This window comes from Bubalus bubalis, chromosome 4 (assembly GCF_019923935.1).
Source record: "Bubalus bubalis isolate 160015118507 breed Murrah chromosome 4, NDDB_SH_1, whole genome shotgun sequence".
NCBI lineage: Eukaryota > Metazoa > Chordata > Mammalia > Artiodactyla > Bovidae > Bubalus > Bubalus bubalis.
Window position 1 is genome coordinate 44,964,377 of NC_059160.1, and position 116,576 is coordinate 45,080,952.

Sequence of the window (116,576 nt, forward strand, 5' to 3'; positions counted from 1 at the left end):
GAGTGCAGCATTTTCACAGCATCATCTTTTAGGATTTGAAATAGCTCAACTGAAATTCCATCACCGCCACTAGCTTTGTTCGTAGTGATGCTTTCTAAGGCCCACTTGACTTCACATTCCAGGATGTCTGGCTCTAGGTCAGTGATCACACCATCGTGATTATCTTGGTCGTGAAGATCTTTTTTGTACAGTTCTTCTGTGTATTCTTGCCACCTCTTCTTAATATCTTCTGCTTCTGTTAGGTCCATACCATTTCTTTATCGAGCCCATCTTTGTATGAAATGTTCTCTTGGTAACTCTAATTTTCTTGAGGAGATCTCTAGTCTTTTCTGTTCTGTTGTTTCCCTCTATTTCTTTGCATTGATTGCTGAGGAAGGCTTTCTTATCTCTCCTTGCTATTCTTTGGAACTCTGCATTCACATGCTTATATCTTTCCTTTTCTCCTTTGCTTTTTGCTTCCCTTCTTTTCACAGCTATTTGTAAGGCCTCATCAGACAGCCATTTTACTTTTTTGCATTTCTTTTTCTTGGGGATGGTCTTGATTCCTGTCTCCTGTACAATGTCACAAACCTCCATCCATAGTTCATCAGGCACTCTGTCTATCACATCTAGTACCTTAAATCTATTTCTTACTTCCACTGTATAGTCATATGGGATTTGATTTAGGTCATACCTGAATGGTCTAGTGGTTTTCTCCACTTTATTCAAATTCAGTGTGAATTTGGCAATGAGTTCATGATCTGAGCCACAGTCAGCTCCTGGTCTTGTTTTTTTCTGACTGTATAGAGCTTCTCCATCTTTGGCTGCAAAGAATATAATCAATCTGATTTTGGTGTTGACCATCTGGTGATGTCCATGTGTAGAGTCTTCTCTTGTTTTGTTGGAAGAGGGTGTTTGCTATGACCAATGGGTTCTCTTGGCAGAACTCTATTAGCCAGTTAGTGCCCAGCAAATGGATATTAAACTAGACAATGGAGCAGGGGAAGAAAAGACAGTCACGAGCTCAGGAGAGAGTAGGAACAGCTTCTTATATTCTCCAGGAGACGTGAACTCGGCCGCTACCCCGGTGACTGAGCTGTAACCAGTAGTGCAACCTTTGGAAGCCACACCCAGCAAGTTAAGCTTCTCTCGGAAGGCAGCTTAGAATTGCAGAAAAAAGAGCCTGATTCTGAGTTCAATCCTGATTTTGGCCCTTGTCTGTGAGACCTTAGGAACCATTTTATCTCCTTAAGCCTCATTTTCTATCCTATCAGTAAAGTGATAACATCCATCTTGCTGATGTATTATAGGGACCATTTCTTCCTTCCTAACCCATAAACTAGGTCCTGTGTTAAACTGTTCACATACCTTATCTCATTTACTACTCACAACAACATTTTGAGGTGTGCCAGGTGGCTTACAGAGGTTCAGTAATTTGCCAGAATCTGCAGCATAAATAGAATTCCACAAATGTGTCATGAAGTCAATGTCATGACTAGTATTTTCAAAAATGAAAAAGATTGGAAGATATTAGAGTATTGGGGGGACACTTGTTTCATTTATCTGAGGCTGTTTGTATTATAAAATATGTTTCTTATAGCGGGCTGGGGGTAAAAAATAAAAACTCAACCTTGTGCAAATCACCGGCATCTGAACTGTAGGATTTGCTCCATGCAGGGTTGCTATGGGAATGTAATGAGTTAAGCAGCACACCTGAAACTGCTCAGTGACCCTGGGTCCTAGGAACTCCATGGTGGACAGATGCTGACAACAGCGCTGCAGGAGTCACAGGATTCACAGTTCTTTATACACACGTGTGTGTGTGTGTATTTATATGTTTTTTTTTCTATGTATTGGTTGCACTGGGTCTTCATTATTGTGCATGGGCTTTTTCTAGTTGCAGTAAGTGGGGACTAGTCTTTGTTGTGGAGTGCGGGCTTCTCTTATTTTAGTGGCTTCTCTCATTGCAGAGCACAGGCTCTAGGCGCATGGGCTTCAGTAGTTGTGGCCCCCGGGCTGTAGTTGCTCTGTGGCCTGTGGAAGCTTCCTGGACCAGGGATCAAACCCATGTCCCCTGCCTTGACAGGCAGATTCTTATCCACCAGAGAAGTCCTGGATTCCTAGTTCTTATTACAGCTTCATGATGGTGATGATGATGAAGATCCTAGAAGGCCATACCCAGTCTGGTCCCTCTGTTGGGGACTCTCAGGCCAGCCTCTAACCACTGTCCCCATCTCCAGACTAAAAAGCAATATAAGTGAAAATTATTTTTACAGAAAAACCTGCTCATAGATGTTTACTGCAGCTTTATTCATAATTTCTAAATCTTGGAAGCAATCATGATGTCCTTCAACAGGTGAACAGATAAATAAACTGCTACCTCCAGACCATGGAATATTATTCAGTGCCAGAATGAAATGAGCTCTCAAGCCATGGGAAGACATGGAGGAACCTTAAATGCATTATTACTAAGTAAAAGAAGCCAATCTGAAAAGGCTAAATTTTATATGATTCCAGCTATATAACATTCTGGAAAAGGCAAAACTATGGAGACAGTAAAAAGATCAGTGGTTGCTGAGACCTGGGTTAAATAGAGGGAGAGAGGGATGAATTGGTGGAGCACAAGGGAGTTTTGGGGCAGTGACAAAACTGCATGATACTATAATGAAGGATACATGTCATTACACATTTGTACAAACCCACAGAATGTACAACAGCAAGAGCAAACCCTGAGTGTTCAAGTATGAAGTATGGATTTTGGGTGATTAGAAGGTATCAGTGTGGGTTCATCAGTTATAACCAATGTACCATTAATAGGGTTCAAGTCACCAATTTCTCTGTTTGTGTATGTGTGTTTCCCCACATCAATAAGCACTGCCTTGGATACCAGCTGGGTACCCTACAATTCAACCCAATTCTGGCACTATCTACCTGGAGATAGCGTCAGATCCCACAGGTTAAGGGTTCAGGCTTACACAACTATCCCCTTCCCTCACTCTGGATGCCAATCACAACTCCAGGTTGCTGCCTGTGCTTCTGACCAACTAGCTATAGACTGGAGGTTCCAATGACCCCCTCCTTAGGTTCAATTGATTTCAAACTCAGGAAACCCATTTATTCACTAGATCACTGATTTGTTATAAAAGGATGTAAGTCAGGAACAGCCATATGGAAGAGATGCATAGGGCTGGATGTGGGGAAGGGAGTGTCATTCCTATGCTTTCTCTGAGCACATCACCCTCCACGTGTTTCCCAACCTGGAAGCTCTCTGAACCCTGTTCTTTAGGGGTTTTATGGAGGCTTCCTTGCAGAAGCCTGCTTGATTAACTCACTGGCCTGGTTCCGCCTCTAGTCCCTCTCCCTCTCCTCTAATTGCAAGGTTCACTCCACTCACAACTGGTCCCATCCTTTAACAATCTTTGATCTTTAGTTGTGGCACATGGGCTCTACCTCCCTGACCAGCAGTCAAACCCAGGCCCTTTGCATTGGGAGCGTGGAGTCTTAGCCACTGGAACACCAGGGAAGTTCCAACCAGTCCCATCCTTAAGTGGAATCCAAAAGTTATGACAAAACTTTTCTGCTCTGTTAGGAAATTCCAAAGGTTTTAAGAGCTGTGAGCCAGGAGCTGTGGATGAAGGCCAAATCTATACATGAAAAGTATATTTTGATTATCTGAATGATCAAATTCATGTTTCTTATAAACTAAAGTATCTCAATAAGTCTCATAAGGGATGTCGATAATGGGGAGGCTCTGCATATATGGGGGCAAAGGGTATATGGGAAATCTCTGTAGCTTCCCCTTGGCTTTTCTATGAGCTTGCTGCTGCTGCTGCTGCTAAGTCGCTTCAGTCGTGTCCGACTCTGTGCTACCCCAGAGACTGCAGCCCACCAGGCTCCCTCATCCCTGGGATTCTCCAGGCAAGAACACTGGAGTGGGTTGCCATTTCCTTCTCCAATGCATGAAACTGAAAAGTGAAAGTGAAGACGCTTAGTCGTGTCCGACTCTTAGTGACCCCATGGACTGCAGCCTACCAGGCTCCACCGTCCATTGGATTTTCCAGGCAAAAGTACTGGAGTGGGGTGCCATTGCCTTCTCCGTCTATGAACTTAGTGATGCTCTAAAAAATAAAATCAATTTTTAAAATAGGGGCAGGTGAAGGGTTACTAAGAACTAGGACTCTAGAGTCAGATGTCCTGGGCTGGAAGCCTGACTCCATCACTTGTTAGCTCTGTGATACTGAACAAGTCATTCAGTCTCTCTGTTCTTCAGTGGCCTCATTTGTAATGTGGGGAATCTAAAGAGACCCACCTCAGAGGGCTCTTGAGAGCATCATGTGAGGGAATATACAAAATGTTCTCAGAAAATGTCTGGGACGTATAAACATCAGTGGTTATTGTCCTCCTAAAGGCCATGGAACGCTTATGGACTATAAACAGAGGAGGAATTTCCAGCCCCCTGGAGGCCACCTTAAATCCAGACACTGCCATCTGCCCCCTGCACGGGTGCTTCTAGTAGCTCAAACCTTTGCCCTCTGTTTATGGGGAGACACCAGCTGTGACCCTCCACTGCATGGTCCTTTGCTGGCACCTCCCTATCTTACCCAAGCACTTTGTGGTTTTTTCCTCCATTTCCTTTGGTTAAATGTCTTTGAGGTGCAGGGGCTTCTCTTGGGCAAGAGCAGTGCTTCCTCAATCACTCTTCTCTGCTTGCCAGGGTCTTTAGACCCCGATGCCCCTCCACTCCGGAGAAGGCAATGGCACCCCACTCCAGTACTCTCGCCTGGAAAATCCCATGGACGGAGGAGCCTGGTAGGCTGCAGTCCATGGGGTCGCTAAGAGACTGAGTGACTTCACTTTCACTTTTCACTTTCATGCATTGGAGAGGGAAATGGCAACCCACTCCAGTGTTCTTGCCTGGAGAATCCCAGGGACGGGGGAGCCTGGTGGACTGCCGCCTATGGGGTCGCACAGAGTCGGACACGACTGAAGCGACTTAGCAGCAGCAGCCCCTGCACTACTTCAAACCCTCTCTTATCTCTAGAATCTTGCAAGTCACTGTCTCTCCACTTTGGCCAAGAGAACCATGTCCACACTTAGGCCTTTTGCATTTGTAAAGCGCTTTCTCACACATTTTTATCAGATGAGCCACATAAAGTCTTGTTAGATAAATGGGAGATGGAAACCCCAAGCCCCCAGCATAGTCAAGGGACTAGTTTAAGATCGCACAATGAGGCAGTGGCAGACCAGTTCAGCCCTCTTTCTAAGTAACAGTAAAAACACCAAAATTCACGTGTGTGGCACTTGTGGTGTGCCGGGCACTGTGGCAAGTTTTTACCTGCATAATCGCATTTAATTCTCCCCAGTGCTTCTCAGATTTTACCATGTATCTGAATCCCGTAGGTGGGATGCAGATTCTGATCCAGCAGGTCGGGCTGGGACCTGAACTTCTGCGTGTCTAATAAATTCCCAGGGGATACTGAAGCTGCTGCTTTCAGTAGACTTACACTTTGAGTAGCTAGAGTCCTCTCAGCATCCTTGGAGCTAGGGATCATCCCCCTCATCCTTTTAGATGAGTGAATGTTGGCTCCAGGTGGTTAAGAGACAGCTGTAGACCACCCAGCTAGCAGGTGGTGGAGCTGAGATTCAAACCTAGGCATTCAGGTGCCAGATCCAGGATGCCGGCCTTTATATCCCAGCTGCTTCACCCTGTAGGTCAAATCATTGGCTCCAAATCGCTGACATCCTATGATGTCACCTGACTCCATCACTACCTGGCTGGGCTGGACAGCTGCCATGGCTTTTTCATCTTGGACTTTACAGTACGTGGCCTGACCTCCCAGCAAGGGATCTGTTATGACTGTAAAGTCCTTTGCCACACAGAGAAGGCCCAATGTTAAGAGTGTACCTTTGAGGGGAAGAGAGGCTCAGAGACACCTTCACACTAAGTCAAACAGGCCATGCTTGGCAGTGGGTACTATCCTGGGCCAGGGAGCAGAGGCCATGCTCTGCACAGCATGGGTGTGGAACCAGGGCACCTTCAAATACCTGTTTCCGTGAAACTTGGAAAAGGCAGAGACCATTTTTTTTCCTCTTTTTACAACAACTTTGTAGATATATAGTTCACATACCATAAAATTCACCCTTTTAAAGTGTACAATTCAGTGGTTTTTAGTGTAGTCACAGCATTGGGCAACCACCACCAATTCCAGAACATTTTCGTCATCCCCAAAGAAACCCTGTACCCATGAGCAGTCACGCCCCTTTCCCTCCTCCCCTCAGCCCCCGGCAACCACTAATCTACTTTCCCACTCCATAGATTTGCCTATTCTGGACATTTCATAGAAATGGAATCATACAATATGTAACCTTTTGTGTCTGGCTTCTTTCACATAGCATTAGGTTTCCAGGGTTCCTCCATGTGGTACCATGTATCAGAACTTCATTTGTTTTTATTGTCAAATAACAGGCCATTATACAGAATGCCATATTTTGCTTATCTGTTGATCAGTTCATGGGCATTTGAATTGCTTCCTTTTCTTGGCTATTATGTATCATGCTGCTATGAACATGCATGCAGGTTTCCTGTACACATTTTTGTGTATAGTTGTTTCATTTCTCTTAGGTGGATGCTTAGGGGTGGAATTTCTAGGTCAGCTGGTAACTCCATGATTAGTACTTTGAGGCACTTGCCACCTTGTTTTCCAAAGTGGCTGCACCATTTTACAGCCCCACCAGGGAGGCATTAGGGTACCAATTTCTCCAATATTTACATTTACTTATTTCCTTGTAAAGCTTCTCAGTGGAAACTGAGACTCACTTGGGCAAGGCAGTGTGGAATAAACACCCAGCAGTTGTGTTGTGCTGACGCAAGTTTGCCCTTGGAAACAAGCAGGCTTGGCCTTGAAGGCTGGTCTTCCTACCGAGCTGTATGGTTTTGGAAGTCTCTTAACCTCTCTGAGCTGTTTTTCTCTCTTGAGACCAGAAGTGAGATCTAATAGTAGAGATTACAGGCAAGAGTTTGGGAAACTATGGGCAACCTTGTGCTTTATTTACTTATTTATTTTTTAATGTGATGTATATTTTAATTTTTAATTGAGGTATAGTTGATTCATGTTGAAATTTGTCTTTTTTTATTTTTATTTTTATATTATCCACTTCCAAAGTCCTGATTCTAAATTCACACTTGCTGCAAGAGGGGTCCACTGGGGGTAAAAGCAGTATATTGCAAGACAAATAGGTGTAGATTTAAATCTCTGCTTTGTCTCTTATTGTCTATGAGGCCTTGGGCTTGTAAACTTTACCTTTCTGAGTCCCCACTTCCTCTGTGAAAAGGAGATAAGACACCATATCCGAGGGTTTTTGTCAGGATAAATGTCTTATGGTCAGCATGCAATAGATGATAGATACTATTTATTTTTAAATTAAGTAATTCATTTATTATTAGCTATGCCACATGACTTGAAGAATCTTAGTTCCCTGACCAGGGACTGAAACTGGGCCCTCAGCAGTGAAAGTGCTGAGTCCTAACCACTGAACTGCCCAGAATTCCCAATAGGTACCATTATTAAAACAGGGAAGACCGGGACTTCCCTGGTGGCGCAGTGGATAAGAATCCACCTGCTGAGGCAGGGGACACAGGTTCAATCCCTGGCCCGAGAAGAACCCCCATGCTGTAGAGCAACCAAGCCCATGTGCCACAATTACTGGGCCCACACTCTAGAACCCTCAAGTCACAACTATGGAATCTGCGTGCTGCAACTACTGAAGCTCGAATGCCCTGCTCCACAACAAGAGAAGCCACAGCAATGAGAAGCCCGAAGACGGGAATGAAAAGTAGCCCCCTCTCACTGCAACTAGAGAAATCCTTTGTGCAGCAAAGAAGACCCAGAGCAGCCAAAAAAGAAAAAAAAAAGGAAGACCCATTCAATCCACCAACATTGACCCAGATCCTAATAAGCGTCAGCTGCTGTGACACAAGGTGATTTTCAGATCTGTGCTACCAGTTTTGGAGGAGCAGACAAATAAAGAATTGTGTGACAATGTGACTAGTGTTATCAAGAGGTGTGTTAATGTTCTCTGTGGTTAGAGAGGAAGGGGTACTGCAGGCAGAAGGAAGTGGCCACAGGAAGATCTGGGTGGCACTGGAGCAGGTGGGGGAGGCCTCTTTCTGCAGAGTGGATGGTGGGGTCATGTCCTCCTGAAACTCCGTCTCCTCTGGGCTACCCCGCCCCCACACCCAGGACCCAGAAGCAGCCCATCTACACAGAGGCTGGAAGGACGGCAAACCTTTGGCTTATAAATCCAGATCAGATACAGACTTAATGCCCTCTCTGAGCACACATCCAAACCTCTGTGTATCCAAGGCACAGTAGCCTGGGGCATTGTGGACACCATGAGGAGCAGAGTCATTAATATAGAGGGAAAAGGGCATTGTGACAGAAAATGGACTGAGGAGGGAGGCAGAACAGCACGGAGAAAAGGGCTTCAGATTATAACTGTGCCTTTTAATAGCCTATGATATCTGGCAAGTCATACCTGCTCATTCTAGCCTCAGTTTGCCTCAGCTTGCATGCTCAGTCGTATCCGACTCTTTGCAACCCCATGGAATATAGCCCACCAGGCTCCTCTGTCCATGGAAATTTCCAAGCAAGAATACTGGAGTGGGTTGCCACTTCCTACCCCAGGGGATCTTCCCAATTCGGTGATTGAACTCGAGTCTCTTGTGTTTCCTGCATTGGCAGGTGGACTCTTTACCACTGAACCACCTGGGATAAACACAACCTTCCTCAAACAGTAAATGTCAAGATGAAGTGAGGTGGGATGAGAATGCAGTTGCAAAAGCTAAATGTTATAAACCTACAGGAAAGTTGATTATTGTCATCTGATGAGTGGATACACAGAATATGGTATATCCATACAAGGGGATGCCGTGCTGTGCTTAGTCAGCTATTGTGTCCAACTCTTTGCAACCCCATGGACTATAGCCCACCAGACTCCTCTGTCCATGGGGATTCTCCAGAGTACTGGAGTGGGTTGCCATGCCCTCCTCCAGGGGGTTCTTCCCAACCCAGGGATCGAACCCAGGTCTCCTGCCTTGCAGGTGAATTCTTTACCATCTGAGCCACCAGGGAAGCCTATACAAGGGAAGATCACTCAGCAATAGAAGGAATGAAGTACTAATACAAGCACCACATAAATGGACCTGGAATACTCATGCTTGGTGAAAGAAATCAGATGCAGAGGACTGCATATTATATATTCTGTTTACATGTTGCTGCTGCTGCTAAGTCGCTTCAGTCGTGTCCGACTCTGTGCAACCCCATAGACGGCAGCCCACCAGGCTCCCCTGTCCCTGGGATTCTCCAGGCAAGAACACTGGAGTGGGTTGCCCTTTCCTTCTCCAATGCAGGAAACTGAAAAATGAAAGGGAAGTCGCTCAGTCATGTCCGACCCTTAGTGACCCCATGGATTGCAGCCTACCAGGCTCCTCTGCCCATGGGATTTTCCAGGTAAGAGTACTGGAGTGGGGGTGCCATTGCCTTCTCTGTCTGTTTACATGAAATGTCCATAAAAGGCACATCTCTAGAGACAGGCAGTAGACTGGCGGTTGCCTCAGGCAGGAGGAGGAAGTTGGGGGGAAATGGGGAGTGGCTGCTAACAGATATGGGGTTTCTTTGGAGTGATAAAAATGTTCTCCAATTAAACAGTGTTGATGGTTGCATAACTCTGTGACTAGATTCAAAACCACTGAATTGTACACTTTACAGGGGTGAAAGGTATGCAAATTATATCTCAGGAAAGCTCTTAAGAAAAACAGAAAGCATAGTTATTTATTCTCTAGCACCCATCTGTGGAAAAACACCCTGGGACAAACACAAATAGATAATTGTATTATCCAGCACTGGGTTGGTGTTGTGCTCTCACATCTATTCCTTTTTTTTTTTTTTTTTTGAAATATAGTTGATTACAATGTTATGTTAGTTTCAGGTATACAGAAAAGTGATTCAGTTATACATATACATATAGATATATATATATTCTTTTTCAGATTCTTTTCCATTATAGGTTATTACAAGATACTGAATAAAGTACTCTGTGCTATACAGTAGGTCCTTGTTGGCTATTTACACCTATATAGTAGTGTGTCTATTTTAATTTTTATTAGATTATTTGTTTGTACATTCACTCTACAAACATTTAACCATACCAGGTCCTGGGGATACAGGCACAAACAGAGCACTGATCTGTGCATGGGAAGCTCCTGGCTCCATGACTGGAGGCAGGCAGGCTGACAGCACAGGGATGCTATGACAGAAACAAGCTCAGGATGCTCTGGGAGCACAAGGGAGGATCTCCATACCAGAGTAGGAGGATCTGAAGGAGTCAGCCCACTCAAAGTCTCAAGAGGAAGGTGGGGGAAAGTGTAGATCTTTGATGACAGGGAGACCTGGGTGGCCCTAGACAGAAAATGTAAATTGGGCAAGGGAGCCCAGGCCTAGGTTACTGGCATGATGTGTGTTGTGCTCAGTCGCGTCCGACTCTTTGAGACCCCATGAACTGTAGCCTGCCAGGCTCCTCTGTCCATGAGACTTTCCAGGCAAGAATACTGAAATGGGTTGCCATTTCCTTCTTCAGGGGATGATGTTTGTTGAGTACATACTAAAAGAGAGGCCCTGTGTGCCATTCCAGGGAAAGAGAAGGCATGGTCCTGTGCCCAGTGGTCATTTGTTGAATGAATAATACATTTATAAAATAAGGGTGCTCAGGACCCACTGCCTGAGATACTGAGTTAAGGAAAATCTCCCCAGAAATTCCAACGTGCAATGGTGTGAAATCTCCTTAGTAGGACCACAGGACACCAGATTAAGGCCAGGGTTTGCCCCACTTAAAGACAATGCAAACTATCTGGGGGCCTTAACAAGCAGATTTGGATTCTGTGGGTCTGGGCTGGATCCTAAGACCCAGCATTTATAACCAGCTCCCAGGTGAGGCTGGTGCTGCCATGCTGTTGGTCTGAGGGCCCCAGTTTCTGTGGCAGATCCTTGCCCTTTCCTACCCCTCCTGCCTCCTTGATACTTCCCACCTGAACAGCGAGCTGCTGAGTCCTGCACAGTCTCTCTTCTCCTCACTGGACCTTGTACCCTGTTGTCTGGCCTGGAATAAGCTTCTCCTCCCCCTTCCCCTAAATGCCCACCCCCCTTCTGCACCCACAGCATCCCTACAGCATTTGTTCTTTGTAGCCCTCACCAGGTTATTCTGCTAGCACCCATGAAGGCATCATCAGAGCAGAGACTGCAGATTGTCCAGTGCCAAATCCCAGCAAACACTCTTTGGCTCTTTCTCTGTGCCGACTCTTGGCGGTGTTTGACATAGATGACATCATTTCATCCTCACAACAACCTGATGACGATGAAAGGACTCTCACCCTCCTCATTTTCCAAACAAGGATACTGAAGCACAGTCGGTGGCAGAGTCTGAATTGTGATCTAGGCAGCAAAAGACAGGCACATGACAGAGCGGGAGAAGTGCCGTCAGAGGAGGCTGTAAGTGAGGCAGACGGAGAGGCTGTTTTCTAGCGGGGGGGGGGGGGGTGGGTTGGGGTCTGGACGGATGGGCAGCGGTCAGTGGGCAGAACTGTTGGAGAAAGTATGAAAGCAATGGTGTGACCATGATGGATTCGGAGAATGGGCAGGTTCAGTGAGCTGTTGCTTCTGTTGTAAGTCCCTGCAGAAGGCCAGGAGGTGATAGGTCTTATCAAGTAATTAGAGATAATTGCCCATAGCCCAGGATACCAGGCTTGCCCATTGGCTCAGACAGTAAAGAATCTGCCTACGATGTAGGATACCCAAGTTTGATCCTTGGGTTGGGAAGATCCCCTGGAGAAAGGAGTGGCTACCCACTCCAGTATTCTTGCCTGGGAAATTCCATGGACAGAGGAGCCTGGTGGGCTACATTCCATGGGGTTGCAAAGAGTTGGACATGACTGATGGACTAACACTTCTACCTTTCAGGATACCAGGCTAGGAGTTTGGGCTTCACAAGGAAAGTGCTGAAACAATTTTTGGCAGGAGAAGAGCAAGATGTACCCCAGGCTCTTTGAGGTTCAGGGTAGTGTCTATGAATGGCAGAGCATCAAGGTGAGAGGTTTTGGATTTTGTGCAATGAGCATAAGTGATAGAACCACATGCATGCTTTGTCCTGTCCGACTCTTTGTGACCCCATGGACTGTAGCCCACCAGGCTCCTCTTGTCCATGGAATTTCCCAAGCAAGAATACTGGAGTGGGTTGCCATTTCTTTCTCCAGGGGATCTTCCCAATATCTAGGTTCAAATCTCAGCCTTTCTACCTACTAGCTGAATAACCTTGATCAAGTTACTTAATGTTCCGTGCTTCGGAAAAAGTAATGATAACTGGGTTGTTGAGAGTAATGAACAAATGATAATCATAATGTTGTTGTTATCATGATCTGAGAGATCTAGTCTTGGGCAAGTTATTTAACTGCCCTGAGCCTCAGTTTCCTCATCTGTGAGATGGGGGAGAAAAATAGTACCCACATCAAAAGACTGAGATGAGGATTTAATAAGGCAATGTGCCAAGTGCATAACTCCATGCCTGGCACATGATAGTAAGTTTGTGCTAAGCTGGGATTCACCGGTGGTGCATTGGTAAAGAATTCGCCTGCTAAGCAGGAGACGTGGGTTCAATCCCTGAGTTGGGAAGATCCCCTGGAGAAGGAAATGAAAACCCACTCCAGTATTCTTGCCTGGGAAATCACATGGACAGAGAAGCCTGGTAAGCTACAGTCCATGGGGTCTCAGAGTCGGACACGACTTACCAACTAAACAACAACAACAAGCTGGGCTTCAGGACACTGATCTTGGGATAGGGGAAAGTACCAGTGGAAGCGGGAAGAGGCGGTGGGGGAGGGCCCTGCTGGGAAGCTCAGGTCATGGTCTGGAGAGGAGGAGGGGAGGGAAAGTGCCAGAATGCAAGGAGATGCTGCTGCTGCTGCTAAGTCACTTCAGTCGTGTCCGACTCTGTGCGACCCCAGAGACGGCAGCCCACCAGGCTCCCCCATCCCTGGGATTCTCCAGGCAAGAACACTGGAGTGGGTTGCCATTTCCTTTTCCAATGCATGAAAGTGAAAAGTCAAAGTGAAGTCGCTCAGTAATGTCCGACTCTTTGCGACCCCATGGATGCAGCCTACCAGGTTCCTCCATCCATGGGATTTTCCAGGCAAGGAGATGCTGAGGAGAAGGAAAGGAAGGCTGGGTGAGGAGGCTGTGAGGGTGAGGGAAGTGAGGAGTGAAGCCTCCTTGGAGTCAGGGGAGAAAAATGATGGAGGAGTAAGGAGGGGCCTCTGGGTTGAGTCTGGTTGGCACTGAGAAGCTGGGAATGTGAGCAGAGTTGGGAGTCAGGCTTGCAGGCAGGTTTGGCAAGAACCAAATCATTAGACAACTGAACAATAGGGAAACGCACTGAGAATCTTGGGTAATAAAACTGCAGGTGATTTACATGTTTTTTTTTAGTGCTTAAATTTTTTTCTAGGTTAAAAAAATGAAAATGTATTATTTTATATCTATATTTTAATTTGTAGCATATCTTTTTATATTTAAATTTGATTTTTATTTAAATAGGTAATGTATTTATATGAGTATAAATTTAAGAAAGAGAAAGGTTTTTTTTCTTCAGTGAAAATTCTCCCACTCTTATTTCCCCACCACCCAGTTCTTCTAAGAATAGCCAGTGTTACTTACTTCTTGTATATCCTTCCAAAGATATTCTGTTTAGTCTAAGATGTATTATTTTAGCATAAAATATTATATGGGTTTAAAAAAAAAAGACTGAAGGCCACATGCAACAAAAGAAAAAAATAGGCAAATTGCACTTCATGAAAAAAAAATTTTGTGCATCAGAAAACAATATCAACAGGGTAAAATAAAAACCCAGTGACTAGTTGCAAATCCTACATCTGATAAGGGATTAACATCTAGAATATACAGAGAACTCCTGAAGTTCATCAACAAAAATTCCCAAACAATATGATTCCAAAATGGGCAAAGGACTTGAATAGACATTTCTCCAAAGAAGACATACAAATGGCCGATACGTACATGAAAACATTCTCGACACCACTAATCATCACGGAAATGCAAATCAAAACCACAATGAGATATCACTTTATATCCATTAAAATGGCTACTATCCAAAACCAAAGGCTTTTCACCTATTTTCCTGTTGTATGTATCTTCTTTGTTAACAATATTTTTTATTATGATAAATAAACAGAAGAAAGGATGTGGACAAAGCTGGAAGCCTTGTGCACTGTTGCTAAGAAGGTGAAATACAGCTGCTGTGAAACAGTATGATGTTCCTAAAAAAGTAAAAATAGAATTACCTTTTATGATCCAGTGATTATACTCTGAGCATATACTCCCCCAAACTGAAAACAGAAGAGATGTTTGTGCATCTATGTTCATAGGAGTATTAGACACAATAACCAAAATGTGGAAGCAACCCAAGTATTCAACAATGGATGAAAGAATAAGCAAAGTGTGGTATGTACATACAGGAGAATATTATTCAGCATTAAGAAGGAAGTTCTGATGCATGCTACAACATGGATGAAAGTTGAGGACATTATGCTAAGTGAAAAAAAGACAAATGCTGTTTGAGTCCACTTACATGTGAGAAGGACCTAAAATAGTCAAACTCATAGAGACAGAAAGTGGCCCTGTGGTTTTCCAGGAGGTGTGGTGGAGCAGGAAAGGAGGATGGGAGAGGTACTGTCTGTTGAGTGGGTATAGAGTTTCAGCTTTGCAAGATGAAAAGGATTTTGGAGCGGGATAGTGGTGATGGTTGCACAACAGTACGTGGCCTTAATGCCAGTGAACCATACACTCAAGCATGATTAAGATGGCACATATTATGTTATGTATGTATTTTAACCACAATAAAAACAAATAGGAAAAAAAAAGAAAGACTGAACATCAGGAAAAGGCTGGGGTTGGAAATATGGATTTGAAAGCCACTCACATGAATATACTCCAGTATTTTTACCTGGAGAATCCCCTGGACAGAGGAGCCTGGCAAGCTACGGTCCACGAGGTTGCAAGAGTCAGGCATGATTTAGCAACTAAACCACCACATGTGAATATAATATTTGAAAGTGGGGGAGTAGGTCAGAAGCCAGATCTAGGAGGGAGGAGAAGAAGGGAGAAGAGAGCTGAAAATACTGGGCACCTCTGTGTAGTACTATGTAGCACTTGGACTCTGAAGCTCCACCGACATGGGCTGAACTCTGGCCCCAGCACTGTGTGAACTTAGTAAGTCAACCTAAGTTCTCTGAGCCTCTGCTTCCTCATCTGTAAAATGGAGACAATATCCATCTCTAACCTCCTAGTGTCCTTGTGAGGATTAAATGAGATGATGTTTAACCAAAGCACTTGGCACCATGCCTGCCACATGGTAATCACTCAGTAAATGGGAGCCTCTGGCAGAGGTGCTATTAAAAATACTGAAGGATCAATATAAATCAGGTGCCAGCCAGTTGAAAGAAACACCACCTTCCACAAACAGTTATAGCCCAAACTGGTGCATTCCAGCTGTGTGTCCACCCTGGACTGGGAAGCAATCATGGAAGGGAGAACAGGGAAAGCAACCAGCCCTTCTCGGGAGTTTCTAGAAAGCCTGTGTTGGGAGGAAGGGATGTTGAGCAGATTCAAATGCCATCTAGGAAGGCAAGACCTCAGTGAGGCTTTGGGCTTGTGGATAGCTGAAGAGCAGATTCAGAGAGAGGGTGAGTAAGAGCAAGGTGCGGTATCTGAGGGCCTGATGCAGATGCTGTGAGTTAAGGCTCACTTTCTGGATAAATCTCCTGATGAGATGTAGGGGAGAACGTGGAATACATCACTCATGAGGGTATTTTTTTTTTAATTAAAAAGTTTTTTAATTTAAACTGAAATTTTTGTGGCTGTGTTGGGTCTTCCTTGTGGCTCACAGACTTTCTAGTTGTGGCCCGTGGGCTTTTCTTATTTTGGAGCAAGGACTCTAGAGCATGTGGGCTCAGTAGCTGCGGCAGGAGGGTCTCTCTAATTATGGTGCATGGACTTAGTTGCCTGGAGGCATATGAAATCTTAGTTCCCTCACCAGGTTTGAACCCCTGTTGCCTGCATCGGAAGGTGGATTCTCAACCACTGGACAACCAGGGAGGTCGCTAGAATATTTTCACTGTTCTAAAAACTCTCTGTGCTCTGCCTGTTTGGTCCTTCCCCTTCTACAACCCCTCAAAAACTACTCATCTTTTTTCTCCATAGTTTTGCCTTTTTTCAGAATGTCATATAGTTGGAATCATATTAACAGGCAGTTTTTTTCATATTGAGTCTTTCACTTAATAATATGTTTAAGCTTCCTCCATGTCTTTTCATATCTCCAGAGTTCATATTTTTTTAGCACTAATATTTCATGGTCAGGATGTGGAGCGGTTTATTTATCCATTTGCCCACAGAAGGACATCTTGTTGCTTCCAGGTTTGGGCAATGATGAATAAAGCAACTGGAAACATCTATGTGCAGGTTTGGAGGTGTACATGTTTTCAACTCCTCTGGATAAACACTGAGGAGAAGAATTGCTGGATGATATGGTAAGAGTATGTTGAGTTTTGTTAGAAACCACAACACTGGCTTCCAAAGTGGCTTTGCATGCCCACCAGCAATCAATAAGAGTTCCAGTTGCTCCAGATCCTCACCTGTATTTGGTATTATCAGTGTTCCAGGTTCTGGCCATTCTAACAGGTGTGTAGTGGAGGCTCATTGTTTACATTTGCTTTTTCTCATGATATATGATGGTGAACATCTATTCATACACTTATTTGCCCTCTGTATATCATTTTCCTGTTAAGGTTTTTTTGTCTTTTTTTTTTTAATCATGTGGTTTGTTTTCTTCTTGTTGAGTTTTAAGAATTCTTTGAATATTTTGGATAGTAATCCTTTTTCTGGTTTGTTTTTAAGACAGTGAAATCCCCAAGTATGGTTACAGGCAGATGAGCTGCCAAGATGTTGAAGAGAAAAAGAATTAGCAGGAACATAAACTATGTATACACAATGACTTGAATTGTATTTCTTTATGTTATTTGTTATCAGTTGTTATTGTTAATATAAATAACATGGACATGTTATTTATGTTATATGTTATCAGGGCTTCCCTGATAGCTCAGTTGGTAAAGAATCCACCTGCAATGCAGGAGACCCTGATTCGATTCCTGGGTCAGGAAAATCCACTGGAGAAAGGATAGGCTACCCACTCCTGTATTCTTGGGCTTCCCTTATGTCTCAGCTGGTAAAGAATCCACCTGCAATGTGGGAGACCTGGGTTTGATCCCTGGGTTGGGAAGATCCCCTGGAGAAGGGAAAGGCTACCCACTCCAGTATTCTGGCCTGGAGAATTTCATGGACTGTAAGGTCTATGGAGTCACAAAGAGTTGGAGATGACTGAGTGCCTTTCACTTTCATGTTATTTGTAACTTTTAATTTTATATAGTCACAAACTTAAAGAAAATAGGACAAAGGACTCCCATATACCTTTTATCCATCTTTGCTCATTGTTTATAGTTTGCTTCAGTTTTACTTTATTATCTTCCTTTTTTATTGAAATACAAATTTAGCATCAGTACAGCACAGAAGTCTTAAGTGTACAAATCAATGAATTTTACATGTGGAGACCCAGTTGGAACCACCAACCAGATTGAGACACAGAACATCCCAGTACTCCAGAAGTTTCCTTTGGTTCCTCTCCCATTCACTAACTCTCTTCAAAGAAAAGCTCTATTCTGGCTTATTTTACTAGAGTTTGATTTTGCCTGTTATAGAACTTCACAAAAATGGAATCATACAATATCTACTTATGTGTGTGTGTGTCTAAACTCTCACTTAGCAGTATGTCTGGGAAAGTCATTCATTAAAAAAAATAATAACAGCTTAAGATATAAGTTATATACCATAAGGTTCATCCTTTTAAAGTAAACAATTCAGTTGTTTTTTTCTTTTTTTAAAATTTATTTTTAATTGGAGGGTAATTGCTTTACAACACTGTGTTGGTCTCTGCCATACATCAACATGAATCAATCATAGGTATACACATGTCCCCTCCCTCTTGAAACTCCCTCCCACCTTCCACCCCATCCCACATCTCTGGTTTGTCACAGAGCACCTGACTGAGCTCCCTGCATCATACAGCAAATTTCCACTGGCTACCCATTATACATATGGTAATGTACATGTTTCCATGTTACTGTCTCAATTTGTCTAGTTTCTCAATTTAGTGTATCAGAGAGTTGTGCAACCACCCCCACTATCTTATTTCAGAATATTTTCATTGTCTCAAAAAAAAATAAACAAACCTCATCATACCCATTAGCAGTAAATTCCTATTGTTTCCTTTCCCCAACCTGTGGCAACCATTAATCTATTTTCTATCTCCAAAGATTTGCCTATTCTAGACATTTCATACACATGAAATTATATACTATGTTGTCTTTTGTGACTGGCTTCTTTTACTTAGCATAATGTTGTTAAGGTTTGTCTATCTTGTAGCACATGTTAGTGTGTTCCTTTTTGTTGCTGAGTAATATGCCATTGTAGGCATATACCACAGTTCTGTTCATCCACTTATCAGTTCATGGGTATCCGAGTCACTGTCTTTTCACACATAATACTAATTTCTTCCTTTTTATTTCTGTATAGTAGTCCATTGTATGAACATTCTCAGTTTATCCACTGTACTGTTGGTGGGCTTTTCTCTTCTTGGTTCTTGGCCATGTTAAGCTGCTATGAACATTTTTGTACATGTCTTTGTCAGGTGTGAGCACTCACTTCTGTTGGGTATGTAGTTAAGAGTGGAATTGTGGATCACAGGTTATATAAGTATAGTGTGTTAGTCGCTCAGTCGGGTCCGACTTTTCATGATCCCAGAATGTAGCCCACAAGGTTCCTCTGTCCATGGAATTCTCCAGGAAAGAATACTGGAATGGGTTGCCATTCCCTTCTCCAGGGGGATCTTTCCAACCCAGGGATCGAACCCAGGTCTCCTGCATTGCAGGCAGATTCTTTACCGTCTGAGCCACCAGGTAAACCCCTATACAAGTATATTCAATTTTAGAACATACAGCCAAACACTTTCCCAAAGTGGTTATAGAAACTTACATCCCCATCAGCAATTTATGAGATTCAGGAAGTACCATCTTCGCCAACACATGTTATGTTAATTTCAGCCATTCTAGCTGGAGTGGTGCTAACTCATTGTGGTTTCAACTTGCATTTTGTGATAACTAATGAGGGTTAGCACCTTTTCAATTTGCTTCCTGGCTAGTTATCCTTTCTTATGTAGTACTCATTCAAGTCTGCCCATTAAAACAGAAAAAAAAGTTGGGTTGTCTGTCTTTTTCTTAACATAGATGTTCTTGATAAATTCTGGATAACACCCTTGCTTTGTATATATGTATTGTAAATATTTTCTCCCAGTCTATGGTCTGATTTTTCACTCTCTTAAATGCATCTTTTAATGGATGAAAGTTCTTTATTTTAACAAAGTTCAATTTAACAATCTTTTCCTATCATTTATACTTTTTGTGTCTTAACATTTTTTTGACCTACTTCAAAGTCATGAAGAACTTTCTTTTAGAAGTTTCACTGTTTAATCTTTACATTTAGGTCTCAGATTCATCCTAAGCTATTCCTCTCAATGGTATAAGAGAAGGAGAAAAAAAATCTATTTCAATGTGTAGATAGGCAGTTGATTTAGCACCATTTATTAAATAGACCATCTTTGGGACTGCCCTGGTGGTCCAGTGGTTGAAACTCTACGCTTCCAATCCTGAGGGTGTGGGTTCTATTTCTGGTTGGAGAACTAAGATTTCACATGCTGTGTAAGGTGGCAAAAAAAGAATAAATAAAATGAAAAAAAGACCATCTTTTCCCCTTATTTACAGTGGCACTTTTGTAATAAATCAGATGACCATATACATGTTGATCTGCCAATTTTATTTTACATATGTATGTGTAGAAAGATTTTAAGGAAATAAGATTTGTTAATAGGTGCTATAGTGAGTTTGTAAGGTTGTAGATACTTTTGATTTATTTTTTAGTATTTTCTCTACCAACCATGGGCTGGCTCCCTGGGTGGTGCTAGTGGTAATGAACCTGCCTGTCATTGCAGGAGATGTAGGAGACGTGCGTTCAATCCCTGGGTTGGGAAGATCCCCTGGAGGAGGAAATGGCAATCCACTCCAGTATTCTTGTCTGGGAAATCCCATGGACAGAGGAGCCTGGCAGGTTACAGTCCGTACATAGGGTCGCAAAGAGTTGGACACAACTGAAGCAACTTAGCATGCATGTACACCAACCATAATACTATTTTAATACTCAGATAAAATAGATAAAATATTTTTCTAAAATACCACCAGGGTGTAGGTTCTAGGAGACAGAGGAAGGGTTAGGTTGGACAGTAAGCAGGAGGGCTTCCTGAAGTAGGAAGGCATACAAGCTAGTAGATAATGAGGAGAGAATTCAGAGCTCAGCTGACAGGCCTTCCATCTTCATAGGGACCTCAGTTTTCTGGAGAAGGTGGTGTAGGAGGTTGAAGGTGAGGAAAATAGATACGATCATCATCGATAATGCTCTGTTGTTAAGTACACACTGCTTAGCAGTTTATAAAACACTTACAGGCCCACTTCTCCTGTGTTCTCCCCAACAGTCCTGCAGGCAAGGCCCTGTGATTACACCCATTTTATGGATAAGGAAATGGATGCTCTCTGAGTCTTGTTCAAGCATCCATTAAAGACCATTTTATGTCAAGCCTTGTGTCAGTTCTGGGTCCACAGAGACATTTAGGGCATATTTCCTATCCGCTCTCAGGCAGCTCCTAGCTCAGGCAGAGGAAACAGTAAGTATATGGACAATTAAAAGCTAATGTATTAGTGCTCAACAGAATATTACTCAGCTTCAAATGCATATGTCAGTTCTAATGAGGTGGATGAACCCCTAGTCTATTATACAGAGTGAAGTAAGTCAGAAAGAGAAAGACAAATACTGTATATTAACACACATATATGGAATCTAAAAAGATGGTACTGACGATCCTATTTACAGGGCAGCAAAGGAGACACAGGTGTAAAGAACAGACTTTTGGACTCGGTGGGAGAAAGACAGGGTGGGATGATCTGAGAGAACAGCATTGAAACATATACATTACCCTATGTAAAATAGATAACCAGTGTGAGTCTGATGCTTGAAGCAGGGCACCCAAAGCCGGTGCTCTGGAACAACCTAGAGGGATAGAGTAGAGAGAGAGGTGGGATGGGGGTTCAGGAAGGAGGGGACACATGTAGGCCTATGACGAATTCACATTGATGTGTGGCAAAAACCATCACAATATTGTAAAGTAATCCAATTAAAATAAATAAAGTAAAAAATATTTTAAAAAATCTAGTGTGTTAGTGCTATGAGAGATAAATGCAAGATGATGTTGGGGTGGGTCTCTCCCAGTTTTAGAAAAATTATGCAAGTTATATATGCTGCAAAGAAGAACTATTAAACTCATCTTGGTGTGCTTTTCCAATGATTACTTTATGATTAATTATCAGAAAAATTGATCAACTTACTTTCTCACCTGTAATCTCTAAACCTGGCTGACGGTGGACATTTTTATTCTTTTTTAAAAAACTTCATAGGTGAAAAATGGCATTCCATGTAGTTTTGTTTGCATTTCAGATGACTGGACATTTTTATTTCTTCTTTTTAAATAGACCGTTCCTTTTTGGACCACTTTTACTTTAAAGCATTTGGGGTTTACCTTATGGATGCATATTGTTGATATTCACATATTGTTGATAATTCTTTGTCACAGAGTTGCAAAATCTTTTTTCCAGTTTTGTCTTGCCTATAGATCATACTTTTTTTGAAGCTCATTTGGAAGACTAGTTTAGTCATAGTAGGAAGAACATTCCAAAAGGAAAGAGTAATGAGAAATTTTCCCTCTTAGATATAAAATGTATTGTAGAGCTACCATTCTTAAAGTATTGTGGAACTGGCACAGGAACACACAGAAAGACGAATGGATACAACTCAGAAACAGATCCAAGAATATATGAGTTGGTAGGTGATGATGGTGTGTGGACAGCTGGCTATTAGAAAAATTATATTCGATTTCTTTCCCACTCCAAAATTAAAATGAATTCCACATGGGTTAAAAATGTAACAAAATCTTTTAAAAATTAAAAAAAAAATTCTGTAATCCTCTTGTTGTGGGCAGTAATACACACACAGATACACACACAGCGCGCTTTACCAGCCTGAAGAACCCCAAGAAAACATTTTGCAAAAAATATCTGAAAGGAAATGTGCGAGTTAACCACGTGGAGGTAAAGAGAGGCTCGGAAGGGCACTCCAGGCTGAAGGAACCCACCGGAGCAGACGTCTGGAGGCTGAAAGACTGCAGCGTGCGCACTCCAAAGACAGGGTCAAAAATGGAACTCAGGACGCCCACAACGGATCCGGGACTTGAGTCCAGGTCCGCCCCCACAGGCTATCTGCATTGTAAAATAGCACTTTTCCCATATATGGTACTTAATATCTGTTCTGGTATCAACAGAATGACATGGGTCAGAGAAAACAGCTCGCGGGGCGGAGTGTCAGCAGCCCGGACTTTCCCAGTCGGCTCCCGCCGGGCCTCGCCCGAAATCAGGCAATGCACCAAAATCCCTGCCGGGAGTCCGCCGAGACTCTACTCCTCCTGGTTGGATTCTCTCTGTGTCAATCCTTCTCCTGGAACCTGGCGGTTCGTTGCGCCCGCCTTAGGGGGCGGGGCTCCCGCCTAAGAAGAGAGGGGGAAGGTGGAGGGGGGGGAGATGGGGGCGGATGGGGAGAACGTATTCCCACCCCTCTGGGCCTATAGGCTCCACCCACTGCCTTTCCACAGGTCAAGCTGTCTGTTCATTATGACCAGCAGCTGGCTGGAGTGGGTGAGACAGCTCGGGGGCGGGCTCGTCTCTTCAGGCTCCGCCCCGCAGCCGGCGCTGGGCTCGGAGTGGGCGCGCTCTGAGAGGGGCGGGGCGGCAGGGCGGCGAGGAGCAGCGCAGGGTGCGGTGAGGCGCGCAGATCCTAGCTGTTCCTGGGCAGGGCACTGAAGGCTGAGCGAGGCTGACCTGCTGCAGCTCCCGCCTCGCGCGCTCGCCCCACCCCGCCGTCGCCCGAAGCGCTCGAGGAAGCCCTCTCGGGAGAAGCAGCGCCTGTTCCCCGGGGCAGATCCAGGTTCAGGTGAGCGAGCCCCACCGGCGGGTCCCGCCCCGAGCGGGCGAGCGGGGGTGGCGGGTACTGGGCGCGCGGAGTCTGGGTGAGTGGGGCGATGAGTGGTTCTCGGCCTCCGCGCGGCCGGCGACCAGGCATGGGCGGGGGAGAGCGGGCTGGGCACCCTTCACAGAGGGGCCCCGGGACTCCCACGCGGATGCTCGGTGAAGACGCCGACGGAAGCGAGACCTGGGAGCCGAGGAAGGCTTGGGGCCGGGCGCTTCCCGGAAACCCTCCGTACCCCCTCCCTGCCCTCCCTCCGGCGCACTCCGCAGCCGGGGCACCCGGGAGCCTCGACCTCCCCCTGCTGCCGGGGCACGCGCCCCGCCCTCGCCTCGCCCAGTGCCCAAGTTGGGCAAACTTTTTAACCCCTTCTGGGCAGCCTCTGTCCCTCGGACCCAGCCGCTTGGGCGAGGTTCAGGTGGGGGGCTCGGGGCGGCGGCTCCTTGGGAAGTTTCCGGGCGTTTTCGAAACGGAGGTAGCGGGCAGCAGGGACCGTTTGGCAGCTGTCAAGGCGTCCTTCTGAGTCAGAATCGGACAGTCCTGCAGCAGACATTGCTCTTGGCCCGGTTTCCGCCCTCGGCTCCCGACTTCCTCATTCACCCGGGTGCGATCGGCTGGGCGGAGGAAGGGGACCGGGAGAGGTGCGGCCGGGTGCTTGGGAAAGGGGACCCGGCGGGGATCCCGGCTTGAGGCGGGAAAGACTTTCCCCTCCCTCACAGATCCGCATCCTTTGACTTTTGGCCTCTGCTTCCTGGGAGTGGAAGGCCGGGTAAGGCCCGCACCAATCTCCGCGACCCCTGCGCGCACCTGATTCCAGCGCACCTGCGGACAGCCCCGGCAGGGTAGGGGCGGGGAGAGCTGGGCTGTGCTCCTAGAGGATCCAGCCTGGGCTATTGCATCGTGCCCTTTTGGGCCAGATCCAGGGTTTTCTACTTACCCCTCCACCCCACCCCCCCAAATGTCTCCGTTCAGGATCCTGATCTCCTGCTGTCCAGGGGCCACGCCCAGGGCAGGACTGCACCCCCCACCCCCCTACGCCTCCCCACCACCCCCCACCGCGCCCCCAAAAGCCCAAGTGTCTCAGAGACGGAGTGTCTTCCTGGACCAGGTTGCAGATTGTCTTGAGGTGGGGGGCAGGGTGAGCGCCCGGGCTGCTATCTGTGGCCCCACCCAGCCGGTGTGGGGAAAAGGTTCCCGGGAAGTCCCAGGTCCTAGGCACCGGCGGATCTCTCTCCGCTGGGCAGTTGAGAGGCCCAGCCACTTCTGGGTTCACTGCACCCTTTCCTGGGCTTAACAGGATTGCAAAGTAACTGTTGAGTAACTGTTGAACGGGAAGAACCTGAGCGCCTTCCTGCAACACTGTGGCCATTTCTGAGTGCTGTCTGAGACTGTAACCTCACCGGGTGGTTTATTCCCTTTATGGTAAAGAGGGAGGCTGGTTTAAGGCCTATTTAGACAGTCACTTGATTAATATTAGTCAATTTATATACAAGGCTGCTGGGAGTGGGGGGAGGGTACACAGATGTGTAATTGAGCAAATATTTAACTGGCTCCTCTGTGCCAGAGATTCTGCCAGGTGGTGGGGGGTGTGAGGTTGAGTAAGACCTGGCCTGTGCTCTAGGGCATTTAGGGGAGAGCCAAGACAAATCCGTAGATGACTCTAAGGTGAGGCGAAGATGACAGAGACCCTAGAAGGGTGCTGTGAGTCATGGGATTGGGAGAAGGGAGCCAGCCCTCCCTTCTCCTCTGGCCTATGGGAGTTTACAGTCCTCAGGGGGAAATAGTGGCCCAGTGACTGAGATACGGAAGCTGCCTGGGATGAGTGTCTCAAACAGGCCTCAGACAAAGGACTCGAGGAATTCTGAGAGGGGCCACTTCTGTCTGGGATGAGAAAGGAAGCTGCCTCGAGGAAGGAGGACATGGCAGGTTTGCCAAACTGAGGCAAGCATTCAGCGTTGGAAAGTGAGGACTCATTTACGATAATTGAGGTGTAATTAAAAACGTCAAGAGATTGCTCAGTGTAATTTGAGAGCCGCTGTGCCCCCCAGATGGCTGCAGGGTGACACTAAAAAAGCTCTGTTCTTCAGATTCAGCAAGTCCTGGCAGTGCCCATGGCAGATCCAGGTGCTTGGATTGGCAGGCAGTGTTTGGGGAAGGGCAACCCCCAGAGGTGCGTTCTGTGGGGCTCCTTGTCTGAAGGGCAGGTGAGGGTAGAGGAAAAGAGAGGGGCAGGACTTTCTGACTTTTATTTTTAATTTTGAAACTTTTAACCTAAGGGGTTGGAGATGGGACAACTTCCCTCTCACTGGATGAAGGACGCATGTTAATCACAGCCTGCCTCTTGCCCATTCTTGCTCCAGAAAAAAACAAAACACGGATCTGTTAGCTTTTTAAAAGGAGAAAAGCACACTCAAAAAATGCTGCATTGTTGTGTCGCCTGGTGGAGGGTATTGCTAGAAGCCAGGCTAACTGTGCTTTCTTCACTTCCTCTTCTAGCTAATCCTTCCATAAAGTACTTAAGACAGCCCTTACCAGCTTGACATCTTTATTTCAAAAGGAGAGGAGGGGTTGGCTGTTGTTTTCCTCTGAGCCTGGCCCTACCCTTCTCTTGTTGGAGGGGTGGGGAGGGGGGCGGAGAGAAACCCCAGGCAAAGGAAAAAAAGAAAAAACAAAAATCCAGGCCTTGACAGCTTCCTCCCAAGCATCATGTTCCAAAAATATTTAGAATAACAAAATCTGTGTGTCGTCTTAATTAAACAAACGTCCTAATTTGCTGAGCATAAAACAGCATCTCTGCCCACAGGGGCAGGAAGTGCATTTTCCCTTTGTGCAGCCCCAGAGAGTCATTGCCTCTCGGCTTTAACCCTTGGTGTGCTGAGCCCCTGGGCTTAAGCCCTCTGGTGACAACGGAGTGGAACCCCGGCTGCCCCCTGGGAAGCAGTAGGCTTGTGACCTAATGGGATCTGGTTCTTCATTAGAGCTGGGAAGAGTGGAGTCCTGAGTTTTGGCACTAGACAGTGTTCAGATCCTGACCCTGCCACTTATATGACTTGTAGGCAAGTCACTTAACCCCCCAAGCCTTAGTGTCCTTATCTGTAATACAGGAGTCATGATATCCATCCTACGGGGTTAGATGTGAGAACTAAAATTAAATATGTAAAGGGCCTGATACATAGTGACTGTGTACATTTTTAAGAAAATATATGTGATCAGTCTTCATTCCCTGGGTTGTCAGGTAAGGAGACAGGATAGGAAGGGTAGATGGTTCTCTTGGCTCCTAGCTCAATGCTCTTTCTGCTTCTAAAAATGATGTGCTGTGTGTGTGTTTGTGTGTGTGTGTGTTTGCTCATGGACCACAAAGCCTGAGAGGTAAAAACACAGGTGGTTCTGGGGCCCATCTGCTGATGCTCTTGGATGCTCTTGGTGATGAGCTTGTGCTCACTAGCCTTGTTGCAGGGCCCCGGCTCAGGCAGAAGGTACACAAACTCACTGCGTTTTAGTTCTCAGACACAGCTTCAGTGGTCTAGGGGAGAGCTAAGGGGTGACATGGAGGTACACTGGACTTAGTGTCTGGAGGCCCGGCTTCTGGGTCTGGCCCTGGTTGGGGGTACATTTGATTTTGCTAGAAGGCGCGTACTGCTTCACAGAGACACCATGCCAGTTTATGTGTCTGCCAGTTATACCCAAGAGTGCTTGGGAAATTGAGACATGCAGGAATTTAAATTTCTCCATAATGCCCCAGTTTCTTAGGTGCCCTCATGCCCTACTGATGGGGTCTAAGTTGTAACAACTCTATAGAAGGTAGTTGGGCAATATCTGTCAAAGCATAGTCCTTCTGACTGATTTCTAGGAACTCACCAGCAGATAAACTCAAACATGCAAAAGGAAATGTCCAAGGATATTCTTTGTAGCATTGTCTAGAGAAAGACAGGAAATAAGCTAACTGCCCATTAAGAAGGTCAAATAAATCATGGTACAGCTGCACAGTGGGAATTCTTGAAGCCTTTAAAAAAATCGAGACTGACCTATAGGTACTGATTAGGCATGCTCTCCAAGATATATTTTAAGTGGATAAAACTTGATACAAAGTGGGATACATATTGCTCCCTCCTGTGCGAATCATGGTATGATGCCTCCGCTCTGTGCATGGATAGCTACAGAAACCCAAGTAACAGTGGTTGCCTCTAGAAAGGGCCCAGGAAGCCAGAGCCTGGGGTGAGCTTGAGCACTGCTTTTTCCACTAAATGCCTTTTTACATGTGTTGACTACTTAAATAGTCAGAAATTGAAAATTTTGTTAGTTTTATTAACAACAAAAATAAGTGGTTGGCTGGCCAGTCTTGGGGGTCTCTGTTTTTAAAATGCATTGCTTAAGACCTCAGATTGCTTACTGAGTGCCTGCCACGTGCAGGGGAGGAGGAAGGGTCTTAAAAATGGACTGAATTGCTCTGTGGTTGGAACATTTTGGGGCCTGTTTTCTTCTCCATGATGTCATATTATCACCAGAGTAACCCCTTTAAACAAATGTCTACTCTGATCCTTTCCCTTGGTTTCTGGAAAATGGTAGATGCTTTGATTGCCTTTTCTCTGCTGTATGAGAAAAGGAAGCCCGCGGGATGTGTCTGGAATGTATTCTAGGAAGCCCTTTTGCCAGTTTTCCCACAATCCCCCTGGCTCCACGCTGTCCACTTGTCCTTTCCTGGGGAGCCCATCCTGACCAGGAGGCCAGACCAGACCTTTATTCTCTTGGGTCTTCCTCATTTGTAAACTTGGGGTCATTGCAACCCACCGTATCTCCAGTTGTCCCTCAGAGATCTGGCCTGTGGTTTTTATGTATTAATAACATTGGAAAAGCCCAAATTCTCAAGAAAATGTGATCAGAGGGGGGTTTTGAATTGGAGAGCCCCGCTAGCCTTCTCAAGGAGGACTGCCATAGCCTTGCACAGTGTGGACCCCAGAGAAGACTCAGGCTCAGCTCACTCCTGAGCTGGCTCTTTTCTGTAGCACAGCTGGTGGAAGACCCCTTTAGGGTCACAGGCAGGCCTGTGTCCCTGCCAGGCAGCTCTAGGCCTCTTGAAAGGTGATGTGAGTCACACATGAGTATGCACAATGAGCCTGGGTCTAAAATGGGCCTGCCACTCCATGGGCGGGTGGTTTGAAGGCGGGATGCCAGCCTGTATCTGCCCCCTTCTGTCTGCCCCCACCTGCCCCTCAGGCTTTGATGGCACCAGATATTTGGGGAGCAGGCGGGGAGCTGCCCCCTTGTGTCTGAGGCAGGTCTCTTTAAAAAGTAACTGAGGCAGGCTGGCTGCTGTCAGAAAGCCTCGGGCCCCTATTCTGCTGACTGGTGTCTCTGGCCCGAGGTGATTTCAGCACGCGGGGTGGACACAGCACACCCAGGCCTGGGCCAGTGGGTGCAGAAAAGGCTCCTGGCCAACCTTTGGCTGAGGGCCAGGCCATCTAGGGAGTTCTCACGACAGTGCCCTCAGCAGCTGTCTTCATCTGCAGCCCTGGGTGGGGAAGCCTTCCTCTGTGGCTAGAGAGACCCTTGCAGGGTCTTCTGGAAGTTGCCACTGAAAGGTGTGGCTTCCTGCCTGGGCAGGTGGGGCTGCAGCCTGCAGGGAAGTTGAAGTGCTCTTGAGCTTCCCCTCCTCTCCCTCTCGAAGGTCACTTCCTTGGTGCCTCTCAGGATGCCTCTCACTTCCTTGGTGCCTCTTGGTCCTTATGGTTCTTACCCTGCTGCCCAGAGGAACAGGGGGCCTCTGCAAGGCGAGTCCCTCTCTTAGCTCCATGGATGTTATTTTGGAAACTTTCATCTCATGTTTCCTTTTTCTTTCATTTAACTCTAATTCTGAATGATGCCTGGCTTAAAAGAAAAATAAACAGGGACTTCCCTGACGGTCCAGTGGTCCAGACTGCCACTGCAGGGGGCACAAGTTCCATCCCTGATCTAGCAACTAAGATCCCATACGCCAAAAAAAAAAAAAGAGAGAGAAATTGTACAGTAGCAACAGTACAATCCTCCCTACTGAATTTACCTAGGATCGTAGAGTGTCTGAGATGGAAGGGATCCTGAGTGTATGTGCTCAGTTGCATAGTCGTGTCTAACTCTGTGACCCCATGGACCATAGCCCGCCAGGCTCCTCTGTCCATGGGATTTTCCAGGCAAGAATACTGGAGGGGTTTGCCATTTCCTTCTCCAGGGGATCTTCCCCAGCCAGGGACCAAACCTGTGTTTCCTGCATTGGCAGGCAAATTCTTTACCACTGAGCCCGCTGGGAAGCTCAGAAGGGATCTTAGGGATATTGTAATTTTCACTCCTCCCACTGCTCCCCCTGCCCCCGCCCCCCATTAGAGGGTCAAGTCAAACTCATTCTGAGTTGGTAGAAAGCTCTGGCCCCTGGTTTCCCTCAAACCCAGTGCCTTTCAGAATCACATGGCCTCATTTAAAAGTGTTTCTGAGCTGTTATCATGCCTTTCCTCGCCTTAACACACTGTTCAGCCCAGCAACACGTACTTAGCTCCTTTCATCTTTGCTTAAGTCTGTTCTTCCACACCCTTAATCGTTTTCTTTTGGGGGCTGGGAGGGCAGAGGGGCCCAAGAGTTAAGAAATGGGGTGGGAAGTGGTTTGAGTTTCTCTGAACTTCTTCCAGTTGGACAGTTCCACTTGGGCTGGAAGTTCCTGCGGCTCAAAAATCAATATTTCACATGGGGCAGCGCCAGGCGGTGGGTGGGCCACTCAGAGCCATCTCGGCTTTCCACTGCCCTGCAGCTAGTCCTGGTTTCTAGTAATTTTAAGTCACTTAAGGTCTTGGGTGATTGATTAGTTGTATTTTCGATACAAAACCCATGTAGAGGGAACCACACAAGGGCTTTGGGCTCTGGCAGAGCTGGGACCAGACCCCTGCCTTTGCTCCTGCTAACTGTTAGGCTGGAGTCTCAGCTTCCTCATTGGTCACATGGAGATGCTTCTTTTATAGGCTTGTTGTAACTTGCATAGAAACACACACCAAGTGGCTTAGTTCTTGTCCTCCTCTTCCTCCCCTTTTCAGGTTGTCACCAACATCCTCTGTCTTTGGGTGGTAGGAGATGTATGTTCAGGTTTTAAAGATTTTAAATTAAGCCTGTCCCTTAATGATAAGGTATGGTGAGATGCCTGAGGAACCTGTGGGAAGATTCCTTGAGCTTGGAGACTGAGGTTTTCTAAGCCTATGACCTTTGCTTTCTTCTTCCCAGATCACACAGTTCAGCTGGTGACGCACATCTGAACCAGTTTAAGCATTTCAAAAAAAGCTGTTACAAGGCTGCCAAGGCACCTTTATTTCGAGTTGTCTGGTGTTCAAAAGCCACGGAGTTTCCTGTGTTTTGCATAAGGCCCTGGGCTGGAGAAGGCAGCTTCCTGTCTGATAAACATAAAGAGGCGTTTAGAACCATTTGGGTGACTTAATCTAACTGGGCTGAAATGGGGGCAAAGGCTGAACTGGGAGGTCAGAAGTAGGGTCTTGTTTCATCTCTTTAGCCTCAAGTCCTCACCAGCACCCTGCATGGACTTGATCCCTTGTCCTTCTAGCATGAGTGGAGTTCAAGTCCCACTGGTACTTAGCTGTAAGCTTGGGATGTGAAGGCCTGGGCAGCTGAAGCTCTAGAATGCCACTTAGTGATCTCTCTGTCTCACAAAAGGCGGGTGCTCAGTACTTATCTGAAAATTCCTGGGATAGGAGAGTTGGTAGCAGGGAGCTCTTTTTCTTTTTTTCTTGTTGCAGAGAGCTCTTTTAAAGCTTTTGTCTATTTTTTAATATTGAAGAGTCAGCTATTGGGTATTGACCCCAAATTTTTTGGCCAAGTCAATCATCAAAGGACTCCTTCCTGCTGCATGACCTGCCCTGTGCTGGACCTGCTGGGCTTTAGTGGGAACAAGGTCAGAGAGCATGCCTCTAGCTCAGGAGCCTGACTCTCTACTAGGGAGTTGGGACACAGGGACAGAAACTTGGGACATGAGGTGGCTTGTGTCATCTTGAGCTTCCTGGAGGCTAGAATTGCCTGGTGGGGAGGAGGGAAGATGGGAAAGGAAGGAAGGAGATCTGGTGGGAGGGTGCTGGCTGGGAACCAGGATGTCTGGGCTGAAGTCCCAGCTTTACTAATAATAGTAATAATAATAAGACTAAAGTTTTATTGACCACTTGTTATGTACCAGGTACTGTGTTAGTGTTTTTACATGATTCTCTTATTTAATTCTTCCCTCATTTCTGGGAGGTAGGAAGTTTGCCCCCATTTTACAGATGAGGAGACTGAGCCTGATTCACACTCCTGTGCTCTGACCCCTGTGTGACCTTGCAGATGCCCTTCACTCCTGGGCTTGCCTGTTACTTGACAGTGAGGGGTTGGACTGGTTCCCAAGCCTCCTCCCTCACCTGTGGCCAAAAACTGATGAGAGGAGCAGAACTTTTGGAGCTGCAGCAGAACCAGGCTCCTCATCCGTAGTGCAGTTGGCTGCTTGGAGCGAGGTTGATAGTGTTGCCTTGGCTACTGACTTCATCTTTAACATCAACCGGCCATTTTTCAAGTGTGTGTGGAGAGCCCCGGCTGCTGTGCCCGCCTGCCATTGGAGGGGCCCTGGCTGGTCACTGGGGAGCCTGCCACCATCTCCATAGTGGGCACTTCTTGTGTCCGCTTGCAGAGTGCATTCCTTCCTGCTTCATGTGTCTGTCTGTCTACTCATTTGGTAACCACTCAGAGCTTTACATGGAGAAGGAAATGGCAACCCACTCCAGTATTGTAGCCTGGAGAATCCCATGGATGGAGGAGCCTGGGGGGCTACAGTCCATGGGGTCACAAAGAGTCGGACACGACTGAGCGACTTCACTCATTCACTCACTCACTCAGAGCTTTACAGTGTGTGCTGGGTGCTTGACTGGGCTCTGGAAATAAGGAGGGGAAGGAATCAGGGACTCTTGTTTCCAGGCGCTCTTAGTGTCCCACTAGAATGCTGTGGGCCCAGGGGGATCTGAGAAAGCTTCCTGGAGAAGGCGGCATCTGAGCTGGTTTGCAAGGTGGGGACATGGCACAGCATGTCCAGGGAACAGGGCTGGGACCTTGTTCAGTTGCTCAGACTTCAGTGGAGCTTTGTACAAGGGTGATTCAGGTCGCCAAGGCCCTCTGAGTCACTCTGGGCTAGTAAGAGGTTTCCTTTCCTCGTAAGTGGTTCTGGGCCCCAGCCCCATCTCGAAGCCCCTTAAGCAGCCCAGATGGCCCAGTAAGGCTTGTTCCCCTGTGCCATTTCCTGGGAAATGTGGGGGTACAGGATTCCACTCCCAGGGCCTTAACCTCAGGATGCGTGCTGGGAATTCTGCCTGTGCCCTCTGGTTATGTGGTCAACCAGCTGAAGGACTTGGGATGTGATTTTTTTCATGGAGTGTTGAGAGAGACATAATTGTTACTGGAATCAGTTTCTTTTTTAAAGGAAAAGAAAAGGGGGTGGAGGTTTGTTTATAGCGCAAATAATGTAACAGCAAAACTAGCAAGAAACAAATTTGCCCCTCACCCTATCCACCCTTTGCATTTTTCTGGGTTTCCTGTCCATAGACATGCATACTTTGCAAAATTAAATACTAAAATTAAATATTAAATTAGATATTGTCATGTGTTCTAACTTACTCAGTGCTGTAATATAAAGTTTCCTATGTTGCAACAGGCTCCACAATTATTATTTTAATGGCTATGTTATGGTCCACTGTGGGAAAGAACCATTACAGACTTTGCCAGAAAGTTCCATGGGTTTTATTGAGTCTCTTGGAAATTCATTAATTCAATAAATGTATCTTGAGCATCTGTTTTAGGAAAGAAACTGCTGGATGCTTAGGATGAGACATTCCAGGCCCTGCCCTCAAGGGGCTCACAGTCTATGCCCAGGGAAGAATCACTTCACTTGGCTGTTATGGGTTGTGATAGGGGTGAGCGTGGAAGAAAGTGGCTGCTTAGACGCCCAGGTTGAGTTGATGAAAAACAGGTAAAACCACTTTGTCATCAATGATGAGAAAGCACAGGAACTTGGACTTGGGAGAGCTTTCTGGGCTCACTGGAGTAATATCTTCATGTCTCCCCCACTCCCTGAGTGGTTCATACAGGTCTGGGCCAGAAGACACATGGGGAGTTGGGCTGGGATGGGGAGGAGTGAGGGACAGAGCCTCCAAGGGACCTTGTCAATGGAGAGGCTGTGGAACTAGCTCCTGGCGTTCTGGAGGGAGGCCCCTTGGTGACCACGAGTGGCAGGCAGCTGAGGGTGGGGGCAGCGAGGGTGGGGTGGGATGTCCGTGAACTGTCCAAAGCCAGGCAGGCCCCCTGGGCTCTGCTGCGGCTCCTGCCTCTGGGGAAGGAAGCAGTTGCAGCAGCAAGTTGCAGCAGTGTAGTTTGGTTGTAAAGAGGAAGTTTCAGAATCCCAGTGGTTGCTGCTTGTGAGCAGGAAGATGTTTACAACTGTGAAGGAGCTATTTGGGGCTCCGTGCAAGCAGAAAAGATGGGTGGTCAAGGGCCTGGGAACTGGAATGCTGTGTCTTTGCTCTGGCATTCTCTTTCATTCCAGATAAATGACTTCCTTGCTGCCATTTCTTCACTCTTTCCATCTCTTTGCTGTCCTGGTCCCCCCTAGCTCCAGCTCCCAGTTCAAGGGACCAACTTGGCAGGAATTCTGCTATCTTCCTGCTGCTGCTGCTGCTGCTAAGTTGCTTCAGTTGTGTCCAACTCTGTGCGACCCCATAGACGGCAGCCCACCAGGCTCTGCCATCCCTGGGATTCTCCAGGCAAGAACAGCAAAGATCCTCCTGCCCGGAGAGTGAGAATGCCAGGGTGGAACGTGGTCACTTGGACACTTCTGTGGTCCTGTTTCAGGTTTTGCCAACCTCACCGTTTCCCCACTCCAGGCTGTTGTGGGGTTTTGGATCAGTACCAGGTCTGCAGGGATGAGGTTTGAGTAGAAGAGCTCTGTCGTGGTCCTCAATTCCCTCCCTTCCCGCCTCCCGCCCCCCTCCCCCCGCCATTAAATACACACTTAAAAAACCAAAAACAAACTCTAAACCTAACCTAACATTATTTTTTACATATTGACTTAAAATTACTAATAAGAACAACACGTTAGCCGGGGATTTCAGCACTTAGTAGATGATAATGTTCCCTAGTGGCTGAGATGAGGTCCGTTGTGTATCTTTTTTACATCTCCTGTCACCTTGTTTATACTACTGTTTGGTAGTGATTATAGGCTAGAGATTATCTTTGGATTTATACCATTTAAAATTATTTACCGGCTTTTATATTGGAGGAGGAGAGATGGGTACAGGAATAGAGAATTGGATAAAGCAGAAGGCAGCAGTGGGGCATGGGGAAGGGAGTGGCTGACTCTAGAAGCAGCAGCTGGGTTTAAATCCCATTTTCACTCAGTTTATTTATTCATTAAATATGTATCAAATGCTGGCTGTGTGCTGGAGACTGTTTCGGTTCTGTGGATACATGATTGGATAGAAGTAACCAAAGCCTGCCTTTGACATTCCAGTGGGGAAAAGCAGATGGCAGCCAGACAGACAGGCTCACTGTGGCAGCTCATTATGCTATGGAGAAGGATGATCAGGTGAAGGCTTGTAGGGAGAATCACAGACCAGGTCACTTAAACAACAGAAATTTACTTCTCACAGTTCCAGAGGCTGGAAGGTCAAGATCAAAGTGCCCTAGGGTTGGTTTCCACTGAGGTCTCTGTCCTTGGCTTGCAGTCAGCCGCCCTCATCCCTGCTGTGTTGCTGTGTCTGAACCTCCTCCTCCTCTTAGGACACTAGTCAGATTGGATTAGGGCCCACTCTTAGTGTCTCCTTTTCACCTAATACGTCTTTAAAGACCCTCTCTCCAAATGCAGCCACATTCTGAGGTCCTGGGGGTTAAGGCTGCAGCAGGTGAATTTACGGGGAGGGCATGGAACAGCCCATGAGAGGAGAGAAGGGAGTGGGAGTGTGTGTGTCGGAGGAGGCCTCTCTAACCAGGGACCCACTGATGGACACTCAGTTGTTTCTTTAACTGCTGTGAACCCCAGTTTGCTCATCTGTAAAATCTGGGTAATATTGATGAACCTGTCTCTTGGTGCCTTAGGGCAGCTAAAGTGTGGAAGGCCCTCTGCGCACTGTCTGATTTGGGGGGACCCCAGTAAATGTGTCCCCATACCCTCTCCTGCCTTCCCTTTTCCTTCTGTCCGCTTTCATCCTCTCTTCTCTTGAGTGCCACTCATTGTCATCAAAGTGCTTCAGTAACTGGACCCACGGAATGGACCGGGGATGGACCAGTTTCTAGGTCTCTCTGCCTTTCTTGTAAGAGTGATGGCACACCGCCCCGGCCCCTTCTCGTGGACCAAGTGTTCTTGGAGATGGCCCCCCTCCGATGAGCCATAAACACCGCTTTTATGTGAGGAAGGGGAAAGGCTTATGGCAAATTGGTGCAGAACTATAAATCTAGAGTCCCAGTTGCCAGCCAAAGTGTCGGATGGCTGCCGGGAGAGCTTCCCTTGCTCTGGCAGTTCCCCTGCCTTTCTGCGCTGGTCTCCGTCTTAGCCCTTCTTGACCATACTTGCTGGTGTCCCTGTCTCTGTTAGAGGAGTTGCCACTGGGACCCTTAGCACTGCACGTGGCCCATGATAAGCACTTAGTACTTGCCCAAGAAACAGCTGGATGTCTTTCATTTTGTCCATTTTTAACAAACCAGTTTTCATCTATTTTTTAAAAAGGTATTTATTGTATTTATTATTTATTTGTTTGGTTGTGCTGGGTCTTAGTGGCAGCATGTTGGATCTAGTTTCCCAACTAGGGATCAAACTCAGGCTCCCTGAGTTGGGAATGTGAACCAATTCTACTGGACCACCAGGGAAGCCCCAAGTCTTTTTTTTAATCACTATGAAGGTTGAAGTCACACTCAGGTTATCGCATTTGAAGTCTCCTAATCCCACCAAAGTGATAGTATTAATGGTCCCATTTTGTTGTTGTTCAGTTGCTCAGTCGTGTCCAACTCTTTGCGACCGCATGGACTGCAGCACACCAGGCGTCCCTGTCCTTGACCATCTCCCGGAGCTTGCTCAAACTCCTGTCCATTGAGTCGGGGATGCCATCCAACCATCTCATCCTCTGTCATCCCCTTCTCCTCTTGCCTTCAATCTTTCCCAGCATCAGGGTCTTGTCTAATAAGTCACCTCTTCCAAACTATTGGAGCTTCAGCTTCAGCATCAGTCCTCCCAATTAATATTCAGGATTGATTTCCTTTAGGACTGACTGGTTTGATCTCCTTGTAATCCAAGGGACTCTCAAGAGTCTTCTCTAGCACCACAGTTCAAAAGCATCAATTCTTTGACGTTCAGCCTTCTTTATGGTCTAACTCTCACATCCATACATGACTACTGGAAAAAACATAGCTTTCACTAGATGGATCTTTGTTGACAATGTCTTTGCTTTTTAATCTGCTGTCTAGGTTTTGTCATAGCTTCCAAGGAGCAAGTGTCTTTTAATTTAATGGCTGCAGTCACCATCTACAGTGATTTTTGGAGCCCAAGAAAATAAAGTCTGTCACTGTTTCCATTATTTCCCCATCTATTTGCCATGAAGTGATGGGACCTGATGCCATGATCTTAGTTTTTGAATGTTGAGTTTCAAGCCAACTTTTTCACTCTCCTCTTAGTTCCTCTTCGCTTTCTGCCATAAGAGTATTGTCATCTGCATATCTGAGGTTATTGTTGTCATTTTAGAGCTGGGGAAATTGAGGCTCAGAGAAGCTAAGTGCCTTGACCGAGGTAGCAGGTGAGAGATCCCAAGTCCTCTCCCTGCTCCTCTAATTTTCAGGCCAATCATTTTCTATATCTGCTTCCATTGCCTTTTCTGCCCTGTCGTCCTACTCGTCGACCCTGTAAGTGTTTGTGAAGCTAGGGGCTTGTAGACTTTCAGGCTTTTGTATACAGTGGCTGTCGGCCTGGTGACTCCCTGGCTTCTGGTGTCAGGTGTAAAGAACAACCATCCCTGCTCCGTCTAAGACAGGGCAGGGGGCAGCAGGTTGGGGTGGATGGCCAGTGTGTGACCTGGGCACAGCCTGGCTTCTGTACGGATCCATAGCTGCTTCCCCCTCAGCCTTCCAGCACCGCTACCACCTCCTAGCTATCTCCTGGCCACCTCCGAGCCCATCAGCCTGCTATTCTCAGCCTGCCTTCTGCCCAGAGCTGGGCCTGCCACCCACCAACCGTCTCCTGTGCTTGCCAGGGTGAGGAGGAGGTAGCTGCGCCTTGCCAAGTGCTCATGAAGAATGCCTCATCATGGGATTAATTACTGGCCGCCGATCATGGTGGAATTCATCAGGCCCTATCCTCATGTGGCTTCACACCTCCAACCTTCTTCCTGCACACCTGAGACAGATCCGTGTGTTAGAGGCTGAAAAATGGTGACTCTCTTCCCCTTTAAAGCAAGTTGCAGGCTTTAATTATCCTTAGGTTGAAATGGCAGAGAGCCCCCCACGCCCTACACCCCCACCTCCACCCCTGCCCGCCTGCCTGCCTTTCTGGCTTTCAAACAAGAATCTGAAGAATGTGATACTCCGTTTTGGACCTGAGCAAGGATCAGGGATCAGGGGCTGGGGCAGGATTCTAGGCCTTTCCGGGGCTTTAGCAGGCGGCCTTTGTGCTCTTGGACCCGGGACATTCCACACTGGTTGTGGTGGTCGTGAGGCGCGTTAAATTCTTGCCTCCTCAGTGGGATCCTCCGGAGGGGCTGGGGGAGAAACCCCCCTCCTAACACACTCAGAGAAATCGGGTTAAAGGAGTTTGCAAGGGGCTGGGCACAGGGGGTTGGTGGCAACCATGAGGACCGCGTCTGCCGCTTTGCTTCTGGAGGTTTTGGAGGGCACAGAAGACTCTGGGTCGTCCCACACTCCCTCCTGTTCCTGACCCATTGCTCACTGCTGGTCACCAAGTCGTCTTACCAACCTTGCTGGCTGCTCCGGGGCACCAACAGCTACTACTCCCTGTGCCCTGGAGCAAGTCACTGAAATCTCCTGGGCTTTGGCTTTGCAAAGCAGGACACTCATGGAACCTGCCTCCAGGTCCGGGTTGTCATGTGTGGTCGTGAGGTCTACCGTGAGAAGCACGGTCCTATGCCATGGGCTTTGTGATTCCCGTGTATAGACGAAGAAAGGGAGCTGCAGAATGGTGAAATTACGTTCCCAGGATCCCTGGATACGGAGACTCCAGTGGCTACATCCAGGTTGGCCTGAAGTGTCCCACCCTGCGCTGATCCCACAGTGTGTGTGTGTGTGTGTGTGTGTGCGTGCGCGTGCGTAAGTGCAGGCGCACACTCACGTATGCATGGGGGAGGGGAGGCTCCGCCCTGGGCAGGCTGGGGTGACTGAATTTGGCTTCTCCCTAAGGTAGGGGCTGCAGCTAATTCTCTCACCAGCGTTGGCTCCCCTAGGCCCAGCTTGTGGCTCAGGCAAAGCAGTGATTCTCGGCAAGCAGTAAAATAAGCAGCGCCTAGGTTTCTGGTGACGGATGTGGTGGGCTCATCCCTGCGGCCAGCTGCCTGCTCATACCAGCCAGACTTTGAGACACAGATGCTACCACGACCTGCTCTAGGAACTGTTAATTTTTGTGTAAAGTGTGAAATATGCAGGTTTTATCTTCATCCTGTGCATGGCTCCTATTTGGGTCATTTCCCCTGGAGAGGCTGCAGGCCCTGGAATGCTGCTTGTCCATCCTGGCTTCTCTGGAGAGTGTGACTCTGCCTGCCCTGCAGCCGGTGTGCCCAGGGCTGGCACATGGCTGGCTCAGTGGAGAACAGGCCCAAGGGATGCAAACAGAAGAGAGACAGTTTGCTGTTCAGTTTTGGATTTTTTGTTTCTGCTGTCCAGAGTGATGGGAGCACCCCAGGGGAGATGGCCTCCTGCCCCCACCATCCCAGGTCCTCCACTTCCCACGTGGACTCTCACTCTTGGGTCGTCCCGACCACAGCTCTGTTTCCTTGGACCTCTTTTTAACCTTCTGGAGGAAAATGAAGGAAGAAAATCCTTTCAAATAAGTTCACATTGCCTTGGAGAAGGAGGCCACTCTAATGCCCCTTTGCCTTTGAGCTGGTAACCAGGGGGCTCCTAAAAGTCCCAGGACTGCTTGAGGGTCTCTGTAGATGTACCTCTAAGATGGTACAAAGGGTTCACGGCCTTCAAGCAATTCTCAAAGGAGTCTTTGATGGCTGAAAGTGTTCAGAACCACTGATCTAGAGAGATGGGAACTTTGGGTTTCCTGTTTATAGAATGTGTGTATGTGTATAAACATATGTCTCTGCATATCTGTTTATACACACACACACACACACGCACACACATGCTCACACAGGAGGGTCTGCTCACTATGGGATTAGGTGACACTGTCCTAAGATGTAATGTGTGCAAAGCACTTTCCTGGGGCAGTGGCCTTCCTCTCCCATCTGATCTGTATTAAGCTTTTAATATCATAGCACTTCTGGGCATCTCTTCCTTGTGGGGCCAGGCCTTGAGCTTTAAGTGGTGAGGTTTTGAATGTAGTGGATTTGATCAGTTGTGGACTCTGTGTACAGAGGAAACTGGGCTCTTTCTTTCTGTCCTTGTGATCTTTCAGCAGGACTCCAGGTCCTCAAAGGACATTTCCTAACCCCCCAGATCCAGTCAGGTCACTTCATCTCCAAGTGTCAGCCTCTTTCTTTTTTAAGGCAGACGGTGAGGAGCAGGGAATGTGGCAGAGGCCTTAGGATACCTGCTGTGGCTTTACTGAGGTTGTATGGATCAAAGGATGGGAGCAGTGGGGGACCAACCATCCAACCTGTGTCAGGCGACTGGGCTGCTACAGCTGCTGTCTTACCTGCCTGAGGTTTGACAGCCCCAGAACCTTGCTTTGGCTTTGGACTTGAACTTCTCCTTGTGAACTTCACTGTGTGATCTTGGGCAAGCTGCTGGCTGAGTCTGAGACTCATCTACCCAGTGAAGGCTGAGTCAGATGGGTGTTTTTCAGGCTATCAACGGAGACTCACTGGTTAGTCCTGAGCTTATTGGTGGCAACCAGTAGTCTTAGAAATTAAATAGATTTGAATGGAGAATATGAGAGTGCCTAGGGTGTATACATCATTTTGTGAAACTTTTGCTTTACACTTTTGCATATTTATGATAAAGCTTTTAAATTAATTATTTTCTATTGTGGCTTGAGATTAAAAAAAAAAAATGGCGCCCCCAGGATGAGATGCTCCTTTGGTGGAGGGGCGGTCTTTCTGCGCTGACTTGTGTGGTTCCCACCCATAGGTCTGAGCAGAGCTGAGGTCCCGCGCCCCCCCCCCCCCCCCCCAGCTGAGCCGTAAATGGAGCTCCCTGCAAGATCAAACTCTTTAACTAAAGTTCTTTACAAAATTCTGGGAAATGAGCTGCATTCCTGGGGTGGAATAAATCATGTCGAGTGAGGCGAGGCAGGATGTGACTTCAAACCCCTCCAAGTGGGCTCTGTGAGGGCAGTGCTTGTGACTGACTCATTATGAGCGAGCTCAGCGACACCGGCTCCTTGAGAGAAGAGGCAAGACTGTGGGCGGGGAGCCAGCAGGCCCGGGGCGCCACCAAGCACCACTCCTGCCTTAGTTCATTTGGGTCCTTACAGTAGTCCTGTGAGTCGAGCTGGGCTCTGACTGCATTGCAGAGTCAGGGCAGCTTGCTCCGCTGGGGGAGCCCTCCTGTCCTTTGGGGCAGCTCGTGGCATCTCTAGTTTACAGACGGAGAAACTGAGGCCCAGGGGCCCTGTCAGCCTGGCCCAGTTTGTCCTGTTAGTAAAGCGATGGGTCTGTATTTCCCTGGCCAGTCTGGCTGCCTCCTGAGTCTGATTCTTTCTAAGATGCCTTCCTCATAAAGGTCATGAATAAGCTATTAACCATTTGGAAGGTCTCTCTGGGAGTGTTAAGTGACCACCTGATCAATTCAGGAAGATAACTGTTGACCAGTCATGTATCTCTTAGAAACAACATGGAGATTAGTGTACATCAGATTTAGCTGGAAGGGCGATGGAGAGGAAGAGGACGTTGATATGGTCCTGAATGGCCACAGATCAGCTCACTGTGGGCCTTTCCTGCCTCATATACCAAAGAGAGTCACTGAGGTTTGGGGTTATCCTTAGGCACTTTAAGAATGGGTAGCAGAGAGTCAGTTGGGCTTGGTCCTTGGAGTTTGGACCTTTTGGGAGACTGGAACCTTCCTCATTCCTAAAGTTCATCAGGGGTTACTCAACATCTATGCAGATTGGTCATCGGACCCAGGGGTGCCTGGGCCCCATCGTGGCTTTAGAGCTCTGAGCTTGGCAGCAATGGGATCAGGATGGCTGTTGGTAGTAGAGGCTGTGATATTCAGGGATTTTGTTTGTTTTTGGTGCCATTTAAACATCAATCAGCGGAGAAGGCAATGGCACCCCACTCCAGTACTCTTTTTTTTTTTTTCCAGTACTCTTGCCTGGAAAATCCCGTGGATGGAGGAGCCTGGTAGGCTCCAGTCCATGGGGTTGCTAAGAGTTGGGCACGACTGAGCGACTTCACTTTCACTTTCCACTTTCATGCACTGGAGAAGGAAATGGCAGCCCACTCCAGTATTCTTGCCTGTAGAATCCTAGGGACAGAGGAGCCTAGTGGGCTGCCATCTATGGGGTCGCACAGAGTCGGACACGACTGAAGCGATTTAGCAGCAGCAGCAGCAAACATCAATCAGAATAACAAGCTGCCGAAGGGCTGGTGGGTCCTGGATTGAGTGGTCTTCAAAATTGTCTTTTGTTTCTGATCTCCGGTTGGGCTTCTCAGCTGTTCCTGATGTGGGCTCCAGAATCCAGCCTGCCGCATTTTCCCATTGAGACTGCAGCCGTATAATTACATCTTCTCAGTATGGTTATTTTTCTGTGTTGGGTTTTAGCAAACTGTGCTCGCAGGCTTGGGGAAAGAAAAACCAGGCTATCATCAGCAGAACCAAAGGGAAGGAATAACTTTACTGCAGGAATCTGAAGGTCAGAGTTGCCCCTCGTGTGAGTGGGGAGCTCTCGAGGCTCAGAGATGCTGTCCGCAGGAGGGCAGGGTGGTGTGTTCCATGCACAGTTCCTGATGGAAGGAGGCCAGGCAGTTCTGTCAACCTTGTCAAACCTAGGGGCATGTCTAGGGGTGTCACTTGCGCCTTGCTGTTTGAGAGGGGACCCCACCTCCATGTCTGGAACAATTTGCTTCTCTGCAGTTTCTCCTGGGCAGCCAAATAGAAGCTCATTACCAAGCAGGAGAGGCTCAAGTGTGATCTCACTACACAAATATTGAACCAATTAAAAGCAGAGTCAAGGTCCAGTGCTGATGACTTACCCAGCGGCATGCGTGCCCGGCCTCTTACCTTTGAGTGAGAGCTACATTGCTGATGTGTCTGCTCCCCTCCCTTGACACCAGACAGAAGGGGTTAGGAGGGAATGGTAATTCTCCTGGACAGCCAGGTTCCAGAAGACACAGTGTGGACTGTAAAGCCTTCTCAACAGTCAAGGTCACATCCACAAGCGTTGGCTGACTGAGGAGGACTCGCTCCCTGAACCCTGGGTTCAGTCAGCACCTGAAGGAGTTCCGGGGACGACAGGGGCAGGCAGAGAGAGGTTCCAGCAGTTCCAGAATAAGGCAGGCTGTGCTGGACCAGGCCTGGGGAGAGGAAAAAGAGCAGTAATGTATGGGTGTTAGGAAAGGCTGCCTGGGTGAGTGGAGAGTCATGATGGTGCGAAGACTGTCCTCTGGGGAGCCATGGTTAGAATGAGTGTCTGGCAGGGGACAAGACAGACTGGGGCTGGAAAGATGGAGGCATTGGTTGAGGGAGTTGGTTAATCTCTAAAGGCCATGGGGATCTTTCTCTTTAGGTGAGAAGGGCTGTCGTTCTGAATGGTGGAAATTCTTTTTATTTAAGTTGCGGCATGAGCAACTGAACTGAACTGATGCAGGATCTGGTTCCCTGACCAGGAATCAAACCCAGGCCCCTGGCATTGCAAGCTTGGAGTCTTAGCCACTGGACCACCAGGACAGTCCCTGGAATTCTTAACAGTGGAGTTGTCTTTAAGCACTAACTGCTTCTGCCCTGATTAGCCGCTTGATTCATTCGTTACCTCGTGGCCCTGAGGACAGGATGGTATCTCAGTGGAGGAGACTCACCTGGGTGCATTGGTCTCCGTGACACCTGATACAGATCTATGCCCAAGATACTTTGGTAACACTGACCGCAGAGTTCCTGGGATGCCAGGCCACTTCTCACTTAGGAGGAACTGATGGAGCTGGGCAGGGCTGCCAAGGTCCCCCCTGAGCCGGGCTGTTCCAAGTGGTAGCTCACAGGGTGAGGTCTACCTCCCTTTGTCCCCCTCATGTGGCCTGGGATCCCTTTCTCCCCAGCCTTGTCATGGAACTATTTCTTCTCTCAGGTTGGAAGCCCCCCTCCTGGCTGGTCCAGCGTATTTTTTCAACTGCTGACTTCTCTTAATGCCCTCTTAAATGGAGGTCAGGGAAGGTGATCTCTTTAAAATACAAATCTGATGATGTCACCCTCTCCCACCTCCCCTTGCCCTAGAATAAAGTCCACATTCCTCAGTGGCTGATAAGATACTGGTGAGCAGCTGTGCATCCCCCCCACCCTGCTGCCCCCACTGCCAATCTCTACTCCATCTCACGCCCCCTGCCCCCACCCCCTATTCCTCACGTAGGAGGAGGGCATCTACATACTCCTTTCTGGTGTCACTCTTGAGGTTCTGGGTCCCTTGGGTGCAGGCCCTGCGTCTTGGTGTTCCCTGGGGAACTCAGGAGTCCTGGGAAGCCCCTCCAGATGGCCTCTGAGGAGAGAAGGTCAAAGGGGGAGGTTTCTGGGGCTCTGGTGCTAAATTCCTCTCTGGCCTGTCTCTGGTCTGGTTTTCTTATCTGCTGAACATCAACACAGGCCTGGGTTGGAATACTGCTAATGGAAACAAGTCCCGGCTTCTTCTGTAAGCAAACAACATTCCTGAGGTGGGGAGGGGAGGGTCCCCTCCCCGCTTCATAGCCTGGGGAGAGTGAGCAAGCACCTCAGGGTGGGGGGCTGCTGTGAGGGTGGCCCTGGGCAGCAGAGAAGCTGAATTGCCTTGTTTATATTGCAAGGCTTCTGTGTCCATTATCTTGTTTGAGCCTGATCACTGCTGCCCAGCAAGTCCACAGGGTCACACCCAGCTGGTCAGTGCCACACCAGACTCAAAGGCCAGCTCTTCTGCCACCTGCCTTGTGCACACATCCCACCAGACCAGCATATCCCAGGCCAGCACTGAGACATATTTTTCTTGAAGGATATGGGACTAAACAACAACAGCAATAACAACAAAGCCCGAGGGGACAAAATGCAGTGGGCTTCCTTATTGCAGGCATCTCAGAATCTGGGTGTCCAGTGCCTCTCAGCAGGAGGGCCATGGGACAGAGCATTTCCAACCTGCCTTGTCCCCTCGTGCAGTCACTGTCTGGGGGTCACCAGACTGTACTCTGTTGTTCTCTGTGGACTAGTAACCCAGAGAGAGTCACCAAGCTTCTGGAAGGTTTTTGTAAGCCCCGATATCATTCCAGGAAGGATTAGGATTAATCAGATCAAGAGGATAAGATAGAGGAGTTAGGAGGGGAGATCCTAGTAAGTGTCAGAGTGTTTTCTTTGCTGGGAAGTTGAGTTACAGTTCTTCCAATTGTCCATGGTCAGTATTTTTTTTTTTCTCTTTCTAAAGTGAGGAAATTGAGGAGTTCACAGCTTCAAGATCACAGGAGTGACAACTGGAGGATTCAGACCCAGGGCCATCTGGCTCCAAGTTCGCACCCATTCCACCGCATTCCATCACAGTGCATTACAAACACTTAGCTCAGGATCTGCAGAGTTGGTGCCCTGCGTGGCAGTGGTTTCTCCAAGTCCTGTCTCTGTTCTGAATTGGTACCAGAGAACATGCCTACAGCGCTTGCTCAGCAGATGCAGACCGAGGGCCAAGAGAGGCAGGAAGGGCGACTCAGGCCTTTTCCTGGGTCCCCATGAGGGTAGAAGCCACACTACCTCAACTGAGGTCCTTTCTGCTACATCTGGTGATAGATGGTAGGCACTTCCACCTTGCTTACTCAGGGGGTGCTAGGTGGTTCCAGAAAACTGTGATGGTTTATTCAGCCGTATGCAGAGCTTCTTGGGGACCAGTAACTTAGCTTTAGTACTCTTTGTGGACTGAAAGCCCTGATATGCTTTCTTTCCCTTTTTGTTTGGGGAGAATATAAAAATTAGTCCACAAATGGCTTGGGTGTTGTAACAAATTAGGTAGCTGTGACCCTGATGTGTGCTTTCAGCTTGGCTTTCCCTGTCACTTCAGCTCTCTTACTCTCTGGCTTCTTTGCAAAGCTCAACGGGATTCTCCAGCCTCCTTGAAACCTTCCCCATTACTCCTGCCTCCTCTTCACCTTGTTTCATGTTCATTCATTCTGGAAACTTTAATTGAGCACCTGCCCAGAGTCAGACCTTGAGCTGTTTGAAATTGAGATGAATGAAAGCTGGTCTCTATCCTCATGATGGTTCAGCTGCTGGATTACTGCAGTGGAGATGGGGACAGAGCCCAGAGGGGAGGGACACGAGGGAAGTCTTTCTCAGCAGAGAACGGAGCGTGGAGCTATTTGAGAGAGGGTTCCTGGTGCAGAGGGCACCTCTTCTTCAAAGGCCTGGAGGCATAAGCCGAGTGGGATGTGTAGGAATTGTTTCTAAGGAGCTGGGAATGGCTTAGGCTGAGCAAGAAAGAAAGGGCAGATTGGGGAGAAGGTCTGGGAGCATGGGGGAGATTAATGGGGATTACAAGGGGTCTACTCACCGTGCACAGAGGATTAGGTTGTATTCTGGGGAAGTCTTGAACTATTTTGAACAGGCAAGTAATATCAATAAAATAGAAAGGAGCATGCATAGAAATGGAGCTGCTGAGTCATCCTGAAGGCAGTGAGGAGGCTGGATTTGAAGGAGGTAGAAGACTCAGGGGAAGAAGAGCCAGTAAGGAGGCGGCTATGACAGCCCAGAAAGGAGGGGAGGCAGGCCTGGTCTGGAAGCAAGGAGTGCCGGCCATGAGGTTGGCGGCTGTGGCTGCTGCTGCTGCTGCTAAGTCGCTTCAGTCGTGTCCGACTCTGCGACCCCAGAGATGGCAGCCCACCAGGCTCCTCCATCCCTGGGATTCTCTAGGCAAGAATACTGGAGTGGGTTGCCATTTCCTTCTCCAATGCATGAAAGGGAAAAGTCAAAGTGAAGTTGCTCAGTTGTGTCCAACTCTTCGCGACTCCATGAACTGCAGCCTACCAGGCTCCTCTGTCCATGGGATTTTCCAGGCAAGAGTACTGGAGTGGGGTGCCATTGCCTGAGGGCCTGCTAATCCACCAGGGAAGAGTTTACAGTGACTATCTTGGGTGACCAGAGGGCCAGCGTCTTAGCCAGAGATGGAGACCCAGAAAGGAGTGCAGATTTGGGGAGAGTTCAGGTGTGATGATGGTTGTGGTTCTTCCAGGTGGAGATATCCCTCTGGTAGGTGGGAAACATTCACCCTGGGTATCATCCCTGGGTCTGATCCTGATTTGCCAACACCATCCACTAAATAGCATTGGTGAATTTCCCAGGATGTGATGGAGTGAGCTGACCCAGCCCTGGGAGCGCTCCCCAACGTGGCTGCTTCCTGTCTTCCATTAATTACCTGGGCCTCTTGATTGATGCTGGTGAACTTTGCTTATGAGTCACTGGCTGAGCTGCCATGTTGGAGACTCCAAGGGAGATTTGTGTCCTGCCAGGGCGGGTATCGATACATCTGCCTCCTTTGCCTGATTTTTTTCATTTTTTAATTGGGCATTTAGGAATCTTTACAGTCCAGTAGTGGTCATATCCCTTAATTTACAGTGTATTAAAAGGGACCGTCCTTCCTTGGTGATGATGCCATCCATGATGGTCATTGTTTGGATGCTGGGAATCGTTTTGCTGAGGACTTCAGTTTTAAGGAAAGTTGGCTTGTGCACTTGAAAGTTGGGAGAAAATTTACTAAGGAGAGGTCTGGGTCCCTGATGCAACATTTATTCATGTTTATCCCTTAACTCAGCAGTTCTCAACTGGGGGTAGTCCCCCTCCGCCACTCCCTACCTTTGGCAATGTCTGGAGAAGTCTTTGGTGTCAAAACTGGGGACAAAGTGCCCCTGGCATCTAGTGAGTAGAGGTCATAGATGCTACTAAACATCTTCCAATGCACAGGACAGCCCTCGCAGCAAAGAATTACCGGGCCCTACATGTTCACAGTCCTGAGGCTGAGAAGCCCTGCCTTGTGTGGTCACATAATTTCATAGTTCATGTGAAACTATACCTTCTTCTCCCTTGGCCTGGAATACTTTCTGACCTTCTCTCCCCTCCCCCTTCAATATTTTACCCATCTTCACAATCCAACTTGAATGTTATCTCCTGCGTGAAACTCCCTTGGGCTTCCAAGTTTTCCAATGAATTACCTCTTTCTCTTTTCCTATAAACAAGTTGCTGTTCCTCTGTCTTCCTTCACGGAGTCTTGATCCATGGTTGGTGGAATCCACAGATTCAGAGGGCCGGCTCTACGTCCTCTTCATCCATATGACCAACCTGTCTTTTAGACGCTCACTGTATTTGATGCTGGGCACAGCAGTGAAAGGGAGAGAAAACCAAGGAGCTTGCTCTCTGTCCACTCTGTACTCAGAGTCTCAGATTGGCACTGTCCTGAGTGGCACATGTCTGTCCTGTCATCTCACTACATTAAAGCTCCTTGGGTCCTTTGCACCTTTGTCACAATATTTTTGCACGTAAAGCCTCAGTACGTATTAGTTGATTGAATAATTAAATCTCATGGGTTGGAAAATTTCTATATTATTTCAGCAGCTACTTTCATAGACCCTTCGTTAACAGTGGTGCTAGGGCACCTTTTCACTCCGCAGTGGCTGTAAGGAGAAAGAGAAGGGGCCTGTTTACCTGTGTTCTCTGGGATGCGGGTGGGAATTGAAAGAAATCCAAGGAGGCTGCTTGCAAACTTTGGTGACTAAGCTGAAACAGGGCTCTGGTCTGGGTTGAGGCTGCCTGGGGCTCTGAACTGGAACCTTGGCTTAGAGATCTTGAATGGCTCCCCCAAGGCCCTCACCTTACTTTTAGCTCCGCCAATTTAAGGTGGGGGAGATGGGGTTTGCAGCCTCGAGTTGGCATCATGTCTGTTTTACTGGTTTGCTTCCCCAGGGTGGGTTCTCAGGTCATGCTCCCCCGGAGAGCTCCCGGGAGGGGGCAGTCTGAGTAGAAACTGAGCAGGGCATTGCTGCTGAGTGGCTCTGAGTTTGAACTTGGGTTTTGTGACTTGTCTCAACCTCATTTCCCCCACCATCAAATGACTATGATGACATGCATGTGTGCATGCTCAGTGGCTTTGCTTCAGTCGTGTCCAACTCTTTGTGACCCCATGGACTGTAGCCCACCAGGCTCCTCTGTCCATGGAATTCTCCAGGCAAGAATACTGGAGTGGGTTGCCATGCCCTCCTCCAGGGGATATTTCCGACCCAGGGACCAAACCCATGTCTCCTGCATTGGAGATGGATTCTTTACCACTAGCACCACCTGGGAAGCCCTATGATAACATACCCCTTATGAAATGATTATGAGGCTTGAGAAAAATGAAGACACAGGCCTGCAGTACTTTGAGTTAAGTACAGTGAGTTAAGACGGTAGCTTTCAGATGAATTGCAATGACTTTGAAAGCTCAAGCCTAGAACTTGGTCCATGGAAGGCTTACATAAATCCTACTGTCTAGGAATGGAAAAGTTCACTGTGTTTGGACCACTGATTTGTCCTAGTACAATAAATTCTGTCTTCAAGGGGCTGGCAGTTTCTTTTCCTGACAAACACACAAACAAGTATAACAAAAAGAGAACCAACGGAAGGGAGGGAGAGAAAGGGTTCTTTGGGAAAACAGGAAGGAGTAATAGATCCAAATGGGTCTTTAGGGGTAAGGGGAGAAGGCAAATAATCGAGGAATGACATTTTGGGTTGAAAGCAGAGGTTTTTGGTCAACCTATTTACTTTCAGTTTCATCATTTCCTGAGAATCCTAATTTAGCCTCTGGTTGTGTCCTCTCGATTATGGCCTAAAAAGGCAACTCCTTGGGCTTCTTGGAGTTGGACTGGCACCCGCAGGAAGCCAGCATGGGAAGGGCTGGCCTCGGCCTGATCCGATCTGCAGAGCCAGAGCCGCCTCCTTTCTCCTTAACCCCTTGCTGGCCTGGTCCTGCTGCTTCCCAGGACTTCTGAGGTTCCCTATCTGACTCTTTCCTGCAGACAGTTCTCTTAGTGCTGGTGTGCCTGCTGCATGTGGGTACCCTAAGTGGCCGAGCACATCAGTCTGCTCTTGTGGAAAACATGTTGATAATACATCTGGCGACCATAAAAACACTTGGATGTTCCTTTGCTCCCATAACTCCACTTGAGAATGTATCTCAAGGTGGTCCAATAGATAAGAGGAAAAGACCTAGTAAGTGGTGGTTTTCTTTTTTTCCTTTAAACAAAACAAAATAAGACAACCGCCCCACTTTGAAATATTATGCAGCCATTAAAAGTGATTGCCAGTGAGGCTTTGGAGTCAGAGGTCCTAGGTTCAAGTCCCCACTCCTCCAGCTGTGTGCAGGAGTGGTTACTTCCCTCTCAGAGCTTCTTTGTCATTACCTGCAACAGTGAAGCATTTGGACAAAAGTGATCAACAGGCAGGCTCTGTGGGGCCCTGTGGGGAAGTGGTCAGAGTCAGAAGGGAAAATACAAAATGTGGAATTCCCTGCTCTGCCTGTGATAATTGAAAATAAAAATCAAGTGTTTCTGTGAACCAGGACTAGAAGGGACTATTAAAACAGAAAACTAATTTTTGTGGGGAGAATGTCAGGAGTTTAAGTGGTGGTGGGGGGGATATTTTTCTCTCATTCTGTAAATTGTTCTGTTACACAGAGTTTTAAAAAAATTTCAGAGGCCGTTTAGCACGGTCCCAGGACAGGGCAGGGAGAAATGGCAGTGTGCTGGCTGCTGCCATCAGGCAGTCCCTCCTAGTGTCCCTCTGTAACTGTCCTTATTTCACTGCTCATAGCTCTGGACAGGGGTGGCTTGCTCCACCTGCGTCCTTAGAGCTGAGCATTAACCTGTCTGCAGCGCTGGCTTCCCCTTTGGGCACTGGGGTCCAGGAGCCTCTACCTAACACAGGTGAAAACAGGAGCTCAGCTGCAGCCCCGTGCCCCCTTGAACCCTCAAATGTGGACGTTCCCTTCAGGGTCTAAGTGGGAGGGCTTGAATAGAAACTCCATTGTTTATCATGACCTTTGTGGCCCTCCCCACTGGTCAGGCCCATGTATTGATCTTGGCATTGCTGGTAATGCATATCATTCCAGCAGAGTTGCTGAAGCCAAACAGCTCTGTCCTTGGCCTGGCCAAGCGGGAGTGTTTAATGAAAACTTCTGAGGTGCTGAGGCCAGTGGGGATTCCTCAAGCTCACCGTCTATGGGGGCTTGGCCCTCCCTGGAGGCTGAGGTCTGAGGGTGCGGGGTGTACCTCTCTCTTACAGGAAGTGTATGCCTGGCCTGCAGGTCTCTGATGGCTGTCAGAGGTAGACAGTGCAGACCTATACCTGCCCCCTGCCCTCCCACTGAGGCTTGAAGGTAGGGCAGAACCAGGAGCTTAAGGTGGAGGGGTTGGGTGGAGTCTTCCTCTGCTGCCTACTGTAAGTTCATGGCCTCCAGGCTCACTGAAGAAAGGGCAGTTTACCCACATTCCCAGGGAAGGTCATGTGCCCACGGCCTGCAGCCAGGTAGCCGGCTTGTTGCTGCCCCAGGGTTGGAGCTGCTGGGGTGAACTGGAGTTTGATGAGAGCCAGGAGTCATTCTGACATCACTGATGCTGCTGGCTGTTGAGAGTGACAGGCCGAGGGAGCGAGAATGCTGTTTCAACCTGCTCTGTTTTTGACAGGCTATAGTGTCCACACCGGAAGGCTCATTCTCAGCCTCCCCACCTGCCTGCTAATGCCCAGTAGATATCTGATGAATGTCGTGGAATGGGTCCCCCTGTATTCCTGGTATTCTACTCAATTTACTGGCAGTTTTAGCCCCACTAAAATGTTGGACGGATTTCTTTTGCAAGACCCCAGGCATAAGTGTGTTGGGAAGAGCCCAAACCTAGAGATCAGGTAGATCTGGGTTAGCCCATGATGAGGCTGAGCGACTGTGGGTGAGTGACTTGCCCTCTCTGGGCTGTTTCCTCATTTGTAAACTGGGATACAAAGAGGTTTTTTCCCCCAGGGTGATTGATGGTTAAGTGAGGTTGTGAATAAACCGAGCTTGATGTTGGTGGGTAGGTACTTAATGGTTGACCCCCTTCACTGGGCTGGGTTGGTGGAACTCTTAACAAACAGTGGGCTTGGGGTTGGGGGGAAAGGGTTGAAGTGGATCCCTGTTTGCATCCCGGTGGGAGTCTGTCTCGTCCCTTACCTATTTGAGGTCTGAGAAAAGGCGAAGAACCAGCAGCCAGTGAGGCCTGTGCCCAGTGATTGTTGCAGGCTCTTGAGCTTGGTGGTGACGTGACTGGGGAGGTTGGTTTGGGGAGCCTGAGGGCTAGGGTTTTGTGGAGGACGACTGGCCTGTGGTCAGATGGACGGCAGAGAGGCAGAGGACAATTGGTATTTGCTCTGGCAGAGGGAAGCCTCTGACTTGCTTGAATGGCCAGTGTGGAAGTGAGGACAGCTGGAAGTGGGCCTGTCCAGCCCCCCATTCTCCAGCCCCACACAGAAGATGAGGCCAGCCAGGTGGTTTGCAGCCATCCCATTCCTGCATTGTTCACTGCTGCCTAACTCTGGGCTCTGCCTGCTTCTTTTGGGGGTGGTCCCTGCAGGTGGCTGGTGCCCCTTGGTCCCCTGAGAGGGGCTGCCAGGGTTTGCTGGGAATGTAAACAAAGCCACTGACTGAGCTTGCTGGGAGGCTGCCAGGCTCTGCTCCTTGGACTTGCCTTCTCTTTGTTGGGGGTGGGGGTGGTGGGGAGCTAGCAGATTTCCTGGAAGACAGCCTCTCCTGGAGTGAGTCCAAGGGAGCCCCTCAGCCTTGATCTGGAAACCATTTAATGAGCCCAGATAAGAAGGCCTGGATGGCCCAGATTTTCCTTTTGTTCTCTGCACTCCAAGCCTCCCTGGCATCGCAGTTCCTGCTGGGACCTGGAAGCATGAAAGACTCTGTGACTCTAGATGTGGATCTGGGGTCCTCCTGGCTTCCTGGACCTGGGGAGGGGGCCTTGATCTCACAAGGGAAAAACCTTTCTGTGTCGTAAGCTAGGCAGTGAGCTTCTGGGCTGTTCCTCTGGTGGTTCTGGCTGGCTCTGTTCTAGATCAGGGCATCTAAGTCCTGCTTTTGATTCACTCAAAACAGCTGTCCTCCCAGCTGATCCCAGCTGAGCCTCTGAGCAGGAATAAGTACTGTGGTTAGGCTGTGGGAAGCGGGAGTTAGAGCAGGGAGCATGAGTCCTTCCTAGGTAACTTTGGACAAAGCCCCTTACCTCCAGAGCTTCTGTTTCCTCATCTGTAAAATGGGATAATAACACTTACCTTACCCACCTTACAGAGTTGTTAGAATGAGCATCTTCTGAGATAGAGAAGTGTGTGTGATAGTATTTCATAAACTATAAAACCACTCATATGTGAGGGGTTCTTATTTTATCATCTTTGTTTTGCAAATGAGCTTCAGAAAAAGCAAACACACATGGGCTTAAGTTCTCCTGAGCTATGAATTGTGAGGGTTATGTTTTCACATTAGGCCCCAAAAGGGAAGCAGTCATTACTTACTCTCCATGTTTCCTGGAGCCTGACTTCTTTCCTTTTCGCCTTATTTCTTGGGGCAGTGGAATTAAAATCTGTTGGCAACATACTGGTGGTGTGTTTTCTTCTCTTGGTTGACTCCATGAAATAAAGTTTTTTAAACTGGAGACTTACTCTTTGCACTTGTAGTCAGTTGTCTGTTTTGGGCTAACTGGAAATCTGTTGTTGTTGGAAGTCTTCTTAAACTGTGTGGTCACTTTCCTGGCCTTAGTGGGTGTAGCCTAGTGTGACTATAATTACATCTGTCCAAGATTCTTATTATGCTCATCATTTGGTACAATTGTTGTTTATAGATTTGATTATACATTTACCATAGGATACATCTTACCATTAATTCCTTACAGAATCCTTGATCATTTTTTTCTTCAGTAACGTACATCTTTCTCCTGCAAAGAGAGAGTGAGAAAATTTTGACAAATTGTACAACCTGCTTATCTATAATTTGCTTATTATAATGCTGTACAATTTGCAAAGATATGAGATGAGTGATCTTTATGTAGCTGGTGTGGTGCATAGCTAACCTTTTATCCTTTTTTCTCCCTTAGGTCCTGGCTGTAAGTCACCATGGCGCAGCAAGCTGCCGATAAATATCTCTATGTGGATAAAAACTTCATCAATAACCCCCTGGCCCAGGCCGACTGGGCTGCCAAGAAGCTGGTATGGGTGCCTTCTGACAAGAGTGGCTTTGAGCCCGCCAGCCTCAAGGAAGAGATGGGTGAGGAGGCCATTGTGGAGCTGGTGGAGAACGGGAAGAAGGTGAAGGTGAACAAGGATGATATCCAGAAGATGAATCCACCCAAGTTCTCTAAGGTGGAAGACATGGCGGAGCTCACGTGCCTCAACGAAGCCTCGGTGCTGCACAACCTCAAGGAGCGCTACTACTCAGGGCTCATCTACGTAAGTGGGCGGGGCTCTACAAGGTGGGCGGTCCCAGGACATATCTAAATAAGTGGGCGGGGCTCTACACGTGTTTGTGGTTCCAGGCCTCATCTACATAAGTGGGTGGTGTTCGCAGTTGGTAGGATAAGGAGATACTTTGACCTATCTAAGTGGAAAAGTCCTTAATGGACCAGCTTCACCCAGCTTTCTAATATGTAATATGAAAAGTGGGAAGGATTGAGGCCCAGAGAGGGCAAGGGATTTACACACACAGCCAGGTGTTGGCAGGCCTGAGATTGGAAGTCAGGAGTTCTTGATGAAAATATTGTATGGACCAAATTAAAAGCCCCCTTCTCTTGGGGTATTAATATTGAAATTCAGAATTAGTGACTTGCAGAAAAACAAACGGCCTTAAGGAAGCATTGCTTGTCTGTGGATGGGAGATGGGAGTAAGTGCTATTGTCTGGGCAGGGGACTCTTCCCTTGGCATCCTTGATGATTTATGTTAGAACCACTCTGCTGGCCTCTAAGAAATGGTCCTGCTCAGTAAAGCAGAGTGATTCAGGTCATGCGAGTTGGAGCCTCCAGCACCTGGTTCGCATCTTGGCCCTCCCTGAACATTTGACATGGCTACGTGAGGCCTCACTTCCCCATCTACAAGGAGTTGTGAGAACATTGTAACGCACCAGCCAATCCTGGGCTCATTCAGGCTTGGGCTCTGTAGCTGCTGCCATTTGTTGTAGGTGAAGGTAACTCTGACCCTCTGCTCGGCCTTTTGTACGTGTCGCAGTTAAGCTTGGGTCCTGTTAGAGAACCGCTGAGTATGAAACAAATTGATGGCCTGCACTTGCCTATCAGCATACTGCAAATGGGAATATTAGTTATGAAAGTGTGTTAGTTGCTTCGTCTCCCAGAGCATGTGTTTTGCTGTCTAGGCAGGCATGGACCCACGCCTATAAGCTCAGGGGTAGAATCTGAGCCTTTTTTCTGAAACTCTTCAGCTGGAGGCATCAGGCATTAACTCCTGTTCTTGCATCTTTGCTGGCCTTCCCCGGGCACAGACCCCTGTGCCTCCGTCTGGCTGGCCTTTTTCTCAGCATCCTCACCAGAAGGAAGCTGACTGTGCATTTGCCCTAATGGAGACCCCAGCAGGTGCAGGGCTTCGGGAAGATCAAAGCTGCTTGGTGGGGCTGCCTGGGCAAGGGGGCGCCACCTCATTCACAGGTCCCCCCCCCGCCCCCTGCACACGAGGTTCCAAATTGCAACCCTGGGAGCCTTTGTGTGGTGTGTTTGCCTGGCCTTGTGGGCGGCGTGGGCTAATTCTGCGCCACAGCTGCTCTGTCTGTTTCTTCAGTGGGGGGAGGCCTGGGGACAGGGGGCGGTTGGGCACAAAGAGCCTCTGTGGCCTGTGAATGGAGCAGCTCCCTGGCGTGGCTGGGTGGAAACAGAGCCACTTACTCAATGTCTGTGCCTCCACGGGCTTCCAGCGCCATGGGCTCGAGGTACAGCCCCTTGCCTCCCACCTGAGCTGCAGCGCTCATTCCACGGGGCTTAGTTTGATAGTCCACTGATTTGATGGAATTAGCTCGGAGAATTTTGAGGTCCTCTTGAACTCCCCTCAGGACCATCTGCCCACCCAGCTGTCAGAACGACTTGTCTTAGTAAACCCCAGGCTCCTTCTGCTGTCACCACCAGCTGTTTCCAAACATCTGGCCCCACTGCGCGCCCTAAATGTGTGGCCATGTGTCCTTCACTTTCATCAGGCTGGATTTCCTAGAGTGTGGGTTTTCTCAAACCCCAGGAACAAAGCGCACTTGTTTCTGAGCTCCTGGGATGACTTCGCTGCTGCCTGGTCTGCCATCTCGCCCCCACCCGACAGTAGTGGAGGGAAAACCAGAGGTTACCCAAGGCACTCATAGTACCCGAGCCAGAGCTTGCTGATACCACGTGCAGACGGCTTTGCTTTAGAGCTTTCCTGGTCCCTCCTGAAAAAAGTAGTTGGAGGGTAAACAATTGACTGATTATCCCAGGAAGAAAGGAAATTAAGGGCCTTGCATCCCCTCCTCCAAGCAGAAGAGGCAGCCAAACACACTTGTTCATGTCCCAAGCTCAGCTGCTGTTTTGCATGCGGGCCAGTGCATGGTTGGTGGGTCCCTCTGGAGTTCTGCTTTCAGCCTAAATGCTGCTTGGAAAGTTCAAGACCTCTAGCCCTTAGCCAGTGCTGGGAAGGAGCTTTGTCCTCACGACCAGTTCCCATGTGGATCCTGTGTTTGGATTTGGCTACAAGATCCACCCTCATTTTTGGCAAGACTGGAGAGGGCAGGGGTGGAAGGGACTGGACTGACACAGCCCCTCAGATGTGGGCTGCTGTTGGATCCAGAGGCAACACTGTGGACAGTGAGGGTCAAGGGCACTTGTAGCGAGGGAAACAAAAAGATGTGAGGCTCTTGGAGAGTCGGCCTCCACAGCCAAGGAGGTCTGCACTGGCTGAGGGTGGGGAGGGGTCGTGGGACCTGGGTCTGTTTCCAACTCTGCCAGGAACCTGCCCCGTGGTCTTCAGCTGTCACTCAGCAGAGTCGGGGGCTGCAGGTGTGCGTGAGTCATGGCTTGTGGGTCTCGCTTTGCCTGGCTTCTTTGGGGCCTCTGGCCTGTTTTTCTTGGGAGAAGGTGCTTGTGTTGCTCCAGCTGCCTAAAGAGAGCTGTGTCCCTCAGTGAGTACCCATGTCCCCTAGGTGGTCTTGGGAGTCTTATCCAGGTATTAGGAGTCTGTCTTTTTTTGTGTGTTGCAGGGAGGGGGAGGGGGATCTTGGAAGACAAAGAAAATAGCAGGGAAATTATTAGAAAAAGAAGACACCAAAGAAAGGCAGGTCTGTCTAGACTGTTGCTGCTGGAAACTGCTTTCCTGAACTACTCTGAGCCCCTCACTCAATGAGGATCAACTAGCCTGCCTGTGCCCATTTTACAGATTGAGAAATGGGGAGGGAGCAGTTAAGAAACTTGCCCTTGTTGGGATTTGACTCTGGGGTCTGATCTAACCTGGTGAACTCAGACTTGGGGTGTCAGGTGTGTTCCCAGGAGTCTCACTGTGAGTGCTGATGAATTGAGTTCCCCTTCAGCGGAGACCTGAGTCTTGGAGAAAGTTCATGGGGGACAGGACAGTGGTCTTTTTTTTTTTTTTTAAAAGAGATCTTCATGTTATTGTCTCTGGAAGATTCCAGGGAGGGGTTATCTGTCTGTGATCTACTCTCCCACAAAGGATCTATATGGTTGAGGAGCATAATGAGTCTTTCCCAATGCTGGAAAAGTTTTGGCTTAAATATCTTGGAAAGTCCTTCAGGATAGAATAATTTGTATCTTCACACAGTTGGCTTGCTGCAGCTGCATCCTTTTCCCTTTGTGCATCTCTCACGAAGGCAAACACATCTCTTATTGTCCTTACATCTCAGTTTCACAACTGGACTCCTACTGTCCATGAAGCTTGCCCCGTATCTTGCCCAAAGCACATGCTTGTTGACGCGCACAGCTGGCAGCAGTCTTGCAGTCAAGGGAGGCCCCCCACTGAAAGAGCAGAAATGTTGGTGGTGCCCCCATGCCTCAGCAGGTCTGCTGGAGCAGGACCTGGAAAACCAGGGGCTCCAGGAGGTGCTTTCACATCAGGCTGACTTGGGATCCTTGGAGGCAGCAGACATTTTGCTACAGGATTTCCATGACATTGTGAGTCAAACTTCCTAACCCATTGCTGTTTGTCACTCTTTTCAGACCTATTCAGGCCTGTTCTGTGTGGTCATCAACCCTTATAAGAACCTGCCCATCTATTCCGAAGAGATCGTGGAAATGTACAAGGGCAAGAAGAGGCATGAGATGCCCCCCCACATTTACGCTATCACAGACACCGCCTATAGGAGTATGATGCAAGGTGAGTCCCTGAGCCTTCCAAGGGTTTGTCTTTACCTGCAGCCTCGTCGGCAACTTTGCAGGTGCTCCTTCATGTTCACAGCCATGGTGATCCTGTGGATTGGTTATCACTGGTGCTGGTGAGGGGGCTGTGCATCGAGGTCTGTAAGCCACTGCATGAGAGCCAAGACTGGTGGCTGTCAAAGGAGATGTTTATATGTTGATAGAATATTGTACAAGCTTTAAAAAAAAGTGCATTTCCTAATTATTTTCCCAATTTCTCATTCTGATCAAGAGCTCCTGTGCCAGTTCTCTGACTTCCAGGCCGCCTTTTCTACCTGTTATTCCCTTTCCTCCATGATTTTAACCTCTTCCTCTCTTCTCCACAGTCTGGAAACATGTGTGAGTTATTACGTCTTTTAAAAAAACAGACAAAGTCTCTCCTGGATTCTGTGCCCTCTGTAGGTTGTCTCTGCCCTCCTCCATCATAGTGAAACTCTTTAGGCGAAGTATCCACGCTCAGTGCCTCCATTCAGCACTTCTCAGCCATACTCCTGCCCCTGCATGTCATCTGCTGCCCTCCCAGACTGTCTGGTAAAGGCCATCCTCCCTTCTGTGGAGCTCTGGGTTCTTATCTTACTTAACCTCTCCTAGGGTTGGACAGTCTTGACCACTTCCTTTTGAAAGCCCTTCCTTCCGGCGATTTTATGGTTCCCTAATCTTACAGCCCCATTCATGTCTTCTCCCCTATTAACACCTGTTGCTCCTCAAGGTCTCATCCTCTGGACCATGGCCCCACCCGCTTCAGTGGCTTTGCCATCACTTTCCTGCTGAGGACCAGCTCTATTAGCTGATTGCCGCCAGCCCACTGCTCCTAGATGCCATTTCTCCATCCACCCAATCACCCAAGCCTAGAACCTGATTCATCTTACACTGTCCCTTTTTTAATTGGCCTGCTGCCTACCTCTCCAACTTCCTGGTTGCATGGAACTCCTTATATTTCTCTAATAGGCCTTTCTGCTTCACACCACCATGGCTGTTCCATCTGCCTTGCAATAGCTGGCAAGTCTCTACTCTTTTGTTAAAGACGTGACTGAAGTATTACTGCCAGCTAGGGAAGATGTCTGGGCTAACCCTGGTAATACTTTGACTTAGGTGTGGACCAGGCCCATGTTGCCTTTATATTCTCAGAGCTTAGCCAACTACTTAGCATAGGGTTATGTTCTTATATCTTATACTGATAGTGGTTTTTCATGTCTTACTTATTACATGGGCATCCTGTTTTTATTTTTTCTTTAATCTTAATAGTCAATCTAGGCAGTGGTGGTGATGAGTCTTGTGTTAACTTTATCCATGGTTTAGTGGTTTAAAATGGCAACATGTGGGTCTGTCTTGTACCATCCACACAGTGCTGTGGAAGGTGTTTCATCACCAAACTTGGTGAATTATGTAGGATGTACAAGTTTGACCTCCCCTTTGGCTCATGTTCACGTCTATTGAAATTCCTTGAGGAAGCCAGCCTTTTAGTTTTAAAGTAGGATATTGGTTTCAGAGTGCTAACTAGAAGAGTCTGATGGGAGAACATTTTGTGGGATTCCAAAAGAGCCCGAGTCTGTCTCCAGAGGTTATGAGTCAGTTTTCTCCTGGCTCTTATAATTGGCCTCATGCAGGCTGGAGTCTTCTTGGGCTCTGCACTGCTGAGTTAGAGCATGTTCCCATACTTGGATCCTGAACCTAAAAGGTTTTTTTTAGCAAGTGGGCTTTTTCACTTCTCATCAAGCCATTATGATAAGAATAACATAGTGATATACTATAGCATGGCTCCAGGAATTGGAATTTCTGAAATTAGACTGCTAGCCTTTTTTCTAACAACCTGTAGGACTTCTTCCTAAAGAGATTTGCCCAAGTTATATGTGTTCAACCGTGATAATTTTGAGGGACAAAAGTCAGCTCTACAGGTTGGAAGCAGCTGGGGAAAAAAGGAAAAGGGAACTTGCAGAGGACTGGAGCTTTCCTTTGTGTTGAGCAGGAAGTCTTGGCTGTAATGGAATGGCCTTGACAGGGACCAAGGAGCTGCCTCAATTTATGAGGGCAAATGGGTGGGTGTTTTCATCTTTTGGAGAACAGGGTTAGGAAATACATCTGCAGGCATGAGGAACCTAGGGTCTTAGTGCTTCTCTTTAGTGATCTGTGTAGGTGCTGGGTCCACGTATTTTCTGAACCTCAGACTGAAAAGTTTTCATCCACTCTCTGCCTCATGCTGGACTCGGTGCAGCTCTTCAGCCCCCATGTTAACCAGGGACATTTCCAAGTTCCCTCTCGTTTCACATAGTTGACCAGCAAAGCAATCGGCAACAGATTTCTTGTTCTTGAGACAATAGGGAGGAAGTTAATTAACAGAAGTTGCCCTGTTATGACAAGATGGCTCACCAGTAAAGAAAGTTCCCAGGAGGAGTCTTTGGTTCTTGCCCTAAGTCAGGTAATAACAGTGGACATTGGGGTCCTCAGGTTGTTAGAATCAGCTTCTGTCTTTTGGAGAGAGTGTTTTACTTAATACACGCAGCCCCCCTGGCTTTGAGAAACACAAGTCTGTTCTCTGACACACACATCCTAAAAGGCACAGCCAGACGGTTCCTTTTCTGCTTTTTCTTTAAATGAGAACTAGAAAAAGATTTCGTCCCTTAGCTGGCTGTGGCTTATGACATACTGGCATTTATTCTGCCAAATAGGGGAGTTGGTGGCTTTGTCTGGGGACTTTTATGAGAGGAGCTCTTTGACTTCTCCTAGGGACCTCCCTTGCCTTTCATCTCTTAAATGCTCTGGTCTGCCTGTAAGTCCTGATTTATGCCTGCTGCTGTCTTGCAGTTAGTATTGACACTGCTCTCTTACTTTCAGAAGCACCCCAGTTTGGATGATAAATTATATGGTTTCTCTATTTGTTAGACTAAGCCAGGGTTTCTCAAACTGGCACCACTGACATTTGGGCTGGATACTCTGTTGTTGCAGGCTGGGTGGGGGTGGGACTTATCCTGAGTATTATGGGATGCTTAGCAGCATCCTGGCTTCTGTCCACTCGATGCCAATAGCACCCTCCCTCTCCAGTTGTGACAATCAAAAATGCCCCCAGACGTAACTATTGAACGTTCTCTGGGGGCGCAAAATTGCCCCCACTTACTTCAGAACTATTGGACTAAGTTTTGCAGATGGATTTTGTTCTAAGTGTCAGCTCCGATCAATCAGTAGTGCCTTGCCTAGCCCTGTGTTGGCAAGGCTCTGAGACTCAGTGCCAGAGAATGCTGGGGTAGATTAGTGCAGTCTGCCTTGGGCACAAGATGAGGCATGGCGGCACATGGTACTCAAGATTAGGCTATGGAGGTAGGAGATGGAAAGTGCCAGAATACTTGAGTACATTATTCTGGCACTGGAAGTGCTGGCAATCTGGGCAGAGAGACTGACATGTTTGTACACAGAGATCTGTGGGCGAAGCTGTATAACAATGAGATGCCACCTATACCCGCTGTCAGCACGACTGCAGCAAGTGTCAGGTGTCTTGAGAGTTTAGAAGATGTTGCCTCCGGGGCCTGGGGTGGTCAGAAAGTCACCACGGAACACCCCGCGGAGGTCAGATCCTGTGGAAAGGCTGGCAGGTATGTGTCAATAAATGGTTATGGCACTGCCCAGGTGTGCCTGGCCCAGTTTTGTTTGTTTTAATCCTCAGCCTTGGGTTTAATTAAAGTTGTGGTGACTTGGTAGGTTCACCCTCCCAACCTTGGCTTTCCCGTTGGGTTAATTTGTTGTCCTGGGCATTACTGGGTCTTCCTACCTGTGGTTGACGCTTTCTTAAGGATTATGTAAAAAGTGGAAGGCTTTGAATGATCTGAGGCCGGAAGGATGAGAAGACTGAAGGCGTATATCAGCTCTGGGGGACAGGGTACCAGGGGCTGCCCTGGGGGGAATTTGGGAGTCTCCCTCTGTGGGAAAGACTGCCTGTGTTTTCACTGGAGACCCAGCCAGTTAAAGAATTAGAGCTCAGTTATCTCCCCCAGGAGGAGAAGAAAAGGACTCTCTTCTATGTTAATTAGTTAGAATACCAGGTTTGGTTCACTTTTGGTGACTCTGGTGTTTTAATGAGCTCGGGCAGCAGGGTCTGCTCGCATTCCAGACCTGAACTCATCCGAGAACTATTTAACCCTTTGCTCCACGCTAGTCCCACCTCTGCTCCTCAGTGGAGGCTGCACTAGGGTGGTCGATCACCATGGGCTGGGTGAGTATCCACCTGCCTCTCGGTGCTTGAGTAACCTTTCTAGGTAAGCAAAGAAGGGTAGAATTTGATCATTCTCTTCACATTTGAGGACAGTCCTCCTGCCTCACAGGTAGAAGGACAGGCCCAGAAATGTTAACTGACTGTCCAAAGGTCCCCAGAGAGTCAGCCCCAGAAACCAGTTCTCCCACTCCCACCCTGGTGCTCCTCCTCCAGGGCTCACCACTGGTCCTCCTCCCTGGCTGGAGTTGGAGGGATGCTCCCTGTTGGCTTGGCGGGTTAGGGCCCTCTTTCTGCCTTCACCCGGCCTTGGCGACTGTTGTTCCCATGGAGCTGTCTACCCTCTAAGGTCTTCCAGAGGTGCTGTGGCGGAAGTGCTTCAACAGCCCCTGCATAAAGCAGACTCACAGGACAGGCAGCCGAGGAAGCTGCAGATATGACAATTCTACTTAGGCAGGAATGTGCCGGCCAGGAGGCTCGGGCCCTGCCAGGGAGCCCCGCCAGCCGGCTGCACACAAAGGCCCCGCTGTCTGCAGGGAGGCCTGGAGGCAGTGGCTTACCCTAGGGCCGCACTCTGTTGCCCCTGCCGCCCCACTGTCACTCCTGCCAGCCGGCTGTGCTGGATGCAGCCCTGCTGGGGTTGGGGGCCTGAGAGGCAGGCAGATACACCACAGCAGGAGGGTGGGGGGTCCAGCTTTGACAGATGACACGGCGCTTCTGGAGCAGATCATCAGAGGAGTCTAGTCTGCTGGGTCTCTCTGGGCCTTAGCTTGAAGGAGAGACTTGCCTTGTGAGCAGAAAGTGTGTGGAGAAGAGAGCACGGGGTTTGGACTAGTTGGAGTCTGGCCCTGTTGTGTCCTGACTGATCGGGGTCGACTCTGGGCCTTTATTTTCTCGTCTGCCTCTTGACTGGATAAACGAACTTGGCAGGGTTACTCCAAGGATCGAACGAGAGGCTGTGTCCTGTGACGAATGTCCGATAGAAGGTAGCAGTGGGGCCTGGAGATGCAATGTCTTGAATGAACAGTCCCTGCCTTCTGCAAGAACTGCTCATCACACACTCTCCCACTTGCTTGAAGAAGGTGATAAGCAAACGCTTCCTCAGGTGGCTTCTTAAAGTCTCCTTGGTGAGCCTCCTCCGAGAGGCCAGGCTCTGGGTACCGGCATGGACAGGAAGTGGCTCATCTAGCTGCCATCCCCACAGTCACCGCGTGATACACAGGCGTGTGCTGGCAGATGCAGCCCCTGGCTTGTCTGATCTGGTCCTTGGGCCTTGGGGTTGATGAGGCCTCGAGGGTGGGTCTTCGGGAGGGTGTCGTGCACACGAGAGACAGTTCCTCCCTGGCTCTGGAGCAGTCCTCTGTTTATGTGCTGGTGGGCTACCAGAGGGGCATCGTGACAGGCAGCCCTGGGCCTACCACCCCAACACCAGAGCCCCCATGTAGAGGATGCTTGGTGAAGGCCCCCCAGAAGGAAAGTCAGCTCCTGAAATGAGGCTGCCTACTTACAATGTGGTCACGCCTGTCAGTCTCATTTCTATAAAATGTTCTTTTTAGAAGAGGAATCTGTGGTTAATGAGTCCTTTTCAAGGATTCAGCTCTTGGCTTGCTTTTTGGTTTTGTTTTTGATTCAACCCAGCAGGCCGGCTTTGCTTTGCTTTGGGCCGACTGAAGTGGGAGAGAAGAAAGAAGTGACCTCTCGGAACCTGAAACTTTGCGGGTGGCCGAGAACTTGGCCCCATGTCTCTGTTACTTCACATCTCCCTCCCCGCAACATGCAAACAACAAAAACTCACCTGCAACGTCTCTAATGGCTAAGCTGCTTTGTGCTTTTAACCTCTCTGCTGCCTACAGGCTTGTTTTTCCTGTTTTCTCAAGTTCTTGGCTGGAGACCTCAAGAGAGCGTGTCCCGGTATGTCAGGGCTGGACACTGGTGCGCTTGGAGGAAAGGATTGCTTTCCTTTGCTTGCCTGATTTCTGGAATTAAGCTATCAGAGGAGAACAAGATAAATTCCTCCAAACTAAAGAGATAAGGGAGCTGAGAGTCTGCAGGCATAAAATTCAGGATAACATCAGTGGCTTCTGTAAAATTCCTCTAGTCTTGACCAAGGCTAATGGCCCAGTGTCGACCTTTGTAATAACTCCGTGCTTCTGGCAAACAGGTGGTGCTGATTGGGGCATCTTCGCATGCCACTGCGGTTTGTCTCCTTAGCATTGGTGTTCCTGGTTCTCTAAGTTGGACCGAACCCATCAATGGGACATTCGCAAAGCCAGCTGTCTCCTGGGAGGGCTGTTTGTGCTCCAACTTGAAGCCAGGTTTGTCCTGAGCTTGCCTGGTGCTGTCCATCTCATTCCCTGTTTGTGTCCCTTTGTCTTTCCCGCCTGTACTCTCTGCTGCAGAGCTGTGACCCCGTGGCTTAGTGCGCTCTGTCCAGGAGTCCTGCCTGTCTTTCCTTTTCCATGAGGGGTTATTTCAGAGGGTAAAACTGGCCTCAGGGGTTGTTAGGTCTCTCCAGATGTCCTCATGACCTTTGCTGTGGGCCATCTATACCCACATGTGGCTTTTGAGTCTCCCTCCATCCTGGCAGACCCATGAGAGCTGCCTCAGCAGCAGCCCCACTCTGAGAAGTTCTTGCTCCTAGCCCTGTCTGCCAGAAGCAGTGGTTTTGGCAGGTTTACCTGTGCACTAGGAGCTTACCTGCGTGAGCCACCGGAAGCGTTTTGACCAAGAGGGGGCTTATCTGGGGCCTCCTAACAGAATGAAAGAGCAGTCCCTTGAGTTTCTTTCTAATTGTCAGGGGTGCTAGTGGGGTAGGCCTACCAGACCTCTGGCTCCTGTGCCTGGGGACTGGGGCCTCTGCAGAGTTCACACCCTGACCTTACAGGGGGAGAACATGGACAGAGGCACCGAGTGGGGTCCCCTGGCTTCGAGTGTCTGCTTGGTCTGGGCCCACCTTTGTTCCTGAAGAGAACACGGCTGGTGACACCACCATGTGCTTGGGAGCCACCAGTGGGTTTTTCTCCTCGCTCACTGACTGCAGTGGGGTGCTGGTAGGTTCCCCTGGGTGCCGTGACACAAGGCCGCCGAGGCTTGGCAGCAACCCGCTAACAGGAGGCATTATTTTGCCCCCTCTCTTCCTCACCTCTGATTGCTTCCCATGCACTTAAATAACCCAAGCTCATGACTTGGGCTGGCTTTGGAAAAAGCAGCAGACAGCTTGCAAGGCTGGCGTGACCCTTCGTGAGTGGGAATAGCACGTCACGTGCAGCCCTGAGGCCCTGGCCTATGGGAGCAGTGTGGGGAAGAATCTGGAGGCCTGGCTTCTTGGTCCAGCTTATATGCTTTGACCAAGTCATTGGGTTTCTCAGGACTTGGTGTCCTGACTTCTAGATGCAGTTGATGGGACCACCTGTTGTCTAGAACCTTCCCAGCCCCCACATCTGAGCTCAAACCCATAAGTCTCTCCACATTTTACACCCGGCAAAGTGCCTGGTGTTTTCGCCCACTGGGACCAAAGTGCTGTCTCTGAGAGGGTCTCAGGAGAAGTAACCTGCAGCCCTGGAATTTGTCCCCGCAGCTCGAGGCTTCTGTCCCAGACAACACCGAGCAGGGGTCTGACAGCAGGTGACCTGGGGGTCTGTTGTGCAGTTTTAGCAAAAAAAACAGCCGCCTTGGTGTGGACAGTTGCAGGCCCACTGGTTGTGCCATCTCTCACCCATTCAGGTGGGCTGTTGAAGCTGCAACTGCCCTGTGAATTCATTTTTGCTTGGGCTGTATCCACATCTCAGTCCGTTCTGGAGAAAAACCCGGTTGATCTGAAGACGGGTCCTGTAGGTAGAACCCTGTTCCAGGTGCCCCCAGAGGGAAGCCCTGTGGAAGACCAGCAGCCGTTATCTGAGTGAGCGTCCGATGAGTCAGTCCTGGGCAGCCGCAGTGGGTGAACCAGACCTGTTCCCTTCCTCCCGTACTTCCTGTCGGGGCTGATGTCACATCACGGCTGAGCGAGCCGCGTGGCCTTTTATGGACAAGAATCTGCAGCTCCTCTCTCAGAGGAAGTGAGCGAGAAGGCCCCTCACAGAAGCCTGTAAAGCCTGTACCTGGCCTGAAATACCTGTGGCTGGGGCTCCTCCCCGCCCCTCTCCACAACCTGCGACGGGGCCTCCTGAGCTGGCTGGAAACACCTGTCCATGTGGACGTCAGAATCGGCTCCAAAAGGCCTCAGGGCATTTGGGGTTTAAAATAAAATCCAGGGAGGGAATGGCCTCATCACTGGATATGTAACTTAAAACCTTTCTCATTGTCGTTGTGAGGAGGCCATGCATGTGGGAGAGCTGGAAGGTGCAGAGGGCTGGGGTCATTCCAGTCAGTCTCCAAACCCTGCCCTGTGTCTCGGGCTTTAGGCACCAGCCTCATTTGATCCTTAGAGTGGCGCTGCCAGGGAACCCTGCCCTTGCATTGCCTGGAGGCTGAGGGGCCAGGCATCCTGTGGGGACGTGCAGAACGAGGGTGCTGCCCTGGGATCTAGGGCACCAAGCCAGCGGCTTTATTCTCTCCCCCATGGCTCCAGACACATGGACCAGTAGTTGTAAAGTGTGTTCCCAGGAACCCTGTCTCCACCTCCCAAGCAGCTCTGGTTTTTATCTCCTACTCTTCCAGTACTCTTGCCTGGAAAATCCCATGGATGTAGGAGCCTGGAAGGCTGCAGTCCATGGGGTCGCTGAGGGTCGGACACGACTGAGCGAGTTCACTTTCAGTTTTCAATTTCATGTGTTGGAGAAGGAAATGGCAACCCACTCCAGTGTTCTTGCCTGGAGAATCCCAGGGACAGGGAAGCCTGGTGGGCTGCTGTCTACGGGGTCGCACAGAGTCGGACATGACTGAAGTGACTTAGCAGTAGCTTCATATGGGGGACTCAGAAAGATTTTTTCCTGAGGAAAGGCTGCTGCTGCTTTTAAAGTCTGTATTGAATTTGTTACAATATTGTTTCAGCGTTTTTTTTTTTTTTTTTTGCTATGTGAGATCCTAACTCCCTGACCAGGGATTGAACCAGAAACCCCTGCATTGGAAGGCAGAGTCTCAACCACTTGACCGCCAGGGAAGTCCCTGCTGCGGCTTTTAAAAGAGTTGAAAATCACTGCAGAGATTCGTGTTCCTGTCTCTACCCTGTCCCTGCCGAGGCAGGACCAGGGCAGGAGAGGTTCAGGGGCCGTAGGTCAGGCTACTGTCTTCATCCTATGGTAGCCTGTTTCCCAGAACTGGATTTTCTCTGGTGGGTGCACTTCCCTGGTTCTGGGCTGTCGGATTCCTATCTGTCTGTCTGTCTGTCTCCTCTAGTGGAGGAAGGAAGGGTGTTTTCAAATAAGGCTTCATTCCACACAGGCTCAAATAAGGACTTGAGCAAACAATGGAGTGGGCTGGACTCTCAAGGGTCCGTGTCCCTAGAGAGGACCATATGGGGAGAGCTTATGGAGTGTGTGTTAAGGAGAGTTCTTGCCGGAATGCACTGGGGCCCCAGCACAGTAAACTGAGCCAGAGGAGAGTCGCTGAGAATTCCCTCCACCCTCCCCCATCTCCTGCCTGACCCCTGGTGGCTCAGCAGTAAAGAATCTGTCTGCCAATGCAGGAGCCCTGGGTTTGATCCTTGGCTCAGGAAGATCCCCTGGAGAAGGAAATGGCAACACACTCCAGTATTCTTGCCTGGAAAATCCCACGGACAGAGGAGCCTGGTGGGCTATGGTCCATGGAGTTGCAAAGAGTTGGGCACGACTGAGCGACTAAATAAAAACAATAGCCCTACCCAGAAGAGATGCTTCTGAGCGCAGGAACAGAGCCAAATGCGGTGAGACAGGCTTGTGCAGACCAGGGGCAGTGCCTGCCTCCTAAGAGGTGCCGACCCAACCTTCTGTAAAAAGAGAGAAATCGACAGGTTCTGGGGGATGTGGGCAGGTGGATTTAGGGACACCCAGTGGTTGGGGCAAGAGTTGAGGAAATCAGAAACGCCTCCTGTCAGGTTTCCTCTGCAAAAGTATTTGCCTCAGCCAATGTTCTGGTGAAGCAAATTAAGGTTTCTTTTAAGTGTAAAATTCAGGGGTTGGAGGGTTTCCTTTTAGGCTGTGTTGGCAGTGGTACCTTGGCTTCAGGAGTTAGAGGTGAAAAGTCAGAGAGCAGGGAGAGCTGGAGATGGTGGAGTGGATGAAGCTTACATGAAGCATTTGGTTCTGGAAGTGGGATGTGAAGTGTGTGCAGGCCTCTGTGTAAGTGTCTATCTGTGTGTGTGCACCCACAGGTGTACATGTGCCTGTGTGCGCACTCATGGCTCTGCACATGTGCCCAGGCACGTCTGGTCTCTGCATTCATGTGTATGCATGTTCACATGCAACTTGTCCACAACCCTGTGTGTGTGCGTGTGGGTATGTGTGCACAGTGTGACTGTGTGTGCGTGCCCACACGTGTGTGTCTGGGGCCTCTGCTTCCTGTTGTTCAGCCGTTCAGCATCTGACTCCCCCTCACACAATCAGAGGAATTCCAGCCGTCCCAGGGACCAGGCCCGGACAGCCCTGGGAAAACTGCTCCTCTGGAAGGGATGGGAATGTTTCCTTTTATGGTAGCCTCAGCCGCCACTGCCTGCAGCCTTGCCGCGCCACGCAGGTACATTCTTGCCTGCTGCTAGGGAGCGGGACTGAACACGCTAGCTGCTGGGCAGCCTCTGAGATGCAGCAGAGGATGGGGGAGGGAGGCCTGACCCCTTCACAGCTGTGTTCTTTCTGTTCTGTGCCACGTCCCACCCCCCCCCCCCAAGTCCCCTTATTCTACCCTGGCTTCCCCCACCTTTAGCACCTCCCTCCCGCCCCTCCCCCTGCCTTCCCTTCCCTGCTGCCTTATCGGGGACCCCTCCCCGTCTGTCTAAGGCCCTGCTGCACAGCCTTGAAGGGCCCTGTTCTTTGGGAAAGTCGAGAGCTGGAAGCAAGGTCATCCTCCGGGTCTGCTCTGAACCCTTGCCCAGTGGGGGGCAGGGTGCGGGCTGTGTCCATGTGAGTGGCCAGGTTCCCTCCCCACCCCCGCACTGTTGATATTTCTCAGGGCTGGAGGGGCAGCTGCAGCTTGTGTTGGACACGAGCTTTCTTGTTGCTCCTCCCTGGCTGGACTCCCTTTTTCCGTCCCAAGACAGGAGAAGAGGTGATCGTCAGAAATGTGCAGCCGAGTGGGCTGCTGGGATCAGCGTGCAGGAGGGTCCCCTCGTGGAGAGGCACACGACCTTGCTGTGCAGTATCTGCTGGTGCCCAACAGCTAAATCTATCTCTTGAGGCCGAACACACGGGCCGCCCTGAGTCTGCCTCGAGATGCCGTGTCCTGCAGGGTCCTGGCTGGGCAGTCGAGCCCGTGGGGGTGTTCTTCCAGAAGGCTGATGTCAGTTTCTCTCCAGCACTGAGGCTGCTGACAACTGCTGGAACCCTGGTTACTTCTCAGCTACTTCTTCCACCTCCCTGACCGAGTCAGCACCACCCATCATGGCGACTTCTTGATGGGGAGGTAGATGGACAGCAGCTGCCTGTGGAGTTCATTTCTTGCACAGGCTTCCAGGCTGGGTCCTTTGCACATTCTTTCTGTTTTTCAAACTAATCCTGTTAGGGAGTTAGTAGCATGTTTATGTATGGATAAGGAAACCAGGACTTGGGAACCGCAGACCTCACTGCAGCCAAGTGTCCGCTAGTAGCCTGGTCCTGGATTCAGACTGACTTGACCTCAAGGAGGTGGGTGGGGTGTTCCATGCGATGGGATAAAAAGGGAAAAGAAAAAGTTTTTATTTTTAGCTGTTGCTTAAAATTGCGCACTCAGGACTGAGCCAGGCCAACCCTGATATCTTAAATAAAGCATTTCTGTCAAACTTCGCTTTCAGAGCTGAACATTACTGTTCTGCCTGCCCCCAAGGGGAGAGCATTGTTTACATCCTTGCTGGCTGAGTGGCTCACAGAGCTAGGAGAGTGGCTGAGAGTTCCTGACCCCCAGGCTGGGAGACCCCAGTTGTCACAGAAACTGGCCAGGAGCTGATTATGAAGAGCTTCTGTTCTTTCCTACCTGCCTCTGAACTCACATTACTGAGCACTTTGCCCATGCCAGACACCACACTGGTGCTTTCTCGTGTGTAATTTCCACGTACACTCTTATCCCCCATCACGGGAGGAGGCTGGGCTCCGGGAAGGCCACACCAAGGCAGCATCTTAGCCCAGGGCTGTCCCACTGCAAAGCCAGCCTTGACCCCACCTCTCACCCAGCGTCTTACTTGTGCCTCTTACCTGGATGGGGACAGTGTTTCTAAACATCTGCCGCAGACCTTGTTTCCAACAACCCCAAGTTAGAAATGCACAGGGCAGCCCCCACCTTAGCACTCAGGAAAATAGATTTCCAGGGAGCTTTCCAGAAGTTGGCTTCCTCAGAGGTGGACAGATGGAACTGGGGCTGGGTGGGCAGCCAGGGCGGGCAGTCTGAGCCCCTGGAGGAGGGAGCAGCTGCCACCAGGGAATGTCCCTCCTCCCAGTGAGGCAGGGGATCAGCGTGTGTTGGTGGTGTGGAACCCCCAGTCCTCCTGCAAGGCCAGTGTCTGAGGCTTTCTGCTCCTGGAAGGTGGGGGTGGGGGCAGTGGGCAGCCCTTCAGAAACTGGAGGGGGATGCTTTACTCTCCTGGAGGTTAACCCCATGTCTCTTTTATTTCAGACCGAGAGGACCAGTCCATTTTGTGCACGTAAGTGTTTCTGTCTGGGTGGTGGGGCCTTGGTCACTCTGTTCTGTTCTTACTCTTCGGGACTCCTACCAAAACCTAGGTCCATGAAATCCATTCCCAAGTCAATCCCCTACCCCTTACCCAAAAAGTGAAAAGTGAAAATGTGAGTTGCTCCGTCACGTCTCTTTGTGACCCCATGGACTGTAGCCCGCCAGGCTCCTCTGTCCATGGAATTCTCCAAGCAAGCATACTGGACTAGGTTGCCATTCCCTTCTCCAGGGGATCTTCCTGACGCAGGGATTGAACCCGGGTCTTCTGCATTGCAGGCAGATTCTTTACTGTTTGAGTCACCAGGGAAGCCCCCACTTCCCCAAGGAATAGGCTTAATGTTTGCTACTCAGTGGTCCCACAGTATGAATGAGCTTTATTTCATGGCCAAAGATTTAATCTCCTTCCTCAAAGGAGGGGGTGGGGCTGGGGCTTATAGCCAAGAAGAAAAGCAAGCATTTTCTCAACAAGGCAGGGTTGGGAGCTGATGGCCCCCAGAATGCATTCTCCTGCTTTGAACCTCAGCTTTCTTTACCTGGGCTTCTCACCTCCGTCCTCTGAACCTAACGAGGAGCTGATAAATCAACCCACTGCCGAGGAAGTTAATGATACAGAACATTCTTTCAAGTGAAGTTTCAAGGAAAGATGTATAAGTGCCTTTGACCCCTGAGTCAACAGCTGCTGAAAACTGATTCCTGAGACTTTCGGAAGCAAAGGCTGCCAAGTGACCAGGGCAGGCAGTGGACCGAAGTTTACTCTTGTCATGCCTCTGGAGGGCCATGGGAAAGGACCCCAGTGAGGATTCCAGAGTTTAGCCTGTCCCTTTCCTGCCACAGGCTGTTGCGGGGGTGGAGGGGTGTCCTGCATTGGCACCCACAGAATGGGAGACAGTTAGAGCCTGCAGTGGGAAAGGGGAGACACCAAAGATTTGGCCACTTCTCCCCTGAGAACTACTCTGGCTCTCCTGGCAGGGGTGAGTCTGGAGCTGGCAAGACGGAGAACACCAAGAAAGTCATTCAGTACCTGGCTCACGTGGCCTCATCACACAAGAGCAAGAAGGACCAGGTGAGTGTGGTCTTCCCACGGATGTGCCTGGTTTCCCCAAGGGAGAGCACTTAATGATCCATGGCTTGGCGTTTGGGGGACTGAAGTAGAGGCCAGGCCCACTTTCCTTGAGACTGCGTCCTGGGCTTCCTGGGAGTGGGTCTGGTGAGAGCCAGCCCATTTCCTCCTTGACTGGCCCTAACTCTGAGTTGCTGTGGAAACTGGAGACTGCCGGAAGTTTGCAGTCATGCTGTGTGTCCTCCACTTCTGAGGTTGGAAGACAGATTCCAAAGCTTGGTTCTCAAGTCAATGGAGACTTGAAGGATCTCGGGCAGGCCGGCATTGGAACCCCTGCTTCTGTTCCCTGGTGTTGAAATGCCTCTGGGTGGACAGCCCCCAGTGAAGAGAGAAAAGGCAGCTGCAAAGTCATCTCACTTCCCTTTTTTTCCCCCTCTCCCCCTTGGTGGACTGTGGTCGAACCCAGCGGTGTCCTCGCTAGGTGAGCTGCACGTTTACTGCACGTTGTACACCAGGAATGCGTGTTCTGCCCATCGTGTGCCCTTGAATTACGATTTTTTTCTAAGCAGCTTTTCACTCCACACCATTGTCACTCTCTGCAGCTAGACCTCTTCTTATAGGCTCGGTTCACTGACTCTTGGGAGGAGGGGCTGGGTTGTGACACACGGTGGTCTCGCGTGCACTCTGCAGTGGCAGCCCCGGCAGGAAGGGGACCAGTCTCACCACCTAGCTGTTCTCAGAAGCTCAGAGTTCCCATGCGCACGAGGGCCAGAAGTCCCTGTGCGGAGCCCTGATCGAGGCACAGCAGAGTGAGCGTCTGCCTGACCAGACCCTGACACGCTCAGCGTGCTGGACCAGATGGGGTGGGCAGCCCTTACCGCACTGGCCGGAAGCAGTGCCAAGAATCTGCTCACTGGGCTTCCCCAGAGCGGGGTGTGGTCAGTCTGAAGCATGGCCGTGTGGTGCTCTCTCTGTCTCTCAAGTACACACTCGAACTTCCCTATGAAATCTAAGTGCCACTGGTGTCCCCTACAGCCATCTGGGCGCCCCCCACTTCCCAGGGTGCCATGTGCAGCGTGTGTAAGTAAGTAGTGGTGTGTGTCTCCTTGCATGCAGACCTGGGGTGTGTCCTGCAGAATGTTCTAAAGAGCATAGTCTTCTGGAATCAAACCAGAAGTAACTTTTCATGCGCCAGACTTTGCCAGACATTCTGAATCTTTTTCCAAGGGGTGTCAGGAGTTATATTTAGAAACGAGTAAAGTTTTCTTTTGCTGTCTCTCTCTACCCTCCCCTTCCCCCATTTTCCATTCTTTTTAAGGGACCTATTTTAAAAACAGGCCTGGGGAGGTTAGGAGTTCTCTAGCTGCGGTTTTCCATCTCTGGATTTGCAGGAAAATCCATTTCCCAACTACTGGTTGAATGCCTAGTATGTGTCTGGATCTCCAGAGGATGGCCTTGGTGTTGCTGCCCTGTGGGACAGGAGGGAGGACCACAGTTACAGAGCAGTGACGTCCACCCACGTGTGTTATGTCTGGGGCTGATCCATCTGCAGGTGCAGGGAGAGGCAGGCCCCCAGCACTCAGGATGGCATGTAAGAGCTGTGACGAGTGGAGGCGAACTTGTCACGTCCTCTTTCTCAGGCTGCTGTGTGATGGGCACCCGGTACCCAGCTCCAAGTTCAACTCGAATGATTGAATAGGCTGCCCTTTGCTTCCCACGACCGTCCAGGCCGTCAGTTGTAAAGGCCATTGACTAGTTTGTTTGATTTCCTCGCCTGAAGCTGTGCAGTGATTTTGCGCACACAGCTAGGCCACAAGACACTCTTGAACTCAGTTTGTGCCTTGTGTTCTAGGCCTGTCGTGGCATACGCTGGGGAGCTTGCTCCCCACAGTGACCCAAATGCTCATCCCAAGACCACCCATTGGGATACCGCAAACCTCACCTTATGGGGGTCAAGGCTTTGGCCAGACGGCAAGCTGGCAAAGTGGCGCTGGGTGAAGGGACTTTCCAGATGGACTTCTGGAGTCTGAACAGCGACCTCTGATGCTCTTCCTCCCTCTGGTTTTTGTGTACTAGTTGGAGGCCCCTGGCAGAAACTCCACCCAGGGAAGCCCTTCAGAGACCATGCAGATAATCCCAAACCTCACGAGCACACGCTGCCTATAGCAGTGCCTCATAATTTCACCATATGCAGGTTTCATTGACAAATGTCTCTCCTGTGCCTGGTTAGGCATCAGTGAAGAGAAACCTGTAGGTTCGCCGCCACCATTCAGTTCAGCTGAGTTCAGCTCAAGAATCCGAGCTGGTTGCTGCTGGGTTGGCCTGGTGGCCCCATGTTTCCACAGCAGCAGCCTGTGTCCCCAGCAGAGGCCTTAGCTTTGCCTCTAAGCAGGCTGCTTAGAGGTGGGGACCAAGCTCCCACCTGACTGGGAACAGGAGTGGCTCGGCCAGCCTGGCCACCTGGCCTGTGCTTGGAGAAGGTGTTTTAGTGAGTGGGGGAGCAGCGCTCAAACCAACTCTGGATCTGTGGGCTGCCTCGCTGTCTTCCCAGCCCGTCTGAGCCTGGGGGATGGAAGCCAATATCCTGTGACTGCTGGTGCCCTGCAGTCCTGTAGGGCCTGCTCTGTGGGCTTGACCTCTGCCCCTTGACCTGGCTGCACTGACCCTCCTCCACATTATCTATACAGTCCAAAATCAAGACTCTCCAACCCTGGGAGGATCTCTGACCAGGGATGGCTGTAGTGGGCCCCCCTCCAGTCACTGGTGGCCTTTCCAGACCCCGGAGCATCCTCGGTGTTCTGTAGACTTATGTACAGAATGGTGTGCCTGAGTGGCCTTGTGTGCCACAGGCGTCCCTGGGACGCTGTAGCTCATGGCTCTTTGGGGAGCACCTGCCGCCAGTTCTCCCTTTCATCACAGATTACAGGCAGGCAGCCTTTATTCTCAGAAAGTCCTGGCTTGACTCCAGCCCTGCCGATAAATTAGAAAACCCCACCTGGCACTTGTGTGATGTGCTGTCTCCCTAGAGTGCCCAGGTATTAAGGTGAACAAGGGCGTCTTTTCCTCAGGCGGTGTCAGTTATTACCTGGCCTGCCAGGAGGATGCTAACTGCTTCCAAAGTCCTACCCATCTGATAGCAGGGAGCTCCCCAGGTAGGGCTGGGGCGTGGCAAGAGATGGTGTGGTAACTGACAGGTGTGAGGTAGAAACCTTGAATGCAATGACCTGCTTTGCTGGATGATGGCTGGATGACCTCGGGCAATTCATTCCCCTTCCCTCAACTTCAGTTTTCTCTTCTGTGGAATGGGGCTACTCTTGTATTTCCTACTCTAAGTATCACGAGGACCCAAGGATAAGAAGGCATAAATAAGGGGACATTTTTGCCAACCACCAAGTATCATGAGACTGTAGTAGGGCTTATTGATGTTATCAGTAAATAATTAGAACTCAAAGTTGGCCTTGCTGATCCCATGCCCAGATACCTGACTTGCTGGGAACAGGTTTAGGTGGGTGGCGGGGCTTGGGGAGTGGCAGGACAGGGGACCAGCAGGGAAAATGCAGAGTTTATTAGGACACAGATGTGACAAGGTGGGGTCTTGCAGATCTGGTTCCCTCTCTTCTTGTCCTATGAAAAGGGAAAACTTTTTTTGTGGACTGTTTGGTGGGGAGTAGAGGCCCGGGGGGCAGAGGAAGGGCAGCGTCCTGGATGGAAACGATCCAGGGGAATGATTGATGCCTCTGTGTCTTTTCTTGTTTCAAGTGCTGCTTCTCAGTGCATCCTCCAGGGCTGATCCAGGCCGTCCGGCCAGGTCCCCGAGCTGGATGTGCAGCCTGCTTTCCCTTTCTAGGGCCGCTGGTTGGTTAGTCCAGGAAGCAAGTTCAAGTCAGGCAGTGTTTCCAGACATCTGGCAGAAAGGTCGCTCTGGAGTGACAATGGGGACCAGGCCAAGGCCGATGTGGTCGGAGTCCGGAAGCCCCCATCCCTGGCACGTGGGGCGTGTGGACACAGCTCTGCCGCCTCCCCTCCGCCTGGCAGAGCAGGTCTGGCAGCCACGCCACTGCCTGGCCCTCACCACGCCTCTGGGTTCCTTTCCAGGGTGAGCTGGAGCGGCAGCTGCTGCAGGCCAACCCCATCCTGGAGGCCTTCGGGAACGCCAAGACTGTCAAGAACGACAACTCCTCTCGATTTGTGAGTGGTGGTGCTCACGGGCACCTTCCCACCGAGTGTTTGTGCCCCATACGCAGAGAAGGGTCAGACTTGGTGCTTCCGGGCCTGTTGTAGGCAGTAGACTGGGTCACACACCTGCGTAAGGAGCTTCCTCAGCTCAGGTGACGAAGACAGCGAGGCAGCGGGGAGTCCCCACCGGTCCCCTGATTGTCCTGCTGTAACCGCAGCCAGTTAGAAGCCAGAGTCAGACCAAGCAGGAGGAGCGCTTCCAGATAACTGCTTCCCTCCTCTCTTCTGTGGAGGAATTTGGGCACCCCTGGAGCTGGTCCTAACTCAGGCTTAGCCGTGTGGCCCTTTTGAGTCCTGAGTTCCTGTGCGGTTGGGGTGCTGGGTCCCTGGCTGCCAGACGCAGGCTCAGTCTCTTGGTTTCCTGCCCCCAGGCTGAGCCACTGGGGAAGGGGCTGGACGATGGGGCTCTGATCTCTTCATTTGTCTTTCCTCAGGGCAAGTTCATCCGCATCAACTTTGATGTCAATGGCTACATTGTGGGAGCCAACATTGAGACTTGTATCCTTGTGGTTAACTGTAAAGAATGTTCTGGGTCTGGGGTTGGGGGAAGTGACCTTGATGGAGAAGAGGCTGCTTCCTGATTCCTGCGGTTTCCCCTTTACCGGCCTCTTGCGACACCTTGTCTATGGCACCAGGGAAAGGACCAGGATAAGTTGATTTTTCTTTATAGGAGGGATAAAATTGAGCTTAGGGTTTTGTAGGTGGCTCAGTGGTAAAGAATCCGCCTGCCAGTGCAGGAGATACAGGAGACATGAATTTCATCCCTGAGTCGGAAGGATCCCCTGGAGAAGGAAATGGCAACCCACTCCAGTATTCTTACCTGAAGAATCCCATGGACAGAGGAGCCTGGTGGGCTACAGTCCACTGGGTCACAAAGAGTTGGACATAACTGAGCATGTGTGCAAAATTGATCTTCGAATAGGATGGAGCTATAGAAGGTCATTCAGTGTGGTTCCCTGAGGGTAGAGTTGGGTGGATGCTCCTTTATGTTAATAGCCTGGGGAGGTGTTCTTAGCTCCCTTCTCTTGTGAGAAGGGGGCCCTTTACACAGACGAGGCTCCCAAGTGTGAGAGCTGCTGTTTGGACAGGCTACACGCCATGAGGGACAGAGCCAGGATAGTTTGCCTTTGTTTTGTTTTGCTGTTTTCTGCTGGTGAAGTTCCATGGCTTTTGAATGGGTGAATGTGGCAGGCTGCCTTCCCAACAGTGTGCACAATTCCTTAATGTTCTTGAAGATCTTCTGGAGAAATCTCGTGCCATCCGCCAAGCCAAGGAAGAGCGGACCTTCCACATCTTCTACTACCTGCTGTCTGGGGCTGGGGAGCACCTCAAGTGTGAGTTGTGGGCCCACGTTGGGGATCCCCCTGCAGTTAGGCCACACTGCAGTGACGAAATGAAATCTCAGCCTGGGGGCAGGCAAGGCAAGCCTGACTCTGTTCCTGGGCCAGCTGCAGGCTTGGCCCCTGTTTTGAACCAGGCCAGAGGGAGCCTGGGCAGGTCACTGTGCAGCTGCAGGCTTCTGGGCCTTGATGCTCTTGGGTGGGGGGCTCTGTGTGTGCCCATCTCTGGTGCTGGGGAGAGTCAGCATTCCTGGGGTGTTTCGGGGTGCTTCTCCAATTCCAACATCTTTGAGATCACAGGGTTGACTGGAACCTCCTGACCCTTACTGAACTTTGCCCTCTGCCCCCTACAGCTGATCTTCTGCTGGAGTCATACAACAAATACCGCTTCCTGTCCAACGGGCATGTCACCATTCCCGGGCAACAGGACAAGGACATGTTCCAGGAGACCATGGAGGCCTTTCGGATTATGGGCATCCCAGAGGAAGAGCAGATGGGTATGGGCCAGCCCTCCCCGGGGAGGCTGGGGAGCGCTTCCTGTTGGCACTGGCCATTAGGAAGTCCATAGAGACTGGAGGAAGGCTGAGTGGTGGGAGGTGGGCCCGCAGATTTGAGGTTCAAGGTTATTTCTTGGTCATATCGCCCAGGGACATATGAGGACAAAGAACAGGTTTCTAACTGCCCAGGGCCTGGGTCTACTGCTCCTGTCCTTGCCATTTGCTGCAAGTGGAATATTTCTGCTTTGTCCGAGCCGAGTGTGGAAGGGGCTGGGGCTTCTGCACTGGTGACACCCAGAGTGACAGTGGTGTGGCAAGGTGTCCTTGCCTGTGTCTTCCTGTTTCTCTAGAGGGAGGTGAGGGGGCCTTGATGCTGTATTTTAGGAAGATTAGGGGCTGGGGTGTGTGTACCCTGTTCTCCAGCATTAGAGTCAGGGTCACTTTTGCTCTCCCACCGATAGCATGTACATGGACAGGCCTGGCTGTGTTCCAATAAAACTTTATTTTTAAAAACAGACAGTGGGCCCTAGGTAGAGGCACGTCTGAACTTAGAAGCATTAACAGAGCTTGTATCTAAGCACAGGGCTGCCTCAGCGGAGGTCAACCAGAGGCCCTGGAGATGTGCTTTAGGCCAAGGCCTGGTGCCCCACGTGGTTTATCTTACCCGAGGGCCTCTGAGGGGTGACACCCAGCCTGGTTCTGAGCTGCCTTTCATTGCACCCCAAGGCTTGCTGCGAGTCATCTCGGGGGTCCTCCAGCTCGGCAACATCGTCTTCAAGAAGGAGCGTAACAGTGACCAGGCCTCCATGCCTGACAACACAGGTAATCCCATGGGCCCCTCACCTGATTATGTGGGTAGGGGCCTGGGTGAGATGGCTCAGGAGAAGGAGTCTTGGAGAGATCTTAGACACTCTTCTTTTTTACTTGCACGTGTGTGGCTGCCTGTCACGCTGTATTTTGGTAAAACATTCGTGAACATGACCCTGCTGCTCCTTCACGGAGTAAGTGTCAGAATGAGCTAGAAAACCCATGATCTGTGGCCCTGAATTTCTCTCATTTATGCTGAGACCAGACCAGTTGTCTCTGTTTGTAAAACAGTCATTTCTGCTGTCGTTCAACTTGCCTGTGGACTTGGGAGGACATGAAACACTGTCCTCACCCTAGCTCTTTGGCCATTGCTAGTCCTCAGGTCATGGCAAGCGACCCTACTTAAGTTAGCCTTAACGTGTGCTCCAGAGGGGCTTTCGATAGAATTTAATGTGTGGGCGTGTGAGTTGTCTTGTTCTGTCCCTGTGTCTAGGGCGGTGCTGTTTGTGTTCAGGACCCTCTTCACACTCAGGATGTGGCCAAGGGTGTGCAGAGGTTCCAATGTGGGGCCCTGAGTTGGGAGCCATGCCCGCTGGCCTGTCTGAAGGGAGAGCTGACTGTTCTGTGCCCTGTGGAGGAAGGGCCGGGCCCGAGTTGATTGTCCTGGTAACGATCACTCAGTTACCACACCTTTCGCAGACTGAGCAGAGGGACTCGTTCTCTTGGGTTTAATTAAAACCTTTTACCCCTTCCTTCCTTACTCTTTGAAAAATATTAGCTGCCCAGAAAGTATCCCACCTGTTGGGTATCAATGTGACCGATTTCACCCGAGGAATCCTCACCCCGCGCATCAAGGTGGGACGGGATTACGTCCAGAAGGCGCAGACGAAGGAGCAGGTGAGCCCTCTGGCTGGGGGGTTGGGCCACCTCCTTGGCGAGGACTCTTGCAGTGGCCGCGTTGAGGCCTGCCCTGGGGTGTCCCCTCTGTTAGCACTGTCACCTCTCTGAGTCCTCACGGCATCTTGCAGAGCAGGTGGTATCACCCCACTGAGAGCAGGAGGAAGCTGGGCCCAGGGTCCAGGCTGCAGGAGTTGCTGACTTATGGCTGGTCTTGGCTCCTGGTTAATCTGGTCTCCATACCCCTAGCTGTGTTACTTGAAGCACATCTCAGATGTCATTTCTTCTATAGCTACTTCAGTTCATATCCATTTATTAAAAAAAAAAGTCTTTGCAAAGCTCTAAGTTCAATCTGGGGCTTCCCAGGTGGCACTAGTGGTAAAGAACCTGCCTGCCAATGCAGGAGACCCAGGTTTGATCCCTGAGTGGGGAAGATCCCCTAGAGGAGGACATGGCAACCCTGTCCAGTATTCTTGCCTGGAGAATCCCATGCACAGAGGAGTCTGGCGGGCCATAGTCCTCAGGGTTGCAAAGAGTCAGACATGACTGAAGCGACTTAGCGTGCACGCACACAAGTTCACTCGGCATGTAATGTTGAAAGTTTAGGCTCTTGCAACTTCCTTCACACTGCAGTGAACATATCTGTGCTTGAAGGTTTTTTCTCATCTTTGAGGCTGTTTTTCTGGGGGTGGGCCCTGCAGGTGACATTGTTGGGGTAAAAGGAATGAGCACTTAAAGACTCCCTATGTCTGACCCTTCCCCCCTACCCCGGGTGTCCCCGCAGGCTGACTTTGCCATCGAGGCCTTGGCCAAGGCCACCTACGAGCGCATGTTCCGCTGGCTGGTCCTGCGCATCAACAAGGCTCTGGACAAGACCAAGAGGCAGGGTGCCTCGTTCATCGGGATCTTGGACATCGCTGGCTTCGAGATCTTTGATGTGAGCTTCTCCCTCGAGACCCCTCCCACCTCCCGAGCCTCTGGGGCTGCCTTCTCCTTGGGCTGGGGTCCTCTCTCACCTGGTCCCACAGCAATTTGAGCTGGCTACCTCCTTGCTTGTGTGGAGACAGGAGACAGTAGTTGCGTGTATTTAAAGCTTAAACAAAGTGCCCTTTCCCAAACAGAAATGCTGGCAAGAATGGTACCATCTAGACGGTGTCCTAGGAGGCCTCACAGGCAGGGGCTTTCTGTTTGTTTATTGTTTATGTTTTCTCAAATATTTATTTTGAGTGTTGTGACATGACTTTGTCCCTGCCCATAAAGACTTTGAGGTCAGGTAGCAAAAACTGGTAATTGCAGGAGCTCAGAGATTCTTCAGCCTAGCCTAGGGTCCATGGCTGTTTTCAGAGGAGCTGCGAACTTGCGTGGGGAGAGAATTACCTCTTTATTTTCACTAACCTCTCAGTATATTCAGCAGAGGACGCAAACCACAGCTGCATTAGCAGTGCTTGTGTTCTGTCTTAGTAGAAATCAGGGATTTTCACATCATAGCAGTCGTTGGATGTTGTATTGTTTCGGTTCCCAGGTGGCGCTAGTGGTAAAGAACCAGCCTGCCAACGCAGGAGACATAAGAGATGCGTGTTCGATCCCTGGATAGGGAAGATCCCCTGGAGAAGGGACTGGCAACCCACTCCAGTAGTCTTGCCTGGAGAATCCTACGGACAGAGGAGCCTGGTGGGCTACAGTCCGTGGGGTCGCAAAGAGTCGGACATGACTGAGCGACTTGGCACACACGCATACTGTTTGCATTCACCTCTGCTTTAAATTCTAGGTGTTATGAAGCCGACGGCTTGGACTTGTGCTTGTTAATTAAGAAGCACTATGGATTTCTATGTTACCATGTTTGATAATTACATTTCAAGATAACTTCTTTCTCTTTTGATCTATTTTGTGTATTTTGTGTATTTGAAAACATCATCTTGATACAGGGGCTCCACCAGACTGCTGGCGGGGTCCATGGGCCCCAGCACTGCAGCCCCTGCTGCGGGTGTGATGAGGGAAGGTCCACGGGGGCGGCACGGTGGGGCCCCAGGAGATTCTGCCCAAACACCCCTCCAGTCCTTCCTGGGGGCTCGCCGGCAGCAACAGGGATCTGTCTGACCCCATCTCCCTCTTGCAGCTGAACTCCTTCGAGCAGCTCTGCATCAACTACACCAACGAGAAGCTGCAGCAGCTCTTCAACCACACGATGTTCATCCTGGAGCAGGAGGAGTACCAGCGCGAGGGCATCGAGTGGAACTTCATCGACTTCGGCCTCGACCTGCAGCCTTGCATCGACCTCATTGAGAAGCCGGTAAGAGCCGCGCGATTGCGCCTCGCCCCACCTGTTGCTCCGCCCCTCTGGGGACGGAAGCATCGGTGATCCTAATACCGAATGGTTTACTTTGACGATGAATTTTTTGTTTAAATCAGTTTTGTTTTCCAACAAACAAGTTGGTGTTTGGTTCGCAGGCCTGTCAGCCAGTCCCACAGTGCCCGAGTCTGCTGTCTTATAAACTCAGGGTTTGGAAGGCTTTGGGGCTTCCTCTTCCTCAGGAGCCTTATCCTCAATGTCCCCGCTCACCACATAGTTGTGTGGACACACTGTGTGTCGAGTGGGGTCCCAGAGGGACTCGAGGGGCCAGGACCCCTGTTGAGGGGCAGCCTCTGGACGTGGGTCAGGGGTCTGCGTGGCCCATCAAGCCACCACGTGATTTCCAGTGTTCTCATGGGAGAATCTTGCGATGGATCATTGGATTAAGGTGTGTTGGACATAGCCTAGACCTCAGAAATTTCTTTTTCAGCTAGAACCTGTAATTGGAGTGCTTTCAGTCATGCTCCTTATTTTTCTCTTGTGTGAGGAAAGCACTGCGCACCTTCTGGTGAGATTCTTGAGTTTCTGAAAACCAGGCTGTGACTTCTTTACGAGGGTGAGAGTCGATGGGCTTCCAGGTCAAGCTGACCTGTGCGATGCTATGCTCCCTCCAGGCAGGCCCTCCTGGCATCCTGGCCCTGCTGGACGAGGAGTGCTGGTTCCCCAAAGCCACGGACAAGAGTTTTGTGGAGAAGGTGATGCAGGAGCAGGGCACCCACCCCAAGTTCCAGAAGCCCAAGCAGCTGAAGGACAAGGCAGATTTCTGCATCATCCACTACGCTGGCAAGGTGAGGTGTGCACACCCTGGTGTCATGCGGTGTGTTATTATTAAGTGTGTTTTCCAGGTGTAGATGTGCTGTTTGTGCTAAAGTCATGGACTCTGCAGTCTGAATTAGGGCTCTGCTCCTGTGTGACTTTGGGCCAGTTACTTCACCTCTCTGAGCCTTGGTTGCCTCATCTGGAAAATGTGGGTGACCACCACTGTACTGGGGAATGTGAATTAAAGGAGCTCACAAAGCCCAGTGCTGGGCAGTCAGTGCTCTGGGGTAGGGCCTCTCAGGCTCCACGCTGCCCACCTCAGTGGCCAGATCAGTCTTTGTTGTCAGGGACCCTCCTGCACGTTGTAGGATATTTAGCAGCAGCCCTGGCTTCTCCCCACCAGAGGTCAGAAGCACCCTTCCTACCTGCGACAACCAGAAATGTCTCCAGACATCCTGGAACATCTGCTGGGTGGGACTGAGGGGTAACGTTGTGCCCGGGTGAAGGTCATGCCTGTAGGTGTGGTTGGCTCTGTTTTTGCCAAGACCACCGGCCAGGAAGTAGCAGAGCCGTCTTCATACCAGCTGTCAGACATCCTCCAGTGGGCTCGATCCCAGGGCTTGGACCTGAACAGGGGTGTCCTGAGTCTGCAGAGGTCCAAGCTTAGACTAAAGCTGGTTCTTCTCAGGAAGTTGTGTCGCTTGCACAGAATGTCTAACACTTGGATGTGCGATGAGCTGGTCGGTCCTCAGCCTCCCCATCAGTGAGGATCGGTGATGAGAAACTTGTGCTGTCACAGTGGTGCTCCCGAGCCGCCCGTGGTCCTCCCCCACCCTTCTGCACGTGGCCCTGCGCTGTTCGGCCGCCCCTGCTTAGCTCCTTTGTCTCCTAAGGCTGTTGAAGCCACTCTTGATTTTAAACTACTTGTTAAGGAGATCTCTTTTTTCTAGTTACCTGAGGCCATGCCCCCCCGAAAGCCCACGTTCTCCCACTACCTTTGTTAGAAACGCAGGCAGGCTTTTGTTGTACTGTTGTAGGTGATGCCAAACCTGGGCACCCCTGAAAGCCCACGAAGGGCTGAATGGTGAAACTGGCATCGTCATCCGGCCTGCACTGCAGCAGCTCAAAGGACAAGGATGCTGGCCGTGCCCAGGGGGACAGATGCCAAGACACCCAACTCTAGGGTTTGTCCTCTCCCAGGAGGTCATTCTGCCTCTAGGGAGAAAGACGCCACCATCTTGCACCTCATCATTGACAGCCTTGCGTGTGGGAAAACCTGCAGAAAGGGGCCAGGAGGGGACCACAGGCTGAGTTACGCTGTGTTGGTTAGGAAGCAGGCTGTGGTGGCCAGTTGCTCTGTTTGTATTGTTACAATATATGGTGTTTTATTACTCTTGTTATTGAGAACATATTTCAAAAAAGGTAAGAAGAATATATGCTCTGAGAAAACCTGAATATGCTGAAAAAAAACAAAACAAAAATTACTTGTCCTGTTGCTAAAAGGAATTATTAGGATTTTCCCCCATAATGTTTATGTTACTGTGAACATTTTTAAAAACAGAATATTCTACTATGTAGCTGCAACATAGTTTTCTTAGCCTGTTCCCTGCAACCAGACGTTGGTGCTGTTTAAATATTTTGCCTTCACGTAACTCTGCAGAGAACGTCTCGTGGAGGCTTCTCATTATTTCCTTCTTGGGGATGAAAATACCAGGTTGAGGGTCTTCGCTGTTTTTGATGTTTCCTCGCATGGGGTCAGCCTGCTGCCGTAGAGCCTGCGCGCACCAGTGTGCCCTGAGCAGCCTGTGACTCGAGGTCTGATCTTACAGGTGGATTACAAAGCCGATGAGTGGCTGATGAAGAACATGGACCCGCTGAACGACAACATCGCCACACTGCTGCACCAGTCCTCTGACAAGTTTGTCTCGGAGCTGTGGAAGGATGGTACGCCCTTGGCCCTCACCCTGCCTCCCCATGCCCACAGCTAGGCCCCTTCCCTTCCTGGCCACTGGCTGAGTGCAGGGCTCAAGCCAGAGGGTTTGTGCCCACTTAGCTCCCAGGAGCATGGGCTCCTCCAGCCCTGAGGGTCACTCTTTCCCTGACTCCTGGTGTCCTTGAGCCCCACGCATCCTTAAACATGGCACACGGCCACTTCCCCTGGGGCAGAGGCTTCTCCAGGCCCTGAGGCCACAGACCTTTCCCTTGTGGGGGGTCGTGCGGTGGCCCAGCACTTGGCCACCCGGGTTCTGTCCAACTCCTCACTGCCTTCTTGCATCTCCTTGGTAGCCAGTACCTCCGGAAGCCATTCTTTTCCTTGTTTCTGCCAGTTTCTCCTTCCCTCTGCCTGGGTTTTGCTTTAACCTCTCTGTTGCAGAGATGCAGAGCACCCAGAGAGCCTATTTCTATCAGCGCTTTCCTATCCTCCACCTAGAACCAGGTGACTGGCCGCCTGGCGCGGCGCCAACGTGTGCTGCACCCTGGGCTGCGTGACTGGTGCTTCTGCTGAGCCTGCCTGCTCTGCCTGGCTGCTCCTGCCTGCCTGTGCTCCTTCCCTGGTGTCTGCCCGAGGCTTGTGCGCAGGCTCCGGTCCCCTCCCCATCACAGGACTCCAGTAGAAAGCCAGGCCCATCTGGGCTGTGATTTGATATTGACAGCTTCATGTTATAGATCTTAAAAGGAGAAAAAAAAATTGTTTCACAATCCAACGTCCCCTTCAGAACTCCCCTCATGAAGGCGGCATCTCACCACTTGGATGGCTGCTGTGTCTCAGCACAAGGTGCTGTGTGTGCGTGCGTGTGTATATGTGTGTGTGTGATGGCTGCTGTGCCCCAGCACAAGGTGCTGTGTGCAGTGCTGTGTGTGTGTGTGCATGTGTGGGCACTGCCATGTGTGTGCGTGTGTGTGCGTGTGTGTGTGTGTGGGCCCAGACACTTCAGTGCTGACAAGGGCACCTGTGTGTCTATGCAGCAGTTACCTCTCCTCCTGGGCAGGGTCTTTTGGGGCCAGGACACCCTCACATGAAATGACCAGTTGTTTTGGGGCGTGTTCAACCTTCCCCTGGGCAACCTGAGTGACTTTCACAAGCCACCCAGTTCCAGAACACCTTTGGTGGCCAGAGGGGCCCTGTGGGGGCTGCAAGAGGTATAGATGCCTCCCGTTTTAACTGAGAGGTTCATTGGGTCTATCCTCACTCCTGGCTTCCCTCTTGAGTAGCTGTCTTTTCTGTTGCTTTCAAATAAATAACAGAGATCTGGCCACAAAGGAACAAGAACCTGACTTTGTCATAGAATTCTTAACTTTTGCATCCAGCAATGGAAGTCTTCAAATTTAATACTGGCTCTGGTGTAAGCCTGACCTCAGATCGCTGGCCACTTAGGTTGGGCTTGTTCACCATTTGGTTTTGCCCGGGAGGAGGCGGTTCATTTCATTGTTCTGGGCAGGAGCCACGGTGATGAGGGCTGCTTCCTTGGAGGGCTGGTCTAGATGAGAAAGACCCGTGATCTTGGAGACCAAGCGAGACCTGAGAGGGAGAAGGATCCTCGGCCTTTGGGGTAGCCGTGGGCAGCGGTGGTTCTCTGGAACTCTCTGCCCTGGCACTGTGCATGTTGCTCTAGGCCCCTGATGTAGAGAGCTCTGCATGGGGGGATTGCTGACAGAGAGAGGGTGTGCCAGACTCCTGCAGGCAGTGGCCAAGTAGCTTTAGAGCTCCTGCCTTCTGACCTAGCCCAGTGCTCTCAGGTAACGGTCAGTGTGAGTTCAGGATACTGATCCGCTTCTTTCAAATGACTGAATGGACTATCGGGTTCCTGTCAGTCAAGTCTGAACACCTCCTCAGAGCCAGGCTAGTGGACCAGCTCTGCTCACTCCTCCAGAATGCATCATCAGCTCTTGTGTCTCTGGGTTAGGAGCGTCCCAGGGTGGCTGAGATAAGTGACAACGTGGAGTCAGCCTTCACAAATGTGCTTCCCCACTTTGCAGCTCTGCAATCTTTCCAAACCCTTTCCTCCTCCCTCCTCTCTGCTCACAAGGTCACCTTTGCTCTCAGCCTTTGGAGATGACCTTAGCCTGCTTTGTAAGCTCCAAGTAGAAACGGTCTGCCATTCTGTAGTCTCCTCTTTTTCTAATCAGATTGGCCTGTCTGTCTGTCCTGCCCCTCTGCCCTGGCCTGGACTGCTGGGTACTCACGTGCTCTTGCCTGCTCTCTCCAGTGGACCGCATCATCGGCCTGGACCAGGTGGCTGGCATGTCGGAGACGGCAATGCCTGGGGCCTTCAAGACGCGCAAAGGCATGTTCCGCACGGTGGGGCAGCTGTACAAGGAGCAGCTGGCCAAACTCATGGCCACGCTGAGGAACACCAACCCCAACTTCGTCCGCTGCATCATCCCCAACCACGAGAAGAAGGTGCGGCTGCTTGGTAGTGTGCAGCGGGCCGCCCAGCCCTTGTCTGTCTCCCTGAGCAGAAACCCCTCGCCTGTGGCACACAGCGCCATTGGTTCAATCACCCTCCGGGTGGTTTGGGCACTCTTAGGGTACAGCCTGCCCATAGAGCCTGCGTTTCTGCCTCTCAGACCTGGATCATGTAACTGAGCTGTCACCACTATGGGTGGGCGGGCAGTGACGGCTCCTTCCCGGGGGGGCATTTGTCCTGTTTCGTCCAGAGGGGCCCGCCCTCTCTCCATCAGTCCCTGGGCATACAGGAAGAGCACGTGCATGGATTTCTTCCCTAGGCCGGCAAGCTGGACCCCCATCTGGTGCTGGATCAGCTGCGTTGCAACGGGGTTCTTGAAGGCATCCGGATCTGCCGCCAGGGCTTCCCCAACCGCGTGGTCTTCCAGGAGTTCCGGCAGAGGTGAGTGGAGGGCCTTCAGTGGGAGAGCCATCTCCTCGTCCACACTGAGCTGGGGTCCTCTGTGCCATGCTCCACGTGAGGAAGGACTTCTTGTTTTGTCTCTAAAATGAAAGTCATCACGTTGGCTTCCGCTCCCAGTCACTGTGGGGGCCGGGTGGTGTTTGCTATAATTAGACGAGCTCTGAAAAGACATTTAAGGAGGATCAGTTGGAGCCTTGAGTATGAAAAAAATCGATGGAATTGGATGTCTGCTGTGTGTGCGGAGCGGGGACAGTCGTGACACCGGCCTATTTGCCTAATGACGTGTTTAGCCCTGGTTGCTGTCTGTCGCAGCCCTCTGGTTAATTTCTTGGACCACCCCGTTGATTAGCGGTTCTCTGCAGCATCTCAGCAGAGACAGGCCTGGCCGTGTTCACCAACTGTGGTCTGTTACATAGACAGAGATTGTTAGGAAAATGTTCTGCAGCAAAAGGTTTTCTCTTTGTACTCAATATATGCCATTTATTTCTTTTTTTTTCTTTTTGGTAACAAATATGGAGGACGTTTAGAAGTGGGAAATGGTGGCTTTAGACATATCATGACTTGGTTTTTTTTTCTGATAATGCCTGAACTCCACATATCTTTCTAACATGAGGTCATGAGGCATTTTCGGATTTGTATCAGATGATATTTGTGAAACTAGACATTTAATTTAAAAAACTTCTGGGGCTAAAGACGCAGGTGCTGGTTAGCAGTTAGTAAGCCCACTTCAGAGCTCACCCATAAGGGAATGAAACAGTCTGACACAAGTTTCCATTTGCTTTCTGGAAAACGCCAGGCCTTCCTCGTGCTGTTCAGCCTCAGGAAAGAGCAGGATATAATTCACTGAGTGTCCCCTTTCCCTCAGACACTCTGTGGAAAGAATCCTACACCAGCTCCACTGTAGGGACGGCCCTCGTCTCATGGATATTCCAGGCCACATAGAATCCAAGCAAGGGGTGTACTGACCTGCCGCCCTTTTCCTCCTCAGATACGAGATCCTGACTCCAAATTCCATTCCTAAGGGCTTCATGGACGGAAAGCAGGCGTGTGTGCTCATGGTGAGCGGGCTCTTCTGGTGGGTGACACGTGGCTGGTATGCACACCCGAGTGGCCAGCGCCCACGTGCCTGGTCAGGGCCCTTTGGATCTGTTGATGCCTGTGCTCTCTTGTTCCTCCAGTGAGCCTGTTCTGGTTCTGCCAGGCGCACTGAGCATCAGGTGGTCAGGATGGTGTGTGGGAGTGGGGAGGGGAGGAGAAGGCCAGGTCTCAGATAGCAAGGCTGTGGTGTGAGGCAGAGACCCTTCCTTCTGGGCATATTTGGTTCTTTATTGCTCCCATCTCCTCTAATCTTCACAGGGGGCAGCTCACCACCAGGGCCCCACGACTAGCCCAAAGCTAGCAGAGTCTGAGTTTCTGGCCCTTTCCTCTCTTCCCCACCACTGGCCAGTGTTCGACCGGCAGTGGGCACTGGATTGTGCTTAGTGAATGAAGGCCCTGAGATGACTCAGTGGCCAAGGTGGGGCTCTACCCACTTGGTCATTTTTCTGCTTTGCAGGCAGGCATCTGGCTGGGTCTCATGTATCCAGGGTCAGCAGCCAGTGCCCCCTGCTTTCTTTACTTTGCATCTTTGCCAAAGAGTCAGCAGAGGGTGGGCTGGGGTGGGCATCAGGGAGGAAAGAGAAAAGGGAAGAAAAATTCAATACCACCTTTGTTTGGAGCAGCCCTGTAAGGGACAGGGAGGTGGAGCCTAGAGAGGGAGGGAGGAGACACGGGTCTGTGCTCTGCGATGCTTGTCACCCAGGGGAAGGGAGGTGTGAAGGACAGAGGTGCGCCCCTAGCTCGTGTTTGGGTCACTGTTTCTTCGGAGACTCAGCTGCTGGTCAGTGAGGGCTGTCCCCCTTTTAGACATAAGCAGGTCTCCTCTGTCCAGCTCTGTAGGGAAGACAGTTGGCCAGGCTCGTCATGACGGGAGGTGGGGCACCCGGCGATGGCTCTGCCCTCCCTGGCCTGCCCTTCTCCCAGGGCCTCTTCCAGACCTGCAGGGCCTTTTGTTGGGCATCAAGGGCCCGAGATTCCTCTTACCCTGTTCAAGGCTCTGCCTTTTGGAGCTTGTTCCAAATCCCCTCTCTCCCAGGCAAACAGATGGACAGACAGACTGTTACCAGTGGGCTTAATAAGAGAGCCTTGTTACTGTACCGAAACAGCCCTGTGATGGTAACGACACATTGCTTAAAGCTCATTCAGCAATGGTCCCACGTGTGACCTCATGCTCAGTGCCTTGTGTGCCTTCTCTGGTTTCATTCCCACAGCTCTGCTAGGAAGGAAGTGCTATTTATTTGCTTTATTAACTTATCTTTTAATTAAAGAAACCATTATTTCCATTTTACAGCCGCGGAAATGTGGGCCCACAGAGGTTAAGGTCTGGGGTCACCTAGTTAGTATTTGATCCTGGTCTGAGCTGGAGTTGGTGCTGGGCCTGGACAAAGCAATGATGCTTGACCAACTCTGCTCAGAGGGTGACCTGACTGGGTGATTGTAGAACAGGCCTGTAGTGAGGGGGTGCAGAGAAGAAAGAGACCTACAGGGTCCCTTCAGGGCTGAGATCCTGTGTTTCCCTGCAAGTCTGACTCCTTACCTGTCCCTTGCTGGCCCCCACCTTCCCCATATCAGCGTTTCCCCAGTTCCACTTTCCCTGCACCAGGAGAAGGCTGCCCACGAGCAACAGGGCCTGCCCCAGCTCCAGGCCCCTTCCCTGGCCTTGGCCTTGCTCCAGGGCTCTGTGGTGGCTGGGGTGCCTGGTGCTCAGCAGCCGGCTCTCCTCCTCTAGATCAAAGCCCTGGAGCTCGACAGCAATCTGTACCGCATCGGGCAGAGCAAGGTCTTCTTCCGGGCCGGCGTGCTGGCCCACCTGGAGGAGGAGCGGGACCTGAAGATCACGGACGTCATCATTGGTTTCCAGGCCTGCTGCAGGGGCTACCTGGCCAGGAAGTGAGTCCCGGGACGCTCACACCTTGCTCGGGACCCCCAGCTCTCCTGTAGCAGAGGGTACTGAGGAAGCAGGGCCTGGGCACCCTCATGGCAGGAGGTGTCCCCTGGGGAGACCCACATAGCTTTCCTTGCCCCCCTGCTTCCTGGATTTCTGCCTGAGGTTTAAAGTGAGCAGGAGGGAGGGGTGACTGTGTTCAGATTTTCCCTCCAAGAAAACCCCTGCCTCCCACTGTTCCTCCCTGTGTCCCTCCTGTAGGGGTGACACCCAGAGCCGGCTGTCCCCAGAGGACCCTGAGCTCTGGGGAGGAGGTGCCCTTGAGTTCCGGCAGCTCCTGTGGGGTCAGGGGCTGACTTATGCAGGACAGTGGGGGGGGCAGCTTCACATTTGCCCCTTGACTCCTCTGTGTCTGGGCTCTGGGGCATCTGTTCCAGCCTGAGCTCTGAGCGTTGTGAAGAGAGCATGAGTGTGGGTGTTTGGGCAGATGCACGTTTGCAGGACATGATCTGCTGACATTCTCTCCCCAAACAAAAGCCCCAAGATTGTGGGTGACACGAGGGTGGGGAGCTGCAGTCGACAGGTGGCCTTAATGACCAGTGGTTACACTTGACTCTGTAGCGACCTCACTTACCCTTTAGTGAAGGAAGGTGGTTGTGACCTTGTCCTGGTCACCTCTGCGAGGTCACCTGTAGGACTCAACCCCAAGCCTGCCTCCTTCCCCCCACATCTGTTTTGAAGTGCTCCCAGCAGGGGTCAGTCCCTCCAGAAAAGCCCCCAGGAGCGAGGTCAGGACTGTGGGCAGGGAGGTTGGCCGGCCCCCGCCTGGAGGCGCTGACGGTGACCCTCACCCCACAGGGCCTTCGCCAAGCGGCAGCAGCAGCTGACGGCCATGAAGGTCCTGCAGAGGAACTGCGCCGCCTACCTCAAGCTGCGCAACTGGCAGTGGTGGCGGCTCTTCACCAAGGTGGGTCTGGAGGGGCCCCGCGTGGCACAGGGACGAGCCGGCCTCACGCTGGCCTACTGCGGGGCTCAGGCCCCGGGGCTGGCACTTTGCCCTTGTGTCCCCAGGCCCAGAACTTGAGCCGGGGACGGTCCTGCCTGTGGGGTCTTGAGGGGCGTGAGCTGGGGTGTGTGTCCGGCGTGGATTGCCGAGGTGCTGCGGGGCGGGGCTGGGGCGGCTCCAGGGGCAGCTCCCGGGCTGTCCAGGCCCTGCCTGCCCACCATGGCCCCGTGTCGTGACAGTGCTGCCCACTCAGGAAACCGTGGTCTGTACCCGGTGGCTAGGTCCTCCCTAGCCTTTACAAAAAAATTCTCTTGTATTTAAAGTTGGTCAGGCTACTTTTGTTTATGGTACATAATTTGTGGTACCTGCAAAATACCATACCAACAAAAAGGATAAACAAGAAAGTAAAAAATTCATCTATAATCCATTCAACCTTGAGCCAACATCAATATTGAATAGATGTTTCAATATTTATTCCCTTTTTTTTAAAACATTCCCATTAAATCTCTGCTGTGTAAACCATACACCTTCTTACATAGCTGAGCTTTTTGACTTGTGTAAACATTTTTTTTTTTTTTTTTGCGTTTTCCATTTAAAATTTTTTCATAAGCATAATTTTTTAAAAGCGTACTGTTGCCTAGAGATGTATCATAATTTATCTGGCTACTTTTCCAGCGGTGGATCTTTATCTCTTTGCTAAATTTTCACTGTTGTAAACAATGCTGTCCTGAAAATCTTCATGCACATACAGGGCTAGTTTCCCCGAACTGTAATTAGTGGGTCAGAGGCCTATGACGCACAGCACCAGATTGATTTCCTGAAAAGCTGTACCCGGGCATACCTGCTCTGCCCAGGGTCCTGCCTGCCCCTTGTTCTCGTGCCCTGGCGCTTCCCCAAGTGAGGAGAAAGCCCCCAACTCTCAGCCTGGACGGGGCTCTTTCCCTGAGCTTGTCTCCTCCACCTCCTCTCCTAGGTCAAGCCGCTGCTGCAGGTGAGCCGGCAGGAGGAGGAGATGATGGCCAAGGAGGAGGAGCTGGTGAAGGTGCGGGAGAAGCAGCTGGCTGCTGAGAACAGGCTCTCAGAGATGGAGACCCTTCAGTCCCAGGTGGGTATCTGCAGACTCTGCCCACGTAGTGCTGCCTCCTGCTGGCCACCAGGGCTACTGCTTAGCTGCTTCAGTTGTGTCTGACTGTGCAACCCTACGGACTACAGCGTGCCAGGCTCCTCTGTCCATGGGATTCTCTAAGCAAGAATACTGGAGTGGGTTGCCATGCCCTGCTCCAGGGGATCTTCCCAACCCAGGGATTGAACCCGGGTTTCCTGCATTGCAGGCAGATTCTTTATCACTAAGCCACCAGGGAAGCCCCAGTAGACAGAGCATAAACTTGGCATTGAAGGGAAATTTGGGGGTAATTTCCTCGATGCAGGATGTGATGTTTAGACATGCCTGGCAGCTTAAGCATCCTGAGATGGAGCCTTTGCTGGGGGCCAGCTCTCCCATGGGGACAGGCAGCCTGCAAGCAGCCGTCAGAGTTCACATTTCCCTCGTGTTCCCACAGCTCATGGCTGAGAAACTGCAGCTACAGGAGCAGCTCCAGGCGGAAACGGAACTGTGTGCCGAGGCTGAAGAGCTCCGTGCCCGTCTGACGGCCAAGAAGCAGGAGCTGGAAGAGATCTGCCATGACCTGGAGGCTAGGGTGGAGGAGGAGGAAGAGCGATGCCAACACCTGCAGGCCGAGAAGAAGAAGATGCAGCAGAACATCCAGGTGCCTGGAGGAGGGGCTGGGCCGGACCCAGGAGGGGGTGGGGGACAGGGTGGGTGGGGAGCAGGGACATCCCAAGTGCTATGGGAGGACAGTCTGTGTCCTGGGGGCAGCCTTGGGGAGTGTTCTCTTTGAGGCAGGTTTTTTTTTGTTTGTTTGTTTGCTATGCTCTGTGGCTTGTGGGATCTTAGTTCCCCGACCAGGGATTGAACCCTGGCGCTTGGCAGCGAGAGCTCAGAGTTCTAACCACTGGACTGCCAGGGAATTCCCTGGCTCAATTTTTCTGACACCTGTCAGGTGTTCATGAGCACTTCCCCGCCGAGCATTGAATCTGATTTAATTCCCCTCCTCTGTGATCACTCCGGCTGGTCTGAGGAGCTGAGGGTGGACACTCACTAGAGGTGGCCCCTCAGAACACATGACCCTGTGTTGGAATCGGGACCTGGGGTTCTCATCCCCGCACCCCAGTTTTAAATACGTGACCCCACACGTGGGTGCTGGACCCCATCCTATCTACTTACGGTTGCCCTGGCTTCGCGGCAGGAGCTGGAGGAGCAGCTGGAGGAGGAGGAGAGCGCCCGGCAGAAGCTTCAACTGGAGAAGGTGACCACCGAGGCCAAGCTAAAGAAGCTGGAGGAGGACCAGATCATCATGGAGGACCAGAACTGCAAGCTGGCCAAGGTGAAGCCGGTGGCTGGGCCCCTGTCAGTGTCTTCCTGGCCACAGATGATAGCTGGGCATCACTTTAGAGGAGTGGGAGAGACCCCGTCAGGATGCTGACCTTCATCTCCGGAGGATGGGGGTGGCCAGCTTCACAGGGCAGGACGGCTGTCCAGAACCCTGCGACGTGGGGAGTAAACGGGCTGTGTGGTCGTGTTGTGGAATTAGGACTCCGGTGGTGGCCACACAAGCAGGTCTCCTGGCATCCAGCCACTGCCCTCCAGACATGGGACATGGCAGCTGCTCCCTGTGAAGACTGGTATTTTATGTAAGATTTGAAGACAAAGTGAGAAGAGCAGGGGCACTTTAGGGGATGAGGAAGGGCGAGGTCACAGGCATCAAGAAGGTAGCGCCCTCTGCCCCAAGTTCTCTCACTGACACCATCACCTGGGAGGTCTTTTTATCTGCGCAGAAAGGGGTAATGCAGGAAAGGGCTTGGGTACCCCATTTATGGGTCCTAAGGAAGCTTACCCAGCTGTTTCAGAGGAGCTAGTGACTTTAAAAATGACCCCTTTGATTTGGGAAATCCTAATGCACTTGGCCAGGTGTTTAAGGCCCTGCCCCTCCATTCAGACCTCAGTGCCTGGGTGGGTTGTGCTTGAGGAGACCCAGTGCCTTCTGCACTCAACTAACTTTAAGCCCTGACCCACCCTCGCACCCCAGGAGAAGAAGCTGCTGGAAGACAGAATAGCCGAGTTCACCACCAACCTCATGGAAGAGGAGGAGAAATCGAAGAGCCTCGCCAAACTCAAGAACAAGCATGAGGCGATGATCACCGACCTGGAGGGTAAGCGGTGGGACGCAGGGTCTGTTGGACTTGGGGTTGCCGGGGCATCCACCACTCGAGGACCAGCATGGGCCTTGCTGCCAGGAGCTGGGGTGGCAAGCAGGTCTCCTGGGGCCTGTGGCATCCAGCCACTGCCCTCCAGACATGGGACACTGCAGCTGCTCCCTGTGAAGCCTGGTATTTTATGTAAGATTTGAAGACAAAGAGAAATCACTGAAGACTCTGTTGGCTTCTCTCTGCTCTTCCTTCTCAGAACGCCTGCGAAGAGAGGAGAAGCAGCGCCAGGAGCTGGAGAAGACCCGCCGGAAGCTGGAAGGAGACTCCACCGACCTCAATGACCAGATCGCCGAGCTGCAGGCTCAGATCGCCGAGCTCAAGATGCAGCTGGCCAAGAAGGAGGAGGAGCTCCAGGCCGCCCTGGCCAGGTGAGGGTCAGAGCATCAGGCTGGATGGCCAGTGCCTGTGTTCTCAGCAGGCTTCCTGCTGTGGTTCTTGGTGCATCAGTGAACTGCAGGCATGCGCTCCACTGTTGTCTGGGAAGCTAGTTTACAGCTTTCCTTTTATTTTTTTTCATTTAACATTTCAATTTTTAAAAAATGTTTAAAGCACTGAAGCTTAATTTGGGAAATGAAATTTCTGCTCCATGAGGCTTTTGAATTCTCCAAGTGGAATAGCCCTTAAGTCTTCCGGATGCCTCAGTGTCTTTGCCAAGAAGAGCTCCTAAGGGGCTATGATTGTCACCAGCAGGAGTGGCTTCGGCCGCACCTCTCTAAGTCTTTTCTGCAGGCTCTGCTCTCTGACGGTGACAGCGACCTCCTCCTGACGTTGGTGCTCTCTTTGGCAGAGTGGAAGAAGAAACCACCCAGAAGAACATGGCCCTGAAGAAGATCCGGGAGCTGGAATCTCAGATTTCGGAACTCCAAGAAGACCTGGACTCTGAGCGTGCTGCTAGGAATAAAGCCGAGAAGCAGAAACGAGACCTCGGGGAAGAGCTGGAGGCTCTGAAAACGGAGCTGGAGGACACTCTGGATTCCACAGCTGCGCAGCAGGAGCTCAGGTGTGCCTTGAGGCTCACTGCCTGGTCACTGAAGATGGGGGTGCTGGTGCAGGGAAAGGGGGGCCCTGGCCTCAGAGAGGGGACCCCAGGGCCTCTGTACACACACAGTGTGGCCTGTTGTCATGGAGCCTGGAAGCTCCAGGAGATAGTGAGGGACTGGGAGGCCTGGTGTGATGTAGTCCATGGAGTTGCAAAGAGGCAGACACGACTTAGTGACGGAACAACAAGAACAGATGGAAGCTGATGGGGCCTCGGCAGCTTCTCTCTAGAGTTGAAGAACCTGGCTTGGAGTTGGGCTGAGGCAAGGGTGGGCTTTAAGGCTGGAAGGCTACAGAAGCCCTACAAGGCGTGTCTGTGGGGACTTCTTGGCTCTCTAGTGGTTAGGACTCTGCACTTCCCCTGCAGGGGGCATGGGTTCAATCCCTGGTAGGGGAACTAAGATCCAGCATGCTTTGTGGTGCAGCCAAAAAAAAAAAATCTTATAAATTACTCCTGGCTCCCTATATTTAGAATAAAATCCAATTCCTTGCATAAAAGGCCTACATTACTTTTTTTTTTTTTTTTTTAAATAAAAGAAAAAAAGTGTGTGAGCCTGCGCTATAGGACGGATGCTGAGGAGGGAAGTCAGCAGGCAGAAAGCTGCCTGGAATGGCCAGTGCTCCCTACTGTGGACTCTGTGCCACCAGGGCAGCGTTGCTCCTGGGCCCTGGCCTCCCTCCTGAAGGCGTTTCTCTGTTCAGGTCCAAACGTGAACAAGAAGTGAACATCCTGAAGAAGACCCTTGAGGAGGAGGCCAGGACCCATGAGGCCCAGATCCAGGACATGAGACAGAAGCACTCGCAGGCCGTGGAGGAGCTGGCTGAGCAGCTGGAGCAGACGAAGCGGGTGTGTGGGCCCCCCGGGACTGGCTCCATGAGGCTCGGCCACTGTGGGCCGGTGGGGAGGGTTGGGGGACCCTCGTGTAGTCCAGGCTCCAGCCCTTCCTGACTGTGTGAGTTGGGGGCGCATACAGGTCCATCTCTGCTTCAGTTTCCTCTTCTATGAGAGAGGCTAGTGAGAGCCCGTTTCAAACAATTACGTGAGAGTTGGAGTTGGTAACATGTGACAGTGCATAGTCGGTAAGGGCTCAGTAAGTTGTTCTAGTCTTATTATTACCGTCATTATCCTGTTCAACACCCTGCCAGACTAGAAAGTGTCATGGAATTGGAGTGACTCTGAAACTAAAGTTTCAGAGGGCCATTGCTTCCCTTTTCTGAAGCCCAGCCCTTCTCTAGAACACCTCCAACACATGGTCAGCTGGAATCTTCAGGGAGAACCCTGGGGATGTTGACCCGGCTGGTTTCTCAGCCAGGGGACTGTGACCAGGCAGTTCCTGAACAAGCCCAGTCCTGCCTCCTGTGGTTTCCAGCTCACAGCCACCCTTGTTGGCAGCCTGAGAAGACAGAGGCTCTTCTGCGTGGCAGCCTGTACAATATTTTCAGAAACATGCCTTGTTCCTCTGTTTCCCTTTGACTTCCTCCTGGTTCTGGGCAGGTTGAAGCCTTGCCTTTTCCTCTAGCTGTTTTCACTCAAAAAGCTTTTTGCATGCACTTGGGGTCCAGTTTACCCTTGAACTTGCCTTTGATACTGTGACTGGCTTGATATAGAATAGATTGGGATTGTGTTTGTTCTGTAAACTTGGCTTTTATATTTTTTGGAAGAACATTTCAGTGTTACGGTAAACATCAAATTTCTAAGAGGCTTTCCTGGAAGTCTAACTATGACCAATTATAATTTCCCTAAGCTTATGAAAATAATTCTAAAAACTTAACATCAGCAATGACAATGTCTTGCCCTTGGACATTCCCTGTGCGGGAGGCCAGGCAGGGATGGTTTTGAGAGCCAGGGGAGCCGTGGTCCTCAGAGGTGAGGCCACGCGCCAGGCGTCCTGTTCCAGCTGGGAGATGAGTCCACATCAGGCCTGAGCCCTCCAAGTCCATGGCCCTCGCCAGCTCGCTGCCCCCTGGACTTGCCCAGTGTCGCTTTTGCTGCAGGGCAGCAGATTCTGGGTCTGGCTCCACTGGCTCTTTGATGATGTTGGGAAAACCAGCCTCATGTCACAGGTTCCCCCTTTTATGTCTTTGCTTTCTCCCCTCGCAGGTGAAAGCCAACCTCGAGAAGGCCAAGCAGACCCTGGAGAATGAACGAGGGGAGCTGGCCAACGAGGTGAAGGTGCTGCAGCAGGGCAAGGCGGACACCGAGCACAAGCGCAAGAAGGTGGAGGCCCAGCTGCAGGAGCTGCAGGTGAAGTTTACCGAGGGAGAGCGTGTGCGCACAGAGCTCGCTGACAAGGTCTCCAAGCTGCAGGTGAGGCCCCGCTGGACTGCCTGGGTCCTGGCCATGCTACCAGGGCCCCTGGTCTTTTCTCTCTCTCTCTCTCTCTCCATGACCCGGCCCATCTGTGAGCCCCCCGCGGTTCAGCCTGTGGCTCCGGTCAGCATGGCTGAGAGAGCCAAGGTGGGCCCCGAGCAATCCTGGTCAAGCTCACGGGGCTTTGTCTCCTGTCCACGCACAGGTCGAGCTGGACAATGCGACAGGTCTTCTCACTCAGTCGGACAGCAAGTCTAGCAAGCTCACCAAGGACTTCTCTGCTCTGGAGTCACAGCTGCAGGACACGCAGGTAAGGGCAGCGATGGGCCCCCCACAGCTGTTCTTATCCTGGGAGGACCCTGTGCCCACACGGCGTCAGCTGCCAGGCCTCTGGGTCTTCCTCACAGTGTCCTCCCCAGCATCCCCAGGCTCTCTGGGACCTCTTGGCTCCCTGCCAGATCTTTGTTGGCTGCCCCCTAATCTGGGGCCTGCTTCTCTGTCCCACCGAGAGCATGGGGACCACAAGGCTCCTACAGTGTGGGTCCTGAGCCCTGGCCCCCCTTGTCTGCTGAGCAGGAGCTGCTGCAGGAGGAGAACCGGCAGAAGCTGAGTCTGAGCACCAAGCTGAAGCAGGTGGAGGATGAGAAGAACTCTCTCAAGGAGCAGCTGGAGGAGGAGGAGGAGGCCAAGCGGAACCTGGAGAAACAGATCTCCACCCTCCACGCCCAGGTTCGGAGCTGGCTCCCCTCAGATTGCCCCGGAAACGGTGGTCGGAGCCTGCAGGCTGGGGAGCTTCTGGTTGGGTAGCCACCTGGACCTGGAAGCACAGCCAGGCCTCCCCAAGCTGGCTGCCTTCCCTCGGGGAGCTCCTGCCCTCCCCAGACCTGGGCTTACTCCTGGGGTCCCCAAGGAGAATTCAGGGATCCTTGAACTTGGCTGGAGTTCATCTTCATTTCACCAGCCTCCAGCTGACCGTCAGCATTCTGTTCCCTTATGAATGTGGGCAACAAGCCGTGACGGTAGCAGCGCCTGTGGCCTGTTGAGTGGAAACCACTGGTCATTGTGTCTGAGCTGAGGCCAGGCTTTGGGACGGTCACTGTGCTCCTCGCCGCTCAAGAGCCTGCTCTCTGCTGTGCTAAAGAAGCACACTGGTTACTGAACCATTGTCTTAAAAAAATACCTGACAACTGCACTCTTACAGTGGTTTCTTGGTAGTCCTACATATTTCGCTTTATGCCTGTTATAACATCATCATGGAAAGGAGGCCGTGGTCTTCTCTAGACCCTGAAAGGATCTGGGGCCAAAGATAGATGGAGAGCCCTCTTGTGGATCCTATCTTAGGACTTAAATGTGCCCAGAGATCTGCACCAGCTTAGGGGAGGGCGCGGAGTCGGGTCCACACCTGGGTGGGGACAGGGAGCGCGTTCCTGCGGTGGCAGCTGTGTGTCCGGGTGGGAGGAGGGGGCTGCAAGGGTGGACACCTGTGGGCGGCGGATGCCAGGCTGCTGCCTGGGAGAGGGGAGGGATGGAGGCTCCCTACTCTGGGGCTCAGTCTTGGTACAAGTGACTGGTCAGGTCAGGGTTGAGTGGCCTTTCCAAGCTGACCTGCGTGTCCACCTGCCTTGTGCTCCGTGTGCTAGACACCTGCACTCTGTGGAACGTCCCATTTCCTTGGTCCCAGAGGAATAGCGAAGCGGCTGGGAAGCTGTTTCCATAACTGAGTTGGTGCCCCATAACTCTGCTCGCAGTGGCAGCCCAGCTCCTGGAGCAGATGCCAACTGGATCCTCCTTACCCCTTGCTCCCGCCCAGGTCACCGACATGAGGAAGAAGATGGATGACAGCGTGGGGTGCCTGGAGACGGCTGAGGAGGCCAAGAGGAGGCTGCAGAAGGACCTGGAGGGGCTGAGCCAGCGCTATGAGGAGAAGGTGGCTGCCTACGACAAGCTGGAGAAGACCAAGACGCGGCTGCAGCAGGAGCTGGATGACCTGCTCGTGGATCTTGACCACCAGCGGCAGAACGTCTCCAACCTGGAGAAGAAGCAGAAGAAGTTCGACCAGGTGGGTGCCGCCAGTGCATCAGCCCCTCTTCCCGTCCGTCTGCAGACACCCTGCCTCGGGCAGAGGCTGTTGTCGGTCAGGCTCTGACCCTTTCCGAGAGCCCGTTGCTCACACTCATGGTGCCTGCCTGTCTCCCAGCTCCTGGCCGAGGAGAAGACCATCTCTGCCAAGTATGCGGAGGAGCGTGACCGGGCAGAGGCGGAGGCCCGGGAGAAGGAGACCAAGGCGCTGTCTCTGGCCCGGGCACTGGAGGAGGCCATGGAGCAGAAGGCAGAACTGGAGCGGCTCAACAAGCAGTTCCGCACCGAGATGGAAGACCTCATGAGCTCTAAGGATGACGTGGGCAAGAGCGTGAGTCCCTGAGCCCGTGGCCGGCTCTTGGGGTGGGGGGCGGCCTCCAGACACCAAGAGTTAGGGCCTCACAGACACTGGGGCCAGGGACCTGGGGGCCTGGCTCCCCTTGGGGCCTAGCACCCTTCTGGTCCTGACCGGAACCCCTGGTGACAGGTCCATGAGCTGGAGAAGTCCAAGCGGGCCCTGGAGCAGCAGGTGGAGGAGATGAAGACGCAGCTTGAGGAGCTGGAGGACGAGCTGCAGGCCACCGAGGACGCCAAGCTGCGGCTGGAGGTCAACCTGCAGGCCATGAAGGCCCAGTTCGAGAGGGACCTGCAGGGCCGTGACGAGCAGAGCGAGGAGAAGAGAAAGCAGCTGGTCAAACAGGTGCAGAGGGCCTGCCTGCTCCCTGGGCAGAGGCGCGCAGGGGTGCCCGAGTTTGGGGGCTCCTTTCTCCTTCCACTGGTCTGTGGGAGTGTCCTCCACATCCTTGCATCCTAGTTCTCTGCCTGGGGGTCACTGACCCCCTCTACCAGGGTTTTATGGTCAGTAATCCTCACTGTGCCCTGGAGGCCCTGTGGACTCCCTGGGACTGGACCAAGCCCACCTGGGCCTTGAGCTGAGGCAGTATCTTTGGGTCCGTCCGGCCCCCTGAGCTGTCGGCACCTCCCCAGGTGCGGGAGATGGAGGCCGAGTTGGAGGATGAGAGGAAGCAGCGCTCGATAGCTGTGGCCGCTCGGAAGAAGCTGGAGATGGACTTGAAGGACCTGGAGGCCCACATTGACTCAGCCAACAAGAACCGGGACGAAGCCATCAAGCAGCTTCGGAAGCTGCAGGTGAGCTCAGGCTGGTCTGATCCAGCTGCACACGGCAGCATTGGGCCCAGCACGGGACTGGACACTGCTGGGCTGGCCTGTGAGTGCTGGGAACTGCCACCCTGAAGGTCTTGGGTGTGGCGCAGTGGTAAAGAATCCGCCTGCAAGGTGGGAGCGGAGAAGGCAATGGCACCCCACTCCAGTACTCTTGCCTGGAGAATCCCATGGATGGGGGACCCTGGTGGGCTGCAGTCCATGGGGTCTCTAGGAGTCGTACACGACTGAGCGACTTCATTTTCACTTTTCGATTTCATGCATTGGAGAAGGAAATGGCCACCCACTCCAGTATTTTTGCCTGGAGAATCCCAGGGACGGGGGAGCCTGGTAGGCTTCCATCTATGGGGTCACACAGAGTCGGACACAACTGAAGCGACTTAGCAGCAGCAGCAGCAGCAAGGTGGGAGACCTGTGTTTGATCCCTGGGTAGGAAAGATCCCCTGGAGAAGGGAATGGCTACCCACTCCAGTATTCTTGCCTGGAGAATTCCATGGGCAGAGGAGCCTGGTGGGCTACAGTCCATGGGGTCGCAGAGTCGGACGTGACTTAGAGACTAACACTACTGCTGCTACACAGATGCAGACCCAGAGGCCGAGTGGAGACAAAATATTATAGTCAGAAGCAAACTTGCAGTAGTCAAAAGTTGTTGACTTCACATCAAACAAAGAAACAAGTGTAAAGCTAAAAGTGCAATGGCGTTATAGTTACTTAGTCACTTGGTGGCAGTTTTCTAGAATAAGCCAGACATGACTCAATCCAGCCTTAATGGACAGTGACAGAAGGTTCCAAGCTGATGAATCAGTGCAGCAGTCCAGAAACAGAACACATGCTTGGCCTTGTCAATAATTAAAAATAACAAGTTAAAAAAAAAAAAAACCAGCTCTGAGATGCCTCATTATACCCCGCAAACCAGCAGTGATAACACATGTCAACATCTGGTGCTGGCAAGATCGTGCGCCGTAGATGCATAGATGGCGCTAGTTTAGCTGGTACCACCTGGCCACACACAACGAGGCTTGTACCCTTGGGCCTGGGGAATCCCAGTTTGGGATTTACCTACAAAAGAAATGGAGGGGGGAAAAGTATTTCCCAAGATCTTTAGAGTTAGAATGAATCACAGGAGAACAAAGGACATAGGCTTATGTCTTGTGGCTGGAGCTAACCTGGCAGGTGGCCCTTGACTTGGAGCGTGGGATCCAAGTCGACCAGAAGTGGTAGAAAGTAAACAGAAATGCAGCTGGACTAACACACACCCAGGGCCTAACAGGTGTCCTTTGTAAACCCTAACGGTCAGAAGACTGTCAGTGGTGTAGAACAGAGACGCTTTGTCTTCCCTCCTGCCCTTTGATAACTGTGTGAGCTGAACATGGGTGCAGGCTGAGAACCAGCCACCGGTCCCTGTTGGTGAGGTGTCTTCTGGGGCTGGGGCTGGGGTTGGTGGGGTGTCTTCTGGTAGGTGGTGCACGGGAGTGGCTGGGGTGGTGGTGCCAAGCCTCTCCTCCCTGCCCCCAGGCCCAGATGAAGGACTACATGCGGGAGCTGGATGACGCGCGCGCCTCCCGCGAGGAGATCCTGGCGCAGGCCAAGGAGAATGAGAAGAAGCTGAAGAGCATGGAGGCCGAGATGATCCAGCTGCAGGAGGTGGGCCGGGTGCAGTGCACCCTCTGACCAGCAGGTGGCAGCCCAGAGCCTCCACTCACCAGCCTGGGTCACCAGGGAAAGCCTTGAAAAATGGGCCAAGCTCCAGGCGTGGGCAGGGCTGGTTCTTGTTTTCTGAAAGGTTGCCGTGCAAGGTTTCATTAAGTTGGAAGCCTCCCTGGTGTGATTAAATTGTGTGTGAATTAAATTGTCACCATTTGGGGCCGACTCCCTTGTACAAGACGGGGCTCTGTGCCCACTGTGACTTGCTGCCTGGCGAGCAGGGGGCCCTCCCAGAGGCTTCCTGCACTGAATGTCCCCTGGCGGCCTCTTGCCTCATGCAAGGCTGGTTGTGAAAGCATTCCCCAGGCTCTAGGCCATCTTCTGCAGAGAGGATGCTGGCAACCGAGTTCTGCTCCTGACTGGGCCAGGTAGCCAGGTTTCCTGTCAAGACTGGCTGTGGCCTCTTGCACTTGTTGGTTTCTGGTGAGGCCGCCTCAGCCTCAGGGTGAAGCCCTCTGCCCGTCTGGCTTTCAGAGCCCCGGCACCCTGGCCTTAACTCGTATCTCTGTCCTGTCGCCCCTGCTTCCTGTCTCGTTGGAAAGCAGAGGGACCAGCATTCCATCAGGCCAGGGTGATTTCTTATTTATTACAACACCCCTGGCTTAGTTTTTAGCACTTAGGTGTGGGGGCTATGTAAACATATGGTGCCTAAGCTGTGACCTCAGGAGGGCTCATGAGAATGGGCTTCATGGAGGAGGCAGGCCTGGGAAAGGGGTTTGAGAAGAGGAGGCCAGGGGCTCAGAGTACTGGGAATGGAAAGTGGAGGCTGTCGGCTGTGGGGACCCCCATGGGTCATGTTCCGGGTTCCCATGGCAGGAGCTGGCAGCCGCCGAGCGCGCCAAGCGCCAGGCCCAGCAGGAACGGGACGAGCTGGCCGACGAGATAGCCAACAGCAGCGGCAAGGGGTGAGCTGGGGCAAGCGTGGCGTGTCCACTGGAGGAGGTGGTGGGTGTGGGGGCTCCCCGCTCCAGCTTAGCCACTCTTACCTTTCTCCACCCTCTCCAGCGCCCTGGCGTTGGAGGAGAAGCGGCGGCTGGAGGCCCGCATTGCACAGCTGGAGGAGGAGCTGGAAGAGGAGCAGGGCAACACGGAGCTGGTGAACGACAGGCTAAAGAAGGCGAACCTGCAGGTGGGCTGTTGGGCTTCCCTCCCACCGGGCCCCCCAGCAGAAGCCATCCATCTGATGCTTAGAGGAGGACATCCTGGTGCCTGCACCGTCTCCTTGGTTCCTCTCTTTTGGGGGTCGAGCTGCTTCTGAACCCTTCCCATTGGGCAGCTCCCTCTTCCAGGAGGGTCTGGTGATGAGGGTCCCTGCCTTCATTGAGTTTACCAGCCCTTCTTCCCACAGATCGACCAGCTCAACACAGACCTGAACCTGGAACGCAGCCATACCCAGAAGAACGAGAACGCAAGGCAGCAGCTGGAGCGCCAGAACAAGGAGCTCAAGGTCAAGCTGCAAGAGATGGAGGGCACCGTCAAGTCCAAGTACAAGGCCTCCATCGCTGCCCTGGAGGCCAAGATCGCACAGCTGGAGGAGCAGCTGGACAACGAGACCAAGTGGGTGTCCCTCGCCCGCCACCCAGCACCATCTGCGGGCCTCTCTGTGTGCCCATCCCCTATCCTAACGGGGCTCTCATCTTTTCTCCTGGGGCCTTTTGCTAGGGCTTTAGAGTTTGAAGAGGAACCCACGGCCCACTTCTAAAGTTGGGCCTGGTGACTCTCTCAGGGCTGAATCAGAGAGGTGGTAGTTCCCACTCCCTGGGCAGCCCATCTGTGGGCTCAGCAAGACAGACTTCTTTAGGGCTGAAAGTGAAAGTCACTCAGTCGTGTCTGACTCTTTGCGACCCCATCGATTGTAGCCCACCAGGCTCTTCTGTCCATGGGATTCTCCAGGCAAGAATATTGGAGTGGGTTGCCATTTCCTTCTCCAAGGGACCTTCCCAACCCAGGGATTGAACCCGGGTTGTAATGGGCATCAGTCATTCTTTTTTTCTAGCTTTATATATGCTTTCTGTGATGTGTCACTTCCTTGAGCCTCAGTTTCCTCATCTGTGAAATGGGGCCAATCCTAATGCCTTCATAAGAGCATTGATCAAGGCCTCCCTACAGGGGACAGGCCAGTGAGACCCAGACATGGGTGGCGAGTTTGTGGATTTGTCCACCAGACCCTCCAAAAAGCGGGTCCCCCTGAGTCACTGTATTGGTGCCTCGCAGGGAGCGCCAGGCAGCCTGCAAGCAGGTGCGTCGGACCGAGAAGAAGCTGAAGGATGTGCTGCTGCAGGTGGATGACGAGCGGAGGAACGCCGAGCAGTACAAGGACCAGGTGAGTCGGGGCGGAGCAGGGCCCTGCCCCGAGGCAGCTGAAAGTGGGGTGGGCCCCCGGCATGTGGGGTCCTGACCTGGGCCCCTGGCCTTGCGTCTCTCCAGGCGGACAAGGCGTCCACCCGCCTGAAGCAGCTCAAGCGGCAGCTGGAGGAGGCGGAGGAGGAGGCCCAGCGGGCCAATGCCTCCCGCCGGAAACTGCAGCGCGAGCTGGAGGATGCCACTGAGACAGCGGATGCCATGAACCGCGAGGTCAGCTCCCTCAAGAACAAGCTCAGGTGAGCCCCGCCAACTGCCCCCCGCCCCACTCCCTCTCCCTCACCCATACCCGCCCCTTCGCGTGACCCTTTCGCCTCCAAAAAGTTGCTTTGTCCTGAAAAGCAGAATTCTGACCATGAGGCTGTTGTAAACTCAGTCCCCTTTCTCAGCCCTGTCAGTGGGCACACTTACTGACACCAGAAAAGTGCTTTTCAGAGAGCCTTTCCTGGTTCTCTGGCCTCCTAGGCTGTAGCCCAGCCTTTTGAATGATCTCTCTGGGTGATTGATTCCCATCCTGCCTGAAAAGTCTGTTCCTGTCACGGCACTTAAACCCACTGAGAACGTTTTCAGGTTTTGTGAACTAGAAGTTGCTCAAGGCCACCCAGCCAGTCCCTGGCACAGCTCAGGTCAATCTTGCAACCCTGATCAGGCGGAGAGGTCTGCTTGGCATTTCTCAAAGGAGTGTCCCGATCAGGCAGCGTGAAATGGTTGAGGCAGAGGGCCTTTTTGGTCGAGATTCTCATTGTTGACCTCCTTTTCCCAGTGATCCTTTTTGTTTTTTAAGCATAAAAGCAGCAGTCTGGTCAGTGTCTATGTTGTTGGTTTTCTTTTCCGGGACTGGAAGCGGTGCCTGTTTGTGTACACTGCAATGTCGGCCTCTGTCTCGTGATCTCACCTGTTTGGTACCAAGTGTGACCAGAGTGTGGTGTTTTGCAGAGGTGGCTCCTTCTGCTCTTGGGGCTCCTTCTGTTGTTTAGTCGCTCAGTCATGCCCGACTCTTTGCAACCCCATGGACTGTAGTCCAGCAGGCTCCTTTGTGGGATTCTCCAGGCAACAATACTGGAGTGGGTTGCCATTTCCTTCTCCAGGGGATCTTCCCAATCTAGGGATCGGACCCGTGTCTCCCATATTTCATGCACTGGCAGGCGGTTTCTTTACCACTGGGCCTCCTTTTAATCAGCCCCTATTACCTGACAGTTTTTTGCTGGTGTTTGGAGTGAAAGCAGGAAGCTTCAGTCACCCCCTTATCGTGAGCCCTCCTGTCCCACCCCGAGGCCCCCCATTGCTTCTCCCCGTGGGGTGTCAGGAGCTAGTCTTCCTCTGAGGTTGCTTTGAAACACATGAGCTGTGCTGTGGCCGCCTGGCCGGCCCTGCTAACCACTGCCTCTACCCCCAGGCGTGGGGACCTGCCATTCGTTGTGCCCCGCCGAATGGCCCGGAAAGGTGCCAGCGACTGCTCGGACGATGAGATGGATGGCAAAGCCGACGGGGCTGAGGCCAAAGCCGCCGAGGCCAGAGCTGCCGAGTAACCGGCTCTTCTTCTCCTGCTGCCCGGAGACGGACATCAGTGACTCCGCCTCCCCTCCCCAGCCCCCACAGCACCCCCTCCTCCCTCTGGGGACTGCTGTGACTGTGACCCCACCTCGTCCCCCCAGGCCGGGGACCTCAGGCCCCCCTCACCACCCCACCCACCCCCCAGGCCTCCCTGAGGGCGTTCGGCTTCCTCTGCTGCAGCCCCGCTGCTCCTCTCCCACCCCCATCCCGAATCTGATACCAAAGAGTCAGGGTCCTGGGCCCGGGCCCAGGGACAGAGCGACCAGCCGGATCTCCTGCCCTCTCGCCACAGAGCACAAGATGGTGAGGCGAGGAGGGCAGGAGCAGGCCTCCGGGGATGGGCAAGAGAATTTTCTATGAATCTATTTTTCTTCAGACTAAGGAGCTTGGCTAGCCCGACGCCCCAGAAGAGTTGTCTCCTCCCCCCGCCTCCGCCACCAGCTCTTCCCTCTCCCTCCTTTGCTGTTGGCAATCACACTCGGTGACCTCACACCCTCTGCCCCACTGGCTCCCCTGCTCCCGTGGACTCTGGGTTGTCCAACATGAGCAGACCCAGGGGGTCCACCTCTGTGCAGGGCACAGGAGGCCAGGGCCGGGGAGGGAAGGGCCTTCCTCCCTACCCCGCTGGGCAGCGCCACTGTCCCCCTCCTGCTTCTCAAATGTCTCAAGTGCAATGATGACCCCTTCCCCTCCTTGGCCCATCCCTGCCGCAGCGGGGCTGTTGGGCCGAGCAGGCAGGGCCTAGGGGCCAAGCTGGAAAGGCCAGCAGTGGCCTCTCCCAACACTCTTGGGGACCAAATATATTTAATGGTTAATGGACTTGTCCCGAGTCTGACAGCCAGAGCAGTGGAAAGGGCCAGGACTGGGGCCCGAGGGTAGTTGATCAGCACCCTTGACTCAGTATAACTCAAGACGCTGCCCTCTGCACAGACATTTTTAAAAGAAAAAGAAAACATTGTTGTCTTTTCTCCCTCTCACTGTAATTAGTGATAAAATTCCCAGTCTTTATCACTGCCTTTCCTTCAGAAGCACATCTAGAAGATAATAGCTTGTCCTACACTGGTCTACACTGGTGGCTGAATTTCCCTGTATTCCTAACTATTTTGTATATGCTGCATTTAGACTTACTTATGGCAAAGAAGGCATTTTTTTTTTTTTTTTTAAGGAAACTCTCAAGAAATCATGAAGATATATTAAAGCTACATATGCCTAAAAAGCTCTGAATTCAGGTCCCAGTTGCTGTCACAAAGGAGTGGACAGAACCCCCCGCCCTTTTTTATATAATGAAAGTGCCTTAGCATGGTTGCCGCTGTCACCGCTACAGTGAGCTGGTTTACAGATGTTTTCCACTGAGCGTCACAATAAAGAGACCCTTGTGCTATGAGACACATGTCTGGGGGCTGTCTGTGCACTGGGGCAGGTGGCCTAGAAGGCACTGTATCTGGGCTCCCTGGAAGGGACTGTGCTTTGCTTCTGCAGCAGGTACCTCCTTTGTGCGATTTCTGGAAGCTTCCAGGAGTGCAGCACGGTTGGGGCCCAGGCTTTAATAGGGGGCGGTGGTCAGGCAGAAAGGCAGGCTGGCCAGATTTAAGGATGCTACAAGCGTCTTATAAATCTCGATTCCTTTCAGTTACTGAGCACCTACTATGTGCTGGACACTGAGCTGGCTCAGGGGCTAGAGATGCCAGCTTCTTGGAGGTTCCTTAGTCATCAGACAAGGCAAAGCCTGCCCTTTGGAGGCTCGTCCCAGGGGCTGCAGAAGCAGGAATGAGGGAGTTGGTGCCTAAGCCTGTGGGTGCTGGGGCAGAGGCTTTCCACAGGACTGTCAGCTTTTGTTCCTTCCTTCTTTCAACAAAGGCTGGGTGTAAGCCAGGCTCCTCACCAGGCACTGGGAGTGTGAGGGCAGGAAAGACAGGTGTGCCTGCAGTTGCAGGTGAGAGGGGAGGGAGAAAAAGGCTCTCCTTAGAGAAGGGATCGGGCTTGCACTCGATTCAAGGTGTGGACTCAAGCAGCCTATCTGCATGCAGGCCTCCTCTCCCCCGCCAACCCAGGTCACTGGCCAGCCTGGTTGCTCAGGAGAGCTGCAGGCTCCTAGACCGGATGCTTGCCAGGCCTCCAGCAGCTGGCCTGTCCAGCCTCCAAGCAGGTGCACTTTCAGGCCCTGGGAAAGGAGCTGCAGGAGGTGATGGGAGAGGTGGGTGGGGGCCAGCACTGGAGTCTGGGGCCCTTCTTCCTGTCAGCGGGAGCCCACTCCCATAGAAGTTCTGGGGGGCCTTCCCTGCCTCTCCCAGCTGGTGGTGCCTGCAGCGTTCCTTGGCTGTGGCTGCACCCCTCCATCCTGCCTCTGTCTCTTCGTGGACTTCGCCACCTACTCTCTGTTGTCTCTGTGTCTCTTATAGGGATGCTAGTTATTGGATTTAGGTAATCAATGTTGATCGCAAGCTATTTCACTTAAAGGATTTTCAGAGACATTTTTCCACCTAAGGTCAATACACAGTTGCAGAGATTAGGTCATAGACACTTTTGGGGGAGCCACCATTTAACTCACTACAGGACTCACAAATATTAGTTCTCCCCCTTAAGATCCTGTGGATTGGCTGTTCACCTTGTGCCTGGGAAGTGCTGGAGGGTGCCCACCTCTGCCCATCAAGAGGAAGGGAGCAGTCCGCTGCCTGACCACCCACCATGCACGAGCATGAGAGCCCAGGGTCTACAGATTCCAAAGTCCCTTGTGGAAGGAAGGGGTCCTTGCTCCCTCTCCAGGCATCCACGTGTATCTGTGGAGCCTAAAGCATGCTAAGCCTCCCGTCATCCAGCCTCTCTTGTTACCCCTGCTCATCCCTCACTGCTGGCCCCTGAAGCGGACCATCCACCCTGGTCCCCACAAGTGCTCACCTCTTCATTTTCCTCCACTGAGGAGTCAACTTTCCCACTGGTCTCTGATTGCTGGCATCAGAGACCTCTTCATCCCTAACTCTGCTCAGTTGTTTATTTTTTCCAGAAACTTCCAAATCTTGCATCCGGAGTATGGTTATGAGCACAAAAGTCAGCTTCTGCACATGGCTGGCAAGTGTCTGGCCCAGTGGTTCTGTGCTGAGAATGTTAATCCAATGTGCTATGTGCAAGGCCACTGCACAGGGCCCTCTGTACCCAAGTGAAACTACACTAATCACAAAAGAAGAGGGTAGACCTAATCACCTAGATTCCATCTTATTTTTCCTGGGGACCCCAGTGGACTTTGCCAGTAACACTGGTGATTTCTGGTATTGGAAGAGTCTGTTTTTAGAAGTTTATCAGTTAAATCTTGACTACTAATGGAAAGGATGGGCATGTGGATAATTAAAATCGATGAACTACTGGAAGGGAGACAAGTTGGTAAAGTAGAATGAACCTTGAACTCACTTCCCCTCAGGAGCACACCAAAAATCATGACTAACTGCTGAACAACTATTGACAAAAAAGACTGGAATCTACCAAAAAAAAAAAAAAATATATATATATATATATATATATCTCCAAAGACCTAAGCTAGGAGAAATCATGAGACAGTAGAAGGTGTGTGCTTACAATATAGTCAAATCCCATCTCACTTGGGTGAGCACTTCACAAATTGGAGAATAATGATATTGCAGAAGTCCTACAGGAGTAAGAGCTCTGAGCCCTACGCTAGTCTTCCCAGCATAGGGGTCTGGCATCAGGAGGAGGAGCCCCCAGATCACTTGGCTTTCAAGGCCAGTGGCGCTTGATTGTAGGAGCTCCACAGGACTGAGGGAAAGACCTCACTCTTAGAGGGTGCACGCAAGATGTCACACACCAGGACCCAAGGCAAAAGCAGTGACTATAGCAGCCTGGGCCAGACCTAGCTGCTGGTCTTGGAGGATTTCCTGGGGAGATGGGGGCAGTTGTGGCTCTCTCTGGGGTCATGAAATCTGGTGGTGCACTTAGCAGGGAGTGTTCACCTATGTGAACTCACTGCAGGCAGGTATCCTGGGTCCTTGGCACTGAGACCTGATCTCACCCTGCTACTAGAAATCCTCAGGCCAGACAGTCAACAGGTTGGGAACACAGGCCCACCCATCAGCACACAGGTTTCCCAGACTTTCTGAGCCCACAGCCACCTCTTGACAGAGCCCTGCCCACCGGAGGGCCAAGACCTGGCTCCATTCACCATTGGGCAGACACTGGCCCCTCCCTGCTGGAAGCCTACACAAGCCTCTCCACCAGCCTCACCCACCAGGGGGCAGACACCAGAAGCAGGAAAACTGATCTTGTAGCCTGCGGAAGTGAGTGTGCAAACGCAGATCAGAACTGCCTGCACCAGCTGGTTCCTGGCCCTTGGGTGACGAGAGGGGAGTATATTGCTGGGACTCAGGACATTTCAGTTCAGTTCAGTCACTCACAAAGGGCCAATTCTCCAAAGTCGAGAAACATAACTCACCCACTATATACAAGTAGAAATTTAAACAAAATGAGATGGCAAAGAAATACGTTCCAGATGAAGGAAAAAGATAAAATCCCAGAAGAACAAAGTGATGTGGAGATAGGCAATCTACCCGAGAAAGAGTTCAGGGTGATTATTGTAAAGGTGATCTAAGAACTTGGAAAAAGTTTTTAAGGTTTTAAACAGTTTTAAACAGAATGAGAAGTTACAAGAAATTTTTAGCAAAGAATTAGAAAAGATAAAAAACAATCAGAGTTGAAGAATACAATAACTGAAATGAAAAATACACTAGAAAGAATCAATAGCAGAATAAATGAGGCAGAAAAACGAATCAGTGAGCTGGAAGAGAGGTAGAAACCACTGCTGTGGAGCAGAATAAAGAATGAAAAGAAATGAGAGTTTAATAGACTTTGGGGACCATATCAGATGGACCAACATTTGCATTGTAGGACTCCCAGAAGGAGAAGAGAAAGGGCCTCAGAAAATATTTGAAGAGATAACAGCTGAAAACTTCCCTAACATGGGAAAGGTAACAGTTACTCAAGTTCAGAGTGAAACATAACTCACCCACTATATACATAAAAATACAAATAGAAGTTTAGAAGTAGAAATAGAGAGTCCCATACAGGATTAACCAGGAGGAACATGCTGAGACATATAATAATTACACTGAAAAAAATGAAAAACAGGAAATATTAAAAGCTACAAATAATATACAAGGAGGACATCCCCGATGGTCCGATAGTTTAGAATCTGCTTTCCCATGAAGGGGACGTGGATTCAATCCCTGATCTGGGAAGATTCCACTTGCTGTGAGGCAACTGAGCCCGTGCACCCCAAGTACTGAGGCCATGCTCTGCAACAAAAGCAGCCACTGCAGTGAGAAGCCCACGCACCACGAGGAGGAGCAGCCCTTGCTCGCTGCGACTGGAGAAAGCCTGCACACGACAACAAAAACCCAGGGCAGCCAAGACAATAATCAATTTTAAAAAAGACGACACAGCCCTGCTGTCAAGGAGCCACAGTCTGAGGGGAGACGGGAGAGACAGACCTGTCTCAGGAGGCATCACTATGAGAAAAAATATGTATACACTAGGGAATACTCATAAGACTATCAGCTAATTTTTTAGCAGACACCCTGCAGGCCAGATGGGAGTGGCACTGTATATTTAAAGTTGTGATAGGGAAAACCTACAACCAAGGATACTCCTTCCAGCAAGGCTCTGATTCAGATTTGTTGGAGAAGTAGAAATCTTCACACACAAGCCAAAGCTAAAGGATTCATACCAACAATCCAACTTTACAACAAATACTAAAGCATTTCTCAAGGGAAAACAAAAGACCACAATTAGGAATCAAGAAAGATTATGACATGGAAAAGCTCACTGGTAAATGCCAACATACCGTAAAGGCAGGAAACTATTCACATACAAATATGATACCAAAATGAATAATAATGATAGGAGGAGGGTGCAAATGCAAGGTATTTAAATGCATTTGAAATTAAGAGACCACCTTAAAATGATTTTATATATATATATATATATATATATATATATATATATATATATATATATATAGACTGCTATACCAAAACCTAAAGGTAACAAATCAAAAATATATGAGTTTACACACAAAAAAGAAAAAAGAATCAAAACACAACACTGAAGATAGTCATCAAATCATAAGAGAACAAAAGAGGAAAAGGGAAAAGAAAGACCTATTAAAACAAATTCAAAACAAGAACACTCATCTCAATAATTACCTTGAATGTAAACTGATTAAATGCTCCACCAATAGACATAGATTGGCTGAATGGATTAAAAAAACAAGACCAATATTTATGCTGTCTACAAGAGACCCACTTCAGATCTAGAGACACATATAGACTGAAAGTGATGGGATGGAAAAAGGTATTCCAAGCAAATGGAAAGCAAAGGGAAGCTGGAGTGTGGGGGCTTCCCTGGTGGCTCAGTGGTAAAGAATCTGCCTGCCAATGCAGGAGACACAAGTTCAGTACCTGATCCTGGAAGATCCCACATACTGGGAAGCAACTAAGCCGGTGTATCACAACTATTGAGCCCTAGAGAGTCCAAGAGCTGCAACTACAGAGCCCACTGAAGCCTGTGTGCCCTAGAGCCTGTGGCCCTCAACAAGAGAAGTTGCCACAACTAGTGAGTTGTCCCCACTCGCTGCAACTAGAGAAAAGCCCACACAGCAACAAAGACCCAGCACAACCAAAAATAAAAAACTAATAAATAGAATTATATACATATGAAAAAGAAAGCTGGAGTAGTAATACTCATATCAGACAAAATAGCCTTTAAAATAAAGACTGTTACAAGAGACAAAGAAGGACACTACATATGACTTTTTTAACTTTTTATTTTCTATTGAGGTATAGCCAATTAGCAATGTTGTGATAGTTTCAGGTAAATAGCAAAGGGGTTCAGCCATGCATATACATGTATCCATTCTCTCCCAAACTCTCCTCCCATCCAGACTGCCACATAACATCCAGCAGAGTTCCATGTGCTATGCAGTAGATCCTTGTTGGTTATCCATTTTAAATTAGCAGTGAGAAGAACACTACATATGATTGAGGATTCAATCCAAGAAGAAGATGTAAGAATTGTAAATTTGTATGCACCCAATGTAAGAGCACCTCAATATATAAGGCAAGAGTTATCAGACATAAAAGGAGACACTGACAGTAACAAAATAATGTGTGTGTGTTAGTAGCTCAGTCGTGTCTGACTCTTTGTGACCCCATGGACTGTAGCCCACCAGGCTCCTCTGTCCATGGAATTCTCCAGGCAAGAATACTGGAGTGGCTAGCCATTCCCTTCTTCAGGGGATCTTGCCAGCCCAGGGATGAAACGTGGGTCTCCTGCATTGCAGGCAGATTCTTTGCCATCTGAGCTAGTGGGGGACTTTAACACTCCACTTACACCAATGGACAGATCATGCAGACGGAAGATTAATAAGGAATCACAGGCTTTAAATGGCACATTAGACCAGATGGACTTTATAAAGCATTCCGTATGAAAGCAGCAGAAAATGAACTCTTTTCAAATGTACACGCAACTGTCTCCAGGATAGATCACATGCTGGATTACAAAGCAAGCCTTGGTAAATTTAAGAAAACTGAAATCATATCAAGCATCTTTCCAACCACGACACTATGATACTAGAAATCAGCTACAATAAATACACTGCAAAAAACACAAACATGTGGATTTTAGCCCTGGTATGTTTCACTCAGACTTTCCACTGGGATTACTAAAACATCATATATTTGTACCATTTCTCAGATGAGAAAACTGAATGCTGTGACAAGCCCCTCCCTGAGACTACTTTAGTTGAATAAGGACCTGAAGCAGACACAAACTCCTGGTCCCTGTGGCCCACTAGATGAAGGTCAAATCCTATGGATCCCTCCCTTGACCTTCGATGCTCATCATAACCCTGCCCCAGCCCATTTGTCCCACCTCATCTTCTGCTGTTCTGGCCATCACCCCAATAGGCCACCCCCTCTTCTTGCCTCCACACTTTCACACTGCAATACTTTTGGTCAAGTGGAAAAAAGTCAGGTAGAAGAAGTGGGTCCAAAAACCTACTCTGTTACCTGCTGTGTGACCTTGGGCAAGTCACTTAACCTCTCTGAGTCTCCCTTTCCTCAGCTGTAAAGTGAAGAAAGGTCCCAAAGGCCCAAATCTCAGCCTAGCACCTGCCTGCCACACTGTAGACTAATTAATGTGCAATACTTGAAGGAAGGAAGAGGGGCATTTACTGTGCCCCCAACGAGTGCCAGACCTGTGGAGACACTGGGGATAGTGTGGTGAACTGGCAGACATAGTTGTTACTTTCCTGGAGATTTTTCTCGAATGGGCTGCATAAGTGGTTAATGGCGCAAGAAGTGAAGTAACCGGGGCTTTGTAACTATGGGCAGGATTTCTCCCAACCTGATGGCCTTGGGCCAGGGCCGAGGGTGGGAAGCACCCTAATGTGACAGCAGAGGAGAGGAGGCTTTGAACTTCACAGCCCTCCCAACCCCCTCCCCCACCCCATTCCCTCAGCTTCAGTGGTGGGAGGTGGGAGCCTGAATCTGCTTTACAGGCTTCCCTGTAAGGGGCACCCCTAGCACTTAGCAGTTGGAGGAAGTGAGCTCGGAGTGCTGCAGAGAAGGCCAATAGGAGGAGAGGCCTTTATAGGCGTCACCCGTGCAATGAGGCCCAGCCCAGCGGTCCTTGGCAACACCCCAGCCTCAAGTGGGCGCCTTGGCAGGAGGGCCTGGCTGGGCCCCTCTCCAGCCACTCTCTGTGAGACGAAGGGCTGAGCAAACGAGCCCGAACTCTCCACCTGTCTCTGCTTCTCAAACCCACACACACTGTATCATAAAATGAGCAGGTGGGAGCAGGGAGGGGGTCAAGGGTTAACCAGAGGCCCCTCAGCAATCACTTCAGGTCTCCATTGTTTTCTTCAGAAATCTTGGGAAATTTTGCTTTTCACTCCTTGGTACATCAGAGTCTGATTTCCTAGAACCCGATTCCCTCCCCTCCTGCCACCAAGGGCCGGAGTACATCTGACAGCAGAGAGGGTCCCTTTCCTTTCTTCCCTCAGGCCCTGGCACAGTCCCTGTCCCCACAGACATGCTCCCCCCTCCTTACAAGGTAGCCTTCCTGTCCTCTCCTCCCGGATCATACCGC

General features: G+C 50.6%; 1 protein-coding gene across 1 annotated transcript; it reads left to right on the forward strand.

The window, feature by feature from the left end:
• Window positions 1-23,090: 23,090 nt before the first annotated feature.
• Window positions 23,091-108,810, forward strand: MYH9 (myosin heavy chain 9). Its single transcript, XM_006056968.4, has 41 exons — window positions 23,091-23,288; window positions 53,807-54,158; window positions 57,900-58,056; window positions 71,008-71,035; window positions 72,034-72,127; window positions 76,220-76,312; window positions 76,795-76,858; window positions 77,596-77,694; window positions 78,054-78,197; window positions 78,924-79,019; window positions 79,783-79,901; window positions 80,686-80,838; window positions 82,018-82,191; window positions 82,866-83,039; window positions 84,840-84,954; window positions 87,219-87,412; window positions 87,739-87,860; window positions 88,870-88,939; window positions 90,709-90,869; window positions 91,723-91,831; window positions 92,844-92,975; window positions 93,430-93,636; window positions 94,177-94,314; window positions 95,017-95,140; window positions 95,394-95,565; window positions 95,985-96,197; window positions 96,938-97,082; window positions 98,337-98,543; window positions 98,752-98,856; window positions 99,123-99,275; window positions 100,357-100,605; window positions 100,744-100,956; window positions 101,113-101,325; window positions 101,613-101,774; window positions 103,323-103,451; window positions 104,328-104,416; window positions 104,517-104,640; window positions 104,860-105,068; window positions 105,726-105,834; window positions 105,939-106,111; window positions 107,269-108,810. Exons 2-41 carry the CDS (start codon window positions 53,826-53,828, stop codon window positions 107,399-107,401), a joined length of 5,898 nt encoding a protein of 1,965 aa, XP_006057030.3. The 5' UTR covers window positions 23,091-23,288; window positions 53,807-53,825; the 3' UTR covers window positions 107,402-108,810.
• The last annotated feature ends 7,766 nt before the right edge of the window (window positions 108,811-116,576 follow it).

What these genes read in the sequence shown, in the direction of transcription:
- MYH9 (XM_006056968.4), top strand. Translation starts at nt 53,826, where the DNA reads ATGGCGCAGCAAGCTGCCGATAAATATCTCTATGTGGATAAAAACTTC. An exon ending in AGCAGAAGAAGTTCGACCAG is followed by an intron (nt 100,606 to 100,743) that starts GTGGGTGCCGCC and finishes CCTGTCTCCCAG; the next exon opens with CTCCTGGCCGAGGAGAAGAC. An exon ending in CAGCTGGACAACGAGACCAA is followed by an intron (nt 105,069 to 105,725) that starts GTGGGTGTCCCT and finishes GGTGCCTCGCAG; the next exon opens with GGAGCGCCAGGCAGCCTGCA.